The sequence below is a fragment of the Cibotium barometz genome, chromosome 19, assembly GCF_041138505.1.
Source record: "Cibotium barometz isolate CiBa-2024 chromosome 19, ASM4113850v1, whole genome shotgun sequence".
Taxonomy (NCBI): domain Eukaryota; kingdom Viridiplantae; phylum Streptophyta; class Polypodiopsida; order Cyatheales; family Cibotiaceae; genus Cibotium; species Cibotium barometz.
Window position 1 is genome coordinate 51,638,387 of NC_141064.1, and position 144,179 is coordinate 51,782,565.

A 144,179-nucleotide genomic window follows, 5' to 3' on the forward strand; every position below is an offset into this window, starting at 1 on the left:
CATGCTTTAAAAGAAAGAATCTTCTGTTTACTCACTCATCGCAAAAGTAGGGGACTAGACATTGCCCTTGTCTCATTGGCAAGAGGTAAGACCACCCCTAATCACACGTCATGAGACAAAAGATAAATTTGAGGGCAAAGGATTCCACACTCGGCAGAAAAAAGTAAAATTTCACCTTGTGAGAGAAGGAATATGGGGAGTTGTTAAAGACACAGAGGAGAGACCAGAGAGTGGAGCTAAAGCACTTGCATGGGATGAAAACGATGGTAAAGCATATGGCACCATAGCACAGAGGAGAGACCAGAGAGTGGAGCTAAAGCACTTGCATGGGATGAAAAATATGGTAAAGCATATGTCACCATAGCACTTGCACTGCATGATGATTTTATTCACTATGTTTATGAGTGCAAGACAAAAGCTTGGGAAACACTTGATAAGCAATTTAGCCCACAAGCTAAGCATTCTAAAATGACTTTGCTCATAGAGTTTTTTAAGGTTCAACAAAATGGCAAAGATATAGCTATGCATATTAATTATCTTAAAAGAATTATGTTACAACTTGCATCTATTAAACTTCTTGTTGAGGAAGATGAAGCCACAATTGTTTTACTTGCTAGTTTAGATGATAATTATGACAATCTCATCACTACACTTTCAAATCTACCTATCATCACTTTGGAGGGAACCATTCTAGCACTGCAAGAAGACGAAAGGAGGCAGAAAGCAAGACTCAACAACAATGGTGGAGCTTGCTTCATAAAGGTAGCCAACTACAACAAAAGAGGCAGCATTAAGGGACCTAACATCATTGACCTAAGAAAAAGCAAGGCCGAGATGTAGCATTTGCAAGAGGACCAACCATGTGGAGAAAGACTGCTACTTCAACAAGAAGAACCAAGTCAACTTTGTTGAAGACAAAGAAGAAGAAGAATAAAAGACTCAAGATAAGGCCAACCTCATTGAAGAATCATGGGACTCATGGGCATTATGAGCCACACCACAAAGATCACATTAAACATGAGACAAATCCTTGTATCTCATCCTCCTTTAAATCCACAAAAGTAAGCCTAGTCATAGATGGCAAACTCATTATAGATGAATAGCCACTAGACACATAGATCCATCATATATGGCATAGAAAGCTTGCACAAAGGATATATCACATGGAGGGGGGTTTGTTGGATAAAGCCATGTAACATCCATTCGTTTTGTGAACTCATTACATCACATTTACTCTAAAAGGTCAAATGAAACCTTAGCTAGAAATAAAGGTGGCCAACTCCTCTCTTCAATCATCTCCCACCACACCCTTAATTATAGGGTAATTACCTCAAATCAAGGGGAGAAAACCGTGTATGCAATAAGCCTATTTAAATGCTCAATTCAATGAATAAATTATGCCTCTTTTCATCAAATCATGCTCAGCTCTTTGCTCTTGATTATGTTCTGAGTTTAGTTCACAAGATTAATCACTCTTGCTTAGCATTAATGCTACCTAAACTATGTAATTATGATCCCCCTTAGCTTAATCCTATCAACATCAGCTCGAGATCATCGTCGTCTCACTGTTGTCAGGCAGCTCAATGACTCACATGTGGCCTTTAACCATGACTTCACCATAGAAGAGGCCTGCCAAGCCAAGAATTTCTTCTTCTGAAAAAAAACCTACTTGCTGCCCACCGAGGGAGATGACAATGACAATGATGAGGATGATGATAATGATGAAGATCCCTCCACCAATGGTGACACCCAACCCCAAGGACCTGGCCCCTAGTACCCTCATCAAGCTCCTTGCTCTCACAACCATAACAGCTCCACTATTCAACCACCGCCAAACCCACCACCAACTGGAACCCATCAACATCCTTTCATGACACCCCCACCCTCCATGCCAAACTCACCTCTGGCATGAGCTTTCCACCCTAAGCCTCCTCCCTGACCACTCTTCCTCTCTTTCCTTCACCACATGCCACCCCTCCTCACCTACCCTCACCACCCCCTTCTTCGACGCCACCCTCACCCCCTCTTTATATTGGGTTGGGCCCACCATTGCTTCCCCATGACAAACCCTCTTCGTCAACATGCCCACCCACCCTGCTTCATTAGGAATTTTTTGGACCCAAAGAGGGCCTCTTAGATTAACTTTTGATTAGGAATGGACCAATAGGAAGAGGGCTGGGTGCACATTTTTGACTTCTTTGACCCTAGGGGGCCTAGGCCTTGGTTTGCTAATGGGGCCTAATTACTACTCTTGTCCCCCTACCTCTTGGGCCCAAACTTAGAGGTCCCCCCACCTAGAATCGCGCAGATTAAAAACCCTAAAAATTGAAAATTTTTAATTTTTTTTCCCAAAAGTGTGTTTTCCCTCTCAAACTTCCCCCCAACATACTCTAGGTTTGGAAAGCTCATTTTGAACCTCTTTCTTCCTCTTCTAAGCTCTCCATTGCTGCAGAAACTCCATACATCTCAAGCTCTCCCTCCTTGTCAATCTCCCTCAGTCTCAAGCTCCCTCTCCCTCTTTCTTCCTTTTCTAAGCTCTCCATTGCTGCCCATCCCTCTCAAGCTCTCCCTCCTTCTCAAGCTCCCTCCCTCTCAATCTCCCTCTCTCTCTCTCTCTCTCTCAAGCTACCTCCCTCTCCATTGCTGCAGAAACTCTATCCCTCTTTAGTCTACTCTAGGTTCAGGAAGCCTATTCTCAAACTCTAACCCTCTTTTAAGCTTTCCATTGCTGCACTGAAAACCCTAAACTTTCTCTCCTCTCCACTCCTCTGTTGTAAAACAAGCTTTTCTTTTCCCTTCTTCTCTTTTCTTACCACCATGGCCTCTTCCATTAATGTGAGAAGACCTAGGGAGAAGGTGGAAGAGCTTGTACTGCATAACACAAGAGATGAGAATGGAGTTTGGGCTCCAACAAGATTCAGGGTTGGGGCTTGGGTCTACATGCAGCCAAGTTCTAAGGAACCACATCGAGTGCATCAAACAACTGGGGAATATGCTACATCATTGAAAGGGGTGGCTACAAGGCTTCAAGCATACTAAGAAGGAAGGACAGGTTGCCATAGTGCAACATGTGTATACCCTTAGAGACTTGTACATTCATCAAGGCCAATGACAAGGTTTCCTTCAAATTGTTAGTGTAACATAAACACAGCTTTAACAACATGCTAATATTGGATTTTTTGTTTCAAATTTTCTTATGATTCTCCATTTTCTTATGTCTCTACAGATATTTTCCCCTCTAATTATGTTGAGGAGGAACAACCACTCCAAAGCCTCAATGGAGTTTTCTATGCATGCATCCATTAGAGAGACAATGTTTGTATCTCAAAGCCCAAGTGATCTTGTACAGAACAATATCTTTTTCTTTTCTCACTCATATTTTGTAGATAAAAAACCAGGTTTATTTGTGTTAGAAAACATGGGAGCTCAAGGATGGATTGAGCACATGATTAGAGCAAGGATTAAGAATTAGGAAGCAAGACTACGCTTAAGCATGGCAAGATTAGCTAAAGACAAATCATATGAGTATAATGACACTGTGAATAGGGCAAAAGCTTGGTGTCTTCTTCATTAGATGAGGAGCCTTTAAATAGGTTAAAGTATAAAAGGATTAAGGAGGAGATTAAGATCTAATCCTAATCAAGATGCTTATCACTTGCCTAGAAGTGAGCACCCAAAGCCTAGAGTAGAGTGCAAGAAGTAGAGATTCTCCACTAAGGCATATAAAAAGCTGAAAATAGGACCATCCAAACATTAGGAACTCAATGGAGTCTTCTTGGGCCCTTTTATTTGGCAGTTTAAGGAAGTCAAACCTTTTCTCTTAAGAAGAAACGTTTTCTAATTTGAAGCTTCAAAACGGCTACTTTATTCGAATTTGACTTTGGGGAGGAAAATGGAATTTAAAATCTAGCGGATAAAACTATATCATGTAACATATCTATGGAAAGCTCTTGATGCGTAGATCACGGATCTGTAATCTCCGCTCAGATCGGAGCTTGTATGTAAAAGTTATGGAGGTCCGAAAATTGTAAAATTGCCCCCCTTTTTGGGGGAAAAAGTGCACCCTTTGACCACTCTTACACCTCTCTTACAAACCAATGGTTTTTGCTTACATGGCGGGCTCCTATTTGTCAAAAAGTTAAACGTTTCCATAACCTCATGGCAAATTAAAGGGCCCAAGAAGACTCCATTGAGTCCCTAATGAAAGGAGCTACTAACCCTTAAAGAAATAATCTACTAAGGTCCACTACTAAAGCCTTGCTACTACTAAACCTTAGAGAAATAATCTACTAAGGTCCACTACTAAAGCCATGTAGAGGGGCCATAAATTCCAATACCCTCCCTGGACCTCAACATGGCCAAGAAGTGTGAAGGAATACCAAAATACCCTCCCATGTTCCAAACACTAACTATGGGACTAACCAAAAAGATTTGCCCTCCCAGGAAGCAAATGTCTAAAACGTTACATGAGCTACATCATGTGGTGCTCAGAGGTAACCATCCAAAAGTCCCACTACTACTACATCATGTGGTGCTCAGAGGTAACTATCCAAAAGTCCCACTACTACTACTAAGAAAGTTACATGAGCTACATACATCAAAAAGACTTCAAAAAGCCCAATCAGAATCAATAGAAGCAAAATTTGCTTCTTCTTCCTTTGCCAAAACTTCTTTTTCCTCAACCAAGTGTGCTTTATCCTTCTTTTTAAAGCAAAAATTCTCTGAATGACCTTTAAGACCACAAAAACTGCATATCATCTTCAACCTGCATGTGTCAACTTTGTGTCCTGACTTTCCACAATGGGAGCAGAATACTTTTGATTTGCTTACTACCATTGCATTGTCAACTTGGAAGTGACCTTCTTTGCCCATCTTTCTTTCTTCTTCCAGGATAGAAGATTCTACCTTTTTCAAGGTTAGATCTGGTACATTTTTTAAAGTGGTGATCAAAGTGCTGTAAGTGGAAGGTAAACTTTTAAGCAAAACAGCAATGACTATTTTATCTTTCAAAACTTCTCCTTCACCGGCAAGCTGAGAGAGAAGGCTTTTAGCCTTATTGAGGTGAGTTGAGAAACTTTCATTAGCTTGCATCATTATCCCAAAAAATTCTATCATGAGGTTCATTAAGGTGCCTTTCCCTTTGGCTCCAAATAACTCCTCCAATGTATCCCATGCTATTTTGGAGGTGTTGCATGCACTAATATGATGAATGAAATTATCATGCATACTAAGCACTAGAAGGGTAAGTGATTTTTCATCTTTAGTTATCCATTCTGCTTTCTCATCTTCTTTGTCTCTACCGTTTGAACATTTGTTCTTACCATTGACAATATTCCAAAGTCCCTTCTTTATGAGAAGGAATTTTGCCTTGACTGACCAAGTAAAGAAATTAGTGCCATCAAACCTAGTAAGCCCTTTATCCTTGTGTTCTGACATGCTGAAAAAACGACTCACTCAAACAAATTACATGCATGCGAAATCAAAGTTGCCTTCCCCATATAAATGTAATACTTCAAGATAGGATGATGGAATCCGAGAAGTGGGTTTGTTTTTGGCATGAACTTTATCGATGGATTTGACTTTGGCTTTTTTCACGGCTTTAATATATTTGACATACTTTGCATTGTTGGACTCACATGAATAGGGCATGTTGAGCTTACAAAAAATAGTGATTAATGTCCACTAATCATTCATTAGTGATTGAGTTCACTATTTTGAAAAACCAAAAAACTGGGCCACCTTGGAGTGAAAGAATGGATGCCTTTCACTAAACATTTTCAAAAAAGCTTCAACATGCTTCAATAGCAATGTGTCCACATGATAATCATCACCCTAAACACTTGATTAAGCAAAGAAATCATTACTTAATCTTTGTTTTGACCAAAGTACCTTCTGTAGTTGCCACAGTGCTGGAGGAGCTATAAGCAATCGTTTTCAGCCAAATCTGATGCTACATGCGTGTTCCCCATGCCCAAAAACCCTCGGGGCTAAGGAGAATTAGATCAATTTGTAGTGGTTGGCTCAATTTTTGCAAAAAACCAGATTTTTTTCTTCATGATGGCGATGGCGATTCTGCCTGCTCTGAGCTGTGTTTTGCTTCGAGCCTTCACGTAGAGGGTCGCCTAGGGGTTAGCTTAAAGCCCCTAAGAGGGCTTGATCATTGGTGAAGTGGTTTGTGCACAGCAAGGCAAAGTTCAGCTGTGGGTGCAGATGGGCTATGGTGAGAAGAGGTAAAAGTGACTTAATTAATGAGGGATGATTAGCAAATGAGATTAGGGACTACACACAGCTTGAGGGTGACTAACTTGGCTCTGATACCATGTTAGAAAACATGGGAGCTCAAGGATGGATTGAGCACATGATTAGAGCAAGGATTAAGAATTAGGAAGCAAGACTATGCTTAAGCATGGCAAGATTAGCTAAAGACAAATCATATGAGTATAATGACAATGTGAATAGGGCAAAAGCTTGGTGTCTTCTTCATTAGATAAGGAGCCTTTAAATAGGCTAAAGTACAAAAGGATTAAGGAAGAGATTAGGATCTAATCCTAATCAAGATGCTTATCACTTGCCTAGAAGTGAGCACCCAAAGCCTAGAGTAGAGTGCAAGAAGTAGAGATTCTCCACTAAGACATATAAAAAGCTGAAAATAGGACCATCCAAAAAAGGAGCTACTAACCCTTAGAGAAATAATCTACTAAGGTCCACTACTAAAGCCATGCTACTAAACCTTAGAGAAATAATCTACTAAGGTCCACTACTAAAGCCATGTAGAGGGGCCATAAATTCCAATAATTTGGAAAGCTAGAAGAGATCCCCAACCCCCCTCTTAACAATCCCGAATGGCCCAAACCTGATGCTTGGACCATCTTATGCTTAAAGTTTAAAATGGTAAGTGATATCAAGACATCACTCAAGTTTTCAAAGGCATCTAGGTCAGTAGGGCTAAATTGGTTTTGTCCTTTACATGTTTTTGTGCACATGTTCAATTCCATGCCAATGCACCAAACAAAAACAATGTATATTTGTAAGGAGGTATGATCTGACCTCATTCAAGGATTACTAGGAGAGGGTTGGGAGGTTAATGAGGGGTCACATAAGGTGATGTGTACAAGTGCAATGTAGTAGATTCTACAGTGTCTTTCAGGTTCTTGAAGACACGCTCTATTTTGTACATGGGTATGCACTACCAAAGATGGATGCAAAAGCACGGGACATGGATCCCACTTCAAGCCTCATAAGAAGAAATTATGCCTATTGAGGTAGCTGTGATGATGCAAAATGGATGGATTGAGCGAGTGGCAGCAAGCAAGCATTGGAGCCTAGCAGACCTGCGTCAACACTTTAGCATCATGGGCTTTGACAATGTGGAAGAGTCAAGTTTCAAGTTGATGAGAAGAAAGGTATATCTGATTCCACTACATGTCTAGAATTAACCCTTACACTTTCTGGTTACTGTGCCACTTTCTATATTTTTATAGATTGGGAAGCGTAAGGAGGAGACAACCATGCTCAAAATCATGGCAAATGGGGGACCTTGAATTTTCAGCACAGCAAGGTGCATAGACCTACCAACACATAGTAGGCATGTGGAAAAGCTTCAAGATGAACTGAGTATATAGGAAAATAGCTCTGTTTTGATGCACGTGAGGGGCAAGAGTTTCAGGATCGAGGTGAAGGCAATGACAAGCTTTCAAGTCAACAAGGAGATGGAGATCAACATGAAGTAAATGTCACAAGAGGGACAAAAAATGAAGACATTATAACAATTTTAGATTAGATGACATGCTTGTAATTTTGTAGCAGGCTCTTTTTTAACCAATCTTTATTTAATTGAAATCTTAATATTTTTGCACAAACTGTAATTTTTTTTATCTAGCGATCTAGTGTGAAAAGGCCAAACTTTAAATTTTAACTATAAATGGCCAAAGGTGCCTTCTTCTCATTTTCACACGATAGAAACCAAGCACAAGCTCACACTCTCTTTGCATTCACATGGCTCCCACTTTGACAACTTTTGTGAGTTCCCTCTCCACCACCCCGTGGGTAGGCTCTTTGTCATGTTCTCTCATGAAGTCGACTTTGAAAAGTCGCTCGCCCTTGCATCCCAACATTATGAGATGCAGATTGCATACATGGAGCAATACTTGGCTCCCCACTCCATCTCCTTTTTCCATTGCCCCAATGATCGATGGGGGTGCCTGTTGAGCTTCTTAAGTACATTCAACAATATGCCCGCCCCTACATCCAGTGCCTTGAACGCTTCATCGACATCTGCATTCCCGCAGGAGCTTACTGTACCTTCAATAAGCAGGAGGTGAAGAGGTTGGGGAAGGGCAATTTAGGAACTAGGTTCCTCTCGTGGCTCGCCACTTTTGCGTTCCTCAGCGAGGAGGTAGAGATGCCTTCATTGCAGTTGGTAGGGTATTTGAGGGATGACAAGGAAGTGAAGGCAGTAGGAACGAGTGCTGGTGTAGAAGAGCAACTTGCATCAGAGCACTTTCCAGAGGGTGCACAATCTGCAGAGCTGAACAGCCCACTGTAGTAGAAGATGCGAGGCCATCTTCCCCACACGAGGAGAGCAAGGTGCTGCCAGAGCTTGAGATCAATCTCTTGAGTACCATTTTGTGGTGGAAGGTGAAGAATACTTATTTCTTCATGACCTTGAAAAGGTAGCTGGCTTGAGAATGGATGAATGCTTGGGCATTATATGCACGTGATGTGAGGTGGACCTTGATATGTCCAACCTCGGTCCTCACCTATGTTGAGATTAAAGCTTGATGTCAGTGTGTGCCAGCTATGCTATGTGCTGGCATGTTAGGTAGCAGACATAAATGACCGCGTCGAGCTGGTCATAGTGTGTGGACATTAGCTAGGGTTAGTAGTGTGTGGACACAACTCATAGTGTGTCTTGTGTATTATGGATTATGGCTTTATGCATTGTGTGAGAAGGGAGATGGCTTCCCTCTATGGTTAGGGTTTGCAATATACATTAGGGTTTGCTCCTGTGTGTGTGTCTCCTCTCCCTCTACCTCTACCTCCTCTCCCTCTACCTATTTTTCAACATGGTATCAGAGCCTGGTGCTCTCTATTAGGGTTTATGAGTGAGTGAGAGAAGAGGGAGAAGAAGCTGTGAAGCTTGCCATTGATGCTGTGAAGCTTGGAGCACAATGATTTCTATCAGATCTGAGAGCTTGGCCTACCGCGTAAGGTCTACTAAACACCCTTGAGCGGATTGGAGGTGATTCAAGCAGAAACAAAGCAAATTAAGGTTGCCCAAAGCAAAGGAAAATTCTAGTTTTTTGGAAGCTTTCCATTGGAGCTTGGAAGCAGTGATGTATGGTGAAAATAGATGCAAATCTGACAAAGAAACATGTATGTGACAAGGATGAATGTATTGGCAACTCATGTGCAAGCCCTACACTGATTTTGGAGCAAATATGATGCATATAAGTGATTGAAAATCACTGGTTTTGAAGCCCTCACAAAACAGAGAAATAGAGGTCAACTTTTGATGAAATTAGAGCAAGTTTTTGGCAAAAATCAATCCATTGATGGGATGTACACATGACTAGGAGTGTTGGGCATCTAAATACAACATCAATTATTTTTTTAATCAACTCAAATTCCCTCTACATCAGTCGCCCCCGCAGCCTGGTATGCAGAAACAGAGCATTTTTTTATACATTTGCTAAGTGGAGGCCACAATTCAACTCTTGTGCTTGATAAATCCCAAAATTTCCTTAGAAATTGGTTGATACATACACCTGAGAAGGAGGCTACATGATTTGTTGGAGCAATTATGCCTTATGGAGCTGGAAATGAGCTGATTAAACAGGCTGTCTACTGTGTTCAGTGAAACAGAGTGTGATTAATCGACTAATTACTCTCTCATCTTAAACAATTGGTCTAATTCCTTTTACATGGAGTTAGTGGACATCATTGCTAAGCTAATGAATGCCTGGTCTCTCAATTCGAACAAGGATTGAAGAAATTAGAGCCATTTTACTACTGGTTTTTCTGGTTTTTCTCAAACAGAGAAGAGGGTTTGACAAAATTGATATGTACGCACCTTGGTTGGTGCTGATATTCAACATTGAGCTTGTTTTGGTGTCAATGCAAGTTATCCACACTTGATTGAACCACTACATTATTTGGAGCCTTGGAAAACGCATCAAAGCAGGGTATGTTGGACTGCGTAAACCAATTCATTTTGGATACATACAGGTTGATTTTCTACATCAAAATTGAAGTTTGTTGACTACTTTGGAGTATCTGCAACACTCATTAGAGTGTGGTTGAGCTGAGGAAGGCTTGTTTACAGATTTGGAAGTGTGTGGAAGGTGTATTTGCATTGAGCAAATATGTCGGATAATCCAGTACAAATTGTAGGTGAAAAATTGGATAGGAAGAACTTCCAGGCATGGAAGTACAGGATCAAAAGTTTTCTGAAGGGAAAAGGTTTTTGGAATCTTATTACAGGTGCGGAGCCAGAGCCGGAACTACCCCATCAACCTACACAGCAGCAGCAGGTTATAGCTCATAAGCAATGGTCAGAAAGAGCATACAAAGTGTTGCATTATCTGTCTATATGTATTTTCAGATGCTATACTCATACATATACATGATGCTGAGAATCCCAAGGATGCATGGGATACATTGGTAAAGTTGTTTGATACAGACACTAGTGCTCGACAAGTCTCAATTGCAAAACAACAGATTCATAATGTGAAACGGAATAGAAGGAGCATCCATGATTATGTACAAGAGATAAAGAAGTATGCAGATGCATTGGTAACAATCAATGCCCCCATGCCTGATGATGATTTGGTAGACATTACCTTGCTGCAAGGAGTATAAGTCTTTTGATACATCCATCTCGGTTCGGAGTACAGGTTTACCAGACTTTGATGAGTTGATTTCACTCTTACTGGTTGAGGAAATCAAACTCAGTGATTCTTTTCATGATGCATCTACTAGCCATGATGATAATGGCAAAAATCAGGCTTTCTATTCACAAAGAGGATCTAGAGGCAGGGGGAGATTTGTATCACGTGGCCGTGGTAATGGTCGTGGATGGCAGGATAGGTCACCACAACAGCATTTTCAACCTTCATATGGTGCTAGAGGTGGTCGTGGATATACACCTCAGAGAGGCAGAGGTAATCCTCGTGGTAGAGGACGTTGGATTTTAGGTTTCTACACCAGATTCTTCACTCTATGTGAAGAAAACACGTCATGGGATTGTTTTACTTATCATCTATATGGACGACTTGATTATCACAGGAGATCATGGTACAGATATTATGCAAAGAAGGCATTGAGTGGGCAGTTTGACATGAAAGACTTGGGTGAGTTGAGATACTTTCTTGGAATTGAAGTGATCAAAGGCCATGCAGGTACATGGTTAGTGCAACGCCAATATGCATTGGATATGTTGGCAAAATATGGGATGACAGGGTGTAAGCTAATGAGTACACCTTTGGAGCAGAATGTGATGTTGCGGGCTGATTTTGGTGAAGAGTTGGATGATCCATCTATGTACAGAAAGATGGTTGGTAGTCTCATTTACATGACTATCACACGCCCAGATCTCAGTTATGCTATGGAGCTAGTAAGCCAATTTATGCAGAGTCCTAGAAAACCTCATTTGGATGCAGTGAGACGCATTATGCGATATGTAAAGACCACTGCACATTATGGTCTTCTTTATGAGCATGGTAAAGGCTTAGATATACATGGCTACACAGATGCTGATTGGGCAGGTAGCTCATATGACAGGAGGTCTACTAGTGGTTATGCCTTTACACTTGGAAATGCCGTGGTGAGTTGGAGTATCAAGAAGCAACCTACTGTTGCTTTATCCAGTACAGAGGCTGAATATAGGGGTGCAGCCATTCCTACATGTGAAGGAGTATGGTTAAAGAATCTCTTGGCTGATTTGGGTGAGCCTATTGATGGCAAAGTTGTCATTCATTGTGACAACGAGCAGCATACAGTTGGCCAAGAATCCAGTGTTTCATACGCGGACCAAACACATAGAGGTCCATTATCATTTTGTCAGAGAGAAGGTGGATGGTACAGTGGATGTGGATCTACAGTATGTGAAGACTGAAGAGCAGGTGGCTGATATCTTTACAAAGTCACTTAGCAGGGAGAAGTTTGAGTACTTCCGTACTATGTTGGGAGTACGTGGGATGAGCTTGAGGGGGAGTGTTGAGAGCTTTGATAGCCCAAGCTCATCTACATCTTCATCTATGGTAGTACATCATGAGCTTGAGAGGGGCTGTTGAGATTCAAGCTCGATGTCAGTGTGTGCCAGTTGTGCTTGAGAGGGGCTGTTGAGATTCAAGCTCGATGTCAGTGTGTGCCAGCTGTGCTATGTGCTGGCATGTTAGGTAGCAGCATGTGTAAGACATAAATGACCGCGTCCAGCTAGTCATAGTGTGTGGACATTAGCTAGGGTTAGTAGTGTGTGGACACAACTCATAGTGTGTCTTGTGTATTATGGATTATGGCTTTATGCATTGTGTGAGAAGGGAGATGGCTTCCCTCTATGGTTAGGGTTTGTAATATACATTAGGGTTTGCTCCTGTGTGTGTGTCTCCTCTCCCTCTACCTGTTTTTCAACAACCTAGATAGTGCTATATTACCCCTTGGAGAATCTATCGCAGAGACAATTGCTTTGGTCAAAGAAACTGTAGTTGAGACCGCAGAGCAAGCCCTAGTTCCAGAGGAGGAATTCACAACCTTACAAGACAAGCTAGAGGCTAAAAAGGATACCCTTGCTACTGGAGTAATGGAGGAGACCAAAGCACCAAAAAAGGATGAGGCTAAGTCCTCGATTAACCTCTCCGCCCCCCACCAGCACTTTGGCAAAAGAAGACATTGAGCAAGAGGTAATAATCGACCTTTTACAACCTAGAAACATTTGTAATTAAGTATAGGAAAATATTTTGATTTTTCCTTTGATTGTTGCAGGGGGTGGTTGAAATTAACGCATTTGCTGGGAGAGGTGGCGGCGGCAGCAGCAGAGACTAGGCCAAGGTCCATGGACATGATGCTGCGTTGGCGCACTATCTTGGTCGACTCCCTATGGATGGCATCGCCATTATCCAAAAGGACTACACCCCTCAATCTGCCTTCACTCTCTTCTTTTTGAAGCCCTCTCTAAGGTGCTCTGTGTAGCCTCTATGGCACAGAGCACCAAATGTATAGTTCTAATTAAAAAAACCCTTGCCTTTGATGTTTTTGGTTCTGGATTTAGGGGTAAGCTTCTTGCTTGTATAGTTATAGCCAAAAGCATAGACATAGAGGGTCCTCAAGAAATAGCCCAATCACTCCTTGAGCACACTCTGCCCAAATAACAAGAGAAGGAAGCTCAATATTGTAAGAAAGCTTTTGTAAAGATGATGTATCACTTCTTATTATGAATACAATACAATTTTTGCAAACTTATTTTCATCAAGTATATCATTGTTTTTTCTAGTTTGTACCATCAATGGTTTTGTGAATAAATCAGAAATGACCCTGGGAGCCTGGGGGAGCAGTGCCAGAACAGTGCGAATTTTAAGCTTGCACCGCTGCTATAGAGCCCAAATTCATACTGTTTTGGCACAACTTCCCCAACCCTTCAGGAGCAATTCTGATGCATTGGATGACAAATAATGTATTTTTATACATGATTAAAGGTATTTTTATCTTATAAATTATCGTTTCTCATAATCAATGTAGTCAACTTGATTATAAACGCATCAAAAATGATTCTGAGTAGCTGGGGGAGCAGTGCCAGAACAGTGCGAATTTTGAGCCTGCACCGCTGCTATAGAGCCCAAATTTGTACTGTTCTGGCATAGCTTCCCCAACCCTCCAGGAGCAATTATGATGCATTGGATGACAAATAATGTATTTTTATACATGATTAAAGGTATTTTTATCTTGTAAATTACTATTTTTATAATTAATGTACTCAACTTCATTATAAATGTATCAAAAATGATCCTGAGTGGCTGGGGGAGCAGTGCCAGAATAGTGCGAATTTTGAGCCTGCACTGCCACTACAGAGCCTAAATTTGCACTGTTCTGGCATAGCTTCCCCAATCCTCCAGGAGCAACTCTGATGTATTGGATGACAAACAATGTAATTTTACACATGATTAAAGCTGTTTTTATCTTATAAACTATTGTTTCTCACAATTAGTGTACTCAACTTCATTATAAATGCATTAGAAATGATCCTGAGAGTGGCTGGGAGAGCAGTGCTAGAACAGTGCAAATTTTGAGCCTGCACCGCAGCCGCAGAGTCTAAATTCGCACTGTTCTGGCATAGCTTCCCCAGTCCTCCAGGAGCAATTCTGATGCATTGGATGATAAATACTATATTTTTACACATGATTAAAGGTGTTTTTATCTTATAAACTACTGTTTCTCACAACAATTAGTGTGCTCAACTTCATTATACATCAGAAATGATTTTGAGTGGCTAGGGGAGCAGTGCCAAAACAGTGCAAATTTTGAGCCTACACCGCCGCTGTGCAGAGCCTAAATTTACACTGTTCTGGCATAGCTTCCCTAGTCCTCCAGGAGCAATTCTGATGCATTGGATGATAAACACTATATTTTTACACATGATTAAAGGTGTTTTTATCTTATAAACTATTGTTTCTCACAATTAGTGTGCTCAGCTTCATTATAAATGCATCAGAAATTATCCTCAGTGGTGGCTGGGGGAGCAGTGCCAGAACAGTGCAAATTTTGAGCCTGCACCGCCGCTGCAAAGCCTAAATTTGCACTATTCTGGCATAGCTTTCCCAGTCCTTCAAGAGCAATACTGATGCATTGGATGATAAACACTATATTTTTACACATGATTAAAGCTGTTTTTATCTTATAAACTACTGTTTATCACAATTAGTGTGCTCAACTTCATGCATCAGAAATGATCCTGAGTGGCTGGGGGAGCAGTGCCAGAACACTGCGAATTTTGAGCCTGCACCGCCGCTGCAGAGCCGAAATTCACATTGTTTTGGCATAGCTTCCCCAGTCCTCTAGGAGCAATTCTGATGCATTGGATGATAAACACTATATTTTTACACATTATTAAAGGTATTTTTATCTTATAAACTACTGTTTCTCACAATTAGTGTGCTCAACTTCATTATAAATGCATCAAAAATGATCTCGAGTGGCTAGGGGAGAAGTGCCAGAACAGTGCGGATTTTGAGCCTACATCGCCGTTGCAGAGGCCAAATTCGCACTATTTTGGCACAGCTTCCTTAGTCCTCCAGGAGCATTTCTGATGCCTTGGGTGACAAACTGGCACATGATAGACACTCCATGTTAAACAAACATGATGACACCAAAGACATTGTAAGAGAAACTTAAAATTTTAATTATCAGAAGGCTACAAATGAAAGCCAGATAGGCTTGTTACAAAGGAGGGTTTGAAACAAAAGAGTTGCTTCAAAAAAAAGGTTAACATCTAAGATCTCTAGATCCTGTCTCGCTCGCCTCCTCGAATGCGCCGAGCTAGTTGCATGTCCTTGGCAGATATGGTAATCCTCTTTGCATGTATTGAAAGGAGGTTGGTTTCTTCAAAAAGCCCAACAAGGTAAGCCTCGGAGGCTTCTTGCAATGCTTCAAGGGTAATCCCCAGCACACGGAACTCTGTTCTATATCATTGGAGAATCTCCTTCACTGTATGAGCGAAAGGGACTCTTCTTATCAGCAACTCAATGTTCCTCTGATAAAACTTGATTTCTTGTAGAGCCCTATGCCCTTGGCGCATCCTTCTCCTTGGAGCTCTTTGTGTTGTGTTAGTGCGTTGGCGAGGTTGGGACTTTCTTGGCTTGAAGAGCTTGACCTTTCTACGCTTGCGCGCACTTGTAAGAACCTCCTCTTGGTCTCTCTCATAGTCTGAATCCTCCTCCTCCTATTGCTGTGGTACTTGTGTATCAAGTTCCCCCCGGCGGCGGCGGGTAGGTAGAGGACCCTATCCTGGTAGTAGGGTCTTGCCACCTATGGTGCTGTGCAATGTAGGGATGTTTTCACCAACCTAGTCGAACTGCTCATCATCGGCCTCTCTATCTTGATCTCTGGGGTGGCTGCATTGTGGGGTCTTCTTCACACGTTTGCTCCCACTAGAAGGGCTTGCATGTGTGTGCGCTGGTGTTGCTGTGGGAGGAGTGTTGGACTCTGGTGATCCCATTGGGCATGTTAGAATCCAAGGGGTCACTCTCTTCTATGGTGTCACCAGTATGTGGTCGTTGGGTGCCTTGCACTGTGTTTTGTGAAGGCATGGTAACACGTGCGGTGTTCTTGGTGCGTGCCATATCCATGTACAACTATGCTAACGTGGTGATGTGCTGGTGTCCTTACGTGGGTGTCTATGTAGATCTTGAGCTCAAGCTCTCTAAAAAAGTGAAATGAAAATGAAGTGAGAGAAGGAACTATTAATAGTTTTTTTAAAGGAAAAAAAAACCTAACTAAACTTATTTTCTTAGCCTTATTACATCTAGAATTATGTCGGTGCGTGCACAACCCAACGCCTCCCTTGTCTCCTCATTCGTGCACACCAAGCACCATGCCTATGGGGAGCATTGGTCTGTAACCATTCAAGCCGATCATGACTTTTTGCAGCCTTGCGTGCCTCTTGCGCAAGCTTAGATTGTTGGGCCCGCTCCCTAACCAATACCCTTCCAAAGGTTGTGCGATAAAACCAATTGAACATCTCTTATAGATAGTTTGTACGTGTTCCTCCTGCAGAAGCTCCACCTCCATGTCTTGTATTTTTGAAATAAACCTTTCTTGCTTTATAATGTGATTTCTCCATCCCTTGGGTACTCCACATGTCGAGCGATCCATACTTGTTCATGAAATATGCACCATGCGCAAAACTATGTGTTGTACACATGTGCTGTACACATGACAATAGAATTTAATTAGAAAAAGTCAAGGTTAAAACACCGGTTTATTTTTTTATTGTACAACTTACCATATAGTGTGTTACTTTACTCTCTCCCCAAGCACCTAGCACACTTTTGGTGAACACTTTGCATTCACGAGCACCATTTGGCATTGCTTTGAGCCGTTTGATAAGTTCCTCTAGCCTTTGAATCTTTGCATCCTTCTCCACATTCTCTACGAGGATCTCTTTCATTTTATCTGATGATGTTTTAAGTCCTTCTTGACATTGTAAAAGGCTGAATTGTGATGCTTGCAATTGAGATTGGAGAATATGGGTTTGCCAAGCTCCACTTGTAGTCAATCTTCTACAGTATCCTAACAAGCCAAGCTCTCCTTCACCAACAAATTACATAAAAGATGATAAATTGTGGAAAGGAGGGTTTGGTCTTAATGGAGGGTCAACTGGATAGAGATGCCCATCAACCCAAAGATCTACATTTTTCTCCTTAGCTATCTTACGAGCTCGGACAGATTGTGCATCAGTAGGATGGGTTTTTTTAGAGCTCCCATACTCTTCAGGAATACCAATGTGTAAATCAACCTTCCGTTTTCTAGCTTCATAAGGGGCTACACACATAGCTTGCAAAGGCTCCATAGCTAAGCAGAGGAAGAAGCTAAAGTAGAGAGATCCTCATAGGGGGAGAGAGAGAGAGAGAGAGAGAGAGAGAGAGTGAGTGAGTGAGACTGTAAAACTTTGCTGTTGCAGGTTTAACACAAATCCGTTTTTCTAAGCAGAAAATGATATTTTTGATATACAAATATACTAACATGGAGTTTTTCATCAATAAATTACATTTATGAGAAAAATTAAAAAATAATAATTTTTGGGATCCCCACAATTTCAAGATCTCATGGATGGAGTGGTTCTTGAGACAGTTAGTTATGTTTATGGGGTTGTGGGGACCTGACAGTTAGTTATGGATGTACTGGCTCCTGACAGGCTTTTGACGTAACCCTTAAATTACAAGCATTTTAGAGGGAAAATTTTATTTTCATCATATATATTGGTTGGGTGGTGTTTTTTCCACCTCAAAATGTAAAAAAATAAAAAATAAAAATGTTTCACTTTTTGGGGCCCACCTAAATACGAGAATATTTTGCTGATGTGGAAGGGAGATATGGTGGGAGTTAATGAGAAAGGTCAAACTGACAAGAAAGATTCAATTTGTAGAGAGTGAAGATAAAAAATTCAAAAAGTATGAGAAAAGTCAAAAAGTAAGAGAGAGAGTATGAGAATATTCCCTTTAAAAAGTGAAACTAGGGGGGTATGGCTGATGTGGCAAGGCAAAAAATAGGGGTCATCATAGCCTTTGTCTTCCTTAAGCCCAACTTTTTAAGCTCTAATCCCTTAAAATTAGGAATCCTTAGGAGGCCCTTTTTGGGTCAAACATTTCCTAATGTGATGCCTTGCTCGGCACAAAACCCTCTACATCGACAACCCCTCCCCACCAAACACCCCCACCCCCACCAAATCCCTATCATTCTTCTGCTGGAGGAAGGTGAAATTCCCCCCCAGCCACCACAAGATTAGGAAGAGGAGGATCCCCCACTCAACCGCTTCTTCAACCTCATCATCACCCTATTGGTAGAGTTCCCTACATGGAATCACTATCATAAAGGAGCCCAATGCCTCGCATTAGACATCAAATAGAGCCCTATACTTAAGAAACTCTTTGGGTATCATGAGTGAATATAGTGGATGCCAGCGTGGTGACTCCAAACCTTTGAAGAGTGGAGACAATGTTCTGGACAAGCTATAAAGTATCCATCGCTCCCCCCAATACCCCAAATTGTAGTACAATTTTGTTTTCCCCTAGTCTCTCATAAGCTTCATTGTTGGCTCCAAGGATGGAATCCAAATTAGGGAGGGGGTATATTAACCACAATGGTTAACATTACTCCTACTAATTTTGATTAACGACATAATTGCACTTCATGTAACATGTTTTTATGTAAACCCGTGCTAAGCGCTTCATGTAAAAAGATATGGGATGACCGAGCTTATAACATGTGTAATGATGGCCATGAGCTAGAAAGCCTAGATATACATAGAGTTATATAACTAGTTTTGGGCCCCGATTGTTAAATGGGCGGCCGACCATTGTAAAAAGTGAGCTCTTATATATAACTGACTTGAAGAAATATAAAATTTATCATAATTGAGTCTTCTTCTTCTTCTATCTTGCTTTCTTGTGTGGTGATGGTTGTGAACTTATGTGTCTATACATGCTTGTTTGCTTTATTGTGCATGTGTGCTTGTAGGTAATGCTCTCTATCTTCTCTCCATTTCCTTCTTCTCTATCTATGTCTCTCTCTCCCTCCTTGCACGCATGAAGGCATTGTGATAGAGGTTGAGCTTTCCATAGCTCCTCCTCTCATTTATCTCTACCTAGCATATGGAAGCTCCACTTGGGTGATACAAATGGTGGTGGAGTGACTCCCTAGTAGTGGCTTCACAGTGGGGAGGTGAAATTTGGCCTTCCATGGGCTATCATAGTCACCATAATATTTTCTTTGATGTGGTAGGAGGCACCACCTCTTAAGGAAGGATTAGAGCATATCCCCTACACATTGGTAGATCTAAGCCCACCTTTGCAAGTGGGACTAGTTAGTTAGTTTATGTAGAGTCCCAGGAAGCCACATTTGGATACTATCAAGAGGATCATGAGATATGTGAAGACCATTACCCATTATGTTTTATTTTATGAGCATGGAAAGGATGTGATGGTGTGCAGATTGGGTAGGAAGTATTTATGATAAGATATCTACTAGTGGGTATTCATTTAGCATGGGAAGTGTTGTAGTGAGTTGGAGAAGAAATAAGAAACCCTCAATTGCTTTATCTAACACAGAGGCAAATGGTTAACAAAGTTACTTGGTGATTTTGGGTAGCATCGTGATGGAGGAGTTGTCACACACTATGACCACATGAGAAGTATTCAGTCAGCTTGTAATCCGATATATCATGCAAGGACCAAACACATAGAGGTTCATTACCATTTCAACAAGGAAAAAGTGTTGAATGGACATATATATTTGACATATGTGAAGACTGAAGAACAGGTTGCTCACATCTTTACAAAACCGAGAGTGTTGAGAATGCAATCTCGTCAGCAACAACTAGTGTGGATAGCATTAGTGTGTGGCCACTAGACTAGCAACACGTGTGTGGACACTAGACTAATAGCGTGTGTGGATAATAATGCCCGTGCCCAACTACCCAAATGTGTGGACACTAGACTAATAGCGTGTGCGGATAATAATGCCCGTGTGCCCAACTACCCAAGTGTGTGGACAAAATTAGTATTAGGTTTATTTTAGTATGAACTTCTCATTATATAGCATGTTATTTTGTGGAAGAGAATAGAGGAAAGCTATGGTGCTTCTCTACTTCGTGTGAGATGATGAAATGAGAGCTATAAGGGTTTTGGTGTATCTAATTCCTCCTCTTTCTATCTCTTTTTACATTCACACCCATCTTATCAGCTAGCCTCTCTATACATCAACACTCAATTTCCCATATCCAACTGTGTGTAAGAGTAAAGACAAATAAGTGTCAAAGAAAGCGATGTGTTGGAGTTTTTACCCCAAAACTTCTACACGGGCCTAACTTTTACCCAATGCCCATGCACGACACAAATATACACAACACGGGATCTACATCTAGTAGACACATAAATAGGCATGATATCTCAAGAACTTGCATTAATCTTCATCATTGACAACAGCTGTCCAAGTATGTTTCTGGATGGGGGGGACTATGATGGTTATAAGCCTGGCCCATGGTATGACACATCACCTAGATCTTCCTCAAATATGTAAGAACCTTCCATGGCCTCTTGTTCCCTCTTGTTCGGTGGCCCCACCACCCAATGATCCATATTGCCTCTATCTCTAGTGTGCTCACTAATGTCAAATCCATCAAACCATAGAGGTCGAAGCCAACTACCATGCATCAACAATCTAATGATCTTAACTCCTCATGAAATGGGATGTCGAGAAAATTTTAAAGACAACACCAAAGAGAGTCAAAGAAAGCACTTGAGTTGGTGAAATCTTCAAGTTGGAGGAGTACACATATAAATGCACACCTTCCATCATTACCTACACACGTCACCTACATATTTCACTACAGGCATCACATTTTTCCTATATATCTCGCATCTCATGACACACGGAAACACTTGCACCTACAAAACTAACCTTATCTCAACGTCGACCCTCCAAGTACATCTGTGGATGGGGAGACCATGATGGTGGGTGTAAGCCTGCCCATGGTACGACTTATCACCTTAGAGAACCCTTGACATTACACGTACCTCCAACAAGCTATAATGCATGTAACCTCTGCTTTGACACCAATTCAACACCAACAAAACCTCACCTTAGTTGACGTATTGGCCACAAAGAAGCATAATCTCTAGGCATCATGCTATGAGCTTGGGGTATAATATCATATCGACGCACCATGAAGATCTAGACTGCCATTTACCCATGCACATCATTCCATGGTGGTCGTGGCATTCATTCTACCAATCATAGGGTGTAGGCCATTTTTGCCAACTACCTTGCCTACCACCAGGGCTACCCAAAAATACCACTTAACCTTGCATGCCAACTTCATGGTGTATCCTGGACTGTCAACATCTTTCCTCCCTAGCATCGAATTGAGTGTCATGAGGACGTGGTCGCCATTAGGAAGGGGATTATGTTAACCACTCCGTAGGTTAACATGGTTGCACTTGTGCGATGACTTGTAAGGCACTTTGCCATCTTACCCACTCAAACGGGTACTTATCTTTTATAAGACGGCATATAAAGTGGCCTTACCTCGTGTTTAATGTCAAATTGAAAAATTTTAAGGACTTCGTGTACATACTTACACTAGTAATAGAGATTAGACCATTTTTAAGTTTGGCCTACCTACTCTGAAAACTAGTCACTTGTATATAAGTCATTTTGACAATAAGCAATACACAACCATTTCCTTGAAATAGTTTACTTATGAGCTCTCCTTCTTTCCTCTTCTTGCTTGCTTGCATGCTAGATGGATGCTTGGTTGAATAGGTTTGATTGTAGTTTTTCATCTTTAGCCTCTTCTTCCCCTGCCCTTTGTGAGAGAGAACCCTCGTGAAGAACCATCAATTGTTGCCTCCATCTAGGCATAGAGATGTCTTCTTTCACCCTTTTGGCAAAGAACATTCCAATGTGACAATACAATGGACTAAGGACGTGATGAACAAGCTAGGACAAGCTAGCACACCCACATAGGGAAGTTACAGTTTGCGTCTCTAAGGCAAGAACCAATGACACATGATTTGGCAAGGCTAAAGGTAAGATCTTCACTTGAACACCCATCTAGGATTGTGGTTGCCTCTTACATCCCATGTAGATTACATGGATACTTGCATCGGTATCGTTGTTCTCATAATATTGTCTTAAATGGTTCACAAGGATTTGAGCAAGTTTTGGGAGGCTAACATCCTCCTTACATTGAGTCAACACCTCCACAATGAGTGGAGTCACATCATCATCTTGATTGGGGCATCCATCCATCCATCTTGATTGGTGCATGCAGGCATCCATCTACCCAATCCTTGACATTGGTCCATAGTCTAGCATTACCTTATAGTAGTGTCCCAATTGGTGCCTTTAATTGTCTCTTTAAATAAGTTTTAGGAAAACCATGAGAAGAAAAGCCCTTATCTTCTGTAAACATTCAAGCCATCTGGTCAATATCTGAGTTAGAGTCAAGGTCATGTACTTCCTTAGCTTGTTTAAAACATGTTTATGAATGTGCAATCATCTCCAGCATAAGGATACACTATGTTGGTTACCTTACTTTAATTTAGTTTTGTCTCAAATTTCTCTTACCATTCTTGGACTAAGACTTTAGCTTTTTCAAGCTACTCGGAGTTTTGGGTATTCACCCACTCTATGAGGTGCTCTACAAGGTGTCATAGGTCATTCTCATCAACTCCTTTTGATCCTTCTTTTTAGAGCACTTCTACAAAATTGGATCCTCTTCATTGATTGAGTTGATCATGTCTCTGTGGGTCTCTTCATCTAACCACATATTTACCCTTGTCTACCTTCTTAACCGCCCCTTCTTATGCTTGGTTTAGACACTGAAGTAGGTAACTGAACATTTACCTTTCCTTTGTAAAGTTTGGGTACAAGTTATCATTTTAATGGGATTGTTACTCATCTAGGTTTGTCTACTAATCATGCAGAGGCTTGTTGCAATATTGGCAGAAGTTCTCTTCGCTTGATTTATATGGACATACTTTGATAAAATAGCCCACTCCATACTTTAATAAAATGGTCCACTCCACACTTTAAACATGTAAAGACTATAGTTGCCACTATTTGCACATGAGTTGGAGGTTGGTTTGGAATGACACGATTTGTCCGTCCATTCTATGTGGTTCATTGGGGATTCCTAATTACCACTATTCTCAAAACATGGCACTTGGGTGATTCCAAATATTCCATGTGTAGGACATATGAAATTAGGGATAGCTGGAACTAAGTGTGGATTTATTACTTATGTGCTGTTATGGACTTGTGGCATGTGTTTGCTAACTCATAGTGTGTTTGAATGGACAACCTTGTAGGTTGGTGAGATTGACGTGATGGTGGCAATATGGTGTGAGTTATTATCGGGATGGTTCTCATTTTGATATTTTTGCCGTAGTGTCTACTACGAGATTTTGTATTTGGCCGCCCATTTTGATGTATTCGGGCGTGGACCTATTGAGCTGCCCACTTTTGTTATATTGGGCGTGGATTTATTTATTTGCACGTGAATTAGCCCTTGGGGTTCTTTTTGTAATTATCCTTTAGTGTTTAGATAGGAACACTTTAGCTAAGCTTGTGTTAAAAACAACACACATTTTTGTAAAGGGCAAGCTCATGCATAAGCGTGTATCTATTTTTGGTTTATGGGCTATTTTTTATTAATAAAGCATAAATACTCAAGAAGTGGAAGGAAGCCAACACTTCTTGAGGGGGGATAGATTGCACCCAATGACTCTCTCTTGTGTTTTTTTAATGCTATGTTATGTTTTTATGATATTTATTAATTTTTCAATTATAGATGAACCAGTTGGTATTTGGTTGGACGGTGTGTCTCCCCATGATCCTAGTGGTTTCAGTGGTATCAGAGCAAAGGGGGGAGAGAAGGTGAAAAATATTGAGAAAAATCAAAGGGAGAAAAGCTTGCAAAAGAAAGAGATAAAGTACGTGTAATTCTCTGGTTTCTGAGATAGAAGAAAAAAAATTCAGAAAATTGCAAGGGAATTGAAGGCTTGGTTGAGGTCTCTTCTTCAAGTCACACATCAAGGAAATATCCATGAGTTAAAGACTTTATCCAAGGCTTAAACAAAGCATAGTACACAAAGCTTAAGACAAAGCTTAACTAAAGCTTAAGCTTAAGCTTAGCTTTAACTCCAAGCTTTAACAACAAGCGCAGCAAATTCTCGCCTGACAGCACGGTGCATCACCTTTTGCTTGGAAAACTCAACTCACAATTCTGCAATTTGTTCAAACATCTGTTCTGTCATATGCGTCCAGCATGTTCTCTTGCACAAATCTTATACCCTGTCTGAGAGGTTTCGTGGAAGATCCAAGCATTTGAATTTGCAACGGTGGAAAAAGCTCTGCAGAAATCAAGGGTGGAGAAAAATTACATAATTGCTTTACTCAAAAAGGTCTAAAAAGATAAGAGGAGATTCATACGCAAAGCTTCAAGCCAAAACTTCATCAAAATCAGCCCAAATTTGTCCGAATTTGGCCCAGCTTCAAACTAGAAATATTTTCAGTTTCTTATTCTGGTTCGGCTCAGAAAATTACAGCAATTCAAAGTTGCGGGATTATCAAATTTGGTTATTTTACGCTTTCCCGAAGCTAAAATTCACTCTCGATTCTCAATATTTTTTCTACAGGACGACCTTCCGATGCTTGGAGACTACTTCAAGCACTTTGGTGATTGCATTGGATGGCCACACCGCTCTTCTAATCGCCACGGGAGTCAAGATCTTCAAAATCATTACCACGAGCAAAAAATCATATAAGTATTTCTAACTTTTTCCTATCTTTTAGTTCTTTTTAGCATTCATGGGCTGATCTACTTGCACTTCCGTCTATTCAAGAGCAACTCACAGCTTTACAATCACAATTGGTCAATGAACGAACTCACAGACTTGCATTAGAAGATCAACTGGAATCGTGTAAGATGCATAAGCATGACACTGAAGGTGATAGTGATGAAGATTCTATTCTTCAAACCGTGAAAGCAACTTTAGATGCTCAAATGGCTCGAAACAAATCTCGTATTAGTCGTAAAGCTTTTTCTTTTCAGAATTTTGATGGAAAGAAGGACGCATGCACTGTTTTGGCTTGGCTTAGCCAAATTCGATGACTATTTTTTGGGAGAGAAATTTTCCTAGAAGAAAGACAAGGTCAAATGTGCTGCGAATCACTTGATTCAGAATGTTGCTTTATGGTGGAATGCTACCAAGAATGGTCGGCATAAACCCCGTACTTGGAGGATTTTTAGCACAAAATTAAGAGACATTTTCTACCTCCTTAGTACAAGGCAAAGCCCGACATCATTGGGATACTCAGGTAATTGAAAGGAGAGGATGTCCAAATCTATATTGAAAATTTTTGGAATGCTCTCATTCAAATGCAATCTATAGAAAAAGTGCATGAAAACCATCTTAAAAGGAAGTTCATCTCAGGATTCGATCCAAAGATTAGAGAGGAGGTTAATATGTTTCGTCCTCACACTCTTTCCTCTGCTCAATCTCTTGCTCTAAATTGTGAAAAGAAAAACGGTGTGCCCAAATTCCAACAGGAGAATTGTACTTCTAAATTCTCCAAAGATTCGACATCTTCTAGTCAAGAAGGTACTTCTAACCTTGATCCTCATTCTTTTTCACCACATACTTTGCTTAAAATGAAGGGAAAAAATCAAGATAGGGAAATCACAATCTTGCATAATAATGGTAGCACACACGATTTTATTTCTGAACGTCTTGCACATGCTCTTCATCTTGACATGATTCCTTCTCGTTTTAAAGTAAAGGTTGCTTTTCAAAATCAAAAGTATAATTGCACTAAGAAAGTAAAAAATCTTGCTTTTTCTATTGCGCAATTTTCGGATCAATGTACCGTCTTAGTAGCACCTTTGCATGGTATTGACATGATATTGGGAATGACTTTTCGACATGAGTACACACCACATATTGACTATGCAAAGCACACAATGTCTTTTATGCATCATGGAAAGAATGTTTGTTTGCAAGGAATTTTCGAGGGTAAGGACCAACCACTTTTGAGCCATACTCAAGCAAAAAGGGCTTTGAGGAAGAGGGAGAAAACTTTTTAAATTTTGGTTAACCAGCTTAGTGCTCAAGAACCACCTCCTAGGGATACATCCCATGACTCTTTCATTTCCAATTCTCTAACTGCTTTCTCAATAAGTTACCTCCTGGACTCCCTAGATCATGTCTTGAAGATCATCACATAGACATTATTCCAAGTAGTGCACTGCCATGTAGAGCACCTTATAGAGTTAACCCTCTTGAGCAAAGAGAATTTCAGACTCAAATCGAGGAAATACTTTCTCGGGGACTTATTATACCAAGTAGTTCACCATATGGAGCACCAATTCAAAATATTTATGTGATTGAAAATACATCTTTTGACTCTATGCATGAGACTTATGACCAAGACCCTGACTTTAGTGATATTTGGTCTAGATTGAAAGAAAATCATTGGACACCTTTTGTTGAGTATTCTTATGATGATGGATATCTTTTCTTCTAGAAAAGATTATGCATTACTCGACCTTTTAGACATTTTATTTTAGAGGAATTACATCAGCCACATGCGGGGCATCGAGGTGTTTTATCTACATTATAGACTATTTCTAATGACTTCTATTGGCCTAAAATGAAAAATGATGTAGCTAAATTTGTGTCTGAATGTGATGTTTGTCAAAAAGTGAAAAGTTATAAGGGTAAGAAACTTGGTTTACTCATGCCACTTCCTATTCCTAATACTCCTTGGGAACAGATTTCTATGGATTTTATCACTGGTTTTCCATTGACTATAAACCATAATGATATGATTTGGACCATTGTTTGATAGGTTTAGCAAACAAGCATATTTTCTTCCTTGTAAAAAGACTCTTACTGCACATTAAGCTGCGCATTTATTTGTTAAACACATCTTCATACATCATGGTTTACCACAAGTAATTGTTTCTGATAGAGATTCTAAGTTTTGCAGTGATTTTTGGACTACATTGTTTGATAATCTAGGCACTAAATTGGATTTTTTCATTGTATTTCATCCTAAATCTAATGGTCAAACAGAAGTGACAAATAGCATAATATTGGATTTACTTCGTGCATATGTTTCATCACAACCTAAACAATGGGATAACTATATCCATATTTTGCAATTTGCATATAACAACACACCGCATTCATCCACACTGGAAAGGGACCTTTTGCAATTGTGTATGGAAAAGCTTTACCTGCTCCTATCACTCGTTTGTCACACACTATTGAAGTTGCAGATCAATTCACCTTTGATTTCACTTCCATTCATGATCATGTTCGTAAAGCTATTTCTAATGCACAAGAGAAATACACTAAACAAGCTAATAAGAAAAGGAAGCACATGGTTTTTCAAGAAGGTCAATATGTTTTGCTTCGTATTGAAAAGAGACATCTTAAAAGTGTTGAGACTAACCCTGTTATTAAGTTAGCTCCTCGTTTTTATGGTCCTTTTAAAATTACTCATAAGATCAATGACTTAGCATATAGGCTCTCACTTCCTTCTCATTGGAGAATTCATAATTCTTTTCATATTAGTCTTTTGAGGCCTTATAGGGGACTAATTAAAACACATCCTATATATGAGGAAGCACCTAGTCTTGTTGACCAAGTAGAAGAACTTCAACCTGAGGCTATTATTGACCATGAGACCACTACTACTTGCACAGGTACTGTATATAATAGATATCTTTTAACCTTCAAAAATCATCCTCGCAAGAAAATGCTAAATGGATGCCTAAGCGGTTTTTCCGTGCCTATCCCGACATCATCCAATCTTACTTTTAAACACGGGTCGGTTGATATGATGCAACTGAGGACATTTGCTATCCCGGGCAAGAGGGATGTCATGGTTTGTCCATCCATTCTTCTATGGTTGTGTTGGGGACGCCTAATTACCACTATGTTCAAAACATGGCACTTGGGTGATTCCAAATATTCCATGTGTAGGACATATGAAATTAGCGATAGCTGAAACTAAGTGTGGATTTATTACTTATGTGCTGTTGTGGACTTGTGGCATGTGTTTGCTAACTCGTAGTGTGTTTGAATGGACAACCTTGTAGGTTGGTGAGATTGACGTGATGGTGGCGATATGGTGTGAGTTATTACCGAGATGGTTCTCATTTTGATATTTTTACCGTAGTGTCTACTACGAGATTTTGTATTTGGCCATCCATTTTGATGTATTCGGGCATGGACCTATTGAGATGCCCACTTTTGTTATATTGGGCGTGGATTTATTTATTTGCACGTGAATTAGCCCTTGGGGTTCTTTTTTGTAATTATCCTTTAGTGTTTAGATAGGAACACTTTAGCTAAGCTTGTGTTAAAAACAACACACATTTTTGTAAAAGGCAAGCTCATGCATAAGCGTGTATCTATTTTTGGTTTATGGGCTATTTTTTATTAATAAAGCATAAATACTCAAGAAGTGGAAGGAAGCCAACACTTCTTGAGGGGGGATAGATTGCACCCAATGACTCTCTCTTGTGTTTTTTTAATGCTATGTTATGTTTTTATGATATTTATTAATTTTTCAATTATGGTAATTTAATTGAAGTGATGAACCAGTTGGTATTTGGTTGGACGGTGTGTCTCCCCATGATCCTAGTGGTTTCATGGAATAACATTCTTGAGAGGACAATTTATTATTCAGTGGGGTCCTTGGCAATTGTAACAATGCAATGGAGCCCTATCATGTGCCTTCCACTGGGGACATGGGGGTCTTAACTGCTAGGAGTAGCATAGTACCTTCCTTGCATGATATAGAAGTTTTGTAAGATATCCTAATAATAGTCATTGTTTAGTTTTGGGTCATGGGGGTCTTAACTGCTAGGAGTAGCGTAGTACCTTCCTTGCATGATATAGAAGTTTTGTAAGATATCCTAATAATAGTCATTGTTTAGTTTTGGGTCATGAGGATACTCCCCTTCTTCTAGTGATACACCCAATCAAACCTGATTGATCAGAGTATGTTTAGGTGTGGATGTGGTTGTGGTGGTAAGACTAGCGGCAATATAGGAATGTCGGGTATCCTATATACATCCCCCTTGGTTGGTTTTGCACATTCTATTGTATATGGGTCACCATGACATTCCTATATTGGGTGGTGTTGCTAAAGCTAAATTAAATGCAATTGGGCTAAATTAAATGCAATTGGGCTGGTGATTAAGCACGAGGGTATTGACACATACATGCAATGATCATAATGAAGTAATTTTTTGGGTTGCAATTGTGGACATTCAATAATCACATATTTTTGTCTATACAAACTAAACACCAAGTGTAGAGAAGCTATTTACTTGGTGATTCTATTCCCTCCATTAGCTTTATCTTTTCTAATATGGCCATGCTTGACTCATCTACAATTATGTTGTTTACTTGCTTCTCACGAGAGCTCTTGAGTCATGATGACTTAAAACCCAAGATGGTGCCGTCAAAGATGTAGACTTGGTATCGTCAGGATGAGGTAATTCCAACATTTTATTGATGGTCATTTTGCAACATCCATCCATCCATCCATCATAATCAGCCTAGATAAGAGAATATAATCTTGCATTTTTTAGTCACACACTCCCTTACGGGTAAAGTAACCTTTCCCAAAGTTTGCAAACCACGAGTGCAGATGTTTTAATCATGCATCCATCCATCCATCATAATCGGCCTAGATAAGAGAAGATAATCATGCATTTTTTAAATCACATACTCCCTTACAGGTAAAGTTGATCATTAGTCAAACTCTCCCAAAATTTGCATCATGAGTTCAAATGTTTTAATCGAGAGACATAATCTCTCATCAACTCATGCCCTTGCTTGTGATCTTTTTCTACCATTAGTCTCCATGCTCTTGCTCTTGCTCTTGCTCTTTGATGGTATGTTTGATTGCCTTGAGTTGTATGCCTTTCATAGGAAACAAACCTCAAATTCCATTAACAAGGCAATGAGGTCTTTCTCCTCTTTCGGTTTGACATCCTTGGCTATATAAATAGGTTTCCTCTCTAAGTCTTGCAAGATTCACCTTCTTGACTTGGGGCAAGTCCATCATAAGATGTTCTAGGTCCTGCATCATAGCTTCTTCTTGCCTTCTTGTAATGTATAAAACACTCTCGCACATTATACGTTTCAAAATGGTTTGGGATTGCCTCGAGGTCCCTTGGCCTCTCACTCTCAACATCTTTAAGCCCTATTTTGGTTCTTATAAGTCATGATCAGATGAAAATAAAATGAATTAATACATTTTTTGACAATAAGTAAAAGTGTTGGGTATTAACATAAATTGCTTTAAAATTCCAAGAAATTTTGATGCTCATCGAATAAATAAAGTCTACATGTGGTAAAGCCGGGTGTTATGCTACAATGTTCTAGTATAAAGAGAAAAATTAGAATCCACTCTTATTGTTTTTAGCTTAAAAAGTAGCCTTGCTCGAAAAATTTTCCTGCTTGAATAGTAGAATACTTGCACAATCAATTCCTTAGGCTTTGTTCTTACAAATTGGTGTTCAAATTATCTTCTAGGTCACTAGCATGTGGTGATGTCATAAGAATTAAAGTGTTTCACCTTCATAGAATTTGTTATTGCAAAGTATCAAGGTAAGGCATATGGAGGAGCTTTGGAAGGTGATGTTTAGTTAATAATGGTTTCTGCAAATTTATTTTGCTTTGATGTTCTATTGACCATTTTAAAGAATTTAGATACCACATGGTTCTCAATGAAAAAGCAAGTTGCACATGGCTCGTTGCATGGTTCATGATAACTTTTTTTCCTCAAAACATTCATAGACAATTTGACATGAATAAGGGTTGAACCAAACCCTGAAGTTACATTCACCTAGAGAAGTTTGCAAAAACTCCATTTGCTGACTCTTTTCCCAAAAATAACAATTTCTAATAAAAAATGGGAAGCACTTGAGTGTTGATATTCTTGATGCACCTTTTGAGAGATTTGGCTTCAAAAAGTCAAAGGTGCACTCACTAGTTTGCATCACCAGCACACAAAGAATTAATCCTTTTTTGGACTTTTGAAAATAAGTGGCCAATGGCCTTTTGTGCATCATTGAGCACATCAAGCTATTAGAATTTCAAGTCCCCATACTGTGTATACACCAAAAGTATATATGCTCACATACTTTTGCATAAATGAGTTTTCTACACATTGATCTTTTTTGATCTTCCAACATTTTCATCTCTCTTACCCACCCTTTTATCTATTTTTATATGCTGTCATTCATCGTGTTATTTTTGCTAATAAGCACCTTGAACTTTCTTGCATTCAATCTCATTTTTCACAATTTAAACTTTTGTTTTAGAAGTTAAAATAACCTTGTTATTTTGCTCCTAAACATGTATACATTTTCTCTGTTTTTTTCTCTCTCATGGTATCCAATCTAATAATGTAGATCTCGAGCTTACCTTGCTATCGAGGCCTTGTTTATATTTGTAGACACATACATACACATGCATCTCTTACAAGAATCTAGTGGCCTTGGTTTTGGGGAGAGGGGGGCATCAAGGAGACACCTTAGCTCGAGCAAACTTTCTTTCTTTTAAGCGCGTGCAAATGATCATCACCCCCCCCCTCGCCGCCCCCCCTTCTCTCTCTCTCTCCACAATCTTAAGTACACATGGATATTGAGTGTCTCTATAATAGCCACATACATACATACCCTACACAGACATTGAGCATGTCTCTCTCTTTGTCTCTCACACACACACACACACACTAAGGGTCATTAGACATGTGGCTGCCCAACTAGATGGAGAAATCTTAGGGTGTTTACACACTTGGGTGGAAGATCACCATCATCACCCGCCCGTCTAACATTTGTTTACAGATTGTGACCATGCCCATGCACCCTCAGCGCTGATGTGTTTGCTGTGACTGGAGCCCAACAACCACCATTCCAAGAATAGGCTGCCCACAGCTCTCTGTAACTGGTATTGTCGCCCGACGAGTAATTGTCAAAAAGGTTAGAGCTCTCAACCTTTTTAGTGGGATATGGAGACTTAGTAGCGTAAACGAGCCTAGTACTACTCTTGGCTTTTAATGGTCGCTCCGGCTTGCTGGGTGTCTGACATTTGGCCATGTGGGGCACTGTGGCAGCGGGCGCTCTCCATGTGCCATGTGGGCGGCCCCTCTCTCTCTCTCTCTACGATCACAAATCTCTGTTTGTCTCTCTGTCTCTGTCTGCGTCTGTGACGCTTTGCATTCTTGCACGCTTGGTACCTAGCAATTTTTCTCCTTTACGTTTTCCTGTTTCTCCAGAACAGGACACTAGCCATAATTACACTCACCCAATCACCGCTAGTAGCATCATTGCTCGACTACTCTAGGATTCCAACCTCTCCCGCTCTCTTTCCCTCTCTCGGTTGTGTGCATAAGAGCGCTCCCTATACAACACTCTGCATTTCTCAACAGATCCGCACAGCAATTGCCTGTCAATCGAGCGCATTTTTGGAGGGAAAATTTCGATCATTAGCAGCCTCCCTCGGCTCCCCATCTCGATCAAGCAAAAGCTTCTTTCTCTACCGAAGTGGGTTGGTGTTATTGCCATGCAGATCTAGATCTACACAGGACACACATGGAAACCTCAACATGAAAATCTCTACGTGAGATGGATCACTCTTAAGCACAGTCTCCGATTCTCTTCTTCTTCCAATACTTGCCAGTTGAACTCAGTCTGCCGCTCCACGCCTTCCCCTCACATTCAAGTTTTCTGTTGGAGAATGGAAAGTATAGGACAAAGCTATGATGCCTTTGTAGAACGCATTCAAACAGACTTTTCCTCTGCTAAAGCCTCATTACAGAATGCAAACAATTCCTCTAACAACATCAATGGGTACCCAGACTACCCGCCGCAGTATGGGAGTTATCTCTCCCCATCAAATATTTTTGCAATCAAGAGAGAGCCTTCTCCCCCGCCATCAGATACATCCATGCCAGGTGGATCTGCATATGCAGATGTGGCCATGCAGGAGAGTGCCACACCTAGCCATCAAGGGCACAACTTCAGTACAGATGTGAACCTCATGCCAGACATGCCCCCTCGCCACAGAGGCCACCGTAGAGCTCATTCAGAAGTTCCATCCCGACTACCTGATGACATAGCTTTTGAGCATGGTGAACCCACCTTGTTCGAAACTGTGACGGTGTCCGATGAAGCAAGTGATGACTTGTTCTCCATGTATATTGATGTGGACCAGCTCAACTCACACTCTGAGACATCTGCAGCTACAAATGGCTCCAAGCCTGTATCAGATTCACACTCTCTGTTACCGCCCCAGCCACACCACATGCGGAGTGTTTCCATGGATGGGGTGTTTGCTGACTTAAACATCAGCAGTGGGGTGGCTGCAATGCCTGCCAATCACGTGAAGCCAGGGGACAGCAGTTCTATGGATGGCACTGCGCCAATCAAACAAGAGTATCCGGCGTCTGAGTCCATCGAGGCGAAGAAAGCCATGGCTGCCAACAAGTTGGCCGAACTTGCATTAGTTGACCCTAAGCGAGCAAAGAGGTTGGATTCTTGTCATGATTTTCTGTTCCCTTTATTGAAGCACACTGCATGTCCATCTGGACTGTGTTCTCATTTTGAAAAGACCAGCTCTATTACATGATATACTTGCTTATAATAAATTATGAATAGGATATTGGCAAATCGACAGTCGGCAGCTCGGTCGAAAGAGCGTAAAACACGTTACATATCAGAACTAGAGCGGAAAGTGCAAACCCTTCAAACAGAAGCCACCACTCTCTCTGCTCAGCTAACCATGTTGCAGGTAAAAGGCTTTCGATACAAGTCTCATCTTAAGATGAGCGATGACTAATGTGCTTTTTAGTTGTTTTCCTTTGTTTGTGCTTATGAAGGAATGCTTTATGTTTAGTCTGTTTTTGTGTTCCTGAGGATGTTAATGTTGGTTTCTAATTATGTGATTGTAGAGAGACACTTCGGGATTGACAACCGAGAACAGTGAATTGAAACTTCGGCTTCAATCTATGGAACAACAAGCTCAACTTCATGATGGTATCATTTCATTTTGTATTGTAGTATATGGGAGAGAGAGAGAGAGAGAGAGAGAGAGAGAGAGAGAGAGAGAGAGAGAGAAAATGAAAAACAACTATGACTAGTGTATATACATTTGATATCAATATATGACCTTGTGTCTGAGGTAAATTAGCCATAATCAACTAATGGTAATGCTTGCCTCAGCCAATACCGATGCCAAGGGAATATCAGGCCTTTGTGATGGAAGCATGTCATGGCGTTGAAGAGCCACGTGGATTTGTATCTGTGGATGGAGGGTCGTGATGCTGTGAGTTGGGGGTGTCTGGCCTGCGAAATAGATCAAGCTCTACCATTGAGGACCCCTTTGGGGCGCGGGGCTGGATCGCTAGTGTGGGTGTTGGGCTCTGATGTGGATGCATGTAGACTAAAGAAATCTGTAATGGCCCTCCCAGTAGTATCATGTTGGGTTTGCCTCTAGGTATGCTATCTCAATATTACATCCCTATGATGTTTGAGCTAGAGAAAGTACATGCCCAAGCATCTCTGATCATACTACATCACCCGAGTGAGTGGACCAAAACCATGGAATCTCCCCCGTATCCATGCGGATTGCGATTGGCCAGATACGGGTTTCATCCCACCGCCTTAGAGTGGAGATAGGTAGAGCTGAGCGCATCTTCAGAGCCGGGAAGCTCATACGGAGACCCAGAGAGGAGAGGATCTGCCGACTATGCCACACAGAGGTTGAGACGGAGGAGCATTACATATGCTGTTGTCCAGTATATACTGAGATCCGTGGGAGGTTTCACTGTCTATTTCGTAAGGGATTTGGTCCTCTCCAAGATCATTGACTTCCAGGACCAGCATTGCTTGGGCTTCTTCCTGCTTGAGCTCCACAGACATAGGGACACCTTCTTGAGAGAGCCTTAGTCCCAGCCACCCCACCCCCTTCCTTGCCAGCCAACCATCACCAATTTCTTCTGGACCAAGGAGGTGGAGGACACCGACAGTGAATCTTGTGGACCCTCCACGAGCTGCTTTGGACCTACCTCGCTTGAGAGGAGTTACCTTGGACCGAGCCTCTGCACTCTAGCCTGCTCGACTCTCTCTCTCTCTCCCCCCCCGTCGGCCATGATCACCTCATTAGCTCCAGATCCAGGACATGCTCCACCGCCATCGAGCTACCTTTCTGAGGGAGACCTCTCGGCCATACTCAATAGCCCCATGCTTGATATTTTGGAGAGTGGTATACCATCTACTCGAATCTGATGTTGCTCTCATGTTTCTATGCTCTTAGTATTCCATGATGAGTTTCCATGGACAGTTTTATATCACCCCAGTGAGATAGCTATGTTTATGTTTTCTTTCTGTTTTATTTTCCATTCCATGATGAGATATGCCATGGACATTATTGTATCACTTTGGTCTCATAGGCGCATTGGGTCTTTAGTAGACGCTTAATATATCTTTCTTTCTTTCTTTCTCTCTCTCTTGATGTAATTGCATAGAAGACTATAGTACCAACCTCGAGAGGCGATCCCTGCCACGTGTATATACATGCTGGATATATGACCCGTGGGGCCACCCCAAACTTTGCTACTACAACCTTATGGATATCAGGGCTTGGTGCATCCTCTTGAAAGAGCGTCTTGGGAGAGGTTTATACTTTCCATTCATGGTAGAGATTGTTGGCATGAGGATGACATTTTGAGAAGACAATCCACTCTTCTTTAGTAATGGTCTGATAGGAGAAGGGATGCAAGATGTATTTATGCACGGTTAGACAGATTTTATGTGGATGATTGGGTGCTCGACAGAGGGGGGCATACTTTTATTGTTGTAGGCACCTCTAAATTGGATCATTACCCAGTGGTTTTATGCATTAGAGATCCGAGTCGCCATGGACCAGCACCCCATGTACGCATCCTTGATCATTTGTTTTCAGATGCAGAGCTATCATGTCATATGCTTGATATTTGGAGATCTCATGATTTCTTGCGAGCCTCACAAAGCTTGGCCTTTGCTCTCTGTGATATTAGTGACTTTTATCACACATGTGCCCTTTCTAAGAGGCAAGAGGCCTTGGATTTAGAAAGGGCTATTAGACGTAGATTGGCTGCCTCACAAAAAGAGCACGAGAAACATCCTCATGCTCAATGGGTTGCAGATTCTTTATGTGCTGTTAGGGCAGAACTTTATCACTCTCTTGAGCAGTGTGCAGAGTACCGTTACCATACCCAGGAATCCCTTTGGACCTAGATGGATGGCAGATACAACAAACATGTCTTAGAAACTCACGGCCCATCTCATACCAGAGAGTGTCAAGCAGTTGCAGGATTCACATGGCACGCTTCGCTCATATTCTCTTATGGTTAGACAGATTGCCATTGATTTCTATCGCCAGCTTCTTAGTGCTAGCCGCACTCTGATTTGAGACATAGGGCATAGAGGAAGGTTTGGAATGCATTGCCACATTTAATCTCTGAGGAGATGCGTGCCGTTCTGGATGCCCCTTTTTCTATGCAAGAGTTTAGTCATGCTCTTCATGCCTTACCTTATGGTAAGTGTCCAGGGGAGGATGGCCTCTCCCCTGTTTTTTTCATTACTTTTTGGGATGAGATTGGGGTTGAGATCACAACGGCTCTCTAGGAGATGTGGGATACAGGTTCTATGCCTTCTTCTCTCACTGAGGGGCTTATCTATCTTATCCCTAACAATGGGGATAAGACATTGATTGGCCAGTGGAAACCTATCACCTTACTTGGGACTGCATATAAAATTCTTGCTAAGGCAGTGAGCATCAGATTGTAGCCAATTTTGCAAGATGTCATTCATGATACTCAAAATGGATTCTTACACGGAAGGAGCATCTTTGATAACATTTTCTCGTTTTGGGAGGCCGTGGAATGGGCCAAAGCGAGCAATCAGCCCTTAGCCATTCTGCTCTTGGATTTTGAGAAGGCCTATGATAAGAGTGGATTGGGACTTCTTTGAGGGTACTCTTAGCCATATGGGTTTCTCTCAGAGATGGATCAAGGGAGCTTCATGCATGTATCCTGATGCCCACAGAAGTGTGCTTGCTTGCGGTGATAGAGGAGAGCGGTTTCAGATTTCTCGCTCAGTATGACAGGGTTGCCTTTTAGTCCCATTATTATATATCATAGTTGCAGAGGCCATGAGCATCTTCCTCCGCTCCACTGTTGGTATTTTTGGATTGAGGTTACCTCTTCGTAGTCAAGAGGAGCTGGTTGACTCTGAGTTAGCTGATGGCACAACCATGTTCTTGGAGGCCTCACACATATGCTTATGTTCCTTCTGGGTAGCACTAGAAGTGTTTTGTTTGGGAGTAGGGGCACTCATTAATTGGCACAAATCTGTTGGTTTCTGGATTAGTGACTCACTGAGAGTTACTTGGGGTGTAGAGCTTGGTTCTACTTCGATCAGTAGAGGATGCACTGCCAGATATTTGGGATGCTAGGTTGGGGTTGATATTTCTTCTACACAGCAGTTTGCTCTAGTACTTGTGTTTATCTGCAAGAAGCTTCTTCATTGGAGCTCTAGGAGATTAGATTTAGTCTCCAGAGCTTTGGTGGCTAATCAGGTATTGCTTGCCTTGGCTTGGTTTATTGCCTCTTGTTGGTGCTTCTCTCGTGCGTGCATTGGTCAATTGCGGAGATTGATCTGCGATTTTCTTTGGTCGGGTTTGTTGGAAGGTTGGCGATTTCGAGCGTGTGATCTATGGCTAGAAGGTGCCTTGGATTATCCCATAAGTGGAAGCATGGGAAGTTGAAGAGCCATATATAGGCTAGAGTGGCACCTTGTCATAGTCATCTCCTCCGGCCGGTGTTTTGGGAGGCAGCTCACTGGGAGATGGGAGCCCGGTGGAGGATGCTGCAGTGCCCGTTAGGGGTGTTTGTGGTGCTCGATGGTGATGTGTCTCCTACGTGCGTTAGTCTTCCACTGTGCATTTTGACATGGTATCAGAGCCTGGGCGCGTGTGGTCTTGGGCGGCTGAGGCGTGTGTGGTCCTTGGCGACCCCCTCGCGCCTCGGTGGCTTGCGGAGCTCGAATCGAGGGAGGGTGTTGGAAGGTTGGCAATTTCGAGCGTGTGATCTATGGCTAGAAGGTGCCTTGGATTATCCCATAAGTGGAAGCAATGGAAGTTGAAGAGCCATATATAGGCTAGAGTGGCACCTTGTCATAGTCATCTCCTCCGGCCGGTGTTTTGGGAGGCAGCTCACTGGGAGATGGGAGCCCGGTGGAGGGATGCTGTAGTGTCCGTTGGGGGTGTTCGTGGTGCTCGATGGTGATGCATCTCCTACGTGTGTCAGTCTTCCGCTGCGCATTCTGACATGTTTTGTATGACACCATAGACACTCGTCCTAGGGTAGCTTGGCTCACAGTTATTCAGCCCAGACGAAAGGGGGGATTGAATATTATTGATCCGGATGTTCAGTGTAGGGCGTTGCTCTGCGAACTTGTGGTTAGAGGTTTCCTACCAGGCACTGAGCCTTGGAAGGATTTTTTTCTCGTCTTAGATTTCCGGATGTACACCCTGTGTTGGGAGAGATTGGTTGCCTAGCGCACGGTTTTGTTCACAGATGCTGATATCAGGGCACCATCTTCCCCTCTTATTGCAGCCATTGTCAGAGCATGGAGAAGCATGAGACCATTTTTGCGACAAAGGCTTCCTAGGTCTTTGGATGAGGATGACCGACAACCTATTATGTGGAATGAGTTCATCAGGGATGAGGCCGGTCGGCCACTTGGTGCATCTCGTTACATGCAGTAGTCAGGATGGGAGGGATGTGCATACATAGTTCTTGCTTGGAAGACCCTTAAGAGTCTTCCGGAGGATCGGAGAGTTGCATCCATTCAACATCTTAGGGGCTCTCGCATACGTATTGATCAGATTGATGTAGCTATTCTGCATGAGTGGCTCTTTGGAACCTTTCATGGAGACTATCATCCGAGTTGGCTGCAAGTCTTTTCGAGGATAGGCATACCTTTGCAGGTCATTGCCCTCTCGGGCTAGGAGGCTACAGATTACATCGTTTATTCTATCATGCCTGAAGGGTGATTGAAGAGATGTAGCATGGAAGGGATCATCCCGAGGATTGTTGGTCGTTCGGGGAAGCATTGGTTCATTGACCCTTCTCCTTAGATAGTGACTCATGGCTCTTAGTGTTTGTGGCTATACGGTGGCAGTCCTATCGGATATCTTTAGTGGGATCTAGGAGAGTGGGAGTGGATTGATGCCTTCAATCCATTGAAAAGCCTTTCCTTCTTCAGTTTCACGGTCTGGAATGCCAGGCTTCTCCTCGCTTGACAGATGCATAGGATCCCTACTCTCAGGCCTCATTGGGAGAGTTATGATATCTCTCCAGTGATACAACGAGTCAGATCTCTCATTTCTTTTGGTTATTTTTACATGGTGGTCTTTCCACCAATCAGTGGAGATCGGTTTTCGGTGTAGCACCTAGCTACCTAAGATGTGCGACAGATTTTGAGATTGTACATCATTGTGTATGGAGATGCAGCACTACACAGCAGATTTGGGGTTCTATAGCCCAACTTATGGGCAAATTGAGTGGCCGTGCCATGCATGTGACTTGGGGGACAGTTGCTTGGCTCCCAATCCGGTCCGTAGCTTTTTTACAAGGGCAGTGGTACAGACTTGTACAGACTTTGCTATTTTCATTTGTAGAGGTATTGCCCAGCATGGTTTGTTGCAAGATGTCCCTCACTCTGATTATACACCCCCCAAACACAGGATTGACACCAGTTGGGAGATTGTTGCCAGTATTACAGCATGGCAGATCTGGAGAGCTAGATGCACGGAGGTTGCATCTTCATCAGCTTATCTTCTTTAGACTCTTGCTCACTATGAGCTGCAGAGAGGGTGTTAGAATTTTGCATCTCAGTGTATTATATGGCTTTACCTATTATTGGGTATTTTAGTTATTTCTCCTATTTTCAGGAAGTCGTGAGCAGTCAGCCAGCACACTCCCTTCACTATAAAAGGGGCCTCACATATTCACTTGATGTAATCTAATCCCAAGCACAAGCTCAACACTTTCTTGCTGGCTATTGCCATTGTAAAGCTTCATGCTATTATAAAAGGTGATCTTGTCCACAAGCTCTCATTCCTTTGCTCCCTCTTCTCTCTTGTTTTGTCTATGCTTCCGCCTGTGCATACTCCAACATTCGCTACATCGAGCTCTCCCAATGTGCCATGCAGCAATGTTGCTACAAATCTCCCATCTTTGGCACGAACCAGGCGTCCAATGACCAGTAGATGAGGCTGGGATTGGCACTGTCGAAATGTGAAGGTGAGAGACTTGAGGTGCTAGCCCCCCACCTTTCCTCCTCATAAGCCATGACAACCTCGCCCTTAGTGACCCAAGAGACAATGCCCCATGTATTAGTACGGGAAGAGGCCCCGTCCATAGTGAAGATGCGGAGAATCCGTTGCCAAACTTGCTGAGTCTTCGGGAAATCCCAAAGACAATGTCGCTGAGACTCCTGGGGATGGCCACATCTGGACATGCTGTTGGTCTATTGCCAATGGCCCAACAACCACAAAAAGAGGGTGATCTTTCGAGGTCGAAAAGTGTCTCTTCCAAAAATCTGAGAGCGCGCATGGCGAGAGGTGCTGAGATTGCCAGTGTCTTGTTGCTGCCGCCCGCAGTGCCCTCGACTGTAGGCATTTATATCCTACGGCTAAGCTGTGCATCGTATGTGAACAATAGGGTACCCGGAGTCTCCTCCCTGTCTACAGGATCACACCAAGTCCACTCCCTCAGGTCCCACTGGAGGCATGTAATGGGCCGCCTCTCCCAGATCCATAAACACCAGAGTCTCTCCCTGGCCAGCTTGGCCGGAGGTGGGTCAATGTGCCACTCATGTGCATGGAATCTGACCACCCTCACCCTCTGTAAGGTGCATTCATTGAAGTCATCCAAGGGGGGCTTTGATCTCTCTAATCTTCCACGAGGTCCAATTGAGCAAGGCGGAGCTCTCATCGGCACCATGAGCTGCCAGGTGAATATCATGCCTGCTAAACACTCCCAACCACTGCGGGGGAATAGGGTCAGGGATCGGGGTGAGCCACTCCGGAGGAATAGCAGAGTCGATGTCGAGGCTGAGTTTGTGTTTGTGTTGGATCCCAGTTAGGCCTCTCTCCTAAGCCACTGAGGGAGGCTGTCTGAATGCAAGCCAATCTAGCAGGTCCCGTGCTCAACGCTCCCCAGGATACATGAGGTTGAGCCCCTAGCATATGGCCACTAGGTGAGGGGTTCCAAATCAACGGTTGTCGAAGACGCTCCTCGAGGCTCGGAGGCTACCGGAACTGATTGCTGGAGGTCCGGCCTGAGGTGATCTCAAGCTCGTAATAGGCTGGGTGCAAATCTGTCCTCAAAAGCTAGGCTAAAGCTGCGGGCCATCATCTCTGTGAAGATACATCTAGTGCTCTCTGGCCAAGGCCCCCCTAGGCTCGGTGTACGGGCTGAAATCCTGGCCAAGTGGAAATCCTTCCACAGCTTGCCACCTGGTAGAAGTCCGTACTGTGAGTCTCCCTCTAGAATGATGTCAAGTGTTTTGAGTGTTTGGTTTGCAACCGGACACCAGGCATCTCTAGGAGAAGCATGTAGTTGCATGTAGAAGGGGTGGCAGCCCTTAGGGATACCCCAGAAAGGGGTATTGTATCCCTTGAACATGGGCATGGGGTAGGCCTTAGGCCACCCAAAGGGGCCAAGATGGCCCATGGCCTTGCCCACCAGCCAAGGAGGCTGTGGCTTAGTTGGCCAAGCCCAAGGATGGGCTTGGCAGGCTGTCGGCCAGTTCATGGGGCTTGGCCAGCCAGTCGACTTGCCTTAGAGGCCAGCCCAGCCAGTCGGCTAGCCCATGGGGAGCCAGGACTGCAGGCGGCCAAGGTATATGGGCTGCCCAGCAGCCAGCGCAGGCCTGGACAGCCAGTCTGGACAGAGCGCACAAGGTGGCCAGCAGACAGGTGTGAAAGCGCCTGGTTAAAAAAGGCAGAACCAAGTCCTGTAGGAAAACTAAACAGGCCGACTCATGCATGAGCCAGCCGACTAGCACCTTTTAGGAGCTATAAATAACTTAGGTAAGAACTCATTCATTCATCTTATCATTCACAAGGGGTTGGTGAAATCTCAGGGCCAGGACAGCCAAGGGGAGCTCTCAGCCAAGGTGAAGGTGAAAGGTCAAGAACTAGATTTCATTTGCAGATTTGCATCATTCTTATAAAGCAAATACACCATTCGTATAGAGGGTATTTGGGACCCATACTCTGTCCGACTCCCTCCCTTTCTCTCTCTCTCTCTCTCTCTCTCTCTCTCTCTCTCTCACCCCCTGTTTCGCCTCGTCTCTTGTGCCCAGCACACCCCGCCATCTCTCTCTTTCCGTCTCTCTGTTCGCCGCCCACTAGCCCCTCCGCCTCGCTGCCCGTTGGTGCTGCGCTATGCTGGCCCGTCGGCCTGTCTGGTAGCCCCTGTGCCTCCCTTTTCCCACCCACCCTTCCTCAGGCCCCCAAGGCAGCAACATAACACTCTCTCTCTCTCTCTCTCTCCTCCCTGCCTGTGGGAAGGGTTGCAGAGTAATCTCGAGGAATGGCCCCGAGTCTCCAAGAGAAACTCTAGGCCCTCGAGACAGCAATGAAGGCACTAATCAAGGAGAACAAGAAGACATCCGATTCCAACCTCAATGAGGTGGAGAACAAACTACACCAGCACATCATGGCCCTTGAAGCACGGGTCACGGACCTTGAACAAGAGAACATAGCACTCAAGGAGGAGGTGAGTGCATTGAAAGTGGAACTGGTAGCCGTCAAGAACACCGAGAAGGAAGAAGGGGAGATCAATGAAAACACTCTCACGGCCATCAAAGAAGAGATCTCCAAGGAGATCACAAAGAACATGGAGAGAAAACTCGAAGCCAAGCAGTCAGGATGGGTTGAGGTGGTGAAGAAGAACATCCGTAAAGAAGTGAGGGAGGAGACTCAAAGGGAAGAACATCAAATCATTCACACCACCATTGAGGAGGAGAAGATGAGGCATGCCCGCCGCCTCAACATTCGAGTCACAGGTATAGCCGAAACACCCAACTCCACTCCTGAGAAAGATGGACAGCTTCTATGCATGAAGCTAGGCTACAGGGAAGAGGATCCTCTCCCCTTCACCAAAGCATGGAGAGCCGGGAAAGACTCAATACATAAGCGAGCCCTCATCCTACAGTTTGCAGGAGAGACAGAGAGGGTCACCTTCATGAAGACGAGGGTCATACTACGAGGCTTAGAGGGAGCTCCTATTTTCTTGGATGATGATCTCACGAGGATGCAGCTAGAGCATAGGAGAGCTTGCATGCCACGAGTCTTACATGCGAGGAGAGAAGGCAAGAAGGCCTTCTATCGAGATGGTCGGGTCATCATTGATGGCCGGCCCATGGATTAGCAGTTTGGGGCCTATGGGACACAGACCAAGCCACTGACAGAGATACACATGGCAGTATGGAACTGTAATGGTTCACTATGGGTGCAGCCTAGACGACTGGAGCATGTTATGGTGGGGAGAGACATCATACTTCTGACAGAGACACATCAGAGCCCAGAGAGAAGGCTACCTCGAGTAGAGGGATTCCAATGGGATCCAGCATACAGGAGGACCACACGCCAGGGTACCTCGAGAGGGTTGGGGGAAGTAGCATTTCTATTCAGACGGGAGCTACAGGGGAGACTGAGAGTGGTAGCACAGGATCCAGAGACGAGATACATGTGGATCACCTTACAGCTCTCACATGACAGGGTTATATACATAGCCCTATGTTACTTTCCTCCATTAGGATCCTCCTATGTCATTACAGAGGACATGCCACAGGAGGAGGAGACAGGAGCCTCGCCATACACTTGTCTGTTAGAGGAGATTATGCATTATTCTACACTACGGGAAGTATTTCTTATGGGTGACTTCAATGCCCACACACAGAGCAGACAGTGTGAGGTGTATGACTATGATGACATGGAGATCCTCCACCCTGTGGATCTAGAGGAGATAGGGGCTAGTCGGGCATCAGAGGACACTGGACCAGACAGAGGACATTATGGGGACCACTTACTAGAGTTGGGAGCCAGGCATCGTCTCGTTATTTATAACGGGATGCTACAGTGGCCGGGATCAGGAGGGCTGACATGCTTCCCACATGGGGGTCATACACGGACCGGAGGCACGGTGGTAGACTACATTATGGGGTATTTGGAGGCATCACAGCTTGTCACCTCATTCTCCATCCCACCTCGTCCTATAGGGGCAGATCATACATACTTGGCATTTTCACTAGCCGGATCACCAGTATCACCAACCCCCCACATACCGACGCCACACACTACCATCTACTTCACACATGACATGGCAGACATACACACTGGCAGAGTAGAGGATGGGCTCCTACTCATGGATCCCCTGGCACCTATGGATACCATTACAGCCCAGCTGGAGCCTGGCATCACTCCTACACATGGCTACATTACAGAGCTTCCCACATCGTGTCCACTCAGGAGAGCTTGCGAGATCTGGGACTGTCCCAGAACAGATGGTATGATGATGAGTGCAGAGCCCTATACTCACGGCTCCGCATACAGAGAGCCTTGGGAGCCATCACAGAGCAGGAGTCGAGGAGAGAGATGAGGAGACTTACTCGCCGCAATCGCCTACACAGCCTCTTCCACCGAAGATGCTATACTACAGAGATCACTTCATGAGAATCACTGATGATGGATTTATAGAGAGGCCTAGATACATGGAGGGCTTTTTACCACACGGCTCCCAAGTAGCTATTGGTCAGCTTAGAGTCTCATCACATCGATTGGAGATCGAGACTCGCAGAGCAGCACGGATCCCCTGAGAGGAGAGGGCATGCAGATTATGCAGAGAGGAGGTGGAGAGTGAGGAGCATTATGTATGTAGATGCAGAACATATACAACCATCAGAGAGAGATATCCCTTTTATTCAGAGAGCCACATTCCCTACGCCAGATCTTTGAGGCAGCAAACCAACGCATACTGGGGAGATTCATTCTAGACATACAGCGTCACAGAGAGACATCATTACAGGCTCAGACAGCTCCAGAGGGGGGACGACAAACACAGATTACTACATTTTTTCAGAGACCACTCCCAGCCCCTACACAGCAGGGAATTACTCTCCAGAGAGTAGAGACACTCAGAGCCCGCAGGAGACAGAGGACACCTGGCTTTCGGACACCATGCCTATACCAGAGAGAGATGACAGAGATCAGATCTCAGTTTCACAGAGATGACTGGCTCGCTTCAGAGCAGACCCAGACCCAGGCATGTTCTTCAGGGAGCTGTGGACACCCCCTTCATTGATGTATACCATTTTATACCCCCAATATGGTACAGGATGGAGCTAGCTAGGTTGCATATCATGATTGTATACTCCATGCATATAGCTTTGCATTCTCCTAGTAGTAGAGCTCCATCCCCTCCCCCACTCATTGTACTTATTGCACACCCAGATTCAGCTTTTTAGTTCAGTACTTTTTCATTTTGTTGGGATGACTGATTTGTCTCATAGGCCGAGTTCGGTCTTTTGGAAGACGTTAATAAAATCTTTCTTTCTTTCTCTCTCTCTCTCTCTCTCTCTCTCTCTCTCTCTCTCTATTTTGCACCTCTCTCTCTATGTTGTACGTTATCTTCATCGCGAAAGATTGCTGAATTCTGAACATTGAAGTTACCGATTCTATCCACCGAGCTTCCACATGTTACACTTCTGCCAACTGTTACTTATGGCTCTCCCATGAGCTGGCCAATGGCCTAGCCCATAAGTCCACGTCCTACCAAGCCTTGTGGGCTGGCCAATAGGCTGGCCAATGTACCAAGATAATGTCAGAATATGCAGCGGAAATAATAACCAAACTTGGGTAGACAAGAGCAAGTAGACTGCAAAAAATAAACAGCACAAGAAACACAAAGAGATAGGTGCGTAAACTCTTCTCTATACACAAGATCCCGAGAAAACTGAATGAGGAAGTGGTGGGGGAAAGGGGCCTATTTATATGCCCCTGGGAGAGCAGTCGGCTAGCACTGTACAAGTCCACGACTGCATAAATGTAGTCGGCGAGCAAAAGAAGTCCACGACTGTGTGAATGCAGTCGGCCAGCAGTCCAGAAGCCTACGCATCATCTGTGTGCAGTTGGAAAGCCACAGGACTGCTGTTGGGACAGTCGGCCAGCCTTGGAGTGCTCCTGCCAACCTTTGGCATCCCTCCCCACCACTAGAAAAAATGGGAAAAAATATGGGGAGTGAGGAAAAAATGATAAAACACCTTATACATGGCGGGCACACCCACAACAGAGGCCCTGGTGTATAAATATAGACAGGAGATGACTTCTAACACCCCCTCTGAGCTCCTGGCTGTGAAACCAACCCAAGGGAGCTGGAGTGCCGCCTGAGCGTAGCCTGAGGTAGAGACTTCGTGAAGAGGTCCGCCGCATTGTCCTCCGTTGAACAATAAAGTAGCAAGATGTCACCAGCCAAGATCTTCTCACGTACAAAGTGATACTGTATCTCTATATGCTTGGTCCGGGCATGGAAAACTGGGTTCTGAGCAATAGCTATACAACTCTGGTTATCACACTGGATGACTGTGGGCTCCCTCTGTGGAAACCCAATCTCGCCTAGTAGCCTCCGCAGCCATACAAGCAGCACCACAAGCAGCCCGATACTCTGCCTCTGTCGAAGAAAGGGCAATAGTTGGCTGCCTCTTGCTGCTCGAAGAAACTGCTCCTGAGCCGAGGGTAAAACTGTATCCTGAAGTAGATCTCCTCGTGTCTGGATCTCCTCCCCAATCTGAGTCACTCCAACCTTGGAGCCTGACTCCATTCCCTCCTGTGTAAAAGAGTCCCAGATCCTTCGTACTCTGCAGATACTGCAAGATCCGCAATCCTGCGTCCCAATGAGACTTCAATGGCGTCTGCATAAAAGAGCTCAACAGCCCCACGGAGAAGCTCAAGTCCAATCTGGTGTTCAGCAACCAGATCAATGAACCAACCAACTTCCGGTACTACGAGGCATCAACTGGCTCACAAGGATCAGTAACGGTTAACTTTGTGTTCGGGTCCATCGGCGAGGTAATAGGCTTGCAGTTCTCCATCCCAAAGGCCTCAAGCAACTCATGAACATACCGCTGCTGAGAGACGAAAAACCCCCTCTGGGTCTGCCAGATCTCCAATCCCAAGAAGAAGTGGAGTAAGCCTAAATCGGTCATCTCAAACTCCTTTGACAAGGCAGCCTTCGTCACTCCAATGTGCTCCACATGACCGTCGGTGAGAATGAGATCATCCACATAAAGGATGATAAGCGTGACCAAGCCGCGTTCCCGAAAGAGATACAGGTTCGGATCTGCAACCGATCTCTGAAATCCAGTCCGAATAAAGGAGGAGTCAATCTTCTGATTCCAAGTCCTGGGAGCCTGCTTAAGACCATACAAGGCCTTACGTAACCTATAAACCATCCCTTCCGATCCTGGAACAATAAAGCCTGGAGGCTGCTCAACGTACACCTCCTCCTGCTGCAAGTCACCATTAAGGAACGCAGATTTTACATCCATTTGATACACGGGCCACCTCTGAGAAGAAGCAAGGGCAAGAACGGTCCGAATCGTGGACATCCGCGCTGTCGGTGCAAAGGTATCCTCGTAGTCGATGCCTGGCCGCTGAGCATAACCTTTAGCCACAAGTCTGGCTTTGTGTTTGTCCACCGACCCATCAGACGCGTATTTGGTCTTAAAGACCCATTTGACACCAATGACTGACCGCTTCGACGGCCTCGTTCTTCTCAATGGCATCAAGTTCCACCTGCATGGCTTTCTTTCAAGTATCCTGTGAAAGAGCTTCCTTTACGGAAGTGGGCTCTTTATCCCGCATGATACGAGACATCAAAGCATAGTTCACCTGAAGAAGCTCCGTTGTGTTGCTTTTATCTCGGACTCTATGTGATCTTCGAGGGCCGTCCTCTGTGGTCCACTCGAAGGGTAGCTCCGTGACACCTGACTCCCGAAGGGTGTCTAACAACCACCTAGGTACTCGAACAGATCGTGGAGCCTCCTGTGGTCGCGGGGCTCTACTCCAGCTGCGGGCTCAACCTCCTGTGATGACTGAGGTGGCTCAATTGGAATGATAGTCTGGGAATCATCATCAGACTCCTCTGGATCTCCAAGAAGTGGCGGCTCCTCGTGTCATGGCCCTGTGAAAATGGAGCAGGACAAGTGTGGGCATGGTGGTTGCAGAGTCAGAATATTTGATGATTCACATGGGGGGGTGCCCGGACAGAGTTTAAGATGTGTGGACATCCCTAGGTGTGAAGGGGGGAACTAGAAACATTAAGTTTTAATGTTTATTGAAGTTTGCCCCTAGGCCTTAGTGGCCCTAGGAACTTATTAAAGTTTGGGGCCCTAGGGATTAATTTGGGGGAGAGTCACTCCACTTTTGGAGTAAGTGTATCTCTCTCTTCTCTCTCTCTCTCTAGCTTTTGGACAAGAGGGAATCGTGGAGTTTCTTGAAGCGCATGTACTCAAGCGTGGAGAAGTGGAAGGAGAAGGGCGACTGCTGAAGACTCTTTGCTGCAGTTTTCCCTGTGCAAACCAGCCGTACAGCCTGTACGGACAGACTGCAGGCACTTCCTTGGTCCACGCTACACACAGGCGGCTGTTAATTGCTGCTGGATTCTCTGCGCACAGGTCTGGTCAGGCTGTACCAGCAGGTACAACACCAGTACAGCACTGTACGGCTGCCGTACAGTGTACGGACAGCCAGGTACAGCAAGTACAGTTGCTGCAGGCTGCTGCAGGTGGCGCAAACAGGTGCTGGACAGGTCTGTGTACTCAGATTCAGGCAGGTACAAGAGTGGACAGCGGACTGTTTGTGCAAGTACAACTCCTGGCACGTATCCCGAGGTGGTACAGACGGGTACAGTGCTGATTTTCAGATCTGTATTTTTCAAGGACAGCATAAGAGTGAACATCAGGAGGTGGATACAGGCAAGTACAAGCACACGTGTGAAGCAGGGTTGTGGATACAAGTGCCTGCAAGTACAGATTGGTGCTGTTGCTTCCTCCAGTGTTGTTTCACGAGCTGAACTTGGTAAGCTCTGTTTCTGTTCATCTATCTCTCTTTCTACTGCTTGATGTCTGTTGCAGATATGAGTTATCTGGCCCCTTGTGAGAGGAGGGGTATGGCAGATTGACAAGGGTTGAGACAGAGTTTGGACAGCACATGTATGTTTGAGCTGAGATGATGTATCACGCACTTGAGTTATGCCAGATGTATGCCCATGGCTGGCCTGCTTAGTGATCTTGGCTGATCAGAGGGAGGCACAGTGTGTTGTTTGAAGACACAGATCTGTGTGCATAGATCCTCTGTGCTGAGAAGGATTTGTGGGCCGTCAGATTGGACTTACAGGTGTAAACTCTTGGCTGGTCTTTGTGTTGTACTCAGCCATTCATTTTATTATAATTGAATAAAGAAATACCGCAAGGGGCGCCAAGCTTTGGGGCCAACAGGTGTCGCTGTGTTTTCAGATTTGGGCACTCTAGCTCCAATCTGTGTTTTGTTTCTCATCTAGACTACAAGTGGACGGGTGATTGCTAATCTACCGCACTCTGGTTTCTATCAGAGGCCGGTTTCAAGGTTCTGTCCCTGGGACCAATCATCAACTTTCTGAAGGGGGTGAGCTCGTGGTTGCTTTGAAGAAAGCCATCGCTGAGAATTCAGCAATCATGTCTGATACAGAGGATGAGTACTTCTATCATGAAGAAGAAGAGCAAGAGACTTCTCCTGAAAGAGATGTATCTGAGGATATTTTTGCAGGAGAACAGGCTGCAGATGTTGAGCCTTATGAGGATGTAACACAGCCAGAAGATGTGCATGGTAAAGAGGATGATGATGCTCGGTTCAAAGATCACTTGGCTAGTGTTATGGATACTTTTATGCAGCTCACTCAGAGCGAGAGATTTGCTGAATTTTTGAGATCTCGCACAGAGCCCCGCACAGAGCCCCAGAAAAAGAAGAAGGTTCGTTCGAAGAATCTTCCTCAGGGTCATAGTGGTGCCATCCCACAGGAACCATCTTTTGGCCAGTTTCCGAATATGCAGCATGCTTATGGTGCAAACTCTCAAAGTTCCTTCTATGGACAGCCACCTATTCCTCAGCAGAACATGCATCCAGGTTATTTTGGTGGTGGCTCGGTGTTCCAATCCATGAGTGGGGGTTATCCTCAGGGAGGCATGGGTATGTATGGGCCTTTTGGAGCCAATTTTCAGTCTGGCATGCAGGGGAATATGTATGGTGGTATGCAGTCCGGTATGGCTGGAAATATGTTTGCAGGCATGCAACCTGGGATGCAAGGCAATATGTTTGGTGGCATGCAGCCAGGTATGCATAATGGAATGTATGGAAACATGGCTGGAATGTATGGTATGCCTGGCATGGGAATGGGAAATGTTGACCCAATGATGGGTATGAATGTTGGGGGCAGCAATCTCACGAAACCACTTCCATATGATAATCTAACGCCTATGGGAAAGGCGAAGGATTACAAGGAAGGGGGAGCTGCAGTGAAGTTTGACACTTTCAGTGGGGCCAAGGATAAATTGAAGGCACTTACCTTTTTACAGCAGTTTGATGCTGCTTTTTCTGGTGGGAATTACACAGAGTCCTCAAAGGTGAGGAAAGCTGCCACTTTTCTCAAGGGCAATGCTTTGCAGTGGTGGTCTACTCTTCTTTTGCAGGGCATAGCACCCACCACATGGGTCCAATTCAAACAGGTTTTCTCTTCCGTATGGCTCACATCTACATTTGAGGTGGATGTTATGACCGCATGGCACAAGCTGGATGCTTCAAAGTGTGATAGTTTGGAGGATTATAACAAGAAGTTTTGGGAAGCTTTACTCCCAGTGACTTCTTATCGTGCCGTGCCATTATCTGAGCAGGTAGAGAAGTATTGTTGTGGGCTGCCCAAAGAGGTACAAGATTATTGTATCAAGACAAGAGTAACGAACATGTCACAGATGATTGAAAATGCTATGACAGCTAATGCGTTACTCACAGGTGGTTCATCTGGGTTTAAAGGCAGTAAGAAATTGAGTAAAAAAGCTGAAAAATTTGGGCATGCTTCTTGTGATGCTAAAGGGTCTTCAGAGACAAAGTATAAGAAGTTACCAATGCCCAAGAGGACTTCTGAGGAAAGACAGGCTTTGAGAGATGCTCAAACGTGTTTTTATTGTACTGAAGAGGGGCATATGTCATTCAATTGTCCCAAAAGAAAGTCCCAAAAGGACCCTGACAATAAAGGAGAGCCCAAGCCAAAGAAACCAAAGCCTTCTGCAAGCTTAGTTCCTGATCTTGTGGGGGAGCAGCTAGGTGGTGAAGCTACAGAGTTGTGCAGGGCATGGGGCAAAGTGCGAGATCAGAATGCTTTGATCTTCTTTGACACTGGATGATGAGTCTAAGTCTAATTTGTCAATGTTAGATAAGGACAGGGCTGATTTCTTAAGTGGGTTTCAAGACTGTTTTTCCGAGTCATTGCCAGGAGAATTACCTCCTGAGAGGCCAGAAGATCATGCCATAGATCTGATTCCTGGTAGTACTCCACCGAATAGACCGCCGTACCGTGTTAGTGCAGCCCAACAGGAAGAGATTATGAGTCCGCCGGTGCAGGAGCTATTGAATAAGGGGTTGATTGAGCCTAGCTCATCACCCTTTTGCTCACCTGTGCTCTTAGTGCAGAAGAAGGATGGTTCTTGGCGCATGTGTATTGATTATAGGGCGCTGAATAAGAATACCATCAAGAATCGATTCCCCATACCGAGGATCGATGACATATTGGACCGCTTACAGGGCTCCACAGTTTTTAGTCGTATTGACTTGAAAAGCGGGTATCATCAGATACGCATTAGACCCGAGGATGTGCATAAGACAGCATTCCGAACCACCTTTGGGTTGTATGAGTTCTTGGTTATGCCCTTTGGTTTGACGAATGCGCCTGCCACATTTCACAGAATGATGGACAGGATTTTCAGGCCTCATAGAGAGTTTGTGGGCACATTCTTTGATGATATGATTGTGCATTCACGAACTGAGGAAGAGCATAGAAGGCATTTGGCCATTGTGTTTGCAGAACTCAGAAACCATAGGTTGGTGGTTAATGGCAAGAAGAGTTTGTTCTTTTTGCAAGAGATACATTTCTTGGGACATATTGTGTCTGGTCATGGAGTCCGTATGGATCCAGCAAAGGTGGAAGCAATACTTAATTGGCCAGCTTTGAGGACCGTGCATGATGTACGCAGCTTTCTAGGATTGTGTTCCTATTACAGGCGTTACATACGGCACTTTGCTGAAATTGCTTCGCCTCTTCATGCTTTGACGAAGAAAGCAACTCCGTTTAGATGGGCTGATCGGGAAATTACAGCATTCAAAAAGCTCAAAGAAAAGCTTACTTCGGACCCAGTATTGGTGTTACCGGACCTCCGAAAGGCTTTTGTTGTCCAGTGTGATGCATGTGGAAGTAGCATTGGTGCAGTTCTCATGCAAGAGGGACATGTCATAGCCTATGAGAGTAGAGTTTTGCAAGATGCTGAGAAGCATTTACAGGTGTATGAGAAAGAGATGTTGGCTGTAATTCACGCTCTTTCTACATGGAAACACTACTTGCTCGGGGCTGATTTCACTGTACAGACAGATCATCAGACCTTGCGATATTTCCTCACGCAGACTAAGCTTTCAGAGAAGCATATGCGTTGGGCAAACTTTTTGTCAATGTTTTACTTCCAGATTGTGCATGTGGAAGGCAAAAAGAATGTAGTGGCAGATGCTTTGTCACGCAAGCCACAGGTCTCTGCAGTTTCACTTGCTTATCATCATGAGCTTGATGAAATGAAAGAGCAGTATGCCCATGATGAGGATTTTGAAAGGTTGTATGATCAGATGTCTGAGGGTCAGCGGCATGAGCATTACACTCTCAGAGATGGGTTTTTATTGATGCATGGCAGACTGTGTGTTACCAGGCCATTGCGACTCAAGGTTATGATTGAAAGTCATGCTCCACCGTATGCAGGTCATAGAGGTATTGACGCCACGGTCAAAGCAGTGGAGACTTTCTTTTATTGGCCAACCTTGAGAAGAGATGTTGATGCCTTTGTGAGGCAATGCATCGTATGTCAGAAGGTAAAGTTTGACCGTCAGAAGACACCTGGGTTATTACAACCTTTACCTATTCCGGATAGACCTTGGGAGAGCATTGCCATGGATTTTGTATTTGATCTTCCACGGACACAAACGGGAAATGATGGCATCTGGACTATCATATGCAGGTTCAGTAAGCAGGCACATTTCATTCCTGTGCGGAAGACAATTAAAGTGGATCATATGGTGAAGTTGTTCATGGCGAACATCTTCAAGTATCATGGCTTGCCTACGTCTATCATTAGTGACCGTGATCCACGGATGACGAGTTTGTTTTGGAGAGGGTTGTTTGACAACATGGGTACAACTCTCAAGTTTTCATCGTCATTTCATCCACAGACAGATGGTCAGTCAGAAGAGGCTAACTCTACAGTGTTGGATCTTCTCAAGTGTTATGTGTCAGAGCACAAGCAACAATGGGAAAAGTATCTTCCTTTGGTGGAGTTTGCATATAACAACACTGTACATAGCTCGACAAGCAAGGCGCCTTTTGAGATTGTAGAAGGAGGGAAGAAGGTTCCACCCATTTTGCATACAAAGGATAAGATCTTTGAGGTTGATCAGTATGTGGAGAGCTTGGATGAAGCTTATCGGAGAGTTAAGTTGGCACTCCAGAAAACTCAGCTGAAGCAAAAGAAAGCCGCAGACCGTCACAGACGTGATTTACAGTTTGCATTGGGTGATTGGGTTCTTTTGCGTTTTGAAAAGGCTAGACTCAAGAAGATGAAGGGTAAAGAGCGCTTATTCCCTAAGTTGAGCATGCGTTATTATGGGCCTTTTCAGGTTTTGGAAAAGATTGGTGGGGTAACCTATCGTTTGAAGTTACCAGATCACTGGAGGATTCACAATGCTTTTCACGTGAGTCTTCTTAGACCTTTCCGTGGGGATGTGCCTGAGGATGTATCAGATGAGGCTTAGCCGGAAGTTGAGGAACTTGATGAGGTTCTGATTCCAGAGCAGATATTGGCACATAAAGAAAGGAAGGTACGAGGTAAAGTTTCCCGTCGCTATCTTGTGAAGTTCAAGAACTATTCACCGATGGATGCGAAGTGGATGGAGGAAGGTGACTTTTCACCTCAGGTTTTGCAGCTTTATCTCGATGCCTTTGAGTTAGAGCCGACTCTTATTGTGGCTCATTCAGGTTCAGCAGAGCATGGGTCTGGAGCATTACCTGATGCTCAAGAGGGGGGTAGCACCTCCACTCCCTTGATACAGACAGGCTCAGATGACATCTAGCGGTTGCTTGGTGCATATTTTATCTCATCCGAAGGTACTGAGGCTGACAGTACATCTGTTTATGGGACTTCTATGATATATGTGTACTAGTCACATGGAGATTGTTGTGGATATGTATGGTTCACAGTGGTATACAACTTGGACTATTACTATGCCATTGGTTTGCAGTGAATGATGATACATGTGTATGGCTTAGAGAGATTGGGACGCTGATCTTGCCATATTGTATATTTCACTTTGGATATTTTGATGCATCACCAGAATGCAATCGAGGACGCTTGCCATTTTTCAAGAGGGGGGTATGTCATGGCCCTGTGAAAATGGAGCAGGACAAGTGTGGGCATGGTGGTTGCAGAGTCAGAATATTTGATGATTCACATGGGGGGGTGCCCGAACAGAGTTTAAGATGTGTGGACATCCCTAGGTGTGAAGGGGGGGACTAGAAACATTAAGTTTTAATGTTTATTGAAGTTTGCCCCTAGGCCTTAGTGGCCCTAGGAACTTATTAAAGTTTGGGGCCCTAGGGATTAATTTGGGGGAGAGTCACTCCACTTTTGGAGTAAGTGTATCTCTCTCTTCTCTCTCTCTCTCTAGCTTTTGGACAAGAGGGAATCGTGGAGTTTCTTGAAGCGCATGTACTCAAGCGTGGAGAAGTGGAAGGAGAAGGGCGACTGCTGAAGACTCTTTGCTGCAGTTTTCCCTGTGCAAACCAGCCGTACAGCCTGTACGGACAGACTGCAGGCACTTCCTTGGTCCACGCTACACACAGGCGGCTGTTAATTGCTGTGGATTCTCTGCGCACAGGTCTGGTCAGGCTGTACCAGCAGGTACAACACCAGTACAGCACTGTACGGCTGCCGTACAGTGTACGGACAGCCAGGTACAGCAAGTACAGTTGCTGCAGGCTGCTGCAGGTGGCGCAAACAGGTGCTGGACAGGTCTGTGTACTCAGATTCAGGCAGGTACAAGAGTGGACAGCGGACTGTTTGTGCAAGTACAACTCCTGGCACGTATCTTGAGGTGGTACAGACGGGTACAGTGCTGATTTTCAGATCTGTATTTTTCAAGGACAGCATAAGAGTGAACATCAGGAGGTGGATACAGGCAAGTACAAGCACACGTGTGAAGCAGGGTTGTGGATACAAGTGCCTGCAAGTACAGATTGGTGCTGTTGCTTCCTCCAGTGTTGTTTCACGAGCTGAACTTGGTAAGCTCTGTTTCTGTTCATCTATCTCTCTTTCTACTGCTTGATGTCTGTTGCAGATATGAGTTATCTGGCCCCTTGTGAGAGGAGGGGTATGGCAGATTGACAAGGGTTGAGACAGAGTTTGGACAGCACATGTATGTTTGAGCTGAGATGATGTATCACGCACTTGAGTTATGCCAGATGTATGCCCATGGCTGGCCTGCTTAGCGATCTTGGCTGATCAGAGGGAGGCACAGTGTGTTGTTTGAAGACAGATCTGTGTGCATAGATCCTCTGTGCTGAGAAGGATTTGTGGGCCGTCAGATTGGACTTACAGGTGTAAACTCTTGGCTGGTCTTTGTGTTGTACTCAGCCATTCATTTTATTATAATTGAATAAAGAAATACCGTAAGGGGCGCCAAGCTTTGGGGCCAACAGGTGTCGCTGTGTTTTCAGATTTGGGCACTCTAACTCCAATCTGTGTTTTGTTTCTCATCTAGACTACAAGTGGACGGGTGATTGCTAATCTACCGCACTCTGGTTTCTATCAGAGGCCGGTTTCACCTCGACAGTGCCCTTGGAAAGAGAGTTATACTCCACAAATACCAACTTGCGGGACTTGGAGTCAAGCTTTCCCCTCTGCTTCTTCAGAATATGTACAAACGCATCACTCCCAAAGACACGGAAGTGCGAGACATCGGGTTTCCTGGCAAAGTATGCCTCAAATGGAGTCATATGGGGTACTGAAGTCGTCGGAGATCGGTTGATGGTATGGACAGCCGTTGCCACAGCCTCACCCCAAAGTGGACGAGGAAGATCACGATGCTCCAGCATGGTCCTCGCCATCTCCACCACAGTCCTGTTCTTGCGTTCAACAACTCCATTCTCCGAAGGCGATCCAGTATTGGCCAGTTCCCTTTTGATGCCATGATCTGCACAAAATCTGAAAAATACAGTCGAGGAGAATTCACCTCCTTTATTAGCCTTGAGAGTCTTAACCTGAAATCCAGACTCTTTCTCCACCATCACGTGCCAATCCTTGAACCGAGCAAAAGCTTGGTCCTTCTGGGAAAGAAAGTATACCCACGTGAATCTGGTACAATCATCATCAAGCAGCATAAAGTAGAGAGATCATAGTCACAAGGGACGGGGGACGGTGACGGGGGACGGGGAACGGGACGGGGGACGGCCATAAGTAGGGAACGGGGACGGGGGAGGGAACGGCACTCAAAAAATACTTTTTTTTAAAATTTTTCTACTCTGCACTTATTCTACTTTGGAAGTGCATCAAAATGAGCACAAATTTACACTAAAATGGTAAGATTTGAGTCATATTAATAATTAAGTAGATACAAAATGAGTCATGACTCAAGAGTCAAGACACAGGAGTCAGGACTAAGCCTTAAGGAGGCAAAATACAAGGACGGACTCAAATGAGTCAATGACAAAAAAGTCTTGAAGACTAGAGGCTAGAGGCTAGAGCTAAGTAGTAAGGCCCATGAATCATGATCCATGAATGATCATCCACGTGAAGTGCTCGCCTCATGGTCATGGGTAGCTTGTGCGGCTGCCAAAGAAGCATCAAGCTCATCCTCAGTCTCATCCTCACTGGCATGCTGCTCGTGCACCTCATCCTCCCGTTGCTCTTCTTGTTGACTCATCTCCCACTCGGTGAAGGAATCTGCCTTCTTGGTCACGCTCTTGCAAAGCATTCGCAAGTTCGCGCTGACGAAGACAAGGTCATTGGCACGCTCTACCCCGAGTCGGTTCCTCTTCCTAGAGGCAATGTGGCTGAAGGTACTCCAAAGTTGCTCCAAGCAAGAGGAGTTGACGGCCTGGCTAAGTATGCGGATGGCAAGCTGCTGCAGCTCCGGTCCATCTGAACCAAAGTCCTCCCACCATAGAGCAGCACCAACTTTGGAGCGGTCAACCTGTGCATCATGACAGCCATAGGAGCCATGAAATGACCTGTACATCGAAAGCTGGTCCCTGATCTTGCGCCTAACCGATGCATCAGGCACAAGACGATCCAAGATGATCCTCCATCCAGCGCTCACCTCCCGGTCGCTCTCCTGCTTGTTGCCTTGGAATTCTGGGTCCGCCACATAAGCTGCTGCATGCAATGGAGAGTAGTAGGAATTCCACCTTCCTAGACACAAGGCATGGATCTCCTCGTATCTGTCTTCGTCAGGCACGAAGTCTTTCAACTTCTCTATCATGCGATCCTCGTAGACCTTGCCTATGCATGGTTGCATAGCGTCTACAATTCTCAACAGGTGGATATGGGCCTCACCATAGCATCTGTGGTCTTCACACGCTCCCACCAAGAGGCGTCATCCGCCCGTAGCCTACACTCTTGGCCAGTGTTTGTATGGGACTCTTGCATGGCGACAAACTCGTCGCTAAGGAAAAGCCCCCTCAAAGCACCACTACAATCCTTCAACCGGCCCAACATGAGAAAGTTGTAGGCAAACCGGGTGTCGGAATATTTGAGGAGAGAGAGACAGGACCTCTTGTTGAACTCATGCCGAAGTCTTTGGTGGTTGAGGACAAAGGAGACCATGGTGTTGGCCTCCTCAATGAGCGGGCTGATCCATGGTAATGCCCCGATGTCCTTGAGGAGGTTGTTTATGCAATGAGCCATACAAAAGGACACCGTGACATGTCCATACATACTTTGGAGAATAGCTCCCGCCGCCCTATTGGAAGGCTCCCCATCCGCAACAAAGCCCACTACATGCTTGGGGCAACGATCTCCATGGTGGTAGCCCACTCCGCCGCAAGCACATCCGCGCTCTTCCCAGTGCCGGATGCATCATGAGATGAGATGAAGTACATCTCTCCACGGGAATATGCAACCATGCCGTGAATACTCCTCTTGCGGGTGTCACTCCATCCATCCACAATGAGGGAGACTCCGTTCCTCTCCCATTGCCGCTTTGTGTTGTCGGCCGCTTGCTCTACAATGCGCTTCTCCTTGTCGAGCAATGTAGTGCGCAAGCTCTCGGATGAGGGGGGCGTATAGGTTGAGCCATACTCCCCAATCTTCTTAACCATTACCTTGAAGTATTCCGACCTATTCAAGAAAGTAATTTACTAATGAGAAGGGGACTAGGATGATGAAAACATGAATGATGAATTGGCAATGATCGATTGCACTTACCTAGCCGCTTGAAAGGCAATGTGGTCGTGGAAGAAGAAGCGGGCCACCGCCATATCCACCTCCTCCTTCAACTTGGGGTTCCAATTCTCCCCAAGTGTAGATTGTCGCCGTGGGCCACGTAATGATTGAGAGGCCGTGGAGATGGAGGGTGCCGGTGTCGTGGATGGAGTAACATTCCGACTTGATGGGGAAGGTGATGGTGTGCATGATCCCGATCCACCACATGACTCCATGGTAGAGGCTTGAGTTCCTCTCCCCATCGTAGTGGGATCCACGGCCACTCGTGGTGTCCTTCTTGTCGCTTCGACCGCTTCATAGTCGCTAAGCTTGTCAAGAAGTTCCCGTCTCTTCTCGGGCGTGACATTCGTGCAAAACCTCACCTCATGCCCACTCTCATGCAAGAGGTGGGCTCGCACTTTGTCGGCGCCACCCATTCGCCGGTACGGGCAAAGCTTGCATACCCATGGCCGAGAACCGCCTCCATGAACAGATGTGGTGTAGTTTACCTCCTCCCACCATGTCCATCTCGTTGTCCTTCTACGAGAAGCCCCGGCACGTGAGGAGGATGCCATGGTTGAAGATGGCTTGACTCTTGAGCCTTGAGGAATGAGAGAGAGAGAGAGAGAGAGAGAGAGAGAGAGAGAGCCTAGAGGCTTGGAAGTTGGAAGACTCAAGACTCAAGAGGCTTGAGGGAGAGGTGAGAGCCTAGGCCCTAGAGCTTGGAACTTGGAAGTTGGAAGAGAGAAGATGCAAGAAGCTTGAGCCTTGAAAGCTTGAGCAATGAGCAATGAACTTGTGTGTGCTTGTAGTCTTGTAGAGGTGGGCTCTTATATAGATAGGCAAGAGAGAGAGGAAAGCCTCAAGGGCAAGAGAGAGAGAGAGGGCCAAGGCCCAACAACCATAAACGGCTAGAAGAGCCCAGGCCCAACAGCCATAAACGGCTACGAAGGCAGCAGGTGCAACGGCCAGAAACGGGTGCAGGTGCAGGCGCAACGGCTCTCTGCCGTCCCCGCACAGGCCGTCCCCTGTTTGAAACGCCCGTCGGGGGACGTCCGTCCGTCCTCGTCCCTGCGCCGTCCCGTTTCGGCGTCCCAGCGTTCCTAGGCTCCGTCCCCGCCGTCCCCTGTGACTATGAGAGAGATCCTCCCAAAGATGGTATCTGCTGAGGTCCACACAAATCAGCGTGAATCAACTCCAATGGTTTCGAAGCCCGCCTGGAAGCGTGCTTCGGAAAGGATTCCCTGTGCTGCTTACCATGTATGCAAGAACTGCAACGCCCTTGCCTACTACCAACATCTGGCAAGCCAACCACGATCTGGTCCCGGAAAGCTCGCCTCAAAGCATCCACATTTAAGTGGCCAAAATGAAAGTGCCACAAATCTCCGACCTGAGAACCTATCAATGAGGAGAGTGCAGAGAGCTTGTAGATGCCATTCTCCACACCGCCTTCCCAAACAACTTGGCCAGTCTCACGGTCCCTTAGAGCAAATGAAGGCTCCTCAAATTCCACCCGAAAGCCAGTCTTGCATACCGCATGCACTGACAGAAGATGAAAACCCAGAGCAGGGACATAAAGAACACGGGAAGCATGCTTGCCCCCCTTGCTGTCGGGAATAATCTCCATCCGGCCCTCACTATGTATCGGAATAGTGGAGTTGTCGCCAATAAAGATGCGACCTGACTGCTGTTTCAGATCCAGAAAGAAGTCACGGGATGGAGTCATGTGCCTGGAAGCACCACTGTCGAGAATCCATTCCCGGGTATCCTTCGCGGTGAAGCCAATTGCCTCCTCGCTCAAAGATGATGAAGCATCGGAGTCCACCATCTCTAAGTGCACAAATGCCGGAGTCTTTGCTGCCGAGGCTGAGGAATCAGCACTCTTCCTTGTCCGCTTAGGGCACTTCCTCCAGTAGTGGCCTTTCTCGCCACAATCATTACAAGATCTTTCGGCCTTCAGCTTCTCTCGTTCTGAATCAGGCTTCTTCTCAGAAGACTTCTCCGGTGAAGCCTTCCCTTTGCCCTTGTTATTCCGGCCTTTCGGCCGTTGGCCAGTTAAGGCCTCCGAACCTCCGCTGTGAGGAGGGTTCGTGAAACGTTCCTCCTGGTCCAAGACCATTGGCACAAGCTCCTCCCAGGTAATGGTGCTGAGCCTGCCACTCGTAATCAACGAGGAATAGAAAGTAGAATACTGACCAGGCAAGTGGGACAGCAAAGTGATGGCCATGTCTTTAGATGATATCTCTTTCCCAGCTTGTAGGACTTCTTGCTGAAGGGCCTGCAGCTTGTGGATGTGTTCCCGCATCGTCGAGGACTTTGCAGGGTTCAAAACCCGCATTTGCCCTTCCAAGGAGATCCGTTTCATGGGTGATACCCTGTTATACAAAGAAGCCAAGTGTTCCCATATGCCTCTCGCCAGCGTCATGTGCTTCACATGATTGATCACTTGTGGTGTGCAGTTGAGGAAAATAAACGACCGGACCCTGGCGTTGACACGATCCCACATGTGTGCCTGTCCCTCTCGGTCCTTCCCCGTTGACAGTAACTCCCCTTCCTCAGCTTTCGACCGTGGACCCCCGATGATGATAAAATCAGCAAGGTCATATGACTCCAGCACCGACTCCATCATGACCTTCCAGATGCCGTAATTGGACCCGTCCAACTGACGATCCACTGGGAACGTGGGGAGAGTTGGAATCTTCACGTGCTTCTCAGCCATCTCTAGTAAATCTGCCATCGCGGAGAGTAACCTGAAAGCGTGGGTGGGTGGGAAAAAAAATTTGAAAACCCGCAAGTGGCTGTCCAGCACCTTAGCCCGCCTTCCTCTTGCACCTTCTCTTCCCGTACAGCCCAAAACAGTCCACCAATCAGCAACCTAACGCTCCCCCTCTTGCTCAGAAAAACTCCCAAGATCTATCTCGGGCCTAGAGCTCTGATACCATGTCAGAATATGCAGTGGAAATGATAACCAAACTTGGGTAGACAAGAGCAAGTAGACTGCAGAAAATAAACAGCACAAGAAACACAGAGAGATAGGTGTGTAAACTCTTCTCTATACTCAAGATCCCGAGAAAACTGAATGAGGAAGTGGTGGGGGCAAGGGGCCTATTTATATGCCCCTGGGAGAGCAGTCGGCCAACACTGTACAAGTCCACGATTGCATAAATCCAGTCGGCCAGCAAAAGAAGTCCACGACTATGTGAATGCAGTCGGCCAGCAGTCCAGAAGCCTACGCATCATCTGTGTGCAGTTGGAAAGCCACAGGACTGCTGTTGGGACAGTCGGCCAGCCTTGGAGTGCTCATGCCAACCTTTGGCATCCCTCCCCACCACTAGAAAAAATGGGAAAAAATATGGGGAGTGAGGAAAAAATGATAAAACACCTTAGACAGGGCGGGCACACCCACAACAGAGGCCCTGGTGTATAAATATAGACAGGAGATGACTTCTAACAGATCACTGAGAAACACATGATCCTGTGAAGGCATTTAATGCTGGTAAATTCTGGTCATGAGCTGCTGTAAACAGGCCGACAGCCACTTGTCTCCACTGACCAGCAGCTTGGACTCATATAAGAGCAGGCCCTCATTCCATTGCATAAATCTATCTCATAAAATCAGTACTTTTAGAGAACACAATGAAGATATGTGTGCTTGAAGACTTTGGTCTTTGCAAGCATAATTCACAGCCAGCTTCAATCCAAAGGTAGCCCCGAAGTTTGCTTCAGTAGTGCATCTCCCTTAGTAGATATGGGTGTGCAGAAGGCTGTCTGAAGTGGCTTCAAAGTTGGCTTCATACCGCTTGATGGTTCAACATATGTTTGGTCTACAACGTCCTTGCATTTGGGAGTCTCCGTTAGTCAAGTCTCCGTCCTTGCGTTTGGTAGTCTTCGTCCTTGATGGTTCTCCAAAGTAATATAAGAAAATATTCCTGCTTGTAGGGGGGCCCCTTCAGTGGGTAAATTGGGACCCAATTTGGTGTGTTCTCTGCTTCTTCTCTCTCTCTAGCTCTACCTCCTGTGTATAAAAGATTGCTTCATGCTCACTTCATAAAGGTATAAAGAAGGTCTTGCTGTGCGTTACACGATCTAGCCAGTTGCATGTTACATTGGTATTAGAGCTTCTGGTTGTGACCCAGCGTAACTACCTAAGTGAGCAAAACCGTGAATGGTAAATGGTAAAACTGAGGTAAGGGAAAACCACTCAGCCATTCACCATGTGTAGGAGAGGAAGAAAGAAGTTACCAAGAAGACATCACTGTAGAAGAAAGTGTCCACGAAGACACCACTGCAAAAGAAAGTGTCCTTGAAGACACCACTGCAAAAGAAAGTGTCCTTGAAGACACAAGAAAAGAAGAAACGCTTCCTCAAAGCGCAACAATGATCCTTCAAGAGGTAATGGAACAAAACAGGTTACTCAGGCTATAGCTACAAGAAGCAAAAGAAAAAAAAGAAAAACAGCCTAAAGAGCAACCTAAAGAGCAGATTATGGAGCAAGGTTCCTAAAGTCTTTAGCATATGCTTCTTCTCATGGAGCAATAAAGAAGACGGGAACTTGATGAGGCACGATAGATAGAGGAAACCAAAGGTAGAGAGATTGGAGGCCAATGCCAAGAGAACGCGTGGCGGCAGAATACCAATATAAGCTAGATCGGGAAGCCGTGCAACTCCACATCAGCAATTGCCAGCAACCTTTCAGGCCAATCTTATGGCAACGCTTCCCAAAACGGCACTTGGTCCTAGCATCTCATCCGCTCCATCAACCACCGTCATACGACCTCAACAACCAAACTTCAGTAAGTATGGTGGTAAGTGATCATTCTACAGTTACACAATTAATTCATCAATTTGTTGCATATTTTCCTTTGGCTAAAGTTTGAGATCCACAAGACAAAGTCCATCTGGCAGCTCCACACTTCATGGGAGAAGCCGTTACTTGGTGGCAACAGCGTTCAAGTTTGCACACAGACCTAACCACAAGCACGACCCATTATGTATGGGAGACTTTTGTGTCGGACCTCAAAGCAAGATTCCTTACACCCCAGTACATGACCAATTTGGAGGATGAGTTTTATAAACTCTCCCAGAATGGGTTGCCCGTGTTGACTTATTCCAATAAAGTCATCGCCATGGCACAACAGTTGGGGAAGACGGAAGATGAGAAGTTGAAACAGTTTCTCAGGGGGTTAGATACAAACATGAGGTTTCCCGTTTGCAATTTCGGCCTCAAGTCTTTTGAACAAGCTTTGACTCTGGCACAAAATCAAGAGAAGATGCTGAACGGAGGTAAGCTTGAGCAGGTCCAAACCACTCTTCCCAAACCCCAGCAGCAAGCAGCAACCTTCATCCCAGCCGGATAACTGTACTCAAAATTGTGAAGACAGTAAGGACAAAAAGTCTCAGAGCACCTCAGGCACCAAGAAAACCACAAAGGCTAAGCCTAAAAAGATGCCTAAGGAGAAGGCCAAGGAGGGAATTACTGGAGGTTATCTCTAGCCGTATAGCTATTACCCTCTTTGAATCTAGTACCCCCAGTGGTATTTGATGATAAGCAAGATTCGTGTTTGAAGATGGAGGGGTGGATGTAGTGTCAGTTGTGGCTATGGTAGAGGAGGATGTGTTGGAGGCTTTATAAAGCTTGTAACTTAGTGCAATCTCACTTACCATGGCCTACTTGATGACAGACAAAACAATGATTTTGTGTTTGGTGGCGATACTGAAGGGTAGACGAAAGCTCTCATCTGTGCTTATGGCACAGCCAAGTGACAACAATTCATTGTCCTATTTGACATGGGCAGCTCCGAAGACGCCATCTCTCCGTAGTTGGCTAAGATGATGCGTTGCACATTAGTGTCTCATAATTTAGTCGTGGATGGGTTTACACATGGTCTCCGCACCATAAAGCTCAATAGTTTGAGTTTAATGTTCAAAAGGCCATGTTCAAGCGAGATTTTATAGTCTCACCACTTCTGGGGTGTGACATGATTCTCGGCATCCAGTGGTTTCGAGAGCATGCACCCTTGGCGGTAGGGCACCTTCACAATTGTTGACGGTTTACCTGAGCCCGTCATAATCTGCGGGGATAGGAGCATCCAAGGAATCCCTCTCATTTCACATGTACATGCCCAAAGAGCTCTCAGAAAAGGAGCTGAGCGTGCGTTGCTTTATGTCTGCTCCCAACAGTTTGTTGTTCAATCAACAACTCCCTTAGAAAGAAAGTTGGCAAGTCTCCTTCCAAAGTCAAGACATCGACGATCTCCCACCACAGCTCCCACCCTCTGGCCTTGAGGATCAACACATTGAGTCGGTCTCTAGGACATAGCCTCGTAGTAAGTTCCCCTATCGCCTTTCTAAGGCATTGGAGGGCAAATTGGAACAACAAATATCTCAGTTGTCACATACACGCCCGTGCCATGGCTAATCCTCTGCATGAACAGCATTAATTCTTGTATTAGTCAGTACGAGATCAGTATCCTTACCATTAGCATCTTTATCACCATCATCAACATCAGCATGGAGGACTTGGGAATCTGGTCGGCAGCCTCCATAACACAGTCCGCAGCCATCCAGGGAAACAAGGCAGCAATCGGCAGTAGCTAGGCGAAGGCAGCATGCATGGATAGCAGGAAAGGAAAGCGCATCTTTCAAAGGGGCATTTAATGCCCAATATTTGTCCAGGGCAGCAGGCTGACAGCCCTTTAGCTGGCCGACCAGCCACCTCAACTCATATATAAGCATGAACTCAACTCATATATTTCTGATTCAGCTAAGTATGGTGTTATCTGCTCTCAACTTTTTAGATTCTCTCGTCCTTGCTCTACTAAATTTGCCTTTATCTCTCAATCATGCCATCTTATTTTGCTGCTTATCGAAAATGGTTATAGTTTCAATAAGATTTTGAAAAAGGTTCGGTCTTTCATGAATTGTAGTAAGTTTATCTTTGGTATTTAAGCTTTTGGAATGTTTAAAATGATAAGGAGTAAGTTTTATAGAAGTGGGGAGTTGAAAAGCCCACTTAATTCATAATTCAATGCTCTTTTTTGTAAAAGTGGCTTGTTCTAGCTTACAGTAGGGTTTGTTGTTTTAACTTAGAGTAGGCCTTGTTTAGTCTTTTTGTAATTCTTTCTCACTCTAGCTTAATATAGACTTAGTTTGGTTCTTTCCTATGTTTTGTGATTCTTTGTTGTTATACCTTAGAGAAGACTTTGAGTGCTAGTCTCTATCATGGTTGAATATGCCCATCACCTCCAGAGAGTGATAGAAACTCAGTTCGCTGGTTTTATAAAGCATGTTCTTTTGGACTAACCTTATACAAACCTGGATGTCATAGCTTATTGTCCACGCTATGCATGGTAGAGTTGATGAACCTACACTTCATGTTCGGACAGACATTGGAGTTAATGGTTGCACTTTTGAGTCGAAGTCTTTTTTAAAGTTTAGCTTAATATTTGGTTCTGGCTCTCAAGTGCTTTAGGTCTAGAGTTTACAGTTCTTTGTTTTGCTATTTTGTGTTGTTGTAGTATCTCAGCTCAAAAGTTTTAAGTTCTTATTAAGAAGAAGTGTGTGTATGCTTTTGTGTGTGTGTTTTTTATTTTTTATTTTTAAAGTTTCTTTCATTCATGTAATTGTTTTGTTTTGTTTTCTTGTTTCTTGTTTTTTGTTTATTTTGTTTATTTTGTTTTGTTTTGTTTTGTTTGTTTTGTTTTGTTTGTTTGTTTTTTTTGTTAATGTCTTAATTAAAAGTCTTCGTTTGATATTATCTTTTGATTTCCTCTCCTTAGTAGCTAGGTTTGTTAGTTTATTTATTTTTGATCTTTCAAATGCTTTGTTTTTGTCTTTGTCCTTCTTCACTATTATTTCTTTCTCAAATCTCTCAATTCGTAAGTTCAGATTTTTCTGACCTTATGAAAGTATATATAAGCATGAAGACATAAATCAATTTATTCAGTCAGCAGCTAAGTCATTCATCATTAGTAGTCAGTAGAAGATATGTAGAAGGGACCAGAAGGTCGCCCTATGGGGCTGACCAAAGGCCTAAGCATATACAGACAATCTTGTCACCTTTATATTAAAATACAAGAAAAACCCTGACACCAATCTCTCTCTCTCTCTCTCTCTCTCTCTCTCTCTCTCTTCGCTCTCCTCTGTCTTAATTATGTATAAATCAACATCTTGTTCTTAATCAAGATTAGGGCTGTGGATCAGTATAGCAAGGCTTCCACGTATGCAACATTGGTAGCCCACTAAGCATAAGTCCCAAGGGAGGTGCACAGTTCCAACAGAAGAATGCAGGAGGGTAGTAGATGGAGTGGTTTGCAATAGGTGAAGCCAGAGAAAGCATTCCCTGAGAGTATGTATGTGTTGGATTATATCATCTCCAGAGGGTCTACATCACCATTTTCATGCTTGTATTGGCCTTGCATTGGCATATCTTTGCAGATATTATTTAGCATTTTCTACCATTTTAAAGGTATTTTATAGCATTTTTATAGCATTTTATGCTATTGTCCTACTGTCAGCCTGCTCTACAGTTGGCCAACCAGCACTCTGAGGGATATATAAGGGTTCTCACCCTTTCCCTCATTATCATCTCATTTCTTTGCATCTTGTTGAGGTCGTTAGCATTTGCTTCTGTTTCTTACCATTGTACAACACCTAACGGGCTTCCCCCGTGCTCAGTTAATAAATGTTTATCAGTTTCCAGCATTTACAGGTCTTGTACTTGGGCCTACATCTGTGTTTTCTATTTGCTTCACTTTCTTTCATGGAATCAGAAGAGAGCTTTGTTTTCTGTTTTGGAGTAGAGGCTTCAAGAGTTTATTGCGTTTTATGCAGATTTCAGCGTAAAAGGTGCTGCGTTTTCTTCCGGGAGAAGAGACTTCCTCAAGATTGCTGCGTTTTCTTCATCTGACGCTTGGGACTGTTGTATTTCTGAATTTTCAGCAAAGATTCTTGATTTTTATACTGATTGGATTGCTGATTCCTGAAGCCCTCTTCTAGGTGCTGAGGACATGGATCTACATCTTGGAGAGATCTTCCTTCTTTCTCTCCTTTCAGTTTCCCACCCTCCCTCCCTTTTCTTCTTGCTATGCATAGTGAGGGGACTTTTTTTTTCAGCCCCTTTCTTCAAAGAAGGTTTCTTGTCAGTGGACATGGCTTCACAAGGTTTCTCTACTGCTGCGCCTTCTCTTGTTGATTCTCCAGCACCATCACAGCCTGGATCCCTTGCTCCCGCCGCTCCACAGGTGGTTCCTATTCCCAATCTTTTCTCTCTAAGTTTCTCTCATCCAAGTCTTTCTCCCACCCCTACCCACATACCATCCTACAATCCTCCCAAAGTCATTGATTCCATTAAGCTTATAGCAACCAACTATCATACTTGGTCTTTCTACATTCAGTTGTTGGTGGAAGGAGCCGGTGTGTGGATGGCTATCTCCACACCTCACTTGGTGGATCTTGCTTTGAGAAGCATATTGGATGCTCGGGCTCGTCTTATCATTATCCATTGCATGACACTATCTATACAGGCATAGTTTGTCTCTACCTGGAGTAATGCTCATCATATGTGGACAGAGATCCAGAGGAGGTATGGTAGAGTTTTGACAGTGAAGATTGCCAAATTGGAGTCGGATCTGGAGAGCTTACCATCAACAATCCCATTCATAAGCTTTTTGGTAAGTTGCCTCCTTCCTTTGATTCTTTCAGGGATAATATTTACTTCCGTGATCCTCTCTCTCCTTTTGAGCAAGTCATGAGTTATCTCCACTCCAACAACAACAACAACAACAACAACAACAAAAACAAAGGCAAACGCAACAAAAACAACAACAACAACAAAAACAAAGGCAAGGATAAACAGGATTTTAAGGAATCCAAGGATAAAAGCAATGAATGTGATAATTGTGGCAAGTCAGGTCATACTGAGGCTCGTTGCTTTGCTTGTCGTGATGATTCTCGAGCAGCCAAAGCCAAGTATAAAGCCTAGGATGCTTCTAAAGCATCTAACAAGAACAACACCAAAGATAAAGGCAAAGTTTCAGAGGAGGGATTTGCCAAAGTTGCATACATGGCAGTCACAGATTCTACCACTTTGTCAGAGGATTCATTCCTCGTGATCACAGATATGACTTCTCCTGAAGAGGTTAGTGACACACCTGAAGCGGTGGAATGGGTTGGTGATAGTGGTGCTTCTGTCCACATGACCAATCAGGCCCATATCTTGGAGGACTACCAGACTCTCACTTCTTCAGTTAGTATCGACGACAACTCTTCGCTTCTTGTCACCGGTGTTGGTAATGTTTCTTTGGGTACCTTTGCCACCTTACATGATGTTCTACATGTACCACGGATTTCCAAAAATCTGTTTACAGTATACAAAGCTTCTCAGAAGGGTCTTGGTGTGTATTTTGATGATGAGGTCATTGAAGTAATCGACAGGAAGACTCTCTTGGTTGTTGCCAATGGAGTCCATGATGGGGGTCTCTACAAGATCACATATCTTAGCAGATATTATTCAACATTTTTCTACCATTTTAAAGGTATTTTATAGCATTTTTAAGGCATTTTATGCTATCGTCCTGTTGTCGGCCTACTACAGCTGGCCGACCAGCACTCTGAGGGATACATAAGGGTTCTCACTGTTTCCCTCATTATTGCCTCATTTCTTTGCATCTCGTTGAGGTCATTAGCAGCTGCTTCTACTTCTTACCATTGTACAGCCATGCTCAGTTTTCAGCAATAAACATCAGTTTCTAGCATTTATAGGTCTTGTACTTGGGCCTACATCTGTGTTTTCTATTTGCTTCACTTTCTTTCAGTACGCAGAACTAGTACCATAGTTGCATTCCGTACTTGTACTCATCCATTTGGTACTTTCAATACGTTTATTGGTACCATGCTTTCCGTACTCGTATTTAAAAAAAAAAGTTTAAAGTGACTAGTCACTAATAACTACTAGTGAATACATGGTATGTAGCTTGATGTTTAGGGGCTTGAGCGTCGCCAACAACATCATGGCGAGAAGAGCGACATCACATGATGAGCATGAGAAGATATACATACAGCTTCACAGAGGGCTTGAGGGCATTGATAGACGAGTCACTCGAGCTCAGTCTCGAGCTCTCACGACCACTTCCCTCACTTCTTCAGCTTAGTAGAGTCATCCTTTCACCTCTAAAGGCACCAGGGTGTATACTTGTGGTGCACATTCGAGAGGGGGAGCTGCGAGAGCGATCCGTAGAGGCAATCCAGAGCACCAAATGCAGATTCCTCTAGAGGAGAGAGCTGGACCCTCTACCATTGTTGAGGAGATATCGAGTATTGACGTACCAAGTGGGAGCCGCTATATGATTTTGATGGGAATCTCCTCACAGACAGAGATTACTCAGCACCCTCATCTTCAGGCTTGGATGATAATGAGTGAGTGGTGACTCCTAAGACTTGATTTATCAGCAACTGGTCTTGTGGTGACTGGTTGCTCTTACTAGTTAGTGGTTAGTATATAAGTATTTACTTCAATAGTGACCATTGATTAGTGATCTATTCAGCTTGTAGTTGTTAGCTGCTAGCAGCTAGGCTTGTACTTCATGATTTACATTTGACATTTATAGAGCATAGATGTTTGAATTTCAATTGTTTTTTATGCAATTTTGTTTATCGGTGTTGTTAAATTATGAATGATTTATAATACATATTTTTCATTATATATATATTATTTTAAAAAAGTGAACGTTAAGTACTTATCTCCATGTGTACTTTACGTACTCGTACGCATACCGTACCGTACCTAAAGTATGCATCCACTATGACCAATACATCATTAAGCTCTCAGATCATAGTGCTCAGTTCTTTAGCAAGACTTGGAAGTGGAGATCAGGAGTGAAGGTCTTAAGACTAAATATCAGTTAAGGTTAGAAGTCAGTTAAAGTAGAAGGTCAAAGTCAGTAGCAGTCTAGGGAGGAAGGATGACAGAGTGTCCACCCCGTCCTTAAGTTTAGCAGAAGGGAATGCCACGTGCACGCTTGTACCATGGCTAATCCTCTGCATGAACATCATTAATCCCTGAATTAGTTAGTACCAGATGAGTATCTTTACCATGAATAGTAGCATCATCATCTTTATCACCATGATCAACATTATTAGCATCATCAACATCATCATCATTAGCATGGAGGACTTGGGAACCTAGTCGGCAACCTCCATAACATAGTTTGTAGCCATCCAGGGGAACAAGGCAACAATGGCAGCAGCTAGGTGAAGGCAGTAGGCATGGATAGAAGTAAAGGAAAGTGCATCCTTCAAAGGGGTATTTAATGCCCAATATTTGTCTAGGGCAACAGGCCAACAATCCTTTAGCTAGCCGACCAGCCACCTCAAACCATATATAAGCATGAAGACATAAATCAATTCATTCAGTCGGCAGTTAAGACATTCATCATTAGTAGTCAATAGAAGAAATGTAGAAGGGGCTAGAAAGGCCTTAGCGTGTACAAACAATCTTGTCACCTTTTTGTATCATATTAAAATACAAGAAAAACCTTGACACCAATCTCTATCTCCGTTCTCTCTCCTCTGTCTTAATCATGTATAAATTAGCATCTTGTTCTTAATCAAGCTTAGGGTTGTGGATTAATACAGCAAGGCTTCCGTGCATGCAACATTAGTTACTTTGGGCCGGATTTATCTGCCCATCCTCCTCGCCATTCGTTGCACCCATCTTATTCGTGCAAAAGAAAGATAAGAATGGAAGTTTGTGTGGATTACAGGACGCTCAACAAGCTCACAATCAAGAATAAGTTCCCAATGCCCCTCATCGACTACATTCGCTTACTGGTGCTAAATATTTTTCCAAAATAGATCTCAAGAGTGGCTATCACCAGGTCCGCATTTTTATAGCCGACATTCCAAAAATGGCTTTTCATACCGAGCGTGGCCACTACGAGTTCGTGGTAATGCCATTTGGCCTCACCAATGCACCAGCAATGTTTAATAAAATGATGTCTCGGGTATTTATTGAGCTGATTGGGAATGTGTATTCATCTTCTTGGATGATATACTCATCTTTTCTGCCACAATAGAGCAGCACGAGGAGTGCGGAGAAGGTCTTGCATTAACGAAATGAAGAACACATTTGGTCTCTTAGAGGTTCATTATCTGGGATAGGTTATTAGCGAGTCTGGTATTCGTTTGGACCCTGGCAAGGTACAAGCTGTATTGGATTGGGATGTTCCTAAGACTGCCCAAGAAATTGGATCATTTGTGGGTCCTACAACACCCACATGGACAAATTTTCCGACCTTGTTGCACCTCTAACAGATCTGCTCAAGGGCGTGAAGACGCGTCGTCAGAAAGTGTTCGAGCACTGGAGGCCTTCCATGCATTACAGAAAGTTGTCTCAGAAGCACCACTCTTTAAGCTGGCATCATGGGTGACCCTTTCGAGGTTATCACTGACGCTAACAACCTTGTAGTGGCTTACTACAGCCGCAAGTTGAATGATGCCGAAAAGAATTATTTGTGTATGACAAAGAGCTGTTAGGGGTGATCACCACTCTTAAGCATTGGAAATCTTTCCTTTACGGGAGGGATTTCACAGTAAAGACTGATCATTAGGCACTTAAATGGTTGCGAACCATGCTTAGTGCCCAATGGAGTAGCTTGAAGTGGTCGACGGATCAAAAGCCATCGAGCTTAAGCAGATTCTCCTCCATAGGTGGAAGCATGGTTCCGGTCACAAAATCCGACAGTTCTATACAAAATTCAAGGACCGAGGCACTCACGAAGCTGTTTGGCTGGACGAGAATTTCTTCCAGGAGTACCCCCAGTTATTGGCGGACTACTTGGAGGCCATGCGACTACCACCAAGCTAAGGACGAGGGAATGCCACATGTACCATGCTTTGAGGTGCAATGTGACACACTATAGGTCATCTGAGGTTAGGCATGGTAAAAGTCAGTCCTTTAGATGCATATATAGAGCATGTTACAACATATAGTTATCTTGGTACATGGGCCAGCCTATTGGCCAGCCCATATGGCTTGGTAGGACATGGGCTCATGGGCTAGGGCATTGGCCAGCCCATGGAAGAGCCATAAGTAACAGTCGGCAGCCTGTATGAGGTTAGGAGCTGTCGGTGGCCAGGTGAGGATGCAATCGGCCAGCATCAGAAGATGCCACAACAGCCATACTCTTACATATGACCAAGCGCAGCATTTAATGCTGGTAAATTCTGGTTGTGAGCTGCTGTAAACAGGCCGACAGCCAGTTGTGTCCACCGACCAGCAGCCTGGACTCGTATAAAAGCAGGCCCTCATTCCATTGCATAAATCTATTCCATAAAATCAGTATTCTCTTAAAGAACACAGTGAAGATATGTTTGCTTGAATACTTTGGTCGTTACAAGCATAATTCACGGCCAAACGCCTAGTGCCTCAGTCCAAAGGCAACCCCGAAGTTTGCTTCAGCAGTCAGCCTTTAGTAGTGCATCTCCCTCAGCAGGTCTGGATGTCCCTGTAGCTGGCCGAGTGCATGTGTTCACCTTCTGGAGCAGGCCGACTGTTGTAATCTGGTCGTGGACCTCTCAGATATGCTGACCGACTCTTTTTCTGCTGGCCGACTGGTGACATATGCTGGTCGTGGACTTTTGTGTCCTGTCGGCTGTCCCTTCTACTGGCCGACTGCTCTCTTGGGGCCATATAAAATGGACCCATAGCTCCCATGCCATTGTATTAGTTTTTCAGGATTTTCCTTGTGTATATGGAGAAGAGTTACACGCCTCTCTCTCTCTCTCCGCAGGAGACAGAGGACACCTGGCTTTCGGACACCACGCCTATACCAGAGAGATGACAGAGATCAGAGCTCAGTTTCACAGAGAGGGTGCGGAGCGACTGGCTCGCTTCAGAGCACACCCAGGCATGTTCTTCAGGGAGCTGTGGACACCCCCTTCACTGATGTATACCATTTTATACCCCCAGTATGGTACAGGATGGAGCTAGCTAGGTTGCATATCATGATTGTATACTCCATGCATATAGCTTTGCATTCTCCTAGTAATAGAGCTCCATCCCCTGCACACCCAGATTCAGCTTTTTTATTCAGTACTTTTTCATTTTGTTGGGATGACAGAGGATACCCCATACAGGTACTCCGATTTGTCTCATAGGCCGAGTTCGGTCTTTTGGAAGACGTTAATAAAATCTTTCTTTCTTTCTCTCTCTCTCTCTCTCTCTCTCTCTCTCTCTCTCTCTCTCTCTCTCTCTCTCTCCATTGCTGTATTTTTTCTGCACTTGCTCTTGTGTTCTCAGATTTTGTCTTCATCTCCGCTGCATATTCTGACATGGTATCAGAGCCCTAGGCTCTTGATAGATCTTGGGAATTTTGTGAGCAAGAGCGGAACTGTTGCGTTGCTGATTGGTGGACTGTTTTGGACTGTTCGGGGAGAGGAGAAGCAAGAGGAAGGCGGGCTGATTTGCTGGACAGCCACTTGCAGGTGTAAGTTTTTCTTTGTTCCCACCCACCCACCCTTTTAGTTACATCCTTGCAATGGCAGATCTGATTGAGATGGCTGAGAGACATGTAAAGATCCCGACACTCCCCACGTTCCCACTGGACCGTCAGTTGGATGGGAATAACTACGGCATATGGAAGGTTATGATGGAATCTATTCTGGAGTTATACGACCTTGCTAATTTCATCGTTGTTGGGGATCCACGGCCGGAGGTAGAGGAAGGGGAGTTACCGTCAGTTCGTAAGGACCGGGAGGCACAGGCACAGTTGTGGGATCGTGTCAATGCCAGGGTCCGTTCATTCATCTTCCTCAACTGCACACCGCAGGTAATCAATCATATAAAGCATATGACGTTGGCCAGAGGTATATGGCAGCATTTGGCTTCTCTTTATAACAGGGTATCGCCCATGAAGAGGATTTTCTTGGAAGTACAGATGAGGGTTATGAACCCTACAAAGTCATCGACGATGCGGGGGCACATAAGCAAGCTGCAGGCTCTTCAGCAGGAAGTTCTTCAGGCTGGGAAGGAGATATCATCGGAGGACATGGCCATAACGTTGTTGTCGCATTTGCCCTCTCAGTACTCAGCTTTCTACTCGTCTTTGATTACCAGTGGCAGGCTCAGCACCATCACGTGGGAGGAGCTTGTGCCCATGGTGTTGGACCAGGAGGAAAGATTCTTGAACCCTCCACAGGGTGGAGGTTCGGAGGCCTTCACTGGCCAATGGTCGAAAGGCCGTAACAAGGGCCAAGGGAACTGAGAAGAAGTCCGACTTAGACCGCGAGAAACTGAAGGCAGAGAGGACCTGTAATGATTGTGACGAGAAAGGCCACTATTGGAGGCAGTGTTCCAAGCGGAACACCGAGAAGGATGAAGAATCCTCGGCAGCAATCGTGAAGACTCCAACATTTGTGCACCTGGAGGTGATGGACACCGATGTTTCATTTTCTTCGGGTAGGGAGGAGGTTGGAGGACTCGCCGCTACGGATACTCGGGAGTGGATTCTAGACAGTGGTGCTTCCAGGCACATGACTCCTTCCCGTTCAGATTTACAAGATCTCTGCAGGTATTCTAGTCACATTCTTACTTGGGATACATCCACTATCCGAGTTCACAGTGAGGGCGGGTTGGAGATAGTTCTTGATGGCAGAGGGGGGAAGCATTCCTCCCAGGTGTTGTATGTTCCATCACTTGGTTTTCATCTGTTGGCAGTGCATCAGGTTTGCAAGACTAGCGTACGGGTGGAGTTTGATGAGCATTTTGTTGCTCTCCGGGATAAGGCAACATGCCAGGTAGTTTGGGAAGGCGGAGTGGAGAATGGAGTTTACAAACTTTCAGCACTCTCTCTCCTAGGTCCTCAGTTTTGTGATGAGTGGTAGTTTGGTAATGGCCACTTAAGTGTGGATACGTTGCAAGTGCAGGCTTTCCGGGACCAGATGGAGGATAGCTTGCCAGTTGATGGCAGCAGTTGGCAGGAACTTTCCAGTACAGATGTTGGTAGTTCCTGTGTTCGTCAGTCAGAGGAAACTTTATAGGTAACTTATGCGCTGATGTCTCGTAGTATTCGGGACAAAGGAACTCCTGTAGATGAGGAAGTTCTTTCCACGGAGACCTCTTGGAAAGCCAGGCAGGTGACAGTTGATTACTTGCAGAGTGAGGTGGATGTTGCACAAGCTTTGTGGTTCCGGATTCAGAGGGGGTTGGTTACAGGTTTCCGAAGGCCTTGAGTGGTCTTCAGCAGGTGGACTGAGCATCCCACCGTAACAGTTGTTGATCCTTGTGAGCAGTACGGTGCCTCTCTGACTCGGAAGCAGAATGGTTCATTGATTTGGTTGTTGTATACCAGATTAGACGGGAGCTTCCTAATGAGGTTGATTAGCTCATGTTTGCATGTGACTCTTTGGGAGGCGGGATTGCGTATCTTGTGGTTTCTGCAGCATGCGAAGGATCTTGGACTCTTTTACACAGGAGGGGGATTGATGGATGGAGTCCGACTCCACGATTGGAGTGACTCAGATTGGGGAGGAGATCCAGACATGAGGAGATCTACTTCAGGTGACAGTTTTACCCTCGACTCAGGAGCAGTTTTATGGAGCAGTAAGAGTCAGCCATCTATTGCCTTGCCGTCGACAGAGGCAGAGTACCGGGCTGCTTGTGATGCTGCTTGCGAGGTGGTGAGGTTGCAGAGGTTACTTGGCAGGATTGGGTTTCCATTGGTGGAATCCTTGGTCATCCAGAGGCACTTTGTTCGTGAAAAGATGGTTGCTGATGACATCTTGCTAGAGTTTTGTTCGACCGAGGACAGTGCGGTGGACCTCTTCACAAAGTTGCTATCTCAGGCGTTGCTCCGGCGGCACTCCAGTTCCCTGGGGATGGTTCCACAGCCAGGAGCTGAGAGGGGGTGTTAGAAGTCATCTCCTGTCTATACATATACACCAGGGCCTTTGTTGTGGGTGTGTCTGCCCTTATTAGGTGTTTTCTCATTTTTCCCCACTCTCCATATTTTTTCCCTATTTTTCCATGGCTTGGGTGGCTGCCCTGTGATGGCAAGATGTCCCAGTAGCTGGCCGAGTGCATGTGTTCACCTTCTGGAGCAGTCCGACTGTTGTGATCTGGTTGTGGACCTCTCAGATGCTGGCCGACTCTTTTTCTGCTGGCCGACTGGTGACATATGCTGGTCGTGGGCTTTTGTGTCCTGTCGGCTGTCCCTTCTACTGGCCGACTGCTCTCTTGGGGCCATATAAAATGGCCCCATAGCCCCCAAGCCATTGTATCAGTTTTTTAGGATTTTCCTTGTGTATATGGAGTAGAGTTACACGCCTCTCTCTCTCTCTCTCTCTCTCTCTCTCTCTCTCTCGGAGACACTTAGAGCCCGCAGGAGACAGAGGACACCTGGCTTTTGGACACCACGCCTATACCAGAGAGAGATGGCAGAGATCAGAGCTCAGTTTCACAGAGAGGGTGCGGCGCGACTGGCTCGCTTCAGAGCACACCCAGGCATGTTCTTCAGGGAGCTGTGGACACCCCCTTCACTGATGTACACCATTTTATACCCCCAGTATGGTACAAGATGGAGCTAGCTAGGTTGCATATCATGATTGTATACTCCATGCATATAGCTTTGCGTTCTCCTAGTAGTAGAGCTCCATCCCCTGCACACCCAGATTCAGCTTTTTTGTTCAGTACTTTTTCATTTTGTTGGGATGACAGAGGATACCCCATACAGGTACTCCGATTTGTCTCATAGGCCGAGTTCGGTCTTTTGGAAGACGTTAATAAAATCTTTCTTTCTTTCTTTCTTTCTCTCTCTCCATTGCTGTATTTTTTCTGCACTTGCTCTTGTGTTCTCAGATTTTGTCTTCATCTCCGCTACATATTCTGAAACATACTGCTTGATGGTTCAACAGACGTTTGGTCTACGCCCTTGTGTTTGGTAGTCTCCGTTAGTCAAGTCAGCCTTCAATAGTGCATCTCCCTCAGCAGACCTGTGTGTGCATAAGGCTATCTGAAGTGGTTTCAAAGTTGGCTTCATACCGCTTGATGGTTCAACAGACGTCTGGTCTACAACGTCCTTGCGTTTGGCAGTCTCCGTTAGTCAAGTTTGAGTAAGTTCTCTGCATTGTCACAGTTCTCCAAAGTAATAAATTGGGACCCAATCTGGTGTTGCCTTGCTTCTTCTCTCTCTTTGGCTTTACCTCCTGTGTATAAAAGATTGCTTCATGCTCACTTCATAAAGGTATAAGGAAGATCTTGCTGTGCGTTACACGATCTAGCCAGCTGCATGTTATAGACAAGGCTGTAAAATGTATTTTTGTTGGCTATAGTAGTGGCAATAAAGGTTACCATCTCTACAATCCTTCTACTCCAAAGGATTTTTGAGAGTAGGGACGTGGTATTTGCTGAAAATCCAGCACAACCATGGGCTGAATTTGGTAAACAGCCACATGATGGTTCACAGAATGTATTTGAGGAACTACTCCCATTGGGCATTGATGTAAGGTCAGATCAGCCACAAAACATGCCTAATGGATAGCATATGGGTGATCAAAATCAGCCAATAAATCAGTCCATTGCAGCCCGTGATATAGAGGATGTGGTATATGAACAGAGGACAGCTTTGCAAGAGTCTAGAACCTTGCCTCGTTGGCTGGTCCTTAGCAGGCAATTAAAGATGCTACTAGGCCCATGATTGTTTCTTTGCTAATGTTTGCCAGCCATCACCTCCATCACTCCGAAGGAAGGTAATGGGTATTTCGGACTTAGTTGGTGTGTACACCCTCTATGGGTGTGAATAACCCTTATTAAAGTCTAGGTCAAAAGATAAGGCTTGATGCCTATAAAAGCATGTACTTAGAAAGGTTCTCTAATAATATGGAGTATCATTTGAATTTTGCAATCTCTCTCTCTCCACACACTCACACAGATGCTCCATCGTGGCACCATGAATATTAACACATAACATGTTAATATTGTGTGGTGCTCTTGCGTGCTTCTCTTGATGTGTTCCTGAGTATCAGTGTGCGTGCGTGAGTGCATGTGGGTGTGCAGGAGTGCTATTTAGCAGTACAAAGTTTTTCAAGGAAAAAAACGAAGGTTACTGAGTAACCAAGTGCTAATGCCTCACTGTGTGTGTGTGTGGAAGAGAGAGAGAGAGAGAGAGAGAGAGAGAGAGGAATTATTATTATTATTCATGAAGCCGCGTATGCTTTTATTTCCCCACAGCTTTGAATGATGCATTGAGGGAAGAGGTCCAGAGGCTCAAGCTAGTGACGGGTCAGCTCAATGGTAGTAGCAGACAGATGATGCCCCTTAATCAGCTTCAGCAAGCACAATCTGCATGTACCAGCCAGTCGCTAGGACAACAGGCGAGTTTTCAGGCCAGTGTGTTTGGAGGAATGTTAACAGGTTCAGGAATCATGTCGGAGGGACTGCCAGTCACTGGAGCAGGCAGCTCCTTCTGACGATTCATGGAGTAACAGAGACAGTCCATTGTACAGTTAAAAAGTTTTGTGAATTGCTACACCGTTGCTTCCAAATATCTTGACAATCAGCGAGTTCAGAGATGGTTGGCCTTTGTTGAGTTTTGAATGACGTGACCAATGAGAATGGCTGTGGTTACTTTTTTTTTTTTTGGGGATTTGTTATTCTTTATTTATCAATTGAATTGAATTTTACTTGAAGGATGAGCCCTGTTATTGGTGTGATTATTCTAAACATTGCTCCAATCTTTTACTCGGTTCTTTGTACATTTTTTTATCAAGTGTATGCTTGGTTGAACTAAAAACAAAGAAAGGTTAATTATAAAATTTGTGCACGCACACATGCGTGGAGAGAGAGAGAAGAGGGGGAGAGCACGTGGCAAGCTGTCATAGGTCCAATGCCCATGCAAGCACAAATAAGCAAGTCTTAATTTAATTGATATAGCTTAAGGGAAGAGAAGCAAGTAAACAAAAATTAATGAATACCCATGCAAAATTTGGTACCCATGTTGTGCTCATTGTTGTTATGTGTCAATACTCTCGTGCTCAAGTGTTAGCCCAATTGCTTGCACCTCTAACACCACCACTCGATCCTACGAATGTCATGGCGACCCATATACAACAGAATGTGCAAAATGAACCAAGGGGGATGTATAGGATACCCGACATTCCTATACTACTGTCGGTCTTACCACCACCACCACCACCTCCACACCTAAACATACTTTGATCAATCAAGTTTGATCGGGTAGTCGTTGGAAGAAAGGGGATGATCCTCATGAGAAAAACTAAACAATGATTGTTATGAGGAGCCTTGGGATATCTCGGACTCCTCTATATCATGCAAGGTGCTACACCAGTCCTAGCATTCAAGACCCCCATGGCCCTAGTGGAAGGCACGTGATAGGGCTCCATTGCAATGTTACAATTGCAAAGGAGCCTACCAAATAGCAAATTGTCCTCTCAATAATGTTATTCCAAACCAATTTCCAACACACGTGCAAATAGAGGCAACTATAGCCTTTACATCTTCAATGTGTGGAGTGGACCAGTTTATCAAAGTTTGTCCATATAAATCAAGTGGAAAGGGTTCAACTTCTACTAATCTTGCAACAAGCCTCTGTATGCTTAGTATACACATTTGGATGGGTGGCAATCCCATTGAATGCATTCACTCATGCCCAAACCCTACAAAAATAAGGTAGATGTTCAGTTCCCTACTTTAGCCTCTAAGCAGGTAGAAGAAAGAGGGGTTAAGAAGGCAAGCAAGGGTGAATATGCGGTCCGAATACATGACAATTTGGATGAAGAGACCATAGAGACATGATCAACTCAATCAAGTGAAGAGGATCCAATGTTGTAGAAATGCTCTAACAAGAAAAATCAAAAGGGACCAATGAGAATGACTTGGGACACCTTGTAGAGCTTGTAGATCACCTCATAGAGTGGGTAAATAGCCAAACTTTCACTAGCTTGAAAGAGCTAAAGCCTTAGTCTAGGAATGGCAAGAGAAATTTGAGGCAAGACTAAAGTCAAGTAAGGTGACCAACATAGTGCATCCTTATGCTGGAGTTGCCAAAGATGGTTGGACATTCGTAAACCGATTTTTGAACAATATGAGAAGTACATGACCCTAAGTCAGATCAAATATTGACATGACGGCTCAAATGTTTTCAAAGAACTAGTCAGTATGCCACGAGATATGGTGAGTCTCACCACCTTCCTCTCTTCAAAGTTTGCATGTTGTAAGGTTTTCATAGACATCCCGAGGGAGTGTTAGTTTGAACTGTCTTTGTTTGATTTTGGGTTTCCTACATTGCAGCAACATTTGGTGTGTAAATAGGACCATCATCATCTTCGACATCACATCTTTGAGCTCATCTTTAATAGCTTCAACATCATTGTCAACATTATCATCAATTTTTGCATTCCTACTAAGTATCATTTCCACACTCTACACTCTACAATTTTGCATACACTTAATACGTTTCTTCTTCAATAATCTACTCGTAGCATTAGGGGGAGGTTGAGGTCTATAGGGGCGCTTTAAGCTATCATATTATGATTTTAATGACTTTTTATTAAAATGTTAAGTTTCTTTGACTTTAGATACCTTCTTATTCTTCAAATGGCTAGAAGTTTGAATTTCAAAGTTTCCTGCCAAAATTGAATTTAAAATTGAGGGGCAAAACCATATCATGTGACATATCTATGGAAAGAGTTCAACGAGTAGATTCTGGATCTCTAATCTCCGACAAATTTTGAGCTCATATGTAGAAGTTGTGGATGTCCGAAATTTCAAAAACTTTCCCTCCACTTTTTGGGAATGAAAAGTACAAAAATGCATCTTCTAGAGAATCTTTTGACCACCTTTAATCGCCCAACATTTTTGTATACATAGCATCACATGATTGGCCCTTTTCCTTAAAAACCTTTTAATCACATGGCATCTTAAAGTACCCCTATAGACCTCAACCTTCCCCTAATGAGCCATCTCGATTGCATTCATGGTGGGGATTTGACAATATTTGTAAGTAGTTGGGATATTTGTATTTTGTGTTAGAGATTAGTTATTTGTAGGCTGAAAATGGCATGAAGTGATATATTTGGGATGCTTTCCGTTGAGAATAAGCTTGATGGGACCAACTGCTTGTTGTGTGCATATATGATCCATCATGGATTGGTTTTACTGAAGGGATTTGGAATGTCATCATTGGCATTGAGGCACGCCCTATCTCACTAGCACATGATAGTACAGGTACTTTGTATGGTGACACGAGTTCAAATGTAACTGTGGCATCTGCCTCCATACCTCCCACTAGTTGAACAAGCCTTGTGGAATAGCACAAATGCACATGCACATGCATTGGTGGAGCTCTGTGTGAAGAGGAGCATTATTCCTCATATTCACTCATGTAAAATTGCCAAGCAGGCCGCTTGGGATGTGCTCGCTACGCTTTACCAGGTGTTTAACGAGGCACAAGTGACCTACTTGCACAAGCAGTTAGAGTCTAAGCATATGAATGAGGGAGATTTAATGGTTCCTCACACAAGGATCAAAGATCTCAGAGGGAGCATTTTGCATGTATTAAGGCTTATCCAGACAATTCATTGGTGTCTAATGTTTTCACAGATTTGGTTTTTTTGCACCCACACTTTGGCTCACGATGAAGGAAAAATCTGATGCCCTTATGTTTGAGTACTCTTGCAAGGAGACAAATCTCAAAAAAGTCGAACTAGTATGTGTGGGAGATCAGACATTCGCTTCCAGTCAAAAAGGTAAAGGTAAAGACTGTTCTCAGGGCAGCTAAGCTAAAGGTAGAATTAGCCTTGTCTTGTGGAAAGGATGCCAAGAAGGGGGGTGATAAGACTTCGAAGCAAGGAAAATGCAACTACGGCCAGAAGCTAGGCCATTATATCAATGAATACCAAGAAGGGAGGTGATAAGCCTTAGAAGGAAGGAAAATGCACCTACGGTCAAAAGCTCGGCCATTATATCAAAAAGGCTGGAGAAAAGGAGAAGAAGAAAGAATCAAGCATGGATGCAACTTGTGCATCAACACCAAGTGCTAAAAAGTAGGGGTCAGCAAACTATGCAGGGATGATTACGCATTCATTGTGCACTATAATTATGACCCTTCTGTCCATGATGTATGCATGTCAGATCAATATGTCTAGTATTTTGATAGTGGTAAGCACATTACTTCTCAACGTGATTTGTTTTCTTCCCTTGTGTTTGCTTCTTAAGCAGGCACAATCACATGTGCATTCCTCATATCCAGTGAAAGGAGCTGGTAAGGTTGTTCTCAACATTGCTTGCAAATGATGGGAATGTAAGACTATGCAATAGCAGAAGGTGGATCAATACAATACAAAGCACTGAATTACAGAAAGAAGTGGAGAGTAAACAATTTACTGCTTGCAAAAACTTGAATACAAACTCAGGGCATCCACCCATCCATGTGCTGGGGGGTAAGGAGATTTGGTGGGTGATCTATATAAACTTTAGAGGAAGGGTATCTTGATTACAAAAGTGCTTGAATACAATGAACTTTTTTGATGAGTTAAGACTGCCTTGTACTCAGCCTCCTCTATAGAAAAAAGTGCCAATGTAGGCTGCATCTTGCTGATCCATGATGTAATTCCAGGCCTAATAAGAAATAGTAAAGCCAAAAATATATTTCTTACCATCACATATCTTGTCCAATCTAAGTCACAAAATCCAGTCAACGAATTGCCTGAGTTGTAAGTGATGCCATACCCAATGGTACCTTTGATGTGTTTCAACAGCTCCATCCCAGCCATCCAATGGTTCTTTTAGGGCTGATTTGAGAACTTGCTAAGGACACCAATTGCAAAGCCATGTATTGCACAAGAAGATCAAACTCCCCCACTGACTTCCTATAGTCCTTCATCTACACAAGTGGAGAAGAATCTTCCACATACAGCTTCGCATTAACCTTCACAGGTGTAACCATTGACTTGCACTCAACCATGCCACATGCTTTCAAAATTTCTCCTACATATTTTGGTTAGAAATGAGGATTCTCTCTGACTCTTGCCAGAACTTAATCCCCAAACAATAATGCATAAGACCAAGGTCTATCATGTTAAAACTCTTAACTCAATATCTCTTGTGTTTGCGAGATCTTCTCTTTATCGTCCCCCAATAATAAGGTCATCCACATATAGAACAATGATCATATACCTGCCTACTTAGAGAACATATATACATTTTCATCTAATGGGCATTTAGAAAAACCAATACTTACAAAGAAAGCATCTATCTCTTTTGGTACCTGAGGAGCCTATTTCAACCCATACAATACCTTTCAAATTTTACACACTTCATTTTTTGGTGTTAAATTGGAGTCGAAGTAGAGGTTGCATACATTGAAGCTCATTTGGAGGTACCTGCAGGGTCAAGGTTCTCTAGGCAATGGGTCATATAGGCTCACGTCCACTATGGTCCCCCCATCCAGAGATATACATGGAGGTTTAATGTTAACAAGGTTAGTTATGGGTGCATGTGTGCCATGAGATGTGAGTTATGAAAAACAATGTGATGCTTGTATCGAAATATGTGGGTGACATGCACGGTGTGTGTGATCTCCTCCATCTTGAAGATTTCACCAACTCAATTGCTTTCTTTGACTCTCTTTGTTGTTTTCTTTGAAATTTTCTTGACATCCCGTTTTTTGGGAGTGAAGACCATTAGATTGTTGATGTGCATGGTAGCTGGCTTTGCACATGTTAGCTTTAGGAAATAACGTGCAATAATAATGCTTAGGGGTAGCTTAGTAATAGGATCCAATAGTCACAAGTGTCATTCTAATTCTCAAAGCCAATTACTATATACCTGTCAACAAGCGCTCGTTGTAATCATGCTTGAATGTATGGAAAATAATCAAGAAGGAGAGCTTTGAGTCTACTTTCTGTTTTTGTCTATGAAATGTTGTATTCATCTGCAATATGTGCAAACAAGTTGTTCATTGTTTAATTCTGCAATAATGTTAAATATTCTTTTATTATGTTGGCTCAACACAATCTGGACCATCAAAGTGTTGGTGGATGAGCCAACACAATAAAAGAAGATTTAACAGTAAATATTATTGTAGAATTAAACAATGAATAGTTTTCTTGCACATACTGCGATGAATACAACATTGCACAGACAAAAATAGAGAGTAGGTTTAAGCTCTCCTTCTTGATTATTTTCTATACATTCAAGCATGATTACAACAAGCGCTTGTTAACAGGTATATAGTTATTCGCTTTGAGAATTAGAATGACACTTGTGACTATTGGAATCCTATTCCTAAGCTATCCCTAAGCTAAAGTATAAAGTTATTATGGGTGGCAGGTTATTTCCTAAGCTTCCGTAGCTACATAGAGTTGGGCGGCTTGTGTGGCTTGAGGGATTTGGCATTGGAGAGATGCAACGCGGATTACTGGGTGGTGGGGGGCCAAATAAGAGGCCATGGAAGGTTTTTTTAGATTTGAGGAAGGTCCATGCCATGGGTCATCCATGGGCCAAGCCTGTGCCCACCATGGTTTCCTCCCCCCAATCTAGAAACACACTGGGATAATATCATCAACAACAAGGAGGCTTAATATAGGTGCTTGAGATATTAGGGCCTATTGATGGGTCTACTAGATGCATATCCCATGTGTATATTGCAGGTGTCGTGCATGAGCATTGGGCAACAAAAGTTGGGCCCGTGTAGAAGCTCCTTCTAGTGACTCCAACACACTGCTTTCTTTGACACTTATTTGACGAGGCTTAATATAGGTGCCTGAGATATCAGGGCCTATTAATGTGTCTACTTGATGCATTGCTCGTGTGTATATTGTAGGTGTCATGCATGGGCATTGGGCAAAAGTTGGGACCGACTGTGTAGAAGTTCCTTCGAGTGAAAACTCCAACACACCGCTTTCTTCAACACTTATTTGTCTGCTTTATTTAACTCTTACACATGGTTGGAGATAGGGAATTGAGTGTTAATGTGTAGAGAGGCTAGCCGGATAATGTGGGTGTGAATGAGGTTTGGTTGTCCATGAGAATGTAAGAATTTTAGGACACCAATGTATGGCATGTATATTCGTAAAACCGTGAGCTCAAAAATGGCTGAATGGATCCATGCACTTTTTGAGACTCTTTTTGAAGTGTTGGTGGCTCTTTGTTGGCTCGCTTTCTCGAAGCATGGTGATGTAGATGAAAAGAAGTGAAGCTTGTGCAGCTCTTCAAGGTGAAATACTGGATTGTTGTGGGACAATGCTAGCCTTGGTGTGCAGCTTTGTATTGATCTTTTAGGCATCTCTAACTTAATTAATTTTAGTATTTGGAGGAATGTTTTGCACCTTGGAGGAGGGAGATGTTAAAGCTTGGTTGATTCTTGGGATTTTTTCAGTTCAATTGCATTGTTGACTCTTCTCCTTGGTTAAGTTCTCTTCTTGCTTCACTTCTCTTCATCAGGAGGAGGTTTTCATGTGCCCTCTCTCGCCCCTCATTCTCTCTCTGTCTCTCTTTCTTTCTTCTTCTCTTCTTTTCTCTTTCTTCTCTCTCTTTCTTCTTCTTCTTCTTCTTCTTCTTCTTCTTCTTCTTCTTCTCTCTCTCTCTCTCTCTCTCTCTCTCTCTCTCTCTCTCTCTCTCTCTCTCTCTCTCTCTCTCTCTCTCTCTTTCTCTCTCTCTCCTCTTTTTTTTAAATAAATAAATTTTAACAAGATTTTTTTGGGACAATAATGTTGCAACATGAGCCTATGTGATTGATGTGGCACATGTGAGCCTACCTGATTGACGTGGCACAGGTAAGCTACATGTGAGCCTACCTGATTGACGTAGCACAGGTAAGCTACATGTGAGCCTACCTGATTGACCTGGCAAGCACAGGTAAGCTACATGATGTCATTTAAAAAAAATGATGATGTCAATAGAGCCTATGTTATGACATGGCAATATTTATTTGGGTGATGATGTGACAACATGAGCCTACGTGATGACATGATAGCTTTGAGCCTATGTAATGATGTGGCACTTTTTTCAAGTTTTTTGGGTGATGACATGGCAACATGATGATGTGGGACATGTGAGCCTATGTGATGATGTGAATTTTTAAAGTGATGATTTGGCAACGTGAGGGTACATGATGATGTGGCAAGTTTTTATAAAAAAGGTTTTTTAGGGTGAGGATGTGGCAACATGAGCCTACATGATGGTGTGGCACGTTTAATTTTTTTTTTTGGTCTCAAGTTTCTTTTGTGTGTGTGTGTGTGTGTGTGTGTGTGTGTGTGTGTGTGTGTGTGTAGTGATTTTCTCCAAAGCGGTGTTTTAAAAATTTAGGAATTCAAAGGGGAGAAAAATTAAAAGCACCTAAGGGGGGTAGGTTTTAGAGGAGGTGAGTGCGCATGCATGTCCAGGTAAGTGTGGGTGTGTGTATGTGATGTGTGCTCATAGGTGCATGTGCGTGTTTTAATTTTTAGTTGTTTGTAGTTTTGTTTTGGGTTTCAAGTTTTTTATCATCACACATATATTTGTATGTACAATTCATATGAAGTGATACATTACCTTTCTGCAATAGGGTTTTAGGGTTTTGGTTTACTATGTGGTTGCACTAAGCAAGTGTAGAGTCTTGCTTGTCCATCCATGATGATGAAAGCCTTGATGTCACTACCACGGACTTTTCTCACATGATTTATTGAGCTTTGTCTTTCCAATTCTAGATGGCAAGTTGGTGTTATAGCATCACACACACAGGTGTTGTGGGGCCATGGTGATCTTTTTAAGCCTTGGGGTTGCTTGGTGGTGCCAGGAAGTTTGTGCATAGCACTCTTTGGGGTTTAGCACCATGGGTGGCTCCTTATTGAGAAGAGAGGAACAAACATGGATAAGGGCATTGCCACATGGGCAAGGTATTGCCTCTTCTACTTGGCATATCCATGGACTCCTTTGACTTCTTTGAAGGTGGTGTTGGCACATAAGTCGAGGTGGAACCCATTTTTCTCCTTTGACTTCTTTGAAGGTGGTGTTGGAACATAAGTTAAGATGGAACCCATTGTTCTCCATTCTTGCTTAAGATTTGGGGTTGGCATTAGAAGCATGGATTTTGGTCCACTCCATCCCTATTCTGGCATTTAATGGCATGGTTGTAGAGGCTTGTGGTAAGAATTGTCTTGACTAACACCCTAAATGTAGGGGTTTCCTTTGTAGAAGCTTTGTGTTTCTAGTAGCTTGGTTGGTCTTGAACTAGTGTTCAAGGCCACCATTTGAGTCTCTTTCATTGGGGTCCATGAGTTTTTTAGGACCTAAACGGAAGGGTTTTTGTCATAGAAGCCTTGAGATTTAACATCTTGATAGGGATGGGTTTGGGTAAAACTCTATTGCAATGGGCTTCACTTTGTAGATCTCCGCTTATGGGCAGGATTGTGGCTAAATGGTGCCATGTCTTAGCATGGGCATCATACATTCCTTGGATAGCCAAACTACTCTTGAATATACCCACTCCTTCTTTGTGACCTTCCTAAAGGGCTTTTGAGGTTGAGGTTTGGGGGAGAAGTTATCATCTTTATTGTTGAAGTTTTGGATCTCCATAATGGTTTGTGAGGGAGTGGTTGATACAGTGAAGGAAGAGGAGTGTTGTGTTAGGGATTACCTAAGGTGATGGCTTGTAAGTGAAGGGCAAGGATGAGGGTGAGGCTTGAGATGTTGATAGGTGTGGGGTGCCCTTATCCACCATAAGCATCTAGTAACCATTCCATGGGGAAGCTTGAGTGTTGCAATTCTTTTCTGCCAACTGATTACACAATGAGTGTGGCTACACTCCATCCCCAACAACAAGGATAATGCTCTCTTTCATTGTACCTACCAAGAGTATGCTTATCATTCCATGGGGAAGCTTGAGTGTTGTAGTTCTTTTCCACCATCACCAAACTGACTATACAATCAGTGGCTCTGCAATCCATCCCCAACCAAGGATAATGCTCTCTTCCATTGTACAAGGGCACATAAAATTTGCAAGATGTGGGTTTATCTCTAATATTAAATTCATGTCCAAAATAACTGATAGTCTCATAGATTAGGAAGAATTTTTTACCATGGTAATGGTTGCTACAAATGGTGTGAGGGGTGGGTGGCCTAATGAGGTCCACATCCCCCAAGTCAACATATTGTGGCTAACCGCAGTGTCAACTAAGTTAGGCCATGTAGCGAGGTGGTCTTTCTGGGGGAATTGTTGCTTTAAGACAAGCAAGTTCCACTACTAGTTTTGTTTTAAATGTGTCGAGCACAAATAGGATATGTGATTTTGGCACCATCCAATTGTGAAAACCTTGGTTATTTGCTGCAAATGGTGTGAGGGGTGGGTGGCCTAATGAGGTCCACATCTCCTAAGCCAACACATTGTAGTTAGCCCTAGTGTCAACCAAGTCAAGACATGTAGCTAGGTGGTCTTTCTAGGGGAACTCTAACTTAAGGCGAGCATGTTCCATTGCTAGTTTTGCTTTAAATGTGCTGAGAGCACAGACATGGATGTGATTTTGGCACCATTCAATTGTGAAAACCTTGTGCCAAGTAGAAGAGTATCCATGTTCCATAACGCGAATTCAATCCACAAAGTTGGTAGGCTCTGGGAGGGGTTCATATTCTTGGTCCTCATCTTCACCATCCCACATCTTGTTTACAAGCTCTACAAATATCAAATTATGTGGTTAGAGCAGTTGTGTGGGAAGAATGCCCCAACATATGGTATGAGTCTTCCCTATTTTTAGGTTTATTTTTAAGGATCGATTACCTTTACAAATATAAATGTGATTAGTTTTCCAATCATGGAACGAGCCTTTCTTGTCTCATGTAAGGCCTTTCGAGATCAAGGTGTATGACCTCTTCTATGAAAACACATCACCATGAATGTGTGGTGGAAGCTTAGCCCAAAGGTCTTAATATTTACATTTTGAAGAATGCCCAAAGGTTTAGTTATGTTCTTGTTATCCACCACAAGCTTGAGCACAAGGCTCATGCCTTACAAACGAGTGGTGTGCTTTCCCAAGCCTCTCATCAATCCTTGGATGGTGGTGTTGATGCCAACACCACCATCCAAGGTTGTGGAGATCGTCGTTCCTTTATAAACGACATAGGTAACACGACATTTATTTTAGCACTTTCTTAAATAGTATCCCTTCTTGTTCATGGCACTTGTAGTTTTTTTTTTGTCTTGGGTAAGGAAGGAGAACGCTTAGTGTGAGATGGCTCATCTTCCTCCTCTTTAGGTTGAACAGTATGGGCTCTTAAATTCCCAGTCATCTAGTTAAATAAGTCTCTCCAAAAGTGTGAATTTCCTTGTAAAAAAGAGAACTTATCATGACTCGAACTTCCGCATATAAGAAGGCTGCAAGGCTTGATATTTCCCTCATGTAATATTCATGCTCACATAGTCACATAGCTCGTACTCACTCAGGGGAGCTTGGACCTACCAATGTGTAGGGGATGTGCATCGATACTTCCCACCATGGACCCCCCATCCAAAGATGTACCTTGAGAACCATTTTACATAAATAGTATTCCTTGTGGAATCTTGTTGTTCACAAGTCTCCATTTGATTTTGTGAATCTTTTTTCGACTTTCTTTGACATTTTTCATTAGTTGTTCAAATTGATATATCCCTCTTCATCTACCAAGGGTGACTTACCTATTTTTAGCCCACTTAGTGAGGCTTGAGAGGGATGCTAGTTGTAGACAGGGAAGTTAGGGTCTTCAACTACATCATAGGCTTGCTTCTGAGTTTGAGATGGAAAGGAAAATCCTATTCATGGTATTTTTGGAGATGGTCATGGGATGAATTGGTCAATTTTTACCTTACCCTTTGCTAGGGTTGCACATGGGGTTTCTATGGTGTTAGTAGCCATAGATTTCCATTTCCATCTCTTCTTGGTCCTTTTTGTTGTAACTGAAGAGGTTGGGAGAATCGACAGTGTTAATTTAAGGACCCAAATGCTTTTTTTACCTTCATAATACCCTTGGGCCTCTAGAAGAATGTCAGGTACCCCACCATCTTTAGGTAATGCATTTTTGTTGGGGTTGTCTTGTTTGACAGGTAGGTTTTGAGTATGATGCTTTGGATAGCCAGAGTTGTTTTGTTCAATGTAGTACCCTTGTGGGTTTCCAATAACTCCATTTTGATAAATTTTGGGTCTAGGGTTGGGGTTGAGTGTTTTACTACGTGGTGGTCCAGTTTTGGTGGCATGGATGTGCATGGCATATGTTGGACCTTTCACTTGGGGGTACCCAAAATTTTTGATGCCCTTTATAGTAGCAACCTTGTGCCTGGAGCATTATTTTTAGTACTTACCCCAATTTGTTACCTTTATCATGAAAACATTGGCGTTGCTAGTGGGTGGTCCTCATTTTGTAAGGTTTGATATGTTAGAATTATTGGTGTTAATCGGTTTGTTAACGCTTGCCAGAGACCTCTATGGCATCGAGTTGTCCACCATATCATTTTTACCTCCTTCGGGCTACAGGCACTGGAATGGCCGGAATTCACTTGAAAGCCATGTATTGTATATTTTATGTGTGTGTTTGTTGTTTGTCTATGAAAGGTGCACCACGGGATCAAGGAGTTTAGGTTACTACCTTTGGATGAGTGTTTACAATAGAGAAGAAAACTCTATTACATTATGCATAAACAAATGAGAGGTTTTTTGTTACAAGAGGCCTTATCTAATTTGTTTTTAGAGTTTACACCCTTCAACAAAGCTTAAAAATCAAGTACTTGAGCATCCTAGGCATCCTAAGCTAGTGTCTCATATGCTATTACTTACTTGCTTGTCTATTGTTTGTTTGAGCTTTTATGTGTGTTTGCTTGCATCATGTGTGTGAGAGAGAGCAAGTGTGTGTGAGCTTGAGTTATGAGAAGGGTTGAGCTTCCATTGGAGTGCAGTGGTAGAGTGGCACTTTGGGGTGTGGTTGCATAGCAACTACGAGAATCCCAGGGAACTGGCTTTCACGAGATGAGTGACACACCCTGATTTTGCATTTGTGTGCTAGGCCATGATAAACTCGTTTCTCGGTTGAGTTGTTTTTGTACTTTTGAGTGTGGTTAGGCAAAGTCCCATGATATTGGGTTGTTCCTGTATTCTTTCCATGGCACCAGGGCTTCCCATAAGTGGCATCACTACTACTAGGGAATAGTTAGTTCAAGACTGACACCAAATTTTTTGAAATGTTATGGTGTCTTGGTTGGACCGGGCATCTTGTGGGATCGATCCTTGAGGTTCTTGGACCTACTCTTCCTTCTTCATTAGAGCCTTACCTAAAAATAGGGTGTTTAAATGCCCCTTTTCAATTGGTCAATCTAGAGCTCGAAGGACCATGGTGGCAACTTTTGTTTCTAGAGGTGTTCTATTATTATTCCTATACTCACTTATATGTTTTGTTGCTCATTTCTTCTCAAAGATCCTTAAGTAGATCCAAGAACTCTAGAATTCTTAATAGGAGAGAACTCTGCTGAGTGTTAGTCATTTGCTAGGATCAAAGGTTTGGTGGATTTGAGGAAGTGTGGTTTGATGCATTATAATCAATTGCATTATCAACAGCTAGCATGTCAGGGAGGTCCACTATTGGAACTAGTGATTCTGGCTCCAATGGGAGTGCACTGCCTACACTTGTCCCTTCTACACACAAACAAATCAAATGGGATACTAAATATGCACACTTTCTTTTAGTGCTTCTAAAGTAGGTTTGAAAATGGTTTCAGACATGTTTTTTTTTGGTTGCTTCTAGGCTCATGTCTATAAGCTCACATGTCTAGGTTCATACCTCTCTAGATGCACATATGTAGGCTCATGTCACATATAGTCTCACATCTACAAGTTTACATATCTAGGTTTACATATCTAGTTTCATGTCTCTAGGTTACATCTACACACTCATGTGTTTAGATTTGCGTATTCAGGTTTGTGTCTGTAGGTTCATGTATTCTAGCTCACATTTGTAGACTCATGTCTTTTTTTTATATGAAATCAACTTACATATTTTTGTTTTATGAAACAAGCCTATCACAAGGTTAGTATACACTTATTGGGTAATAATTGTACTTTAATTATTCAATAATTAATGACAAGAATTTTTCTTAAAATTTATAGTTGGTATAGATTGTGTGATGGGAAAATCCTCAGGATATGAGTAGGTATATCCTTACAAGTCTCAAAGGTAGTAATAATTGGTCGATATTATCTACCTCTAGACTCACATATCTAGACTCTAACATCTATAAGCTCACATCAAGTCTCACATGTCCACACTCATGGCTCATGTTTCTACATTCATATCTTCAAGCTCACATGTCCAGACTCATGTCTTTTTTGTATAGGGTTGTGGGCTCATGTCCCTAACCCAAAAGCTAGTTTGGCCTAGTTTTTAATAATTTTGAGTTTTTTTTGGGATTGATGGGGAGAGATTAATGGTTTTAATACTAGTGAATGATTGTTATACAAGTAATAAAGTGTTTTTAGATCATTTTTGAAGTCATGATGCTACTAATTCAACAATTTATGATTTTTTTGGAAATGCGTGAACACAATTGACTATTCTACTCTAATCTAGCTTAATGAAGCTTAATGCTCATGTTTTTGGGCTTCAATTTCATGCAAATCATTGACGAAATTAGGGTTCCTTTTAATAGATAAAACTAGAATGACCTAACACAAATAAACTTTAAATCAAGATCAAACACAACAATGAAACAAATCCAATCACTCCAAAACTATATGTTTTTTGGAGTGCTGCCACGCATAGTATATAGATAAATGCAATCTATTTATTGTGCCAAGCATGTAGACACACATGTGATCTCTTTGCCATCTATTCCAATGATTTTTTCTTCCTCCCTTGATGTGGATAGATGAAATCTCATTGCCATCTTTTCCAATGATCTTCGCTTCCTTTAGGAATGGACAGATTTAACTCTTCATTCCTAGAGTGTCTCTATCCCCATTTTGCCACCTCTTGATTGTAAGGGTTACTTTGAAATTTGGGATGCTAGGATGCATTGCTAGTGCACTGAGCATGTAGCCAGATGCAATCTCTTTGACATCGAAAGTGACATACCTTTTTACTGCTATCATTTTAGGAAGAATATCCATGGTTGCAAGGATATGCATCCAATTGTTAGAGACTTCTAGCTCTAGAAGTAGAGTAAACTCTAAGCTTTTGTGTTATTCAATGTATTTTATGGCAAGTGTGATATATGTTTACCTTAGTAGTATTCCTCCTTAGAAAAAGTGCCTCCAAGCTCCTGTGTCATTTAACTGGTTTCTCCTAAATGATTTATGTTTTAAAGGATAGAAACGTGTGGCTTGCTCCTGTGTCATTTAAAGTGATGCTCATGTTAAGGTTTCTGGCCATAAACACTTAAATTTTCATCCTCACAAGTTTAATATCTAGGTCCTCATCCTTAGGGGATATTATTGTAGCCATATTGATTGTCAAAAATGACATTAAGTTGTCTACATCACATCGTCCACATGCTACCTCACTTTCCCCAACCAGTTAATTCTATACCGTTTTGTGATCTAGGTGTATAAATGTGATCCCTTGTTTCAAACATCCTATTCATGAGGTCATCTCCTAACCCTTCATTGGAGCTAAGTTCTTTTACCTCTTCTTATTTTGGAATTGGCTCTAGGATATCCAATTTTCTATTTTGCATTACCTCCTCATGGAGGTATATTGTTTCTATAGCTTTCCTGCCCTCAATCTTTGCTTAAACTTCTCCTAGGCTTCTCTAATCAAGGCCTTTGGAATTTTTAAAATTTTTATCTCTTTTTCAGCTTTAGGATATTCTCCTATGCACTTTAGGGTCACTAGCCTTTCCAAGGCCTCCAATTTAGGAGATTTAGGTATCAAGATGATGTCTTGGCTTGATCTTGGGTTGGATCTAGTTATCTCTATAATCCCTTCATCGCAATCATCTCTTCACCCTTGCCTACCCTCTTCAGTTGCCTTCTCATACCTGTTTTAGAGGTAGAAGTCAGTAATTGATGAGGAACCACCTTATGTTTATTCAAATATAATGGGCATGAGCATGGGTTTGGATTAACACATTTAGTGGGGCCACTATTTGTTTTAATTCTAGACTTATCAAGAGAAGGCTTGTTGTAGGGATTGGTGGAAGTTATCACTTCTCTGCTTGTTGACTTGTAATGGATAAGCCTTATTGATGAGGTGATCTACTCCATACATGGTCTAGGTGAATTCTAGAGTCGTTTTATTACTTGTTGGGGAGCTTGTTGTTGAGTAGGAGCAACCATTTTGAGTGGGCACTCCACTATTCAATGAGTTCCTTGACAATGATAATATTGCAATGGGTACATGGTCTAGGTGAATTCTAGAGTCGTTTTATTACTTGTTGGGGAGCTTGCTGTTGAGTAGGAGCAACCATTTTGAGTGGGCACTCCACTATTCAATGAGTTCCTTGACAATGATAATATTGCAATGGGGCCCTCCAAAAATGCTGCATTCATTTCTCTCCCCTTTCATTGGATAAATGTTTGAAATACTAGCATTGGCATAGCTCCTTACATAACATAGAAGTTGGGCAAAATATCCTATGGATCCTCATAATCGTTATGGTGGTGTAGTTCTAACTCACAAGGATACTCACTTTCCTCTATAGTGGTGGTTATTCAACCAAAATCTAATTGATGGATGTGGTTGAGTGGTAGAATAGGTGGTGGGTTACATCGGGTACCCTATACAGTTCCCATGCATAACCTTTTCCTTGTGTTTATGGTGATCCTTAATTTGCACTATGTTGGATTGGTGGTGCTAGTAAATCTAGAGTTGGTCTAGCTAATGATAATTGTGCTAGTGGTTGAGCACCATATCTACAGATGGATGTATTGTGGTTTTGTAAGCATCTATAATGTGCATAATAAAGTAGTGGTCTGGGCCAAAGAAAAGGGCACTTTGTGCTTGTGTGATTTTGTGTGCATATATCGAACACACCAAGCTAGCTCTTTGCTTAGATAGAGAAGTGCATTGCTTGGAGTTTCCTTCACCTCTTTCAACTTGACCCATTCATTGATTGTCATGTTTTTTTAAGGATGGCCAAGGTCCATGCATTGATCATCATATGTTTTTTTGAGGATGGCCAATGTCAATTCATCAAACATCATGTTTTTTTGCATGCCTTTTCCCTAGTGTCTGAGAGTCATGCCAACTTGACAACACCCGAGATGTCATAGCCAAAGATAGAGAATTATTTTCTTCAAACTAGAGTAGTTCCAACACGTTATCTTTGAATTTGATGGCCATCTTACAACACATGCATCCAATGTAGCTATTTTTTATAAGAGCATATAGTCATGCATTCTTGGATCTTATACTCCCTCTCAATGCTTATAGAGAGATATCAGATGTTTGAGACAAGAGAAATAATATGTTATAAATTCTTTCTCATGTTTTTTGATATTGTAAAGATGTGCCACTAGGCTCCACTTATCACTGCTCACTGCTTCTTGTGCAAATCTTGCCATAAATACATTCTTAAGCTAGTAAAGTTAACCTTATCATGTTTTTTGATATTGTAAAGATGTGCCACTAGGCTCCACTTATCATTGCTTCTTGTGCAAATCTTAACAAGTTAGCTAGGGTTACTATGGTTAAGAGATTAGAGATGTCTCATAAGTTGGTCTTGTGGGCTGCTGTGTTACTCCTCTTCCCCCTTCTCTCCCCCCTTGGGTTGGTTTCATAATGGTATTCATCTCTACACAAGGTCATGGGGAAAAAGGTGGGATTTCCATTTTTAGTACATCATTTCTTTCCCTTGTAACAATAGTGATTGTATGTAAGCAAGGAAATCAAGATCAATCAACATTTTATTGTTGTACTGCTTTGAATAGAGCTATTCTGTAGGCTCTTCCTTCGTTTCTAGATTGGATCTTACTATCTCATGTGAAGCATCATCACTAAGAGAAACGTTGAGAGAAATGATGATAACCAAACAATGGGATGACACACTAGTCTAATTATGAAGTTGGAGTTGTTTGATGATGGGGCCACCATAAAACCCATGAGAATTTTGCAAGATCTCAAAATCCAAGCTAAACTACCGAAAATACCTTGCAGTGTGACGAAACAGGGCCCATAAAATGCACCCGAAATGCGAATCTGGCCAAAAAAACGTTGTTTAATAGGTCAGTATACCTGCCCTCCTGTAGCTCCGCTCCCGCGAATATAACTCCTCAATCGGAGATGTGTAGCTCCTAGAGCTACTGAGGGGGTGTTGTACCTAAACCAAGAAGGGGAAAGAGATGGTGGTGCTCTTACCCATGTAGTACCACTTCACCCTTTCTTGTTCTTGCCTCTTGCTTGCCTCCTTAGCTCTCACATGAACCAAGCTGCTCTGATACCATAAAGAGAATGTGGGGGAGAGGGAGAGCTTCAAACCCTAGCAAGCAAACACACACACACAAAAGAGAGCAAGACACAAGAGAAAGATAGATAGTGGAATTTTCTTCTATCATCTTCTTCTCTACTCAACCAACATAACATAAAGATAAGAGTACACACTATATGGGTTAGTACTTAAATACTACAACATACAAGGGTGGGTCCATAATGTGAACCCGACTAAATGAGTTGGCGCTATAACTATGCTAGGCTCTAGTAATCCAAAATGGCATGTCATCCCACTGGCTGCATATCACCCATAATCTCACCAACCATGCCAGTGGTGTAGATGCAGAAGCTATCACCCAGGCGGGTCATCAATGTCCGTCATAGCACTAGTTGAGCTTGATATCTCAACATCTTTCATCATCAAAAAACTCCTCCTCTCCTTCAGTTTTCTGGTGCTTGGACTGGGCACATGGTGGATTATTTCTCCATTTGATGATAAAGTGGACACATCCCTGTCGTCCCCACACTGATGTGGATGCTCCCAAACACCACATCTCGGCTGACCAGGGATTTAATATTCATGTGATCACAAGATTTTTTGTGATAATTACACATGTGAACAAGTTATTCACATGTTCTCATGTTACCGTTCACAAAATAACAGGTCACTTGCCATTTGGGAACCCCTTAAAAGCTTGGCTACACATGGGAATAAGCTATTCACATGTTCTCATGTTACCATCTTCACATAATAGCAGGTCAGTGGCCACCTAAGAAGATTTTTTATGCCAGACAAAGATAATTTTTTTAGGCCCTTGTGAAAGCTTTGTGAATATAACATGTGATCACAAGATTTTTTGTGTTATTAACATGTTCACATGTTTTCATCGTTTACGTCAGTGAAATCCTTGTAGCGGCTGACCATTATCTTCATAGCCTCTGGATCAAATAGTCGGTCGATAAGCCTTTGACTCTGTATCCAAGGAAGATACATTTCTTACTTTTGGTAGCAAGCGTAGTTCTATTTGCATCTGGTATATGCATGTAACATTCATAATCGAATGTTAAAAAATGAGAACATGAAGACTTCTTACCTGAATAGGCCTCATATGGTGTGATTCCTTTGAGCACCTTTGTGTAGGATCTGTTGAGAATGTAAATTACAGTGTGGACTGCTTCAGCCCAGAAAGAGTCTAGTAACCCTTTCCCTTTCATCATGCACCTTGCTATTTCCATGATTGTGCGGTTGCAGTGTTCCACATATCTGTTTTGTTGAGGCGTATGTGCAACAGTGAGTTGGCACTTGATGCCATGCTCCTTGCAATATTCAATGAATTTGCCCTGAAGTGAATTCTCCTCTTTGATCCATCTGGAACTTCTTCACCTTATGTACTGTCATCTCATTCTCCATAATTTATGCCACTGTTTAAACTTACCAAAAGCTTTAGCCTTATCATCACAGAGAAAATAAACCCACATCTTCCTACTGTAATTGTCGACTAATAGCATGAAGTAAGAAGACCCCCCTAATGCAATAGTAGACATCTTACCACTACAAAGATTGTCATGTACCAGCTCTAGAGGAGACTTTGCACAACTGCTGTCTTGTGGAAATGCCTTCCATTGTTTCTTGCCCATCATACAAGCCTCACATGGTTCCTGCAATTTTGCAAATGCTGGTAAATTTTCCACCATTCCCATTTTCTGCATCTCCTTTAGCACAGCAAATCCGATGTGACCAAATTGCTCTTGCCAAAGTTTGTTTGTGACCTTGTCTCTGCAATAGCTGTAAGAGCACTCAACTCGTACAAATTGTTATTCCTCATCACAGCTTTGCCAACTGTCTTTCCCTCAGCATCTAGAATCTCTTCTGCTGTTTTCTTGAAGTGTACTTCAAGGCCACGATCTTTATCGCAAGCAACTGAGAGTAGGTTTCTCTTTATTTGAGGCACATAGAGTACATTAGATAGCTTCTTTTCTTCACCTGTAGCTACAACAAATGAGATGGTTCTAGACCCTTCGGTTGGACATTTAGCATTATTACCGAGACTATAACATTGATGGATTCCTATAAAGGCCACCACCACGAACTATACCAGTCCTTTTTGCTGGTCATATGTTAGGATTCCCCACTATCCAAAATCCATGAATAGTTAACAACTAGAGCCTGAGCATATGAGCATACCTCTTCTATGGCGTCCCAGAGTTCCAACTCAGTTTGGGCATTGTTTAGCTGACTCCTTTCCTCCCTTCCATGAAGTCTTCATGGTGCCACTCTTCTCATCATCAACCTACTTCTTTCTATAGTCTTTGATGGTGTGACCCTTCTTGTCACAATAATAGCACGTACCAAAAAACTTCTTCTTCTTGGGCTTTTTCTTCTTGTCTTCAAAAGTTTCCCCAACTTTGCCTTTTACATTGGCCATAAATGCGAAGTCACCACCATCATGGGTCTTGAACCACATCTCCTCCTCAAATAGCATAGCACTAAATTCTTCAAAAGAAAGAGGCGAAACTCTAACTTGGGTGTTTAGTGCCATGACTAAGCCATCATACTTTGGCGGTATAATTCAGATGCATCTCCGAGCCAACTCTTCACTAGTCTTTATGATTCCCACCACAGCAACCATTTGGCCTCGTAAATTTTTGATTTGAGAGATAAACACTTCTAAAACCCTCTCCTTCTGCAAACTTTTCAGTAGCAAGTTGATTCTCTAGGTTTTGAATCCTAGTCTGATTCCATGTCTCATACTGATTTCTGAGTATGGTCCAAGCCATGGATGCCTTGGTTGTGTGTTGAATTAGAGTAAGAACCAAATCATGAGCAAGATCTGGTGGAATCATTCTTGTGTTATTACTGGGGTCAATGGTTTTCACCAGTTATTGGTCCGTTTCCAAAATGGTCTCTAGTAGCAGCTCATAGGAATCAAGGATGGCATTGATTTTAAACTTCCAAAGAGTGTAATTTATCCCATCTAATTTTCCTTCAGTGAAGGCAGGTGGGCGGATGCACAGCACTGGAATAGCAACAATAGCACTGGACCCTGAGCAGAAATTTAAAATTTTGATTATACCAAACAAGAGATAGGTATAATATGATGGTGTTGTCCACCAGTGCGCTCTAGTGTAGAGCTTGGATGGCGATCTAGACAGACTCTGGATGGAGGGCGTACTGAGAGTATAGGGAATATATGCTCACAAGCATTGGATGCCTTTACTTGTGCCAACTATGTCCATTTATAGTGCTGCAGGTAGTGTGGTGGATGCATCCAAGACGTGGGTGGCTACGCTGCATTGACGCGGCTCACCGCCCGCGTATTCATAACGCGTCCCCAACCACCGACCATCACCGCCCACTAATGATGAACTTAGTTTCTGAGAGAATATTCTAGGAAATATTCCCTATACCATTTTGAGTTGGGGCATCAACGGTTACAACTACGACCCCTTCTAGCATCTAAGCTAGGGTTCCCACTAAAGATATGTGCACCATTGGCTTCTCCTCATAATGGGGGCGGTACAAATGTGCACCACACATCAATGTGAGATACATGCTGAGAGGCTGGCATTGAACCTATACTAACAAAAATTACAAATCCAATGGTTGGATTTTTAAGGCTCTCTTTTCCAAAATTCTTCCAAGTTATCAGAATTCTTGTAAATATTAATAATCTAATTAGTAAAATTATATTTTTGATATAAATCATCTAAAACCTATAGGGACTAGTGTACTTGTAATGGTGCATCTATGGACAAAAAATTAGATCACTCTAAGTATGGAAAGATCATTTTTTATCATTTCATCATATTTTTAATTAATTAGACTAATTTATATTAATTTAAGTTATATTGGGTTAATTTGAGTGCATGTGTATTTTCTATTAGTTGCTTGATCTCACTTGAAGTACCTTCCCCTCCCAAATTTTCTCTCCAAGCATTTTCCTAGTCTAGCACAAACACCTTGATCTTGCAAACAATCTTGCAGAAGAAAGGAGTCTATTTGGAGATGCCTATATCCATTGATTTTTGCAAAGGATAAAATTGAGGCTTTTGATCATGTTTGAGTAGATTTGAAGCCTCCTATGCTTGCAAAACACATCTATGGTATGCCCAATTAAGAAGAGAATTAGTATAGAGAAAGATGGTTTTGGATTTTTGAGTGGATTTATGAAACCATAAATAGTTACGTTTCCTATGCTTGCAAAACACATCTATGGTGCCCAATTAAGAAGATGATTAGTGTAGAGAAAGATGGTTTGGGATTTTTGAGTGGATTTGTGAAACCATAAATGGTTTTCCACCTCCTATGGACCTTTGGAAAATAACCAATGTATAGAATTACCTCTAGCTTTCAAGGCTTGATTAAAACCTTTGGTTTGGCCTTTCTCCCTTCAATTTATTCACCTCCTTGTCTAGTAGTCCTTCACCACTTCAAGATTGGACTTGTCCTTGGCTCTGATAATACCACTATTGCAAGAGAGTGATAGTTCTCTTAAAAATAATTAAAATAATCTCCATGTCTCTCTCTAATTGCTTGTTCAAAACCATAGCATAAAAATATATATCCAACTTACTAGAATATACAAAGAAGAAGAACATGCATGACACCAAAATGGGTTAAATCTTCTACACTCACTTGATGGCTCATGCTTTCAAGCAAGTGTATTTAGATATCTTTTTGCATTGCTTGTGAGCCAAAACTTGTTTTTACACTCCACTTTGGGCCTTGCTCTTAAAAATAGAAAAGTCTAAGCTTTTATACATGAACCTTGCTATAACTTTAAATAATTGGTCCATAAACCTACTAAGAGTAAATAAACCATATGAACAAATATGCTTGGTTTGGCCATTTGGCTATAAGATAATGGCAAGCATAAATTCAAAATAATAACATCCATAAATCTACTATAAAAATATAATGTTGCCAAAAATGTGCACACATGTGCAACCCTCATCAAGTCGCCCTGCACTAGCACTACCACTGATTTGCTATCAAAAACACATGCCAACTATTATATCGAATGACTACCTACCCAACATATAGTGCGACTAGTACCTTATAAGAAGTCACTAATCATGCAAAAAATAAATAAAAAAATCCATGATAAATGAAACACATCACAAAAATACCATTTCAATCATTTGAATAATTTCCATTTTCATGACAGAGTTACATAGAGTTAGAGTGAGTTAGAGATCGAAAGAGAGGGGGAGAGAGAGAGTATTAAAGAGATTTAGAGAGAGTTTACCAATTCTAGAGAAATAGAGAGAGAGAGAGAGAGAGAGAGAGAGAGAGAGAGAGAGAGAGAGAGAGAGAGAGAGAGAGAGAGAGAGAGAGAGAGTTACAGCGAGTTAGAGAGAGAAAGAGAGATAATGAAGAGAGAGCGAGAGAGAGAGAGATAATGAAGAGAGAGAGAGAGAGAGAGAGAGAGAGAGAGAGAGAGAGAGAGAGAGAGAGAGAGAGAGAGAGAGAGAGAGAGAGAGATTAATAGAAAGAGAGAGTTATAGAACAATATTAAAGATTGAATATACAAGTATAAAGATACAATCAAAAAACTTAGTAAACTAGATCCTTGGGCAAAGAGAGTTAGAGAGAGAGAGAGAGAGAGAGAGAGAGAGAGAGAGAGAGAGAGAGTTAGAGAATAATATAAAGATAGAGAGTTAGACAATAATATAAAGATAGAGAGTTAGAGAATAATAGTAAATATTTAATATGCAAGAATAAAGATACAAGGAAAAACTGAGTAAACTAGATCCTTGGGCAAAGAGAGTGCCTTCCTGAAGCCAAAGAGATTTTGGATAGCACAAGATTTTATTTCTTGGAGTTAGCTTTCTTGGTTAGGATGTTCTAATTAGTCCGAGGCTAGGAATTATGCGGATTTGAACTTGAGACTTGGTCCTTGTTTGTAGCATTTATATGGTAGTGATGTGTGGATGTGTCTTCTTTTGCCATTTGAAATTTTCGATATGTAAAAGTGCTACGTGAAAGTGCTACGTAAAAGCACAAAAGTAATTTAAACAAGGCCAAATGAGAATCCCAAATGGCATACCATCCTAATTTCTCATGGTTTTCCTCAATCATAATGACCTAGATTATGGAGATGCACACACAATGACCTAGATTATGAAATTTAAAATCGCTAGGAGATATGCTATCTAGTAAAATAAGGAGGTGTGACGTAGATTATGAAATTTAAAATCATTAGGAGATGTGCTATCTAGTAAAATAAGGAGTTGGATGACCTAGACTATGGTGATACATGTTATGAAATTTAAAATCGTTAGGAGGTGTGCTATCTAGTATAATAAGTTCATAGAACTCCAAAATGGTTTTTCTAAAATGTGTGCATAGCCAAAACCTCATGCAGAATAAATATTAAGGAATTTAGATTCGTGTGTTTGACTTCATAAAAGACGATTCAATGAAAACCCTAGTAGTCTAGATTTATCATAGCAGATTCTATTCAAATGGAAAAATTTTAGATTGATTGTGCGTGGTCGTGAAGGTTTGGAAAATAGAGTATTTTATTTTGTAAATCATGATATGCATCATTTTAGGAAAATAATAATAATCTTATAGCCTTGTAATGTTCTCTTTAAACAAATATTTTAATTTGTTTGTAGGATCTCAAGTGAAGTATCATACTTTAGTAAAAGTCATCTTTTATTAAAGAAGAGAGAACTTGAGACCTCTAAGACGCATAATAAAGAAGAAAAGAAATGGCTTTATCTAAAGAAGGCATTCTACATCATCTAATTTAATAAATAAATTGATTGCAATATTACATGATGATAATACTTTGGAAAAGTTATGTAGTTGAAGGATATCATAAAGTAAAAGTTGAGAACTTTATAGTAGGAATTAGTTGTGCAAAATTTTTGAAAGTTGAGAACTTTATAGTGATTCCATGGCAAAGCTTGAAAAATATTAACCTAGAGATTGCTTTCTACTAGGGATTAAAAGTGTCAAGTTATGTAGATATTGTTCCATTAGCTAACTGGAGGCATTACACTACCTTTTAATCCATCATTTCACCCTAGGTTGAAGTTGCAATTCAAGTTGCGTATGAGTGTTTGTAATGTGTACATAGTTATTAGTTATAGGGCGTGACATTTATCACTCTTTGTATATTAGAACAAGTAGCACATCCTATCCAATTTAAAGGCTCATAATTGTCCCTCATATTTATTTTTATAGAATCCTTACTTTTATGTCCATATAGCTTGAAGATTAATATACTTAATGCAAGATGGAATCGTACTCTTAGATGTCCAACCTACCACCATAGTGTATCCATGAATTTAAATGAAAATATGTTTAAAAAGACAATGAAGAAAATCTGAATACATTAAAGGGAAATCAAAACTAGTGCGTTTGGATCACTTTATGGAAAGATATGACTCGTTAAAAAAGAAAGTATATTTTGGAGCACGTAGAACACTATATACATTAATAAGTGTAACTTCTAGCTCCCCCCCCTACTACTAAAGTTAAGGTCAAATCGAAAAAAAACTCAATTGGTGCTTATGGAGGGAGACTATTAGTGCATGTAGTGATAAGCAATCTTGTAGGTACCAAAATGTGTGTACTAAAAGAAAAAACATAAAACCTAGTTGTTTGCAGGTCTCTTTAATAATACTAATAAAATGGACTTGAAATATATAGAGGACCTATGTTTCATATGCATTAGGTTGTAAGAGACAACCCATTATGTAAGCTTGTTTCTCTTGAAGTTTCCTATAGGATCAGCGGCATTATACATTAGGTAGTAGCAAGAGACAACCCTCTACGTAAGTTTGTTTAGGCTTGAAGGATTAGTGGCGTGAGTAAAGATCATTGTTGTTTTTAACTTTGCTTTGAATTCCTTTCCTTTAGCTTGGGTTAGAAAAGAAAGGAAGAGGAGTGAGAAGGGAGGGGTGGGGGGATTTACTTTTCTATAAACTTAGATGGTATCATGTGCACTATGGTGTAATATTAAAGCCTCGTTATAAATTATAAAGATATAATTTGAGAGACGTAATGAATCATAGAATTGTGAAAATGATGTGTTTAGAATGATCATTAGGATTTTAATCTAGGAACATTATACTTGCATATAGGCAAAACAAGAATGTGCACCAATTATCTTGATGCCATGAATGCGAGTTCCCATGTGGATTTGATTCTTGTCATCATTTGGCATCAACTAGTCACCTTATGGTGTCTACACATATGGGTGTCATTAAGTTTGAGAGAAACTAATGATGGGTGGGGGATTTTCTTGGAGCACCTTACACATTTGAGCATCCATCAAGTCATGAGAAATTAAGAAGGGGGGTGGGTTAAGTCGTGAGAGAAACTAGCATGGGTGCACCTACACATATGGGTGTCCATCAAGCTATGAGAAATCAATGGTGGGTGCACCTAGGGTGTTATACACATATGGGTGCTATGAGAAATTAATGAGATGGGTGTCCCAAAAAGAATAATTTAATGATGGGTATGTTAGAGGCCACCCCCATAACCCTCCACTTTTGGAGGTGTGGGGGTGGTCGACCTATAATAGCAGGTGCGTAGAGGGTAGCAGGTGCTTAAAGCACCCTCCACACCTCTGGAGGGCCTTGTCAGCTGCTACTGCTACTGGCAAAAGCTGACAAGCTATCAGCTTTCCATCGACGACTGCCCCCCTAAACTTCCGAGACTAGAGGGTTATGGAGACGGCCTCTTATACACATATGGGTGCTATGAGAAATTAACGATGGGTGTCCCAAAAAGAATAATTTAATGATGGGTGTTCTCTCGAGAGCTTAGTTCTTTCATGTGGTGTGGTTTTGTTGGAGAGACATTCTACTCCATTAATGAAAAAATGCCACAGAATGGGAATGTGATGTGTGTGCACGTAGGCCACAAAGTTGGTGGATGGAACTTGGCGGTGGTGGAACCCATGCGGGTAGTGAGTTTAATGTAGGGCAAGAAAGCCCGAGGATAGTGTGAAGGAGACGGCAACGAGGAGATTGCATGGGAGCGTCAACGAGATCATTGCGGCATGTGGGAAGATGCGTGAGCGCGCGTGCGAGAGAGAGAGAGAGAGAGAGAGAGGAGTGCTCAAGATTATATTTATTCCCAATTACAAGCCCTAGGTCGTGTGTGCGAGCCCTAGCAAGGTCATCGTTACAGACATTTTGCAGCAGAAAAACCGTGCCGTCACAACACGCAACGCTCGGCCTGACAAGCCGGCCTGCCCATCTTTTGGCACCCGGCAACCCTTGGCACTCCTGTAGTATTCTGTACTGTCGTGCTATCCGCTAGCTTTTTGCTTTCATGGACCTCCGAGTGCTAGAGCAGTGGAATCTTACGGCGACATGAAAACGCAATTAATGGTCGCCTCGTGTTCGCCTCTCTGAAATTTGCTTCTGTGTGGCGATATAAGCTGCTCACGCGCTTTATAGCATGCCCTCCCCTTCTGTTCTTCATTCAATCTCCATGGCCTGCAAGCCCTCTAGTGCAGCTGTTGCACTGTGCAAATTAAAAGCTGCCATCGCAACTCTCGATTTGATCTCTAAGCTGACTTGTGAACCTGAGCATGGCAAATTGTTATTGCTTATGGCGCTGCTTTTTGCAGCTGCAAGCAGACAGGCGCAGGGCCTTGGCAGAGGTAATGTACTGCAAGTGCTGGATCGCTGAGAATCATGATGCGGCGGCACCTGTGCCCATACCGTTTCAATAAATCTGATCAATATTGAGTAACAAATAATTATTTGACTTAACGGTTCCTGCAATGCACTCCTTACCTCTGTCAAGACCGTGCACCTGTCTGATGTAAAACAACCCTCCAAGGCCTTGGGCTGAGCGGTGGAATACCGGGAGAGAGCAGCACAAGCAGCTACTGCACAGCTGCCAGAGCAGTAATGTCTAATTACAGGTTATGCTACACAATATGGTGCACCACCTTCAAGTTGGGATTGAATCGTTTACTTACATGTAAACATACATCGATCGTACCTTGGGAGCTAATCTAATGTGAATATTTTGATCTTCACGCAGGTTCTTTGAAGGCCGTGCAATCGCTTGCTTGCAGCGTGGTGAGCATGGTGCAGAAGGAGAAACACAACGGCAACGTTTATGACGCGGTAAGAGCATATAGTCACTTGTGTTGTGAAGTTTCATGCTAAAAGAGAGTGAGTTTGTTCAAGTGCTCTCAACAAACGGATACCATCTACAAATATGGATGTTAGCAAAGCAACACGTGCCTGCACATATATATGTACGTGTCTGATTTTGATTTTCTACGTCTCGGCATGTAGACTAAGAGAGTCATTGATTTGGGGAGTCATCATGGTCATTGGCACGATCCAAGGTTCCTCGTTGAGAAGACGGGTTCCGGAGCTTGCTCAAGTTCTGAAAAATCCGCCTCATCTTGAGAGGAAAAGAAACAAAAACAAAAACTTTTTCCAATTTTTCAAAAAAATAGTAGTAATTGGATGAAATGATGAAGAAAATTGCTTGTTCAAAATTGTTTTTTTCCTTGTAAACATAGTTTACATGAAGATAAGGTTTTAATCTTATAGTATTTGGCTGAGACCCATTAATTTCTGAAAATATGAATATAGTTGGCTACTCTTTTACTTGCAAGGTTATTACCTTTTTTTCTTATCAAGGATGCAAGCCCATATATACTTGAGATGAGTCACACTTCTAGATTGAAAATACCCATGTTTTATGTCTTTATGGATTTCTGTACATGTCATGTTATGCCCATGCTTTTATTGTGCTCAAAATTTCATGTTTTTGTTAAGTGCACGGTTCTTATCGTTTCCTATACTACCTTGTCTATGAGTGCTTAACAATTGTAAACATTCATGTAAAAACCTTCATGTAAAACATCTAAGTTTCATGTAGCATCCCAAGAATGGTCATTTGCAATGTTGATATAAGCGAAGCAAACATGTGCATGTGGTTTCTCATTTTATGACATTTAGTTTATGGAGCATTGTAAGTTTTGCTGAACACTTGAGTATTTGGAACATATTTATCTTACTACACAAGAGATGGGCCCAATAGTAGGCGAGGATAATAGGATAGGACCACATTGAAAAATTTCCTCGGGAGGTTCACCCAAAAATATCTAAGTATACCACGTGAGTTCGAATGAAGAGGTTTTTTAATTCAAAATTTTAAGCTAAATTTGTAAAAAAACATTTACAAAATGAGTTTTTTAATTGATTTTGGAAAAATAAAACCCGTTAGGTCATAAAGAAAAAGGGATGCATGAAAAATTCACACGTAAGGAGTTCTTTAAATACCCCTTGAATGCACGTGACACATAGGGTTTCTTAGTAGTGCACCCCCGAGAAAAGTATTGGTGGTGTTTCTGTTGTTATATATGCTTTTGGCCAACGAGAGTAGGGCACATCAGCCATAGTTAGTGAGAAGGATTTGAACCAGGGATTTCATTAACGTCTTCACAATTTCGTGATCACGTTAACAAAACCTAGTGTTAACATATTAAAACTTGTGATCACAATGTATATTCACATGACCTGAGAAATGACCTGCCGGAACCCACTACTCCAGTCACACCTCCGGGCTTTTATCTTTCCCGGCGGCGGGCCCGCCGGGATATACAGTTTTCTCGGCGGGCCCGCCGGGAAATATAAAAGCCCGGCGGGCCCGCCGGGGAAAATAGCAAATGCTGGCGGGGTACTATTCTGTATATAAACACTGCCCGACACCTATCGTACAACTTTTGGGAAGATAGTCCTTGTTTTGGGGGCATGATATCTCTCCTCAAAGTACTTGTAGAGCTCTCGAGTTGCTAGAAGTGTCCTTTGGGAAGGACGTCCTTATTTTAGGGGCTGTCGTCTTTCCTTGTAGGCACTCCTAAGGCTATTGAGCCACTCGTCCTTAGTTCTTTGAACTGGGGGCAGGGTGTGGTTCGTAGCTAATACTTGCGGAGATTCAGGGACAAATTTGGAGTCATTCAGCTTTGCATTTGAGCCACGTACGTAATCTACCTCATTCTGCTTTATGAATGGTTTGATGGAGCCAAGAGTCCTGCTTAGGGGCTTGTATTGGTTCTTGATACTTGATATAGTTTAGAGTAGACAAGGGTCTATTGTCCTATACTAGAGTATTGGGCAAGCATAGATCTTTGATTTTTTTTGTTAATGTTAAAGAAGGTCTATTGTCCTATACTAGAGTATTGGGCAAGTATAGATCTTTGATTGTGTAAAGTATCCTTAATTGGGTACAAAAGGCATCCTTCATTGGGGGTGCAATGTGCATGATAGTTTCGAAGTAGTTTTGTAGTAAGACCTTGCAAGATAGTTTGAAGTAGTTTTGTGTTATGTGATGATCTTTTGTATTTGTCAAGATAGTTTTGAAGTAATTTGTTTGCTAATGTATGTTTTGTTATACGTGAGTGATTTGTTGTTTTTTCATTTGTGTATTCATTGTTATACGCTTGGTTGAATAGGTTATCTGTTGAGATGGAGGACAATGTTGGATCCAGTGATACCTCCAATAGAGTCCAAATTTCAAATAGCAGGAAAAAAAAGGCACGTGGGATAGAGTGGCAATATGCAATTAACGTTGGTGATCGATTCATAGATTGGGAGTGTAAGCTATGCCATGCAGTAAAATCAGGTGGGGCTCCTCGACTAAGAGAGCACTTTTTAGGCGGACCGAAGAAAAAGTCATGTACCCATCCCTCTGCACCTATAGTGGCCAAACGCATAAGAGAAGAAATTAAAAAGAAAGATTCAAGAAAACATGACACTCCTACCGTTAATGTATCAAGGCAGCAAGAACACTGTTGCTCTAATCATCAAACTCCCGCTACATCGCCTACTTGTACCCCGAACGGCAATGTGCAACCAGAAAGTAATCTACCCACCAGTGCATCTTCTTGCAAGCGAAACTTTGACGTAGGAAATATATCCATGCGTCAAACCTCATTGCAAGAAAGCCTACGTCAAGGTCGACTCGATGATGCACAACTCGTCCTCGCTGAAGCGATTTACTTTTCTGGGAGTGCTATGATGATGGTGGACAGTGACCATTGGAAGAAAGCATGGAAGAAAATTGGTGAGTTTGGACCAGGGTTTTCACCACCTACATACCATGCTATGCGAAATGATCTATTAGAGAAATGTTATGCGCAGGTAAAAGAACGTGTACAAAGAATAATTCTTAGCAATATAGAGCTTTCTGGATGTAGTATAGTAAGTGATGGATGGTCTAATGTGCAAAGAAAACCATTCATTAATGTAATGGTTATTTCACCTAGAGGTGAGACTTTCATCCGTACCGTGGATTCAGCTGGTTCAATCAAAACTGGGGCTTACATTGCTCAAGTCATTAGCTCTGTGATAGAGGAAGTGGGTGCCAAAAATGTAGTCCAAGTCGTCATGGACAATGCAAAAAATTGTAAAAATGCATCCAGAATCCTACAGCGACAATATCCACATATTTTTCCGGTAGGATGTAATACTCATAGTTTGAATCTTGTATTAAAAGATTGGTATAAATCTGATGATACCAAATGGTTTGCCTCGATCGTCGACACTGCTCGCCAGCTTGTGAAATTCATGCTCAAGAGACAGAGAGTTTTAGATATGTTTCGACCTCGCATGTCAGTTATGTTAAAGCTTCCAGCTGAGACTAGGTTTTGCACTCACTTTTACACTTTTGAGTCTCTTCTTAGAAATAAAGATGCAGTTTGTGAAACATTTACATGCATGGCATTTCATGACTGGGAGAACACTCAACTTGAAAAAGTGAAAGAGAAAATCAAAATCTTGAAGGGAGCGCTTACGAGAAGAAGTTGGTGGAACAGTGTGATGGATGCATACCATGTAATGATGCCTGTTATGTATGCTGTACGAAGTCTTGATCAAAGAGCGCCTAATCTTGGAAAAGCATGGATGCAATGGTGGACTGTCCAGCGGAGTTTGGAGTGTCCTGAGAAATTAGAGCATTCAGTGGTGGAAAAGCAATGGCGTGTACCATTCTCCAGTAGACAAAGAAAAGTTCTGTTGAAGTACTTTCATGCTAGATGGATTGGAGCGCACTCGCCACTGCACAGTGCTGCTTACATGTTAGATCCTGAATATTGGAATATGGATTTGATGTCCAACGTTGAGGTGGTGCAAGATTTTTATAAAGTGGTAAACACTTTCTATAATAATGATGATGATCGTGTACAGTGCATAAAGGAGATGACCTCATTTCGGTTGAAAGAAGGTTTATTTTCCAACTCCCTTGTTCAACAAATGGCTAAAGAGCAACCTGCATGGAAGTGGTGGATGATGAATGGTGGTGAGCATTATGCTTTATTGCGCAACCTTGCGATGAAGGTTCTAAGTCGGTGCTCTTCAAACTCAGGCTCAGAAAGGAACTGGAGCATGTATAAATATATTCATAGTACTATTCGCAATCGACTTCTTGCAGATCGAGCAGATAAACTTGTTTACATGTACTGCAATGAAAAGATCTTGCGAGACATCGAAAGCGAAGAGTATGAAGAAGATATGCCCAGATGGATGTACAATTGTGAAGATGTAGTAGACGAGAACTTTGATGTTGGACGTACGTTGTGCACCACCCTTGAGATAGAAGACAATTTAGACATTGACTTAGATGAGCTTAATTTAGCAGACGAGAGAGTAAACGGTGAAAGAATTTTGGAGCAAGATATTGACATAGAGGAAGAAGTCACTTCATTAATTTAATAAAAAGTACTTGTACAAATGATCATATTTGAAGAAATTATCAATACAAAAGTAGGATTTGTTTTTCTTAACTCTCATCTTGAAATAAATTACGAATTGCACTCGGAGTTGCATCTAAAGGTCCTGGTGGTTTATATTCGCTAGCCATGCCGAACACTGTATAAATACCTTGATTTATTGGGACACTGCATAATGCACATGTAGAAGTATTTTGCATTTGTCTCACTAAACATATTAAGTGGTAGTAGTGTCCACATGGTAGTATATACTGGCCGCTCCACCCATCGAATACTTTGTAACATACAGGACATTGGGGGGTGGAGGAACTTGTAGCCTCAGCAGAAACTCCCACAAGATCAGGATGTATCAAAAAATGAGAGATGTGGTTTCCTTGGCGCACAGGAGCAATACGTGAAGAGATGCTCTGTACATCTTGGCTGATCTTTGTTAGCTGCTCTTGAATCCCTCTATTGGCCGGGGGAGGAGTTGACGCTTGAGTTAATCGGTCAGCTTCTTTCTCCTTCTCTGCTAACTGGGCCCCTAAGCTTTCTTTAACCTGGTTTAACTCCAGTCCAGCGCCCTCCACCATGAGTGCAAGTTCTTCTCTTGTAAATGTCACTGTCTCTTCACGAATGTCGTAGGTGTTGACAGTAGCCTCTCTAGAGGCGAAGTCCACTGGAGTTTGTAAGATAAATTGAGCATATAACATTTTAGCAAAATACAGTGGAGCGTCGGCGTTATGGAGAGGACGTCCGTACACCTCCAAGAAAATGCGCTCGGCATTAGTTTTGATATCGTTGTAGGTGCACCGAGAAATCTTCCATCTTCCCTTCTTGATTTCGCCATCTGGACATGGCCATATTTCCTTTATCATCTCTGTGGTGGTTACGCGTTTGTTTATGTCTTTCCATTGGGCATAAGTTGGATTTGTCCATTTCGATAACCTGCACGCTGTTCTTGTAGCTTCGCGAGCTGTCAGGCCATGTGCAAGGGCCTTCATTCACTCGTATGCCTTCTTGGCTAACTCCTGATGCTCGTTCGCTTGCGCCTGCTCCATATCTGCATGAACGTAAACGACTTTAGGATTTTAATGAACTGTAAAGATCAACGTAAGATAAATTGACCATTACTCTCAAAATCTTGAAGTCAAACACAACGAGAGGAGATATGTATTGCAAAGACTCGATGTGAGAAATATCCACTTGACTCCAAAAACACTTCAAACAATGCTCGCGCATCAAATTTTGAAGAGAAAACATAAACTTAAACACCACAAGAGGAGAGAGATATTGCAAAGACTCAATGAAGAGAGAAACAAAATTTTGAAACATTGGACACATCAAATTTTGAAGAGAAACAAAATTTTGAAACATTGGACTCATCAAATTTTCAAATTCCTGAAACTTCATCTCTTGATACTGTATCATTACAAAGTTGGGGTGAATGCCACCGATAGCTCTACAAGAGGACGTTGTGCCCTCGTAGGGTCAGTATTTAGTGACCTAAAAAATTCAACTACTTGCAAAATTGATTTTCGCTCATCGCGATTAGGCAGAAACATCCAATTTTTGACTCTATGAATAATAGTATCCATGGTAACTTTGTCATGGGAACTATTATCCATCCACAACTCTTGCACTTTCTTCCAAAAGTCATATAAAGTTTGTAATAAATATCCTAAGGCAAAAACGTCAGATGCAGGAGTGTATGCATCTGCCAAAAATGGATCATAAAGCTCTGGGGCTATCCACGGCCGTTTATTTCGCTCTCTGTCTGCGTAGGAGACTGCCTGTGCCACCTTCTCCGGGTTCTTGTCTGCTTCAAAAACAAAATTGAGAGACACCCGTTTTTTGGGCGCTCTCAGCAGAAACCCCCAATCGATAATACCTATGCGTGGCTTTAGCTCTTTTGTATAATCCAACACTACATTAAAAGGATGTAGGTCGGTATGTACAATACCTGCCATATGTGCTGCCGCTACACCTTCCACCAGGGCATGCATAATATGTGGCATATTTATTACTACCTCTTTTATTTTTGAAAGTTCTAGATGACCTAAAGGGATATTATCAGGCGGGGGTTGTCTCCATCCTCGATCCAAACGAAAAATGGCTCTGGTGAACTCACTGAATCTGAAGGGAACCTTCAGGAGAGTATCACCAAGAGCGCCGCCATTATAGTACGGGAAAATTGTGATCCAAGGAGCCTCTTTTGTAAAGGCAATGCATCGGACAATCGATGGATGTAGCACTTGCATACCCTGCTCTGCCTGGAAGCTCTCGAACTTCGCGCTGCCTTCTCCTTTGTAGTGCTTTCCGCAAAAAGTGATGTGCTCCGGTAAGAATGATATACCTTTAATTGCATACTCTTTTACTGCTCCAAACACACCGGAGCCAATTGTTCGTCCTTCGTGAAGAGCTTAGTGCGGGATGCCAATAAGATGTGTGCACATAGAATTGTAGATGGTACGATTAATGACACCTGTACCACTTGCATCTGCCTGACTGGACGTTGCAGCGACGTCCTGGGCAATTCGCACTCTTTTGGGGAGGGACTCTGCATCCAACGCCTTCATGCGCTTGCTCTTGGCCCTTTGCTCGCTCCATACAACGTCCCATAACTGTAGACGTTGCATGTTGGCTTCAGGCGGGGCAGCATCTCTAAGATCACTGCACGCTACTCGCATGCTCCCCAAAATGGTTCGTGTTATGTGCTGATGGTTGAAATCTGCTATCTTCTGTCTATCTAGCAGCTCAGCGTTGCCTCCGCTTCGAAGCCGACGCTGTGCATTTTCCCATATTTGGTCTATGAGATCTCGCATGAGTATCTCAGACTCGTTGATCTTTTTGACGACATCATCAGTACATTGTGATACCATGATGACCGCTTCAACGCAAATTGCTCGCAGAACAATTTTGCGCTCCTCGGGAGAAAGCATGTTGATCGTCTTCGTGAATCTAACGAATGTCACTAAACACAAAAAAACAGAATATCAAACATTACTGAAATAAACATCAAGCAAACGTGAGAGAACAGCAACAAGTATATCAATATCGTCAATGTTCATACAAAAACGGAATATCAAATAATTTTAATGAACTCAACATCATCCAATACATCATCAAACGTGAGAAAACAGCAATAAGTGTATCATTACTTATCAATGATCAATCAAAAACAGAATATATCAAACAACATTACTGAACTCAACATCATGCAATACATTATCGAACGTGAGACAACCGCAACAAGCGCATTATTACTTACGAAGTGTATACATTATCGAATGAGAGAGAGAGAGAGAGGGGGAGGAAGAGAGAGAGGTGTGACAGATAGAGAGAGAAAAAATTAAATGACATTTTTTATAGTTTTGTGGGTTCCTAAAGAGAGAAAAATAATGTTTTGTAATCCTAAAGCACTCCTCATCTACATACCTATCGTGATAGAGAGAGATGTGAAGTGTATCATGAGAGAGAGAGAGAGAGAGAAAGAGTTGTGAAGTGTATCATTGCGAGAGAGAGAGAGAGAGAGAATTGTGAAGTGTATCATGAGAGAGAGAGAGAGAGAGAGAGAGGAGAGGAAGAGAGAGTTGTGACAGATAGAGAGAAGAAACATTAAATGACATTTTTAATGTTTTTGTGAGTTCCTAAAGAGAAAGAGTTGGGAAGTGTATCATGAGAGAGAGAGGGGGGTAAGAAGAGAGCGATTCATATTTTTCGAGTTACAAATCACGATATTATAAAATAAAACGTTTAGACAATATGATGTAAACTTTGATCCATGAAATACTAATGCCGCGTTAGCAACCAAGTATCGCATGGATCAAACACAATAAAAACAATACAAGTCAAATCAAACAAATTTACGATATTTATTCGACCGTGTTAACGATCATATGCCGAAATACGCAAGCAAATTTACGACACTTTTTCGACCGCGTTAACGATCAAATGCCGCAAAATGCAAAAAACATTTTATGCACTAGCGGACGACACCAACTTGCCGTGTGAACGACAAAATGCCGCCCGATTCTATGGGAATACCAATAAGATACGAACATACACTGGCCGCGTTACCGACCATATGTCCGCATTTGACAAAGGGAAGGGAAGGGAAGGTGACATCGCCATAACGATACTATGCTTGCCGCGTTACCGACTAGTACCGCTACGGTGTGCCATACTTACCATAGGACACAGACTAGCCGCGTTACCGACTAAGTGCCCCAGGGTAAGCACCATTCCGAAGAATGGCCTTACACACACACACCAGTCGTGTGGCGGGCCACCCAAATCCTGCCGCGCATTGCGACAATGGGCGGCTGCCCGCACGAACTCACACACACACACATCCCTCGTGTGGCGGACCACCCACATCCTGTCGCGCATTGCGACAGTGGGCGGCTGCCCGCACGAACACACCCACATACACACACACACAAGTTTTTATTACCTGTGTATGCTGTCAGCAATGAAATCCCAAAGGGCCCCCCGGGCTCATATATATAGAAAAGTGTACCCCGCCGGGATATGTGACGACCCCTCCGGGACCCGCCGGGGAAGGCAAAAGCCCGGCGGGCCCGCCGGGGTATGCAAAAGCCCGGCGGGATTTTTACCGGTTACCAGGTCGCTTGCCACCGGCTTTTTTGTGAACATGTTAATAACATGTTCACACATGTTATTAACAAAAAAAATTTTGTGATCACGTGAATATAAAATCCTTGATTTGAACCCAAGTCTAAGCAGTGAAATTTGAAATCCCTATCTCCTTCACTATAAAGCTAGTTTTTATCATAACTTGTCCATGCTTATGTCCTTGACTAGGGCTCTAGCTGGTGTTGACCAGTTCGGATGCGCTGTAGTGACATATTGCAATAGTAGCGAAAAATAGTAGCAAACGTCTTATTTTTCAAAAAATAATTGGAGCAGACTGGGATAGACCACACTTGCCCACCAATCTACTAAAAAAAAACTAGAGATTTGATAGAGGCTATTATTTCAAAGCAAACAAGTGAACATAAATAAAAATATGAGGCTATCATTTAAGATACTGAGAAATGTATTAGCTTAAATATGAGTAGACAAAGACACATAAATGCATCTAGTCACCAGGTCTCTATCATTATCATCAACAACATTGTCGTAATCATTATCATTGTCATTGTTGTCATCATCATTATCATCATTAGAAGAATTATTATGCCTTAAAAATTAAGTACCTTTTAGTATGTTGTCATAAAAAACATGGATACACTCTTACATTAGGAACCTATTGTAAATTTTTCCAATCAAGTTCTACTCCATGAGTCTCTAGCCGAGCCCAAGTGTTAGAACTTAAATGACATGATTATAAAGATGATAGAAAAAAGAAAAGTGTTCGAAGCTTACATAGCATGCTCTCATATGAGCTTTGCCTCTCAATCCCAAATGAGAAGCACCATTCTTTTGAAGATAGGTGGCACTTGCTACTTTTTGCTAGTGATTTTTATTAGGCTGCTCTATCCTCTCCTTTGCAATCTTCCATTCTCTACTTGAACAATTAGAGGGTTTGTCTTTACCTAACTTCAAGTTCCTCCTTATAAGTTTTCCTTCTAATGGACAAGGCAAACTTCATCCGTTTCCTCATTGGTCTTTATTGGTCCATCTTTAAATTCTACTGGTTACCCAAGGAACTTCGATTTGTGAGATAGGGGGTGCAGGTTCTACAATTGCTCTTTGAACATCACATAAAGTACATGGTGAGAGCTCTTATGTATAGATATCTCTCATGCATATAGATATCATGCATTTTTTATCTCTTGCATTGTGAGAGCTCTTAAACCTTGCATCCAAGTGTGGCTTCCTAGGGGCCTGCATAAATTGACTCACAAGTCCAATAGCATAGCTCAAGTCTCTTGCATTGTGAGAGCTCTTAAACCTTGCATCCAAGTGTGGCTTCCTAGGGGCCTGCATAAACTGACTCACAAGTCCAACAGCATAGCTCAAGTCTCTAGCCTTGTAATGGTCATGTAGATCAAACTACCCACTATGCGCGTGTATGTAGTGGGGTGCTCCAAAAGCTCACCTATATCTGCAAAAAGCTTTGTGTTCTACTCCAATGGCACTGAAATAGGCTTACAACCTGTCATACTATACTTGGATAACATGTCTAAGCCATACTGCCTCTGCAATTGCTTGCTTGCAGGTTCTTTGAAGGCCGTGCAATCGCTCGCTTGCAGCGTGGTGAGCATGGTGCGGAAGGAGAAACACAACGGCAACGTTTATGACGTGGTAAGAGCATATAGTCACTTGTGTTGTGAAGTTTCATGTTAAAAGAGAGTGAGTTTGTTTAAGTGCTCTCAACAAATGGATACCATCTACAAATATGGATGTTAGCAAAGCAACACGTGCCTGCACATATAGATATACGTGTCTGATTTTGATTTTCTACGTCTCGGCATGTAGACTAAGAGAGTCATTGATTTGGGGAGTCATCATGGTCATTGGCACGATCCAAGGTTCCTCGTTGAGAAGACGGGTTCCGGAGCTTGCTCAAGTTCTGAAAAATTCGCCTCATCTTGAGAGGAAAAGAAACAAAAACAAAAACAAAAACTTTTTCCAATTTTTCAAAAAAATAGTAGTAATTGGATGAAATGATGAAGAAAATTGCTTGTTCAAAATTGTTTTTTTTCATTGTAAACAGTTTACATGAAGATAAGGTTTTAATCTTATAGTATTTGGTTGAGACCGATTAATTTCTGAAAATATGAATATAGTTGGCTACTCTTTTACTTGCGAGGTTATTACCTTTTTTTTTATCAAGGATGCAAGCCCATATATACTTGAAATGAGTCACACTTCTAGATTGAAAATACCCATGTTTTATGTCTTTATGGATTTCTGTACATGTCATGTTATGCCCATGCTTTTATTGTGCTCAAAATTTCATGTTTTTGTTAAGTGCACAGTTCTTATCGTTTCCTATATTACCTTGTCTATGAGTGCTTAACAATTGTAAACATTCATGTAAAAACCTTCATGTAAAACATCTAAGTTTCATGTAGCATCCCAAGAATGGTCATTTGCAATGTTGATATAAGCGTAGCAAACATGTGCATGTGGTTTCTCATTTTATGACATTTAGTTTATGGAGCATTGTAAGTTTTCCTGAACACTTGAGTATTTGGAACATATTTATCTTACTACACAAGAGATGGGCCCAATAGTAGGCGAGGATAATAGGATAGGACCACATTGAAAAATTTCCTCGGGAGGTTCACCCAAAAATATCTAAGTATACCACGTGAGTTCGAATGAAGAGGTTTTTTAATTCAAAATTTTAAGCTAAATTTGTAAAAAAACATTTACAAAAGGAGTTTTTTAATTGATTTTGGAAAAATAAAACCCGTTAGCCCATAAAGAAAAAGGGATTCATGAAAAATTCACACGTAAGGGGTTCTTTAAATACCCCTTGAATGCATGTGATACATAAGGTTTCTTAGTAGTGCACCCCCGAGAAAAGTATTGGGGGTGTTTTTGTTGTTATATATGCTTTTGGCCAACAACGAGAGTAGGGCACATCATCCATAGTTAGTGAGAAGGATTTGAACCCAAGTCTAAGCAGTGAAATTTGAAATCCCTATCTCCTTCACTATAAAGCTAGTTTTTATCATAACTTGTCCATGCTTATGTCCTTGGCTAGGGCTCTAGCTGGTGTTGGTTGGGATGCGTTGTAGTGACATATTGCAATAGTAGCGAAAAATAGTAGCAAACGTCTTATTTTTCAAAAAATAATTGGAGCAGACTGGGATAGACCACACTTGCCCACCAATCTACTAAAAAAAAACTAGAGATTTGATAGAGGCTATTATTTCAAAGCAAACAAGTGAACATAAATAAAAATATGAGGCTATCATTTAAGATACTGAGAAATGTATTAGCTTAAATATGAGTAGACAAAGACACATAAATGCATCTAGTCACCAGGTCTCTATCATTATCATCAACAACATTGTCGTAATCATTATCATTGTCATTGTTGTCATCATCATTATCATCATTAGAAGAATTATTATGCCTTAAAAATTAAGTACCTTTTAGTATGTTGTCATAAAAAACATGGATACACTCTTACATTAGGAACCTATTGTAAATTTTTCCAATCAAGTTCTACTCCATGAGTCTCTAGCCGAGCCCAAGTGTTAGAACTTAAATGACATGATTATAAAGATGATAGAAAAAAGAAAAGTGTTCGAAGCTTACATAGCATGCTCTCATATGAGCTTTGCCTCTCAATCCCAAATGAGAAGCACCATTCTTTTGAAGATAGGTGGCACTTGCTACTTTTTGCTAGTGATTTTTATTAGGCTACTCTATCCTCTCCTTTGCAATCTTCCATTCTCTACTTGAACAATTAGAGGGTTTGTCTTTACCTAACTTCAAGTTCCTCCTTATAAGTTTTCCTTCTAATGGACAAGGCAAACTTCATCCGTTTCCTCATTGGTCTTTATTGGTCCATCTTTAAATTCTACTGGTTACCCAAGGAACTTCGATTTGTGAGATAGGGGGTGCAGGTTCTACAATTGCTCTTTAAACATCACATAAAGTACATTGTGAGAGCTCTTATGTATAGATATCTCTCATGCATATAGATATCATGCATTTTTTATCTCTTGCATTGTGAGAGCTCTTAAACTCTAGCATCCAAGTGTGGCTTCCTAGGGGCCTGCATAAACTGACTCACAAGTCCAACAGCATAGCTCAAGTCTCTGGCCTTGTAATGGTCATGTAGATCAAACTACCCACTATGCGCGTGTATGTAGTGGGGTGCTCCAAAAGCTCACCTATATCTGCAAAAAGCTTTGTGTTCTACTCCAATGGCACTGAAATAGGCTTACAACCTGTCATACTATACTTGGATAACATGTCTAAGCCATACTGCCTCTGCAATCGCTTGCTTACAGGTTCTTTGAAGGCCGTGCAATCGCTTGCTTGCAGCTTGGTGAGCATGGTGCAGAAGGAGAAACACAACGGCAACGTTTATGACGCGGTAAGAGCATATGGTCACTTGTGTTGTGAAGTTTCATGCTAAAAGAGAGTGAGTTTGTTTAAGTGCTCTCAACAAACGGATACCATCTACAAATATGGATGTTAGCAAAGCAACACGTGCCTGCACATATATATGTACGTGTCTGATTTTGATTTTCTACGTCTCGGCATGTAGACTAAGAGAGTCATTGATTTGGGGAGTCATCATCATGGTCATTGGCACAATCCAAGGTTCCTCGTTGAGAAGACGGGTTCCGGAGCTTGCTCAAGTTCTGAAAAATCCGCCTCATCTTGAGAGGAAAAGAAACAAAAACAAAAACTTTTTCCAATTTTTCAAAAAAATAGTAGTAATTGGATGAAATGATGAAGAAAATGCTTGTTCAAAATTGTTTTTTCCCTTGTAAACATAGTTTACATGAAGATAAGGTTTTAATCTTATAGTATTTGGCTGAGACTGATAACTACCCATCAATTTCTGAAAATATGAATATAGTTGGCTACTCTTTTACTTGCGAGGTTATTACCTTTTTTTCTTATCAAGGATGCAAGCCCATATATACTTGAAATGAGTCACACTTCTAGATTGAAAATACCCATGTTTTATGTCTTTATGGATTTTTGTACATGTCATGTTATGCCCATGCATTTATTGTGCTCAAAATTTCATGTTTTTGTTAAGTGCACGGTTCTTATCGTTTCCTATATTACCTTGTCTATGAGTGCTTAACAATTGTAAACATTCATGTAAAAACCTTCATGTAAAACATCTAAGTTTCATGTAGCATCCCAAGATGGTCATTTGCAATGTTGATATAAGCAAAGCAAACATGTGCATGTGGTTTTCTCATTTTATGACATTTAGTTTATGGAGCATTGTACATTTTGCTGAACACTTGAGTATTTGGAACATATTTATCTTACTACACAAGAGATGGGTCCCCAATAGTAGGGGAGGATAATAGGATAGGACCACATTGAAAAATTTAGTTTATGGAGCATTGTACATTTTGCTGAACACTTGAGTATTTGGAACATATTTATCTTACTACACAAGAGATGGGTAGTAGGGGAGGATAATAGGATAGGACCACATTGAAAAATTTCTTGGGGAGGTTCACCGAAAAATATCTAAGTATACCACGTGAGTTCAAATGAAGAGGTTTTTTAATTCAAAATTTTAAGGTAAATTTGTAAAAAAACATTTACAAAAGGAGTTTTTTAATCAATTTTGGAAAAAAGAAACCCGTTAGCCCATAAAGAAAAAGGGATTCATGAAAAATTCACACGTAAGGGGTTTTTTAAATACCCCTTGAATGGCACATTAGTGATAGTTAGTGAGAAGGATTTGAACCCAAGTCTAAGTAGTGAAATTTGAAATCCCTATCTCCTTCACTATAAAGCTAGTTTTTATCAACTTGTCCATGCTTATGTCCTTGACTAGGACTCTAGCTGGTGTTGGTTGGGATGCGCTGTAGTGACATATTGCAATAGTAGCAAATGTCTTATTTTTCAAAAAATAATTGGAGTAGACTGGGATAGACCACATTTGCCCAATCTACTAAAAAAAAAACTAGAGATTTGATAGAGGCTATTATTTCAAAGCAAACAAGTGAACATAAATAAAAATATCAGGCTATCATTTAAGACACTGAGAAATGTATTAGCTTAAATATGAGTAGACAAAGACACATAAATGCATCAATCATTAGGTCTATCATCATCATCAACAACATTGTCATAATCATCATCATTGTCATTGTTGTCATCATCATCCATGCAACTGTATCTCTATAGTACTAGCCTCATAGAAAAGTCCATAATCAGCTGTGGACTTTATGTACTTGAGGATCCATCTAGCCGCATCCAAGTGTGGCTTCCTAGGGGCCTGCATAAACTAACTCACAAGTCCACAACAGCATAGCTCAAGTCTCTGGCCTTGTAATGGTCATGTAGATCGAACTACCCACTATGCGCCTGTGTGTAGTGGGGTGCTCCAAAAGCTCACCTATATCTGCAAAAAGCTTTGTGTTCACTCCAATGGCACTGAAATAGGCTTACAACCTGTCATACTATACTTGGATAACATGTCTAAGCCATACTGCCTCTGCAATCGCTTGCTTGCAAGTTCTTTGAAGGCCGTGCATGGTGCAGAAGGAGAAACACAACGGCAACGTTTATGACACGGTAAGAGCATTTAATCACTTGTGTTGTGAAGTTTCATGCTAAAAGAGAGTGAGTTTGTTTAAGTGCTCTCAACAAACGGATACCATCTACAAATATGGATGTTAGCAAAGCAACACGTGCCTGCATATATATATATGTACGTGTCTGATTTTGTTTTCTACGTCTCGGCATGTAGACTAAGAGAGTCATTGATTTGGGGAGTCATCATGGTCATTGGCACGATCCAAGGTTCCTCGTTAAGAAGACGGGTTCCAGAGCTTGCTCAAGTTCTGAAAAATCCGCCTCATCTTGAGAGGAAAAGAAACAAAAACAAAAACTTTTTCCAATTTTTCAAAAAATAGTAGTAATTGGATGAAATGATGAAGAAAATGCTTGTTCAAAATTCTTAAGATATGAGTGTAGCCTATCAGATTTCCATGACGTCCAGATGAGAGCTCTCAAGATATGAGTGTAACCTATTAGATTTCTTGATCAGTGCTCAACTGACAAATATCGACCACCTTCACTTGATCAGTGCCAATCGTTATGTGATAAGTGATAACTGGCACTAGTCCAAGTTAGTTATTCATTGATGGAAGTACCTACCTACTACAACTAACCTCTTAGTCAACTATGTGTGCTCCATAGCATTTACCAAGTCTATCTCTTACCTTGGCTACCACTTGCACCATTACTTAGTGGTTTCATGTCCATGATATTGGCAATTAGTGGTAGGTTGCATGCACCAGCGTGTCCTAAATACTTGCAAATAATCAGTAGTGCATTGGAGTCACGCTCCATGTTCACTGCGTAGACACTTCTATAAAAATATAGCACAATGAAAAGATAGATAGCAAAAAAAGTACAATAGATAATGTAATAGATAAAGAATGAAGAGAATTCAAAACTCTGAGATAGGTACAATGCGATGGTGCTATCTAAAGAATGAAGAGAATTCAAAACTCTGAGATAGGTACAATGTGATGGTGCTATCTAAAGAGAATGTGGGGGAGATACAGAGCTTCAAACCCTAGCAAGCAAACACACACACACAAGAGAGAGCAAAACACAAGAGAGATGGATAGCTGAATTTTCTTCTATCTTCTTCTTCTCTACTCAACCAACATAACATAAAGATAAGAGTACACACTATATGGGTTAATACTCAACTACTACAACATACAAGGGTTAGTCCATAATGTGAACCTGACTAAATGAGCCGATGCTATAACTATGCCAGTCTCTAGTAATCCAAAATGGCTGTCACATAGCCTGTCATCCCACTGGCCGCATATCACCCATAATCTCACCAACCATGCCAATGGTGTAGATGCGGAAGCTATCATCTAGGTGGGTCATCAATGTCCGTCGCTCGTAGCACTAGTTGAGCTGGATATCTCAACACTCCCCCTCGAGCTCAACTCCACACACTGCACTCCAAGTGAGCTCCTAAACTTGTGGAGCTTCTCTGTGCCCAATGCCTTCGTGAAGATGTCAGCCCACCTGATCCTCTGTGGTGCTGACATATACCAGATCTACATCTCGTGCTAGAACCTTCTCCCTCACAAAGTGATAATGCACCTCAATGCGCTTTGTTCTAGCATGATATACTGGGTTATTGGTCAACTGTATGATGCTCATGTTGTCACAATATATGACAACTGCCCTATCACTCACGGGCTCTCCCAGTCACCAAGTAGCTTCTGAAACCAAACTGTCTCACAAGCTGCCATAGTAGCACCCCTGTATTCTGCCTCTGTACTCGACAAGGCAACTGTTGGCTACTTCTTATTGCTCTAACTCACAATAGCACTCCCAAATGAGAACGTAAAACCACTGGTAAATCTCTTATCTGCAATACTACCAGCACAATCAACATTTGTGTACCCATGCAACTGTATCTCTATACTAGCCTCATAGAAAAGTCCATAATCAACTGTGGACTTTATGTACTTTAGGATCCATCTAGCCGCATCCAAGTGTGGCTTCCTAGGGGCCTCCATAAACTGACTCACAGGTCCAACATCATAGCTCAAGTCTGGCCTTGTAATGGTCATGTAGATCAAACTACCCACTATGCGCCTGTATGTAGTGGGGTGCTCCAAAAGCTCACCTATATCTGCGGCGGAAAGCTTTGTGTTCTACTCCAATGGCACTGAAATAGGCTTATAGCCTGTCATACTATACTTGGACAACATGTCTAAGTCATACTGCCTCTGCAATAGCAAAATGCCATGAGGTGATCTTACCACCTCTATGCCCAAGAAATACTGCAGCTCACCCAAATCCTTCATCTCAAACTTCTAATTCAAAAGCATCCTGACATCATGTATGTCTGCATCACTATCACCAGTGATAATCAAGTCATCCACATAGATTACTAACGGCACGATCCCTCTATCTGTCTTTTTCACATATAGTGAAAAATCTGCATTAAATATCTGAAATCCAATGGTAACAAGATACTCCCCGATCTTGTTTGACCATACTCTGCGTGCCTGCTTGAAGCCATACAAGGCTTTGCGTAACCTGCACACAAAATCTAGATATGCATCACTCTTATAACCTGGTGGCTACATCATGTACACTTCTTCTTGCAAATCACCATGCAAGAAAGCATTCTTTACATCCATTGATGTAAAGGCCAACCCTTCGTTGCAGCCATAGCAATGATAGCTCTCACAGTTGCCATTCTTGCAACCGGGCTGAATGTCTCCTCATAGTCTATGCCATAAGTCTGCGCATAGCCGTTGGCAACCAATCTTGCCTCTTGTACCTGCTCCAATCTTGCCTCTCAGTGAACCATCAGCATTGTGCTTGACTTTATACACTCACTTACATCCAATTGCCTTCTTTTCCTTAGGCAAAGGCACTAACTCCCATGCTGCATTTTCATCCAACGCTGCCATCTCCTCCTCATCCCCATGGCATCTTCACATTTCTTATTTCTAATTGCCTGCTCAAAGTAAGTGGGCTCGACCTCTTGTATTGCTTTTACCATATGTAAGCATAATGATGGGCTGTATATCCATCATATCTCAACTTGTCATCAATAGGGTATCTAACCCTCGTAGACTTGCGTATACCTGGATCACTACCAGGTGTCCTTAAAATAGCCTTAGTTCTCCTTACACCAAGAGTAACCACATACGAAATCCCAAGCTCCTTATCAAGGCTCTGCTCAGAGCCACTAGAGTCACCATCCACATATGAGTGACCTGCTGACAGATCAAGCACAAAAGGTTGATCTACCTTTTCCTTTCCTTTCCATGATACATGTGTACCTGCATCATTCCTCAACCTGTCTGACTATGGGCTAGCATTGGATCCACTGCTCGAGGACTCCCCAGGTCGACTCAGCACCTGTGATTGCTGCTCTACATGTGGTGCAACATCAACAGTTCTTACATATGCATCTTCTGTTGCCTTCACTACTGGTGCATACCAACTACTCATCTCATCGAAGATAACATCTCTGCTTACTCGCATCTCACGACGAGTGGTAGGGCTAAACCAAGAAGGGGAAAAAGATGATGGTGCTCTTACCCGTGTAGTACTGCTTTCTTCCTTGCTTGTTCTTGCCTCTTGCTTGCCTCCTTAGCTCTCACACAAACCAGGCTCTGATACCATAGAGAGAATGTGGGAGAGAGGGAGAGCTTCAAACCCTAGCAAGCAAACACACACACACACAAGAGAGAGAAGACACAAGAGAGAGATGGATAGCTGAATTTTCTTCTATCTTCTTCTTCTCTACTCAACCAACATAACATAAAGATAAGAGTACAAACTATATGGGTTAGTACTCAACTACTATAACATACAAGGGTCATTCTAGGCAGGTCATCAATGTCTGCCATAGCACTAGTTGAGCTTGATATCTCAACATATCCACTCGTATGCTCTCAAGTAGATCTTATATGGCAATCTAGACAGGCTCTAGATGGAGGATGTACTAAGTGTAGAGGGTGTGGATGTACTAAGTGACTTAGAGCGTGTGGATACCCACAACAACCATTGAATGCCTTAGCTTGTGTATGTTCATATATGGCACTTGGGTAACTATGTCCATATATAGTACTACAGGTGGTGTAGTAGGTGTGTATATATATAACATGGGGTGGTTACACAGTATAGACACGATCACATTGCCCTCACAAAATGTGGCCAACTAACCACTGCCCACTAATAATTAACCTTTATCATTCCACACCATGCCCCAGCTAACACTCAAACCCTTTACCATCCCATTAATGGTGGTCATAACAATGACCCATCGACGTCTAAGCTAGGGTTTCCGCCAGACATGTGCACCAATGGCCTTTTCTCATCATGGGGACCTTTACAAATGTGCACCGAACATCGATGTGAGATACATGCCGAGAAGTGGGCATTAAGTGTATACTAACAACTTCATAGCCCAAATGGTGCACTTCCTCTCACAGTGGTCAGACTACTTATACAAATGAGTAACCTTGGGACTAACAAGGGGATCAATCAATTTTAGTGAATAAACGCAATTGTTCTTATTCCTCATTGTTGTATTTTGTGTGTCTCTTTTCTTTAAGTGTGTACTACTGAAGTGCCATCTTGCCAATTTCCTCTTGTTACTATCTTTTGGGTGCACGTCAAGCATAGTGTCCTATCAGAGTGTGTGTGTGCATAGTGGAGCAGAGCAATGTAGCTATATGTCTCCCTAACCAAGTAGCAACTTGTGGCAATATACTGCCCATAGAGTGAATGTAACAAAGATGCACATGCACATGTATGGTTTTGGGTTTAGATTTGGGCCTATGCACATGGAGCTTGGGTCCCTTGAGCATAGATTTGGGGCATGGGCATATTGTTAGCTAGTGTGAAATGGCTAGGCACTATATAAATGACCTTAGTCTAGGCTATTGTATCTTTTTACATCATTTCACATATCATATACATATACCTTCTTGGAGCTTATGCCCAAGCTTTCATGGAGAACTCTCCCATGTCATAGACATCCATGTAAACGAGGTCTACGTTTCTCTAGACTCCACGTTAACGAGTCGAAAGATTATGCCCAAGATTTCATAGAGAACTCTCCCATGGACAATAATGGCCATGTCCAACTAGCCAAGTGTGTGGACATTAGCTTTAGGTTTATTTCAGTGTGAGCTTATCATTAGGAAAATGTGATGTGTTTTGTGGAGTGCAATGAAGGAAATCTATGGTGCTTCTCTACTTGGTGTGTGTTGTTGAAATTAGAGTAACTGTGGTTTAGGCGTGTCTCTAGTGCTCCCCTCTATTCTCTTTTCATGGTATTAGAGCCTGGATAGCTCTCATTAGGGTTTCTTGAGTGAGTAAGCAAGATGGAAAATTTTGATTTTTTGAGCTTTCCATTGGTGCTGTGGAGCAAAGAAAACCTGTGGAGCACACCAAATCAACAAATATGAGAACCTGGCCTATCAAGTAAGAATATCTAAACACCCTTGAGCAGATTGTGGGTGATTTAACAAAGTTTGGGCAAAGAGTGGGCTGCCCAAAGCAAGTGAAAAACATGTTTTTAAAAAGATTTCCATGAAAGTTGTGAGAAGGCTTGCGTGAATGTATGGAATTGTGGATCCTTGTGGGATTGATGTATGTTCGATTCGACAAGAGATGTATGTTTGATTTGACAAGAGAAGAGATGCATTGTAAGCTATATTGTACTCTTTGCACCGGCGGATAGTGGATGTATGTGAACAAATGAATGTAAAGCATCAAAATTGAGCTCATGTGAGTATTTTGGAACATGGAAGACTATTTTGGATGTGTTTCTTAGAATTTGTGAGCGGCGCCAAGTGATTTTTAGCTTGTGCAAACAGTGGTTTTGAGTCCTAGATTCTATTGTTGCCATAAAAATTATGGAATGTGAGGACAACATTGATGGTCAAGCACATATTCATATGACTGTTTGAGTTGATTGGTTGCTACACTCAGTGAAAATTATGGATAGAAAGATGAGTGATGGTCCACACAAGATTGTTAGGGAAAATCTTGATAGAAACAACTTCCAAGTTTGGAAGTACCACATGATGAAAAATCTGAAAGGCAAGGGAATTTGGAATTTTGTGACAACTGAAGAGAGAGATAAGGGTTCCTATCAAAATTAAACTTCTCTTAAATTCTATGTTTAAATTATGTGAATAGAGGTGATGAGATGTGAGGTGAATAGATGTGATGAGATGTGATGTGAATCAGATAGATGTGAATGAATGGATGAATGGATGTGATGTGAATAGAGTGTTGAGATATCGAGCTCATCTAGTGAGGCGGTGTGGACACTCATAACCCGCTTGGGGGGGATAGGCCCCACACTTACACCACTGGCATGGTTGGTGAGATCATGGGTGATATGCGGCTAGTGGGATGACACGCTGTGTGACAGCCATTCTAGAGACTGGCATAGTTATAGTGCCAGCTCATTTAGTTGGGTTCACATTATAGAGAACCCTAGTATGTATTTGGTTGAGTACCTTTTCATGTTGTGTGTACTCTTATCTTTGTATATGGTGTGTTAAGTGTTGTGTGAAAGAAGGAGAAGATTTTCAGCCTCTCACCTTGTGTGTTCTCTTTTAGGGTTTTGTGAGTGTGTGTGTGCTTTGCAAGAGCTCAAGCTCTCTTCTCCCCTACATCTTTTCATGGTATCAGAGCCTGGTTCATGCTAAGGACTGAGCTGCAAGTAAGAGAAGCATAGGAAGCGGTAGGAGGGTAAGAGCTTCACCTACTCTTCCCTATTTGTGTTGGCGGCTATACCCTTGTCGAGAGCTCTACGAGAGGCATCGGCAAACGATCTCTGATTGAGGAGCTTTCTTCGTGGGAGTAAAGCTATAGAGAAACTATATTGTCCTATCGGAAAAAGTTTTTTCGGGCCAAAAACGTGTTTCGGGCGCATTAGGACCTCCATTTTTTAGAAATCAGGCGATTTCGAGCATTGCGGGTAAGTCATCGATTCTATGCAGAACTCTGTTTTAAGAACTACAGGAAGACAGATTGGTTGTGCAGGGACACCTTGGTAAAACTCTATGAAACAAATACCAAGGCACGAAAGATACAGCCCTGTGCAAGAAGTGCTACTTCCGGTGCTAGCACCCCTGAATTCGTTGCGCGGTGGAGACAGGGATCTCACAGCTGGTATCAGAGCAAATTGGCTAATGTGGATCAACTGAGAAGCCAAAAATGTCAAAATTTTAGGAAGTAGCAGTAAAAGGTTGTAATTGTGTAATAAAATTTATACAAATTATTATTCAGATTGAAATTCATAAATTGGTAATTGGGTCTTCAGATGGAAGTACCGCAATTACATGGAATCCCTGACTTGCTTGAGAGACCTAGACATGATGATATTTACCTTATAGTTCCAATGATCGCGACTACCTGTATATACTAAGGATATAACTGTAGCTCTTTACTGGTAGTATATATGAGTAAATCTAAGACTTGAAAATATAAGCATAAATGTTATCCAGATGATGAATTTGAATGTGGTTGATATGTTTTTTAAATTCTGGTTGAGAACTGATGAGTTGATTTGGATTCTGATTGAAAAATGATGATTCTTAAATTTTGGTTGAAATATAATAAGCTGAGCAAAACCACAATGAGGATGAATGGGACGAGTCCCTGTGTGATGATGTTCATAACTGGAATGCGTTAAAGACTTCACCAAATCACTATGAGATCAGTGGATTGTGCTGATAGATTGCTGCTGTTAACACTTGACCCAGTGGATCAAGCTAAGGGATGTCAAATTAAAAATCTGTATAATTGAAAATTTCCATGGACTATTCAAATAGAAATTTCGGTCTAATGGACCATTATTGTGATAAGGATTTGAATGTTATGATCTGAGTGAATTGTTATACTTGATGATGATTTCTATATATAAGGGATCTTTATCCCAGGATTCTGTTGGGTTCACCAGACTATAAGGATTCTGTTGGGTTCACCAATCTATAAGGGATCTTTATCCCAGGATTCTGTTGGGTTCACCAGACTATAAGAAATCCAAGAATCAGTTGGATCTTAAGGGAAAGAGTTCTCCTCTAATTTTGCGAGATGAGGACATCTCGCATTTTTTAAGTGGGATAGGATGTAAGATTCCTCCCTCCGACTTTTGAGGTGTGTAGGTGTAAGAACCTCCCCTTCTAATCTAAGTGGGATAGGATGTAAGATTCCTCCCTCTGACTTTTGAGGTGTGCAGGTGTAAGAACCTCCCCTTCTAATCTTATAATTATTCCCCTCTTTGAAATAAAAGAAAGATCTTATTTTACCTTGTTTTGGCCTAGAGAGAGAAAATGTCTAGAGGGAGGTAATTCAAAATTAAGATATTTTTGGATATAAAAATCATCCTAGTGTCAAAATGGTTTCCCCTGAAATAGAAATTCAAAAAGAACTTTCCAAATCTACAATTGGAATTAATTAAAAATAGGTAAAAAGGACCTTAGCCTAAGGGTCCAGATTTTCAGAATTTTTTGAATTATATTCCAATTAAGGTTCCTATGGACCAATAAGACTAATCCAAATGTAGGGAGGAGATAAATTGAAGAATAAAAGAAAATCTCCTAAAAATGAGTAAATGCTCACATAAGATGAAGAGTTGACTAAGGACAAGGTTTATTAGTTAAAAAAGAAGAGATATTTAGAGGAAATGATGCATTTTTGACACCTCAGTGTGGGGATCTCCCCTCATGAAGGAGACGCCTATTTCACATGTGTGGAGGAGTTTTAAACTTAAAAAAATGATATATTTTTATCTCTCCTCTCTCCTGTTTCAACTAGATCCAAAAAGTAAGCTAAACTAACCCAAAAATGGTCAAAAATTGACCAAACTGATCTGGAAAATTTTAGAATCAATTTGCTTTGTTAGAGGATCATTTTTTCCTATAAATAGAAGCCTCCCTCTTTGTAAAAGGTTAATAGTGTTTATGTACTATTACTCTACTCCCAATTACATTGAATTCACTTGATAATTCAATTGTTTTTGACTAAATCCTCTCCAAAGAAATTGGTGGCCACTCTTGATCCAAACTTATAGTTGATTAAAGTGAATCCTAATGTTATGCCTTGATGAAAAGACTACCCCCCATCTCTTCCTTAAGAATTCAGCCTTTCTTTATCCTAAAATGAGTAACAAATAAATTGATTAAACTTTTCTTATTGTTTACTCTAGAAAGTGAAAATTGAGTGGATTAGAGTACTTTACTTCAAATTGGGGTTAATTTTAAATTGAAAATAGAATGTTAAAAATTGAGAAATGGTCAGCCATACAAAGGAGGTTATGGTAAAATTTTCTTAAATTTTATAAAAAATAAAGTTTATTTTTATGTTATTATAAAAGAGTAATTTCCACCGTTTGTGCATTCTAAATGAAATATTTTTATTTACTTCATGTACATATTCACCTATGAATATGCATGGATATCATTGATATTAATTATTGAAATTAATTTCTATGCATAGAAAGATGCACATTGGAAATCTTTTTAGTATAAAAGTGTTGTTTTCATTGAATTTAAATTCTATGCATAGAAAGATACATAATGAAAAAAATTTTATTATAAAAGTGTTATTTTCATTGAATTTAATTTATATGCATGGAAAGATGCATAATGGAAATTTTTTTATTATAAAAGTGTTATTTTCATTGAATTTAATTTATATGCATGGAAAGATGCATAGTGGAATTTTTTTTATTCTTTGAATTTAAATTCTATGCATAGAAATATGCATAATGGAAATTTTTATTATAAAAGTGTTATTTTCATTGAATTTAATTTCTATTCATAGAAAGATGCACAATGAAAATTTTTATTATAGAAGTATTGTTTTCATTAAAATTGATTTTATGCATAGAAAGATGCATAAAAGATTTATTTTTATTTCAAAAGTGTTATTCTCATTAAAATTGATTCTATGCATAGAAAGATGCATAAAGGATTTATTTTTCTTTTAAAAGTGTTATTCTCATTAAATTTGATTCTATGCATAGAAAGATGCATAAAGGATTTATTTTTCTTTCAAAAGTGTTATTCTCATTAAATTTGATTTTACACATAGAAAGATGCATAAAGGATTTATTTTGCTTTCAAAAGTGTTATTCTCATTAAAATTGATTTTATGCATAGAAAGATGCATAAAGGATTTATTTTTCTTATAAAAGTGTTATTCTCATTAAAATTGATTTTACGGATAGAAAGATGCATAAAGGATTTATTTTTCTTTCAAAAGTGTTATTTTCATTAAAAATGATTTTATGCATAGAAAGATGCATAAAGGATTTATTTTTATTTCAAAAAAGTTATTTTCCTTAAAACTGAATCTATGCATAAATAGATGCATAAAAGAATTTTTATAAAAGTGTTATTCCCATTGAAGTTGATGTTTATGCATAAATAAATGCATAAAGAATCTTTATATCAAAAATTAGAATTCTCTTAAATTCTATGTTTAAATTCTATGAATAGATATAACAAGATGTTATGAGAATCAGATAAGTGTGAATGAATGGATGGGTGGTTGTGATGTTAATAGAGGTGAATAGATGTGATGTGCATCAGATAGATGTGAATGGATGGATGGATGTGATGTGAATAGAGGTGATGAGATGTGATCTGCATCAGATAGATGTGAATGGATGGATGTGATGTGAATAGAGGTGATGAGATGTGAGGTGAATAGATGTGATGAGATGTAATGTGAATCAGATAGATGTGAATGAATGGATGGATATGATGTAAATAAAGGTGATGAGATGTGAGCTTAATAGATGTGATGAGATGTGATGTGAATCAGATAGATGTGAATGGATGGATGGATGTGATGTGAATCAGATAGATGTGAATGGATGGATGGATGTGATGTGAATAGAGGTGACGAGATGTGAGGTGAATCAGATAGATGTGAATGGATGGATGGATGGATGTGAATAGAGGTGACGAGATGTGAGGTGAATAAATGTGATGAGATGATGTGATGTGAATCAGATAAATGTGAATGGATGGATGGATATGATGTGAATAGAGGTGATGAGATGTGAGGTGAATAGATGTGATGAGATGTGATGTGAATCAAATAGATGTGAATGGATGGATGGATGTGATGTGAATAGAGGTGATGAGATGTGAGGTGAATAGATGTGATGAGATGTGATGTGAATCAGATAGATGTGAATGGATGGATGGATGTGATGATATGTGAGGTGAATAGATGTGATGAGATGTGATGTGAATCAGATAGATGTGAATGGATGGATGGATGTGATGTGAATAGAGCTGATGATATGTGAGGTGAATAGATGTGAGGAGATGTAATGAGAATCAGATAAGTGTGAATGAATGGATGGGTGGTTGTGATGTGAATAGAGATGATAAGATGTGAGGTGAGTAGATGTGATAAGATGTGATGTAAATCAGATAGATGTGAATGAATGGATAAGATGTGATGTCATGTGAATCAGGATGTAAATGAATGATATGGGATATGAGTGGATAAGATGTGATGAAAATGGATGTAAATGTATAAGTGAAGAATGGATGTGAATATATATGTGAAAGAATTGACGTGAATGAGTATGTGAAAGAATGGATATAGGTGTGTATGTGAAAGAATGTGATGTGATGGAAAGAGATGTGATGTGTCATAAATATATGTGGATGTGAATGTGATGGAAATGAATGAATGTGAATGTGTTGAATATGAATGAATGTGAATGTGATGGATATGAATGAATGTGAATATGATAGATATGAATGAATGTGATGTGATGGGATGTGAATCGCGATAGATGTGAATGACTGAGATGTGACGTAAAATGAATGAGATGTGATGTGAGTGAATGTGATGTGGTCTGAATGGATGAGATGTGAATGAATGTGATGTGATGAGATGTGGATATGGGTAGATGCGAGTGGATGAGATCTGATGCGGATATGGGTAGATGCGAGTGGATGAGATCTGATGCAGATAAATGAGAAAAGATATGATGAAATGGAAAATGATGTGATGAGAATGGGAATACACATGAAATAAATGAGAATGGGAATACACATGAAATAAATGAGAATTGATGTGGAACAATGTGGAAAGACAAGAGTTCGTTATAGAAACTGTATTTATGACCTGTTTTTGAATGACTGTTTTATGTCAAGAATGTTGGGGAAGCATTTTGACCGTCTTGTGAATGAGGTTGTGGAGACCTAGTCTGATAAAGTTGCAACAGCTGCTGACGTAGAGTCAATGAAGGACATCTGCGTAGCAAGGTCGGCCTTCGAAAATGGTGAGCTTCCGGTATGGTGGATGAGGGACCAAGGAGGCGGCCTATGAGTGAAGCGCTAGGTCACTTGCGAAGGATCCTAGAGGGTGTTGACCATACGGTGCTCGGGATCTCGGTCGCCGACAATACCCATGCGTGCGTCGAGGAAGATATTGGAACAAGGAGTAAGAGTTGCTTTCTGAATTCGGACATGGATCTAGTTGATTGACCTTGCTGGTTGTAAGATCCCTGACCCCACCGCGCAACGAATTCAGGGGTGCTAGCAGCGAAAGTAGCACTTCTTGTGCAGGGTAGGGTCCCACACTCGGGGCCTCGCCCACCCCACGGATATCCGGAGGACAAGAGACTAATCCATCGTTTCTTCCAAGACCGAACTCGAAAAAACTTCCCTTGCCCGGAAAGCACGGGCGATTCCTCCAAGATAACTTTTCTCTAACATAGTCAAAAGCCTTAACTAACTGAACTGATCTGACCGAGCCCGTAAGTCCCATAGTCAGATCAAGGAAAAGATTGTACTTGGATCATAGAGACCAACGCTTTTTTCCTCATTGAGAGGCACAGCCGTTGATTCTTTTCCATAGATCAATTTCTGTCCGGGATTTATTTCATCTATCGAACCAGAATAGAATTGAGTCTCAATTTAGGGATCCATCTATCCAGTCTAACCCCATCCAGTCCCATGGGTTAGCCAACCGCCCAACGACTGTAGTGATAGGATCCAATTAGGAATTTGGTTAGGTTTTGTCCCGGGTACCAGGGAAAAGAGTTCCTAGGCCCCCTAGCCAGATATTCATGCAAACTTAAAACTAGTCACACCACTTACACACCCAATATGAAATTACCTTTTTCACAAAATCAGCATCTTCTAAAAACAATCTTTTAATGAAACCATTGTGTCCTCAAAATCTCCAGTTGAATCCTTATTTCCAATCATTCCTTCTCATCGATGTACCTATGGCATCATTGGCAACCAGAACGCTCACCACCTGTCCACTCAGGAGCCTTTTCATCCACTTGCATCTACCCATACATCTCATCACTTGACATACATTAACATCTATCCAGTTTACATCGCATCTTATCACATCCATTTCACATCACATCTCATTCATTCACATCCTGATTCACATGCTAACACATTCATTCACGTCCCTTATCGATCATTCACATCCCGATTCACATCACATCACATCCATTCACATCCCTTATCACTCATTCACATCCTATATCATTCATTCACATCCCAATTCACATACTATCACATTCATTCACATCTTATATCATTCATTCACATCCCAATTCACATGCTAACACATTCATTCACATCCTTTATTATTCATTCACATCCCGATTCACATGCTAACACATTCATTCACATCCTATATCATTCATTTACATCCTAATTCACATGACATCACATCCATTCACATCCCTTATCATTCATTCACATCCCGATTCACATGCTAACACATTCATTCACATCCTATATTATTCATTTACATCCTGATTCACATGACATCACATCTCATCTATTCATTCACATTTATCTGATTCACATCACATCACATCCATTCACATCCCTTATCATTCATTCACATCCCGATTCACATCCTATATCATTCATTTATATCCTGATTCACATGACATCCCATCCATTCACATCCCGTATCATTCATTCACATCCCGATTCACATGCTAACACATTCATTCACATCCTATATCATTCATTTACATCCTGATTCACATGACATCACATCTCATCTATTCATTCACATTTATCTGATTCACATCACATCACATCCATTCACATCTCTTATCATTCATTCACATCCCGATTCACATCCTATATTATTCATTTACATCCTGATTCACATGGCATCACATCTCATCTATTCATTCACATTTATCGAATTCACATCCATTCTCTATTCATTCTCATCTATCTGATTCATATCACATCTATCTGATTCATATCACATCTATTTATAGAATGTAAGAGAATTCTTATTTTTGATATAAAGATTCTTTATGCATCTATTTACGCATAAGAACAACTTCAGTGTGAAATAACACTTTTATAAAAATCCGTTTATGCATAAATTCAATTTTAAGGAGAATAACACTTTCGAAATAAAAATAAATCTTTTATGCATCTTTCTATGCATAAATTCAATTTTAATGAGAATAACTCTTTTGAAATAAAAATAAATTTCTTTATGCATCTTTCTATGCATAAAATCAAAATTGATGAGAATAACTCTTTTGAAATAAAAATAAATTTCTTTATGCATCTTTCTATACATAAAATCAAAATTGATGAGAGTATCTCTTTTGAAATAAAAATAAATTTCTTTATGCATCTTTCTATGCATAAAATCAAAATTGATGAGAATAACTCTTTTGAAATAAAAATAAATTTCTTTATGCATCTTTCTATGCATAAAATCAAAATTTGATGAAAGTAACGCTTTTATAATAAAAAAATTTCTTTTATGCATCTATTTATGCATAAATTCAATTTTAATGAAAGTAACACTTTTATAATAAAAAAATTCTTTTATGCATCTATTTATGCATAAAAATCAATTTTGATGAAAGTAACACTAATCAAAATATTCCCAATATGCATCTTTTTATGCATAGAAATTAATTCTAATGAAAATAACACTTTTTTAATAAGAATATTTCTAATATGCATTTTTCTATGCATAGAATAAAAATAACACTTTTAGAATGCACAAGCGGTGGGGATTACTCTTTTTGAATAATAAAAAGATAAAACTTACTTCACCAAATTTAAAAAAATTTTGCCATAACCTCCTTTATATGGCTGACCATTTTTTAAAATTTTCACTCTAAAATTTACTAGAAATTATCCAAGATGATTTAAATCATTCTAATCTAATCAATTTCTACTTTATTAAGAGTAAACAATATGAAAAGTTTAATTCCATCAATTTGATTACACATCTAGGATAAAGAAAGGCTGAATTCAATAATGAAAAGAAGGGGGAAAGCCTTTCCAACAAGGCATAACATCCATTTTCATTTTAAAGAAAGCAAAAATGAGAAAACCATAAAATAGAATAAGAAAAAGTAGAATTTCTAACTTATTAGGAGTTTTGTGAGCTTTCCTTTGGCTTGATGGTTTGAGGGATCTACTCTTGTTTGCAACAAGAGTGGCCACCAATTCTTTTGAAGAGGAAATGGTCAAAAACAAATGAATTATCAATGAATTCACTGTTTTTGGCTCTGGGGAGGAGTAGAGTAACAGTGCATAAAACACTATTAACCATTTACAAAGGGGGAGGCTTCATTTATAGAAAAAAGTGAGCCTCTAACCAAGCAAACTGATTCTAGAATGTTCCAGATCAGTTTGGTCAAATTTTGACCATTTTTAGGTCAGTTTAGCTTATTTTTTAGATCTAGTTGAAGCAGGAGAGAGGAGAGATGAAAATATCTCATTATTTGTGAGTTTAAAAATCAACCACACATGTGAAATAGGTGCCTCCTTCATGAGGGGAATTACCTACACTGAGGTGTCAAAAATGCATCATTTCTTCTAAATATCTCTTCTTTTTTAACTAATAACCTTGTCCTTAGTCAACTCTTTATCTTATGTGAGCATTTACTCATTTTTGGGAGATTTTCTTTTATTCTTCCATTTATCTCCTCCCTACATTTGGATTAATCTAATTGGTCCATAGGAACCTTAATTCAAAAATTTGAGAAAATCTGGACTCTTAGGCTAAGGTTCTTTTTACCTGATTTCAATTTATTCCAATTGCACATTGAAAATTTCTTTTTGAATATCTGTTTCAGGGGAAACCATTTTAGACACTAGGAGGATTTTTATATCCAAAAATATCTCAATTTTGAATTACTTCCCTCTAGATATTTTCTCTCTCTAGGCCAAAACAGGGTAAAACAGGATCTTTCTTTTATTTCAGAGAGGCGATAATTATAAGATCAGAAGGGGAGGTTCTTACACCTGCACACCTCAAAAGCCGGTGGGAAGAATCTTACATCCTACCCCACTTAAAAACACGAGATGTCCTCATCTCGCAAAATTAGAGGAGAACTCTTTTCCTTATCCAACTGATTCTGGGGTTCCTTACAGTTTGGTGAACCCAACAGAATCCTGGGATAAAGATCCCTTATATAAAACTCATCATCAGATAATAATTCACTCAGATCATAACATTCAATCCTTATCACAATAATGGTCCATCAGACCGAAATTTCTATCTGAACAGTCCTTCATGGAAATTTTCAATTATACAGATTTTTAATTTGACATCCCTTAACTTGATCCACTAGGTCAAGTGTTAATAGCAGCAATCTGCCAGCACAATTCACTAATCTCATAGTGATTTGCTGAAGTCATTAACGTCATTCTAGCTACGAATATCATCACAGGGACTCGTCCCATTCATCCTCATTGTGGTTTTGCTTAGTTCATTACATTTCAACCAAAATTCAGGAATCTTTATTTTTTGATCAGAATCCAAATCAACTCATCAGTTCTCAACCAGAATTTAAAATCATATTAACTACATTCGAATTCATCATCTGGATAGTATTAATGCTTATAATTTCAAGTCTTAGATTTACTCGTATATACTGCCAGTAAAGAGCTGTAGTTATACCCTCAGTATATATGGGTAATCACGGTCCTTGGAACTATAAGGTAAATAGCATCATGTCTAGGCCTCAAGCAAGTCAAGGATTCTATGTAATTGCGGTACTTCCATCCGAAGACCCAATTACCAATTTACGAATTTTAGTTTGAATATCAAATTGTATGAATTTTATCACACAATTACAACCTTTTACTGCTTCTTCATAAATTTTTGACATTTTTGGCTTCTCGGTTGATTCTCATTAGCCAATTCACTCTGATACCAGTTGTGAGGTCCCTATCCCCACCGCACAACAAATTCAGGGGGGTGCTAGGCAGCCAACGGAATTAACACTTCTTGCGCGGGCAGGGTCCCACACTCGGGGCCTCACCCATGGATATCCGGACAAGAGACTAATCCATCAGTTCTTCCAAAATCAAACCCGAAAAAACTTCCCTTGCCCGGAAAGCACGGGCGATTCCTCCAAGATAACTTTTCTCTAACATAGTAAAAAAGCTTTAACTAGCTGAACTAATCTGACCAAACCCGTAAGTCCCATAGTCAGATCAGGGAAAAGATTGTACTTGGATCATAGAGACCAACGCTTTTTTCCTCATTGAGAGGCACAACCGTTGATTCTTTTCCATAGAATAATTTTTGTCCGGGATTTACTTCATCTATCGAACCAGAAATTGAGTCTCAATTTAGGGATCCATCAGTCCAGCCTAACCCGATCCAGTCCCATGGGTTAGCCAACCGCCCAACCACTGTAGTGATGGGATCCAATTAAGAATTTGGTTAGGTTGTCCTCCCGGGTACCAAGGAAAAGAGTTCCCAGGCCCCCTAGCCGGATATTCATGCAAACTTAAAACTAGTCACACCACTTACACACCCAATATGAAATTGTCTTTTTCACAGATTCAACAGTCTTTAAAACAATCATTTAATGAAACCATAGTGTCACTGATCATAATCCTCTAATTATCCAATGTCACTGATCATAATCCTCTAATTATCTAGTTGAATCCTTATTTCCAAACATTCCTCATCGGTGTACCTATGGCATCATTGGCAACCAGAACGCTCACCCCCTGTCCACTCAGGGGCCTACGGCATCATTGGCAACCAGAACGCTCACCCCTTGTCCACTTAAGGGCCTTTTCGATAGTTCCTAGCTCATAGTAATCGACAAGTATTCACTTTAATAAAAATGGAGTCTCCGTTAAAGATCAACCAGATCAACCAAACAGACCCATATAAAAGAGCCATGGACTCATCCGTTGAGGACCAGCAAGGTCAATCAACCAGATCCATGCCCGAATTCAGAAAACAACTCTTACTCCTTGTTCCAATATCTTCCCCGACGTACGTGTGGGTATCTTCGGTGACCCAAAGCCCGAGCACCATATGGTCAGCACCCTCTAGGATCCTTCGTAGGTCACCTAGTGCTTCACTCATAGGCCACTTCCTTGGTCCCTCATCCACTGTACCGAAAGCTCACCATTTAAATCAAACTGAGGCTGGTCCACCTCGGCCGACCTTGCTACGCGAGACGTCCTCCGTTGACTCTCCGTCTTAGCAGTTGCAACTTCAGTTGCAACTTTAACAGATAGGTCTCTACGACCTCATTCACAAGACGGTCAAAATGCTTCCCCAACATTCTCATTCACAAGACGGTCAAAATGCTTCCCCAGCATTCTTAACATAAAACAGTCATTTAAAAACAGATTTCACATACAAATACAGTTCCAACAATATTTCCATCTTTTCTCATCACTCCACATCCTTTCACATTAGTCCCCATCTTTTCTCATCTTCTCTAAATCGATCCCATCACATCATTCCCACATCAAATCACATCCAATCGCATCATCCACATATCAATCCACATCATCCATACATCCATCCACATGGTCAATAATAAAGCAATGGATGTGGCATCCTTTCTCAGGGAATACATATGTGCCTGAATTGGGTGTCCATTAGAAATCCTTACGGATGGGGAGGTCTTTCAAGAATGACTTGATTATTGAAGCTTTGGTGCAGAAATTTAAAAAAAAAGCATGCCATGTCAACTCCCTATTATCCCCAATGTAATGGTTTAGTAGAAAAAACTAATGGGCTACTTTTTGTGGATCTTTGTCAAGCTAGTGGATACTATGAAGAGAAAGTGGGATGTGCATTTGCCAGAGGTCCTATGTGAAAAGATGCAGGGGGGAAGAGAGCTTGAGCTCTTGCAAGCACACACACACACTCACAAAACCCTAATAGAGAACACACAAGGTGAGAGGCTGAAATCTTCTTCTTCTTCTCTACTCAACACTCAACACACCATATACAAGAATAAGAGTACACATAATATGAAAGGTACTCAACCAATACATACACGAGTTCTCTATAGTGTGAACCCGACTAAATGAGTTGGCGCTATAACTATGCCAGTCTCTAGAATGGCTATCACACAGCGTGTCATCCCACTGGCCGCATATCTCCCATGATCTCACCAACCATGCTAGTGGTGTAAGTGTGAGGCCTATCCCTCAGTGGCCACCGCCTCACTAGACGAGCTCGATATCTCAACACTCCCCCTCGAGCTCAACTCCATCTCATGTACACCAAGCGAAGCCCTGAATCTGCGGAGCTTCTCTATACCCAATGCTTTGGTGAAGATGTCAGCTACCTGATCCTCTGTGCTGACATAAACAAGGTCAAGGTCTCCTGCTAAGACCTTCTCTCTGACGAAGTGGTAGTGGACCTCTATGTGCTTCGTACGAGCATGAAAGACTGGGTTCCTGGCTAATTGTATACTGCTAATGTTGTCACAGAAAATGACAACTTGTCTATCCACTGATAGACCCAAATCTGCAAGTAGCTTCCTCAACCAAGCTACCTCACATGCTGCCATAGCAGCTCCTCTGTACTCGGCCTCTGTATACTCGATAGAGCAACCGTAGGCTACTTGCTGCTCCAAGTCACAGCAGCACTCCCCAAAGAAAACATGAATCCACTGGTAGATCTTCTATCTTGTTGAAATATACAAGTGAATAGGGTGTGTGTGGGAACAAGCTCTTGGATAGAGGCTGTAAAAGAGGAGATGTAATTGTGAAAGAACCTGTGAAAAGGTTAGAAGAATCTATTGGGAGAGAATAATGGGTAGCATGAGGGAATTTAGGAGTGTGGAGATATTCTGGGAGATAATCAGGGAAAAGAGAAGAGGTGGAGAGAATCAGGCAAAAGGTGGAGATATTCAGGGAATGAATCATGGAGAAATCAAAGGGATTTGATGCTTGATGTAAACTCTATAAATTGAGGCATAGCCCTAATGAGAATTTGCTAGTTTTTGAGTATCCATGCCTACATTAATCTATGTGCTAATTATTCACTAATTACGTCTTAATCACTTACTAATCACTTTGTTAATTATGTTGATTCTAGTGTATGATCCACCATAGCTCATCATTTTGCTCAAATTTCAACATGGTATCAGAGCCATGTCGAGAATCAACCAGATTTATGAGCCCATTAGTGAATTAATCAGGATTAGTAAGTAATTAGCAAAAAAAATCAGTTTTTAGTGAGTTTTTCATCTTCCCCTAGCACCTTGCACACATCAAATTAGGGCAAGCCCTTCTAGCATATGGTAGCCACTTCAAAGCTCTTCAATCCTATCCAAACAAAAGCGTAAACCGTCAAGCGATGAGGGAGAAATCGCTGTTTTGCTGGGCGCCGTTTTTCTGAGGTATTTTTGCCATTGCTACTTGCTCCAATCAAATTGCTTCAATTCCTCCTATCCCAAGGGGTAATCAAGCATGCTCTACAAGCT

General features: G+C 41.9%; 1 protein-coding gene across 1 annotated transcript; it reads left to right on the forward strand.

The window, feature by feature from the left end:
- The first annotated feature begins 32,381 nt into the window (after positions 1-32,381).
- LOC147628720 (transcription factor RF2b-like) lies at positions 32,382-79,861 on the forward strand. The gene is made up of 4 exons (XM_086813956.1): positions 32,382-33,832; positions 33,962-34,094; positions 34,255-34,339; positions 79,401-79,861. The coding sequence occupies exons 1-4, from the start codon at positions 33,042-33,044 to the stop codon at positions 79,637-79,639; spliced, it is 1,248 nt and encodes a 415-aa protein (XP_086670082.1). The 5' UTR covers positions 32,382-33,041; the 3' UTR covers positions 79,640-79,861.
- The last annotated feature ends 64,318 nt before the right edge of the window (positions 79,862-144,179 follow it).

Bases quoted from the DNA above. Each gene is read 5' to 3' on its own strand.
- LOC147628720 (XM_086813956.1), top strand. From the start codon at position 33,042: ATGGAAAGTATAGGACAAAGCTATGATGCCTTTGTAGAACGCATTCAA. The intron at 34,095-34,254 runs GTAAAAGGCTTT...ATGTGATTGTAG, and splicing joins CTCAGCTAACCATGTTGCAG to AGAGACACTTCGGGATTGAC. The intron at 34,340-79,400 runs GTATCATTTCAT...ATTTCCCCACAG, and splicing joins ACAAGCTCAACTTCATGATG to CTTTGAATGATGCATTGAGG.